Genomic DNA, 123585 nt, shown 5'->3' with positions numbered 1-123585 from the left:
CAGCAGGCGAGAGGCGCTTGGAGGGAGGGGAGGCGCTGATTGGCGGGGACGCCGGTGGGCAGGAGGCCCTGGGGGAGACGGAGGAGCTGATTGGGGGAGGGGCTGCGAGTGGGTGCTCAGCACCCACCCATTTTTTCCGGCGGGTGCTCCAGCCCTGGAGTACCCCCAGAGTTGGCGCCCATGGTTGCGCTAACCCAGAGTCCCAGGACCCTGCAGGGATGGAGGGTCATATCTTGCATTAAGCAGAGGGTCTGAGCCCCGTTGCTTTGCAGTGTAGACGCAGCCCCACTAGAGTTGGGTCCTGGGAGCTAGACTTGGGTCCTGGGAGCCAGCTGGAAGTATCCCACAATTCCATGGCACAACTTCCTTAGTCTTCTCTGTCCCGACAATCTACAATCCACTCTATTGAAAACAGAAGCCACCCTCCCTCTTCATGAATGGCAGCAGCTCAGGTCAGTGTTAACTCATTCTCTTCTGATCACGGATCTGCAAGCACGCTGTCAGAGCGCCTCCTGGGTTTACAGTGGAGAGCGAATGGATCAAATCTTTTGCAAAGCGAGCTGCTTCCAACTTCCTGTAACGTGCAGGGTGAGCAGTAAAGTTTTCCCACAGTGCACTACAGTCCCAGGGATAGAGCAGCCACATTTTTGGGGGGTGGAGGGAGACACTAGGGATTCTGGGATATGGCTACTTTGACTCGGGACTGCACACTGCAGTGTGGACATCAGAGCCCTAATTTCGAGCATGGGTAAAAGAAGGGTTAACACACAATGTAGATGCTCAAGCCCAGGGTTCCCTAACATGGGTCAGTTGACTCGAGTCACACTAACCCTGGGCTTACATTGCAGTGTAGACGTATTCTAACCGTTCAGAGACATTTTATTCCATTGGGAAGAAGGGTCCTATTCTGCATGCTTTATTCAGGCAAAACATCCACTGACCATGAGGGGTTAAAAGGTGAGGCGAACCTTCCAATCTGGGTGCATTTTGTACACTGTATGGACTGTCTATTTGGGCACCTCCGTGCCCCCATGGAAAATGCACCCACCTCTCCATTGTATTGGCTCAGAAGCACCAGCAAAGGGCCTGACCCAGCTCCCGTTCCCTTCAGCAGGAGATTTTCCATCCACCTGAGTGAAGTGTAATCCTGATGCTGAGCCCTTCCAGGCTCGTTTCATCACCATGGGGCTTTACAGATCCTGGGCCAGGCACTCCAGAGGGGCACAGGGTTGCAGTGGCCCATCATGTCTCCCACTGCAGAGGCAACAGAGGGCTGGTTGTGTGCTGCCCATCACCATTCCCAGGGCGACCTTGGCATAAGGAGGTCCCAAGGGCAGACCAGATCACCCCATTGGATTCAATGGGGGTGACCTGGTGGCCGGACCAGTGGTGGGAAGGGGAGTGGCTGAAGCACTCTGTGCTCTGGCAATTGCCAAATCTACTGCAGTCTGTAGGCAGCAGGGGGAAGCTACAGTCTGTTAGAGCAGCCGTTGGGGCTGCTCTAATTTAAGTAGAGGCTAGAGTGAACCCAAATCTAGGAGGGACAAAAGCGATTTCAAGCCGCCTCTTCCCGCCCATCCCCTGGGCTGTGCCTTCAGAGAAGCACAGCATGGAACCTGGTCCCAAACCCAATGTGAGGCAGGTGTACAAGGATTAGTGAACTTGTCCAGAAGGACAAACTGAGCCACAGGGTTAGTCTAAGGTCAGAACAGTGTCAGAGCTGGAATTAACCCCCTGGAGCTGCTGGGGCCCAGTCATGGGCTCTGTCCACTAGGCCATGCTCTTTTTTCCTCTTTGCTTTTTGTTGCTTGGCTGAACTTCATTTAGACAGAGGTTTGATCTTACTGAGAGGCTTCCACAGTGCTATATAATTTATGGCACTGCAGTCATCCTTATGAGGTAGGAATGTTTGAATGACTTTTCTTTAGAGCCCTTTTAAAATCCTATACACATGCTATTCCCCTTCAGCAAATGATGGTTTGACAGGGTTTTGCTGATGCACTAATTGGGAATGTTCACACCGAAATCCTTAGCTGAAATATGTTATAGGATTCAGGCTCAAGAAGTACAGGTCCACCATGGACAATGGATTCTTTAAGAATAATTTTTCACCCCTAAATAATGACGTTTTCCATCATGTTACATCCATTAGCTATAGCTTGGCAGTTGCATCCATCATAATATGCTATTTCAGAGAAATAAATGAGTATATTTTTCTCTCTAAGAACCAAGGCAAAATATCTAGCTAGTGAACTGTTGAGCAGGCTGTATAAAATATTACCCTAATGTTTAGTTAAACTTGGACAATGAACATACAGTACCGATTAGACAGTTTACTTTCTTTAAAATAACCTTGTATTCAAAGACCTAACTGGATTCCAAGTTACTCCACATTAAATTCACTTTTAAAAAATACAGGTAACTTTCAAACAGTGTTAAAGGATTTTGTGGCTCTCCCCAAACCACCCTTGTTCGGTGTACAGCTTCTCTCAGCAGTAAAAGCTCTTCTCAGTGATCTCTGTATGGATGGTGCCTATTTTGCACTTGCAGTTGTTTCTTTAGCTTTTTTACAGCATTTTAGTTAATTATCCTAAATCCTTATTTTTTCATTCTGTTTTAACTGTTTTCACCTTGTAGCTACAGGATTGGGAATCCTGGTACTGTAATTCAGACAGAAAAATGATCAAAATCCACCACCCAATATACATGCACAATTCTTATGGTTTTCAATGGGGGATGGATAGACAGTGCAGCAGTATTCCTCCAGCATCATTTCTGCATTGCATTGGGATGGGACTGTGGTGCTCTGGAGGAATTAGCAAAGGTTGGTTGAGTTGTTGTGATCCCAGCTCTCCGGAGCAAGTCACTTGACACTCCATCTTTCCATCTGTTAAAATGGTGATAATGTAACTTAACCTAGACCTCACAGGATTGTTGTGAAGATTAGCAAGTAGTTTTCACAGCATTTTGAGCATGTAAGGCAATACATAAATACTAAAAGGTTGTCTACACTTAAAATGCTATAGCGGTAACTGTAACACTTCTATGTAGACACTATATATGCCAATGGAAGGGAGTCTCTCAGCGGTGTAAGTAATCCACCTCCCCAAGAGGCAGTAGCTAGGCTGACAGAAGAATTTTTCCATTTTAGCGCTGTCTGCACAGGGATTTAGGGCGTCTTAACTATGCCACTTAGGGGTGTGGATTTTTCACACCCCTGAATTATGTAGTTATGCCAATCTCATCTTCTAGCATAGACGAGACCTACATGGTGTTCTCACGGATCTAGTGCCCACTGAAGTCATTGGGAGTTGGTTTGGCCCTTTACATACCAAGCTGAGCTGTGCCTTAATACTACCTAGACTGAACGGATAGAGGAGAGTCTCGATTTACAGTGTTAAAAGTGAGAGCAGAATCTGACCCAGTCTGTGTTTTAAGAGGCAGGCGTACTCAGATTTGTCTTTAGGCACTCAAGTGTTATGGTGATGAGCACAATATAGGAACTTACATAGATTAGAACCTAGCTATAGCACTTCCTATTTCCCATAAAATGCCTAAACCATCACCATTTTTGTGACATAACTAAACAGTTTGTCTGGTGGTTGTACTAAGTGAACAATGAGGAATGAAGTTTCCTTCACACTTTGTTTGGCAAATGCTGTTGAAAATTATTCTTTTACTCAGATTGTCATTCTCCACCGCTCTGCAAAAAACAAAAACAAAAAAGCCCAAGCCACGACATTTGGAATTCCAGGAGGAACATAATTTTCTATTGCTCAGGGATGGATGTTCATGTGAGGCTGTTGGGAAATGGATGTATTGGAGGGCAAGAAAAATGTGGGTTGATAAACACTTGCAGGCAGCAGAGAATTCTGTGCCAGTTAAAGACTTTCAGTGAACTAATTGCAAGATATTTAAAAAGCCTGATTTTCAACCAGAACAATCAAAGGGAAGATCCAGAACTTCAGCTATGCAGTGAGACCCCATGCTGTAATAATACAAGTGCTAATCTCAGGAGCTTTAAGGAGCACAAGAGGAAACAATGTATATGGACAGAGAGAGAGTAGAAGCTGCTTAAACACTGCAGTGTGTAGCTACATGGCAGTGAAAGGCTTGGACAGGGGGAAGGCAATGCAGTGTGGCCAGAACCTTTCCCCACTGCCTGCCCCTGCCAGAGCCTTTCCCCACTGCTGAAGCCTTTCAATGGGGCAGGGAAAGGTTCCAGCAGTGGAAGACTACACTGCTAAAAACATCTGTGTAGATGGGGGAAGCGCTGCTTGTAGAGAGCCATGCAGGGTACATACCCTAGGGGTTCAGGCAGGTTTTTACTCACCTAAGAGAGAGAAACAAGCACACTCCACAATTAACGTCCATGCAATTTCATGTACATTAACACAGGATCACAGAACTAGGAGATGGAAAAGACCATCGAGGGCCGGATCCTGCCCCCAATGGCAAATTCCCACTGATTTCAATGGCAGCAGAATTGGGGCCTTAGGTTCTATGCATCCTTATGGGGATAGACAGTTTTATGGATTATAGTTACCAAAACTTTTAATGAGGGAAATTTGTACAATGAGCTAATGAACAGATTGAATCTATTCTCTCTCTGCAATCTTTTCCTTGACATCACCAGTGATTATCTGCAATAAACACATTACAGCTCAGCATTCTCAATCAACCAGCAAGTGAAAGCCAGAACATTATAAATTTACCATCATAAACTTTACTGCAAGGTTTAAACTGAAGTATTGTCAGAATAGGTACCTAGCATTTGAACATCTTTATGCATCTCACAGTAACTTCCTGGGTGAGGTTGGGAAAATAAATTAATAAGGATCTATACCATATGCATCAGCAGAAAATGACAGTACATCTAACACTTCTTTTCACCAGAAGAGACATCTTACAATTACCTTATGTGACCCTGTCAGTTTCCTGCACAGAAGAGATACAACGAGGTTATTAAGCAAATATGATTAATGAATAAAAGTACCTCTGGCATGCTGGAAATGAGGTTTGGAGGCCTGCAAGGTGGTGGGAGAATTCTCCAGCCTGCGCTTTGGGAAATGTGTCAGGTTTCTGCAGTAATATGATTTACATGCTGCATAATGGGCCAAATTCATCCCAGGTGCCCCTTCATTTACATCAATGGAAGGACACCTGGGATGAGTTTGGCCCATTGTGGTGTATGTATTTATTCCATAGTCTAGAAAGTGCTTATAATTGCAGTACTGTCCAGCAGCGGGACTGGGAGGGAGGTGGGTATGCCATACCCGCACTCTCACTGGTGCTGTTGGGAAAAGGAGTGCAGGATTGAATAAAGGACTAGAAAGCTGGATGGGATTTCTAGGGTCTTATACTGCACTTATCACTGTAGTATCTGAGCACTGCCACCCGTAGTATCAGAGGAAAGAGGGAGCAAAGAGAGCAGCAAACCATACTCGCTCTATGCTGTTTTACCAACCTCTGGGAACATGAGAAGGGACTGTAGGGTTGGAGAAAATCTGCTGTGAACATACAGTGTTTACATTATCTTGCCATGTGGCTTTTATCTTTATGGAAGCTCTGCAGACCAGTCTCACACAAGGCCGTGGGCCTCATCCCTACCCTTGTCGGCCACACCACTGCTACTGTCCTCTGCTGTGGATAACAAAAAGCTGCCTATTCACTGGACAGGAAGAGTGGGAAGAATTAGAAGCACCTCTTTGTTGTTTTCCTTGATTTAGAGCAGCTGGGGATAGATAAGACAGATGCAGATCTTGTATGGAAGGTGTATATGCCTCATGCTCCGTAAACTCATTGTGCTTCTCTCCCTTCGGTGCTGACAGTCATAGCTACAGGGCACAAAATCTTCTGAATCACAGTGTTAAGAGCGAGAGGGCGAAGGAGGAGGAACAGGGTAAAGGACCGACAACAGGAACTTGAATGGGCTGGTTTCTGTTTCTTTGTGCACTTATTCTATATCTTGACATGGCAACAGCTGCTGTCTCCTCTTACTTCCCCTCCACTAGCCTACAGTTGGTTGGTTGGTACAGAGGGATTTCCTGTGTCTGCTGGAGGATGAATAGGGCATTAAATGAGGGTATCTGTGTGTGTCTGATGGGCACTCCCATATATGCTTGAAAGAAAGAACATTTCAAGAGGCCCACTTTTGTTTAACGCAACCGTTCAGGAGTGCCACATTTCTGTAAAAGAACTTCTGCCTTGGAACGTGAGTTGAAGGACTCTGTGGAACATCAAGAGGCACTGACTGAGTTCTTACACCAAGAAAGGAACCTCTTCCAGCAGAACCTGTACAAAGAAAGCACTAAATTAGACATGTTCTCTTCTGCCAGGTAGACTTGAATGAGATAGATGATGCTAGAATGAGAAATCTGAACATCTCCTCATGAGCCATAAAAAGGACTTTACTGGCATCAGACTCTATCGTGAACTCTCTCTACCTACTATTGATGACTGAGAAAAAGCTATCTTCTTTGAGGATGTTGCACAGGATGGGTTTTGAACAAAGATAGTTGATATTCACCTCTCTTTACACTGGATGGCAGAGATATTCATGGACCTCCTATCAAATGGAGATGTAAATTTGCAAATTTACAAGAGCAACCACTCAGACACTTTATGGACCATCCCAATGAAGTCTCCATGAATTTCTGCAGTTGCCAGTTTGAGACCTTTTCTTATAGACCATCTTTATGTAGGAGATAACAGTACCAAGTAGGATTCAGTAAATATGGGCTCTCCTAGCAAGAAAAGAAAGGTGAAAGTGTTCTTTACATACACTAAAGAAAACACAAGAATTTAATCTTTACTTTAGAAACTTTAGAAACACCTTTCTGCCCCAGTAATATTATATGGTGTGAAAAAGCTATAGCTCTAGACTGGTGGATACAGCTCGATTGCACACTTACTCTTCATTTTAGTCCCGTGCAATGAAGCTGTCTCAGACATATATTCAATCCTGCATTCATGTCTATTATGATATAAGGCCATGTCTACACTAGAGAGCTTATACTGGCACAGCTATACCGATGCAGCTGCACTGCTGTAAGCTCTCTCATGTAGCTGCTCTACGCCGACAGGAGAGAGCTCTCCTCTTGACATCATAAAACCACCTCCACGAGCGGCAGTAGCTATGCCGGTGGGAGAAGCTTGCCTGCCGGCATAGCGCTGTGCATGCTACCACTTACGCTGGCAAAACTTATGTTGCTTTGGGGTGTGGTTTTTCGCACCCCTGAGCCACAGAAGTTTTGCTGAAATAAGTGGTAGTGCAGACATGGCCTTAGTCTATCAATTCTTCTTTGATATCTGGTATATGTCGCTACTCATGTAGCTGCCGTACTTTCTTTGACACATCAGAGATAGGTGGAGCATTCAGATAAGGCCTAAATATTTACGCTGCCCAGAAATGTGGGTTCAGTCTTAGAAGTCAGATAGTCCCTGACATTACTTTCTTTATATGTTGCGAGTTTTTATTTTCTGCTATTGTCCATCACCTTCCTTTGTAGTTTGAATAGTATCTTAATTAACTGCTGATCACTAGGAATCCAGCTATCTAGAGTAACTGGATGGAAAATCATTAATCTCAACCAGGCCTTTATAAAATCATGTCACCACACTAATTCTCTACACTTATCAAACCCCACTATGGTGTGAAAAATTGATATTTCTACTCCGGAGTGTCAACACATGGCCTGTGCTCCATTCTGTGATTTGCCGTCCATGGGGGTTCAAACTGAGATGCTGAGCTAGGAAATACTGCTTGGTTCTGAGTCCTCAAAATGAAATAGCTGCCACCCGGGCCTGGGAGCACCAAGCATCACAGGCAGATTAGCTGCTCTCTATTAGCTGATCAACCTTCAGCAACTTGAAGTAAATGGCCTGAATCCTGAGATTCTTACTCAGCCTTTATTCAGACAAACCCATTGAACCATGTGAAAACAGAATCAGGACCTCTGGTTTCTGCACCAGTGTATAAAATCTTCCTGTTAGCTGTGATCTGTGGCCATCCCACGTCACGCTGTGATCTCATTCTGTCTCACAGATGTAGTTGGTTAGTGCTTACACTGCAGATGTCTAAGGAAAGCAGAGATGCTGCAAGAAATGTTTCCATAGGTGACGTGCTCTCTTCTAATTCACTGATGCCTCAGTATTGGGCTTGTGGGCAACATTTTTCTGGAGAAACTATCTGATGCCTGCATCCCAGGCAAGGGGAAAATATTCACAGGGAAGGGTTGCAGACTAAGCAGAATGAGCAAACATCTCAAAGAGGGGATTAAGAGAAAGCAGAAAGCCTACAAGGAATGGAAGATGAGAGGGATCAGTGAGGAAAGCTACCTCTTGGAGGTCAGAAAGTGTAGGGAGAACAGCTAAAAGCCAAGCAGAGTTGGACCTTGCAAAGGGAATTAAAACCAATAGTAAAAGATTCTATAGCCATATAAATAAGAAGAAAATAAGGAAAGAAGAAGAAGTGGGACCACTAAGCGCTGAGGATGGGGTGGAGATTAAAGATGATCTAGGTACGGCCCAAAACCTAAACAAATTCTTAGCCTCAGTTTTTAATAAGGCTAACAAATTGCTCAGGGTTAGTGGCAGGGTGGCTAATAGGAAGGAAGATATGGAGGTAGAAATTACCACATCCAAAGTGGAAATCAAACACAAACAGCTTAATGGGACTAAATTGGGGGGCCCAGATCATCTCCATCCAAGAATATTAAAGGAACTGGTACATAAAATTGCAAGCCCAGTAGCAAGGATTTTTAATTAATCTGTAAACTTGGGAGTCGTACCCTGTGACTGGAGAAATACTAATATAGTACTGTACCTATATTTAAGAAAGGGGAAAGAATTGATCTGGGAAATTACAGGCCTGTTAGTTTGACCTCAATTTTATGCAAGGTCTTGGAATAAATGTTGAAAGAGAAAGAAGTTAAGGCGATAGAGGTGAATGGTAATTGGGATAAACTACATCATGGTTTACAAAAGGTTGATTGTGCCAGGCCAACCTGATCTCCTCCTTTGAGAAGATCACTGATTTTTCAGACAAAGGAAATGCAGATGTTATCTGCCTGGATTTCAGTAAAGCATTTGATACAGTTCCACATGAGAAATTATCAGTTAAACTGAAGAAGTTGGGGATTAATGTGAGAACTGAAAATGGATAAGGAACTGGCTGAAGGGGAGACGACAAGTGGTCAAACAGAAAGGTGAACTGTCAGGCTGGAGGGAGGTTACTAGTGGACTTCCTGAGGGATCGGTCTTGGGACCAATCTTAGTTAACATTTTGGCACAAAAAGTGGGAGTGTGTGAATAATATATGTGGATAACAAAGTTAGGAGGTATTACCAATATAGAAGAGGGCCAGAATATCATAGAAGAAAATCTGGAAGTCCTTGTAAACTGGAGTAATAAAAATGGGATGAAATTTAATAGTGCAAAGTGCAAGGTCATGTATTTAGGGACTAACAACAAGAATTTTTGCTATAAGCTGGGGACTTATCCGTTGGAAGTGACAGAGGAGGAGAAAGACCTGGGTGTATTGGTTGATCGCAGAATGACTATAAGTTGCTAGATGTGATGTGGCCATGAAAAAGGCAGTCCAAGGATGCATCAGGTGAGGTATTTCCAGTAGAGACAGGGAAGCATTAGTGCCATTATACAAGGCACTGGTGAGACTTCATGTGGAATACCATGTGCAATTCTGGTCTCCCTTGTGTAAGAAAGATGAATTTAAACTGCAACAGATGCAGCAAAGGGCTACTAGGATGATCTGAGGAATAGAAAACCTACCTTAGGAGAGGAGACTCAAAGAGCTTGGCTTGTTTAGCCTAACCAAAAGAAGGCTGAGGGGAGATACGATTGTTTTCTATAAATACATCAGAGGGATAAATACCAGGGAGGGAGAGGAGTTATTTAAGTTAAGTGCCAATGTGGATACAAGAACAAATGGATATAAACTGCCTGTCAACAAATTTAGGCTTGAAAACTAGGCAAAGGTTTCTAACCATCAGCGGAGTGAAGTTCTGGAGCAGCCTTCCAAGGGGAGCAGTGGTTAGGCAACACACCTAACTGCCTTCAAGACTGAGCTTGATAAGTTTATGGAGGGGATGGTATGATGCAACTGCCTACAATGGCATGTAGCTGCTCCGCATCTGCTAGCAGCAAATATCTCCAATGGCCAGTGATGGGACAGTAGATGGGGGAGGGCTGTGTTCTGTCTCTCTCTCTCTCGTATGTCCTGCTCCTTGCACTTCATGTGACTCACACAGAGACAAAAACTGCTCCACCAATCCAAGCCCTAGCCACTGCTTTTCAAACCCCTTGAGCCACATGGTTCAACTTCTACTCAAGCTTTTTCATGTGCTTGTGTTTTGGGTGCTGCTGCTATTGTTTCAGCCACTTCTTTACATTTATCCTGAATGGCTATGCCCATCCCATCACGTGAATAATCGGTACATGCTTGTGCACTCCAGCCTCCCACTGAAGACAAAGGGAGTTGGGGTGGCACAAGGAACTCAGTGTGGGATGCAGGGGAGTGGAATTCTGAATGCCCACAGAAGGCTCAGGGGATGTGCAGTGTTTGTTTGCACGTGTTAGCGCAGGAAATATTGCCATGCAGCCTGTCCAGGCCAACCCTCTGTTGTATTCTTCTTGAGCCTGGATTCTGGATGTTCATTGGCACAAGGTGATTTAATGGAGATAAATTTGAGGTGGGAATTCCTTTTTAATTAAATTTTTAATAATGTAACAAGCATTCTGGAGGACAACGACCAAGGTAAATATATATGGAGACCCGGGGACTTGTTGAACTGTTACAGAAATCAATATAAATCAGGAAGTAACTTGACTGGGTATCTTTCTTATCACCTCTGAGGCTCTACCTGCCTTTGTCTAACAACAATCTCAGTTAATTAGGTAATTAATCTAATTACTAATTAGTGGAATTGCTATTGCTAATTAGGCCAGTTCTCTCTCTTTTGGCTAATCCTCCACCTTATTCCATGATTGAAACCAGACAGTGACAGAATTCATTGCTCTTCGCTGCTTTAACCAAAACCACCTGGAAACACATTTCCACTCAGGCTTTCTTTGAATGAAAGCAAGGCAGCCAGTTGGAAAGTAGAAAGGGAGGCTCTCAGCACCAGATTAATTGTTAGCTCTGAATGTTACAACCTGTTAGTTTTTAATTCATCCTCTTGGCATAAGATTAATTTTAGCTCTGAATGCTGCAATCTGTTATGTTTGAATTGATCCTAAGAAAACATTTTACTCATAGCCTAGAGAAAAAATCCACTAACTTTTTTGTCTGGACAAGTTTAACTAAATCATGGCTTCAGCTCCCAAAGTAGATTCCTCTTCTAAAGAGGAAAGTATTATTGTCTGATTGTGACTATCCAGTCAGCTGTGTGGAAGAGTTGTGTGTAGCTGCACCACCCCAGAAGCGGACCAGAGACGGGATTATGATGCAGAGTCAGACTTCCTCTCCTGCTCCCCCAGCTAGTTCACCCCTTTCTGTGGAGTGTTTTACTTCTTCCTGTGCCCCCAGCCGGGGATTAAGACCTACGGCAGCAGGGCTTTTAGTCCTCCCACTTTCCACCCATCTCTACGCCTGCCATTTCCAATTGCTTGTGGCAGGGAGTACCAAGCCAGGGGCCCCTGCTCTCCCGATCACAGCTGAAGTCATTCCCAGGGTATGTCTACACTATGAAATTAGGTCGATTTTATAAAAGTTGATCTTTAGAAATCGATTTTATACAGATGATTGTGTATGTCCCCACTAAGCCCATTAAGTCAGCGGAGTGCTCCGGAAATGTCATCGCGAGTGCTTTTTTTCCCGTCTTCTAATCTGTGATAACCTTGGGGACGGAGATGATAGGGGGAGCATAGAAACATTTGCACCTGGGGGGGGGGGGTAAAAAGGGAGAGTTAAATTTAAGATGATACATTTCTGAGAACAAAAGGGAGACTCTTCAACAGTGAAACAAGCAATTCACAGCAGACAGCAAATGTACTTTAGGTACAAGGTCGCATTTTGCCTTTTATATTGAGCACCTGTTGGTATGGTGACACATCACACAGAGCTGGGCAACAGAATTTGGTTTCCAGGCAGCCATGGTAAGCCAAAGGGTACATGGGGTTGGCTTCATACGCCTTCATAATATGTGAGAATGGTTTCAAACTGCAGCACCCTCCTTTCCCAGAGCAAGCAATGCCGGTTGGGTTTCACATTTAAAAGGAGGGGCTGCGGTTTTCGGGTGGATGTGCAGCACACACCTCCCCCCACCCCACTGCGTGGCTATTCTCTGGGATGATCCCTTCACCCCTCCCCCTGCCGCGTGGCTATTCTCCGGGATGATCCTTTTTAGCCAAGTGCAAACAGCCCAGCATGAATGGGGTCCTTTTACTGTTCCCTTACAAAAATTCCCCTTTTTCAACCAGGAGACCATGAATGATATCACTCTCCTGAGGATAACGCAGAAAGATATAGACCAAATGTTGCTTGAATGCGACCAAAACCCAGGACCATTCGCTGCCATGCTTTGTACTGCAATGATTCCAGACTACTTGCTACTGGCTTGGCATGGTAAAGTGTCCTACTGTAGAGGACGAAATAAGGCAGCCCTCCCCAGAAGCCTTCTGCAAAGGCTTTCAGGGTACCTCCAGGAGAGCTTCATGGAGATGTCCCTAGAGGACAGGTTAACAGACTTTTCCAGTAGCTGTACTGGCCGCAAATGCATCCCAAGTCTTCAGGGCAAATCAAACATTAAACACTACTGCTTTTAAACCCTGTACTGTAGTTACAAATGTGCACTCACCAGAGCTGCCTTCTCCGGCTTCAGGGTTGGGGATCCCACCTTCGGAGGAAATTGAGTCCAGGGTGATGAAAAGGTCCTGGCTGCCGGGGAGAACGGATTCACCACTCGCCTGCTGTGCATTCTCCTCCTCCTCCACAAATCCTCCTCCCTGTTGCGTGAGACTCCCCCCTTGCAGGTGTCCACGGACAGTGTGGGGTAGTGGTAGGGTCTCCCCCTAGAATGCCATACAGCTGATCATAGAAGCAGCATGTAAGGGGCTCTGACCCGGAATGACCGTTTGCCTCCTTTGTCTTTTGGTAGGCTTGCCTGAGCTCCTTAACTTTCACGCGGCATTGCTGCGTGTCCCTGTTGTAGCCTCTCTCCACCATGTCCTGTGCGATTTTGGCATATATATTAGCATTTCTTCTTTTTGATCGGAGTTTGGCCTGCACAGATTCTTCTCCCCATACAGCAATCAGATCCAGTGTCTCCCTTTCGGTCCATGCTGGAGCTCGTTTGCGATTCTGGGGGGACTGCATGGTCACCTGTGCTGCTGAGCTCGCCACACTGACCAAACAGGAAATGAAATTCAAAATTTCATGGGGCTTTTCCTGTGTACCTGGCTAGTGCATCAGAGTTCAAAGTGCTGTCCAGAGCAGTCACATTGATGCACTCTGGGATAGCTCCCGGAGGCCAATGCAATCAAGTTGCTTCTGTACTACCCCAAATTCAACCCAGCAAGGTCGATTTTAGCACTACTCCCCTCGCCGGGGAGGATCACAGAAGTCAATTTTAAGAGCCCTTTAGGTCGACGCAACGGGGTTGGTTATGTAGATGTATTCATTTTAAAATGGACCTAAAGCGGCTAAATTCGACCTAACCCCATAGTGTACACCTGGGCCCAGTCTGAGCAGGGATGGTGGGGGGCAGTAAGTGCTGTGATGTTCTAGCATTTTCAAAATTATCCTCTCTGTAATTCGTGTTTGAAAATGGGGATGGGATTTGTGAACCCAATGTGCATGTTTAAGGAAAACTTCTATCCACCCAAGAAAATGAATAGAAGTAAAGTCTAAAGTAAAGAATTTTCAGGAACTCTTTCATCTCTCGGGGTTTTGGAAAAGGTACTGCACTCTGTCCATTAATCGTCTTTCTTTTCTGCCTCGTGATTGCTGCCGGACTCCATGACTCTTAGGTTATTCTCAGCCCGTGCATGTTGGCCACCTCTGACTCTGTTGTCATGGTGGTGCTGTGATCCCAGGGCCTGTGGAATCACTGTGAATGGCTCAGCAGAGATAGTTATCCCTTCAGGATATGAGGCAGGCAGTTACCATGCCTTGGATAGACAGATTTTAAAAGGTACCTATTTGGGACTCTACGGTGCCTTTGACATGAGTTTCAAACCCAAACAAACTAGCAGCCGTCCCCCAACAGACAATAAAATTTGACCACCAAGGAATTCCCCACCTCCCACACAAATCTGAGTCCCCATCAAACCCCACCCTCTTCAAAGGCCTGGATAAATAGAGAAGCCCTGCCCCAATATGCCTTGAAGGCCAACAAAGCTGGGCTATTTAGATCAAAGCGGTGAATTGATTCCACAGCTGAGGGCCACTCACGGGGAATGCTTTGCCACCAGCCATCTCTTTGAACTCACAGGCCATCTGGTTCCAGTGCCTCTACTGATCACTGTTGTGGTACACATTAATTGTTATTGTGCTAAAGGAAGTTAGGTATTATACCCCAGAAATAGCATTACCTGCCACAGAATCGATGGAGCTGGCCACAGGAACAGGTTTTAAAACACTGTGGAGCCTGGTTGTAGTTCACAGAAGGCAAAATCCTTGTTCCTACCAGGGTCCACCTGCAGTATCAAGACCACAGTCAACAGGTGAATGTCATGGTTTTTTGTATATTACCTTTTCTCTTCTTTTTTCTTTTTTTTTTTTTAACCAAAGAGTTGCAAAACAACCCCTAGGCTTACTTGATGATTTTCCTCTGTAAAAAATACTTTTGTTTTGTTTTTTGGGGGCTGCTGGGAGGAAAGTTCACCCGGCGTTTCCATTTTAAACCTCTATATTGCGGTGTTTATTACTCCGTCATGAAAATTTACATTGAGCTGAAACTTGGCAAATGTTCTTTGGCTTGGAGCTTTCTTTTTAAAAAGAGTTTACTACTAAAAATGTTTAAGTTAATTTAAAAACACACCCAGCCCCCTTTGGAATGGGACTCAGAAACAGTGGGCCAGAGCCTCAACTAGCATAAATGGCAAATGGTGTAAATCAAACATTATGGAGCTACACCCACTCATACCGGCTGAGGATCCACATGCTAGGGAAAGGGGTCAGAGGGAAAAAATGACTCATTGAAAACATTAAGTCCTGTCCAGCTGCACTCATTTCAAATGCTACTGATATTAATGATGGCAGGTGTACAGAGCCCAGCCAGCTGTCCTTTCCCAAGGCTGCGCTTTTACTATGTCCCAGAGCAAGATGGGTTCACAGCACCTGTAACAAAGATTTGAAATCTCTGCATCATTCTATGCAACAGACAGTGCACCAGCGCTGGTAGCTATTTTAAAGCGGCTTGTGTAGTCACGGCATAGCGCTGGGAGAGAGCTCTCCCAGCGCTATTAAAAAAAACACCTGCAGGAAAAAAATAGCTAAATCAATGTAAGGCTACTTTGGAACTGAAGACCAGGTCTACACTAGGAAATTAGGTCAGTATAACTGCATTGATCAGGGGTGTGAAAAATCCACACCCTTCAGCTACACAGTTAAACCAACTTAACCCCTGGTGTAGACAGTACTGGGTCAATGGGAAAATTCTCCCATTGATCATCAGCGTAGATTGTGTCTTCACTGAAGAGCTACGTTGAATTGAGGCCATTTGATTCTGAATAAGAGCATCCACACAGAGGTTTAATGAATGCACTAAAGTTAATTTGGATTAATTTTCCTGAGTGTCCCCATGTAGACAAGCCCTATTGTTTCTGATGCAGCAGTGAAGTGCTTCCATTCCTCTGGGGCAGCAGAAACCTTATCTGCAAAGATCATGTGCTCAAATTCTAGTGCCAGGAGAAGCTTCACTTTGGATTTTCAGAGCCCTGCCGGGGGCACTCCCATTAAAGTCAATAGGAGTTCCATGCGTGGGGCTCCTGCAGGAACATTCTTCCATTGCTATTGCTTCCAGGCAGCAGGGACTGAATGTACTGCAGGGGACGGGCATTAGACCTGGTCTATGCTTACAGTTCACACTCCTGAGCAGTGTAGTTAAGCCAACCTACCCCCAGTGTAGATGGGGTTAGGTCAATGGAAGAATACTTCCCTCAAACTAGCTACCACCACTCAGGGAGGTGGATGACCTACATTGATGGGAAAACCCCTTCTGAGGATGCAGGACAGATTCATGCTATTGTGCTACATTGGCATAGCTGCAGTAGCACTTGTAGTGTAGACATAGCCTCAGCCTTTGGTTAGAGGGAGATGTCTTATGTTACACAGCAGCAGCTCCTTGGGCCAATTATTAAGGCTCAACTTTCTTCAGCCTGAAAGACTGTGCCATTGAAATGGGACTTAATAGGGTTGCCAACTCTCCAACAGAAATATTAAGGACAGCAGTAGGGCCAGCTCCAAGCATTCAAAAATCGTGAGTTTGGCTTAAATTATTAGATTTTTTTTAAAAAAAGTCTGAGTTCTTTTTATTTGCCCTTTGGTTTTTGAGCTTGGGTTCACGTTTTCAAGCTCTGCAGCCATGATGGCTAGAAACTTTTTTTTTTTTTTTTTAAATTAGGGTTACCAATTTTGGTTGGACATATTCCTGGATGTTTCATCACATGACATAATCATTAATTAAAGATTCATCTTTAATTCCTGGAGACTCCAGGACAATCCCAGACAGTTGGCAACCATAGCTCAGATTCTCACTTAGTAATAAGATTCCAAGAGCTGGGGCGTAAAGAACACCAAATATTGTGAGACTGATGATAAAATCATGAGCGTTGGCAATACCAGGGCAGGTTGTAAGAATTCAAGTGCAAGGTGTTAAATGCAAATGAACAGTGGTAGGATCCAGCCAGTTCCTATTTATCCCCGCCCCTGCTGAATTACACTGCCCTCCCTGCCTTAACTTTAAAATTTAAAGCCCTCTAAAATGTGCAAAAATACATACAAGAGTCAAAACAACTCTTTGCAGTTTGGTTTTATGCTCATGTACAGACATTGCTTTGGCTATGACCTGATACTACTTTTTCAGGGGATTGCTTCATGTGCCTATTAGTCACAAGACGCTAGTGTTGACTGGGTCTGACAATGCGCAAACTGGTTCCAAGAAAGCCAGACCCCTATTTCCACCACAGACCTTTTCTAGAACGGCACACTAATGGAATCTTTTAGTAAGATTCTGAAACTCATGGATAGGGCTTTTTCACTTCCACTCCTGGTCATAGCTAGAAATCTTGTGAGCATATCAGTGCCCACAAGCTCAAGCTTGCACACACAGGAAGTTTTGATAGTTCAAATAAGCATCGTCATTTTGGTTGCTTTTCCAAACTAAATCTGAACCCCAGCGCTCTATGACACAGACCTTTGCAAAGATAGATTCCCCCTTTAGTCTGATCTCCATTTTCAAGGTGGTTTCTGGCTCTCGGTTAGAAAGTTTCAGAGTAGCAGCCGTATTAGTCTGTATTTGCAAAAAGAAAAGGAGTACTTGTGGCACCTTAGAGACTAATAAATTTATTTGAGCATAAGCTTTCGTGAGCTACAGCCCACTTCATCGGATGCATTCAGTGGAAAATACAGTGTGGAGATTTATATACATAGAGAACATGAAACAATGGGTGTTACCATAGACACTGTAACCAGAGTGATCACTTAAGGTGAGCTATTACCAGCAGGAGAGTGGGGAGGCAGTGGGGGAACCTTTTGTAGTGGTAATCAAGGTGGGCCATTTCCAGCAGTTGACAAGAATGTCTGAGGAACAGTGGGGAAAAATGTTTTACTTTGTGTAATGACCCATCCACTCCCAGTCTCTATTCAAGCCTAAGTTAATTGTATCCAGTTTGCAAATTAATTCCAATTCAGCAGTCTCTCCTTGGAGTCTGTTTTTGAAGTTTTTTTGTTGAAGTATTGCCACTTTTAGGTCTGTAATCGAGTGACCAGAGAGATTGAAGCGTTCTCCGACTGGTTTTTGAATGTTATAATTCTTGATGTCTGATTTGTGTCCATTTATTCTTTTACGTAGAGACTGTCCAGTTTGACCAATGTACATGGCAGAGGGGCATTGCTGGCGCATGATGGCATATATCACATTGGTAGATGTGCAAGTGAACGAGCCTCTGATGGTGTGGCTGATGTGATTAGGGTGTAGCTCACGAAAGCTTATGCTCAAATAAATTTGTTAGTCTCTAAGGTGCCACAAGTACTCCTTTTCTTTGGTTAGAAAGTTGAGGCCAAATCCTGCTGGCTTTAGTGCCACGCTGATAAGAATAGAACAAGCAGGATTTGACCTCTGATAAGAAGGCCACATCATTGGTATTGTCTGATTGTGCTATAAAAGGGGATTTGCTGTTCATGCCACCACAAGTCTGTAGCCAAGGCTGTAGATTCTAGATTAGTATTTATTAGCCCAGACAGTCCTGCAAACAATTACTCCATCCTGAAAACATCCTTACTGATCCCATTGAAATCCTGACTACAGGATTGGCTCCGTGTCACTAGCACGCCAAACTGTGAGCAGCATTTTGTACTGTGAGCCTGGAGGTTTCGGTGGAATACTTCAGAACCCTTGCTGAAATACAAGGGACTGAGCTAGTGTGGATTCAGTTCTGTCTGCACTAGTGCTGTCAATTTGTTTCCACCAACCATATTTTGCTCAGTTGGTTGAACTGCAATGTTGGGTCCCCGAGGGCTCCATCATGCTCCCCTGCTTTTCAGTGTTTTCATATGATATTTATTGTTTTCCAGCATTTTGCTGCTAGGTATCATTGTTATGCAGATGTTGCACAGATCTATTTATCATTTTCCACTTATCCTGTTGTGGTAATCTCTTCAGTGCCTTACTGTCTTTCCATATTGCAAGCTTGAATTGTTTAGAGCTGGTAGACGAACGTGCTTTTTTGTGGGTTGCCAGTGTCTGGCAAGAGAGGGAAGATTCTGAGCCGTTGGTTGTTTTAAGGATAATAATCAATAAGACCCATTAGAAAGACAACTACATACATCACTAAACTTTGACCTATGCTCCCCAGAGCGGTCCCAAGATGCCTATTCATACGTTAGTGACATCCAGATTGTACTGTTGCAAAAAACCTCTTTGGTAGGTGTCATAAATATAAAGGGAAGGCTAACCACCTTTAAATCCCTCCTGGCCAGAGGAAAAACCCTTTCACCTGTAAAGGGTTAAGAAACTAAGAGAACCTCGCTGGCACCTGACCAAAATGACCAGTGAGGAGACAAAAAGAAAAGGAGTACCTGTGGCACCTTAGAGACTAACCAATTTATTTGAGCATAAGCTTTCGTGAGCTACACCTCACTTCATCGGATGCATACCGTGGAAACTGCAGCAGACTTTATATATACACAGAGAATATGAAACAATACCTCCTCCCACCCCACTGTCCTGCTGGTAATAGCTTATCTAAAGTGATCATCAGGTGGGCCATTTCCAGCACAAATCCAGGTTTTCTCACCCTCCACCCCCCCCCCCCCCCCCACAAATTCACTCTCCTGCTGGTGATAGCCCATCCAAAGTGACAACTCTTTACACAATGTGCATGACAATCAAGTTGGGCTATTTCCTGCACAAATCCAGGTTTTCTCACATCCCCCCACCCCCATACACACACAAACTCACTCTCCTGCTGGTAATAGCTCATCCAAACTGACCACTCTCCAAGTTTAAATCCAAGTTAAACCAGAACATCGGGGGGGCGGGGTAGGAAAAAACAAGAGGACACAGGCTACCTTGCATAATGACTTAGCCACTCCCAGTCTCTATTTAAGCCTAAATTAATAGTATCCAATTTGCAAATAAATTCCAATTCAGCAGTTTCTCGCTGGAGTCTGGATTTGAAGTTTTTTTGTTTTAAGATAGTGACCTTCATGTCTGTGATTGCGTGACCAGAGAGATTGAAGTGTTCTCCGACTGGTTTATGAATGTTATAATTCTTGACATCTGATTTGTGTCCATTTATTCTTTTACGTAGAGACTGTCCAGTTTGACCAATGTACATGGCAGAGGGGCATTGCTGGCACATGATGGCATATATCACATTGGTGGATGTGCAGGTGAATGAGCCTCTGATAGTGTGGCTGATGTTATTAGGCCCTGTGATGGTGTCCCCTGAATAGATATGTGGACACAGTTGGCAATGGGCTTTGTTGCAAGGATAAGTTCCTGGGTTAGTGGTTCTGTTGTGTGGTATGTGGTTGTTGGTGAGTATTTGCTTCAGGTTGCGGGGCTGTCTGTAGGCAAGGACTGGCCTGTCTCCCAAGATTTGTGAGAGTGCTGGGTCATCCTTTAGGATAGGTTGTAGATCCTTAATAATGCGTTGGAGGGGTTTTAGTTGGGGGCTGAAGGTGACGACTAGTGGCGTTCTGTTATTTTCTTTGTTAGGCCTGTCCTGTGGTAGGTAACTTCTGGGAACTCTTCTGGCTCTATCAATCTGTTTCTTTACTTCTGCAGGTGGGTATTGTAGTTGTAAGAAAGCTTGACAGAGATCTTGTAGGTGTTTGTCTCTGTCTGAGGGGTTGGAGCAAATGCGGTTGTATCGCAGAGCTTGGCTGTAGACGATGGATCGTGTGGTGTGGTCAGGGTGAAAGCTGGAGGAGACAAGATACTTTCAAGTCTGGAGTGGGGCGGGTGGAGGGAGACAAAGGGTCCTGTCTGTCTGTGTGATGCTTTTGCTGGGACCAGAGCAGGCATGCAGGTCAGAACTCCTGTAAAGAGTTAGTAAGCAATCTAGTTAGATATGCGTTAGATTATGTTTTGTTTAAATGGCTGATAAAATAAGTTGTGCTGAATGGGATGTATATTCCTGTTTTTGTGTCTTTTTGTAACTTAAAGTTTTGCCTAGAGGGATTCTCTATGTTTTGAATCTGATTACCTTGTAAGGTATTTACCATCCTGATTTTACAGAGGTGATTCTTTTACTTTTTCTTTAATTAAAATTCTTCTTTTCAGAACCTGATTGCTTTTTCCTTGTTCTTAAGATCCAAGGGTTTGGGTCTGTGTTCACCTATTCAAATTGGTGAGGATTTTTATCAAGCCTTCCCCAGAAAAGGGGGTGTAGTGCTTGGGGGGATATTTTGCGGGGGGAGATGTTTCCAAGTGGGCACTTCCCCTGTTATTTTTGTTAGACGCTTCGGTGGTGGCAGCATAAAGGTTCAAGGACAAAGGTAAAAGTTTTTACTTTGGGGAAGTTTTAACCTAAGCTGGTAAGAATAAGCTTAGGGGGTCTTTCATGCAGGTCCCCATATCTGTACCCTAGAGTTCAGAGTGGGGAAGGAACCTTGACAGTAGGCAAGGGATTAGAGATTTAAATTGCACGGACATCAGCCGCTGCAGAATACAGCAAGCAGGATGCTTTACCAGTGTCTCTGCTTTCAGCTGGTTTTCTCTTCAGTTCTACTCAGGTGAGATTTATATTTGACTCTGCCACACAACGCATTTCATGCATCTTTTTACCTATCCAGATTTTTTTTTCCACTCCATTCTCTGTCAGTGGTTGGCAGTTTAAGGGCACGTAGACACTGTTTGTAGACTCATGGCACTGACGGGCTTGCATGTTACACCTCCTCTTTCAGATTCCTTTTACACTGTGTTGTGCTTGCTGTAGGATGTTTCTGACAGAAATTTTTTGGCTCATTAATTTAAGTTATTGATGGCAGAGATTTGATCATTTGCTAGTTTGGTGCTAATTAGCTATTTTATTTATTGTTCCTAAAGAATCATGAAAGATAATCTAGAAATAGATTATTAAAAACTATTTTAACAACAAGGAGTCCGGTGGCACCTTAAAGACTAACAGATTTATTTGGGCATAAGCTTTTGTGGGTAAAAAAGCACTTCTTCAGATTTATACCGCAAAAACTATTTTGTTTTCCTGGAAGACAACAAATTAAGAAACGGAATTTAAAAACAAGCCAAAACCTGCTGGGCATTTCAATCTGCCAACTGCATTTGTAACTAGACACATAGCATCATGAGGTCCCTCTCTCTCCCCTGCCCTCTAAATCCCTGTGCCTTGACACATAATTTGCAAATACCTATCAGTAGTAGCATCCCCTGAATCCCATTCACTAGGACTAAGTCAGAGAAATGTATTCAGTGAGGGAAAAGAAGGCTAGGGTTATAAAATAACATATATTGTTGCCCCCTTTCTGATTTGAGTGGCTAGTCAAAGTTCAGGGCCCAGGTGATGTTCCATTTGAGAGCAGAAATTGATGGAATCTGGTATTTTGTTTGATGCAATCTTGTTTATTTACAAGGAAGTACAAAGTCCTGCTTTGTAGGCGGAACCAAGAACAAAAGGTTGAGTTTCTTAACTTATAGCCCCAAGTCTCTTTAGCCAACAGACCCAAGTTCTGTCTAGCTTTTCAGTATCAGGGGGTAGCCTTGTTAGTCTCTATCCACAAAAACAACAAAGAGTCCGGTGGCACCTTAAAGACTAACAGATTTATTTGAGCATAAGCTTTCATGGGTAAAATCCTCACTTCTTCAGATGCATGGAGTGAAAGTTCCAGATGCATACATAAATATACTGGCACATGAAGAGAAGGGAGTTACCTCACAAGTGGAGAAACAGTGTTGACAGGGCCAATTCAATCAAGATGGATGTAGTCCACCCCCAACAATAGATGAGGAGGTGTCAATTCCAGGAGAGGCAAAGCTGCTTCTGTAATGAGCCAGCCACTCCCAGTCCCTATTCAAGCCCAAATTAATGGTGTGGCCTTTTGCCTCTGCCTCCCTCTGTTCTGTCTATTCTCGGTTTCTGTGTGTTCTCCCTACACACACATAGACATGGGAACCTGAGGTGTTGGGGGTGCACCCCCGAGCTCCCTCCTGCTAGCCCTGTGCCCAGGGTCCCGGCTGCCACCCCACATGCCTGGGGCTCTGCTGCCGCCCAGCACCTGGGGCTTTGCTCCCGGCCTCAGCTCTGGAGGGGATGTGTGTGTGGACAGGGGTAAGGGGGCTAGCTTTCAGCACCCCTATTATTAAAATGTTCCAGCTCCACTGTACACAGACAGATAGCTCAGCAACACCCCCCACTCACTCCAGGGTCTGGGCAGGTTCACAACCTGCTTTTGTCTCAGGTGAGGGGCTTCCGATTAACTCATCCTGACAGTTATGTTAACTGAATTATGTGTTCACACCCAATCTCTGTGAGGTTTTTGATCAACGCACTCACCACTACTTCTGAGTATAACAATATTTAGGCCAGGTCTTCTACACTACAAACTTACATCAGTATAACTACATCACTCAGGGGTGTGAAAAATCCATGCTACCACCTATCCTGGAGGTGGATTAACTACGCGGATGGGAGAAGCTCTCTCATTAGTGTAGTAACGTTAAAGCGCTACGGTGATGCGGGGCTGCTGAAGCACTGTACATGTGGAAAAGGCCTTGGACAAAAGAGGGGCCAGAGAGAGCAATTCAAAACTACAGCCCTTCCTACTAGTTAGAGAGACTCAGGAGCACTTTTGTCATTCATGGTGAATTTCTCAGTCTGGTCTTCTTTCTTTGCCACTTACTCCCCGGTTTTATATTATAACTGTCTCTGTTTTTAATTTCTTTAACTCCACTTCCCTCCTCTGACAACACCCTCCTCACAAACTGTCATGGTTTCTGTTAATGCTTCCTCAATTATTTCCTGCTTCTCTCCTCAAGGGTTCTTTGTGATTGTCACTACAGTTTCTTCAGGCCCCCTACCCCAGCCCTGAGCCCCGTCCCGCATCTCAAGCCCCTCATCCCCGACCCCACCCCAGAGCCCACCCCGCCAGCTGGATCCCTCACCCCGCACCCCAACCCCCAGCCCAGAGCCCACTCCTGCAACCCAAACTCCTCATCCTCAGACCCACCCCAGAGCCTGCACCCCCAGCGGGAGCCCTCACCCTCCCGCATTCCAATCCCCAGCCCCTGACTCCAGCCCTGAGCCTCTTCCCGCATCTCAAATCCCTCATCCCTGGCCCCATCCCAGAGCACATACCCCATCCCGCACCTCAAACCCCTGCCTAGGGTGACCAGATGCCCAAAATTTATAGGGACAGTCCAGAGTTTTGGGTCTTTTTCTTATATAGGCTCCTATTACCCTCCTACCTCCGTCCCGATTTTTCACACTTGCTGTCTGGTCACCCTGCCCCTGCCCCAGTCCAGTGAAAATGAGCGAGTGAGTGAGGGTGGGGGAGAGTGAGTGATGGAGGGAGGGGGGGATGGAGTGAGTGGGGGTGGGGCTGCGGGGCAAGGGTGTTTGGTTTTCTGGAATCAGAAAGTTGGCAACCCTGCCAGATCCTCCAAAGGTATTTAGGCATTTATCTCAATGGGAGTTAGGCTTTGTCTACACTACACAGCTTTTAGCGACACGCCTGTGTTGCCACAGCTGTGCCGCTAAAAGTCATGCAGTGTAGCTGCTGTACGTTGGCTCTCCTGCTGACAAAAAACTTCCACCCGCAACGAGTGGCATTTCGGTTGTTGGCAGGAGAGCGCTCCTTCTGACAATGTGCTGTTCACACTGGCACTTGTCAGGGCAAAACTTTTGTCTTTTGTGGGAGGGGGTTCAATTGTCTGTGTAGACACAGCCTTAGACTCATGAATATCTTTGAGGATTTGGGCTCGTGTGTCTAGCTCCCATTGAAATCAACCCCTGACAGCCAGTGTGCTGTAGGGCTATTTTTTTAAGAGTATGTGACCATAAAAGATGGTGAGGTCAGTTGGACAAATTTAACACATACTTTCTGTTCTGGTATTTTCTCTTGAAGTGGAGACTTTCAGGCTTCTGAGCATGTCTTCCTCACGGTCCCAGCCAAGGGAGTGATCACAGACTACAGCATATGATGTTGGTCTGTGTGAGGTCCACAGGCTGTTACCAGACCATCCCCTTTTTTTCTAGAGGCGTGGCTGGGGTTATTTAGTGCACTGGATGAGGTACTCCATATGTTGTGATAGACATGTGTAGGACCCAGCGATCTTGAAAGTAACCCCCAAAACTCACCAAGAAGTCTGTTATGTAAAGCCAGGCACTCAGACACCATAGGATATGCTCCAAAAGAGGAAATCCAGAGTATGCACCTTAACACACTCAAAACTGCCTTCCCCTGAGAAGGAGATCTCATTATGTAACGGGCCACCCAAATACCCCGAGAGAACCTGCTCATCATCCTGAAAGAAATCTTCTGGCCTTCAAACAGCCCCCAATCTCTCCAAGCTCATCATCAGAAGCAGGCTTCGCACAGACAAGGACACAGCAACTCAAAGTGGCACCAGACTGACAGATGCAAAACCTGCAGATATATCTTCACTACTACAATGATCAACACCCTCCACAACACAACTTTGAAGATCCATGGGTCCTACACATGCCTATCACAACATATGGTGTACCTTATCGAATGCAATAAATGTCCCAATAACAACTAAATGGATTAAACCAGACAATCACTACAATCTCAAATGAACTCTCACAGGAAAATGATAAAAGACAAAAACACTGTATCACCTGTGAGTGAACACTTTTCACAAAGCAATCACTCCATATCTGACCTATCAGTCCTCATCCTCAATAGAAACCTGCACAGCACTTTCAAAAGACAAGCCTGGGAGCTTAAATTCATAACTTTGCTAGACACTAAAAATCCTATTCTTAATAAAGACACTGGATTTATGGCTTATTACAACAGTCTATAACCCACTGACCCCTGTCCCCCTTTTTTTGTCCTATGACTACACGGATGCTAACGGGCCACTTCACTTTGAATGGTCTCTTAGTTTAGCATAAGTAGTTAGCCCATATTCTATCTATTCAACCTTGTATTTAGCTGTGACACTCTGAGTACCTTTTCCAGATGTGAGAAAGAGCTCTGGGTAGCTCAAAAGCTTGTCTTTCTCACCAATAGAAGCTGGTTCAAAAAAAAAAAAGATTACCTCACCCACCTTGTCTCTGCTGTAGTATAGACATACCTTAATACAGAGCCCCAAGTCCTGAGTTTGTTCCCAAATCCCAAATTCTTTACTAAAATAAACCCACCACCAATAAACACACAAATAAAAACAGCCATATACAAGTGGTTAGGAATCAGGCTGCTGTGCACAACAAATCTCTTCTCACAAGTTACACATATTTGACATAAAATTTTAAAAATGCATATTTATCACATTGGTGGCTATTAAGCTCGAGTTAATATTTACATTTGGCATCAACCCCTATACACAAATACTGACTTTGGCTCCTTGTGTTTCACACCAGTTTATTATTAAAACAGTTTATACTGACAGACTAGGTGCAGGAAAATAATCTCAGGATCTCTGCTCCCTGGGTTGGAGAAATCCACCCACATTGCAGAAGCAATTAACTGGGTGCTGAGTTGGAGGATGCAAGTTGTTGGTACACTCACAGAGCATCCCTTGCCAGCTGCTCCATGGAGAGGCCTGGACAGTAGACTTGGACTGTATCCCACTTTCTCAGCTGAAGCAAAGAAGCCAGAGCAGCTGCATGCTAGTGGGGATGAGAGATCATTCAATCAGGAGTTAAGTGGCTGCAGGGAGAGGGATTGGGAAGACAGAGTTAGGTGCGTTGCTTAGATTTCTCTAGGGGGGATTCTTATATATAAGGGGTTGGGAGGAGATGCCCTTGCTAGCATTCCTCTCTCACATGGTCAACATGACCTTTGTGAACAAAAGTGCAGAGAAAGTGGTTATCATTTGTTAAAGCTATCTGCCCATTTGGCATTTCTAATCACCTGGGTTTCTAGGTTCTTCATCCAGTGATTACCACAGAAAAAAGATGGATCAGTACTAACGGCAAACTGTTGGATCTGCCCAGATTAAGATGGTAATTTATGATTTGCATGTATTTATCTATATTTAGTAGCACTTTCTCCCCCCTACACCCCAAGAAATGACCAAATCAGTGCTTTATTAACTACCAGGAATACAAAGATCTGGCATAGTGTACAACTATTTAGTGGACACTGATTTGGACATGCAGCCAGGCACGGGGGTGGACCAGAAAATCAAAAAGAGTTAGGGTCACTAGGAAGGGAGCAGCCAATGGAGTGGCTAGCTTAATTTGAATGGCACAAGTTTAACAATAACAACTGCAGTTGTGCCCAGAGAGGCCCTGGATGTGTGCAATAGGGAAGTGGCAACCTGGCTAGTGGGGGGAAGAGGGCTAAAAAGACATATCCAGGGGGGGAGGGAGAACAAGCTACTGAGGAGTCTTTCAAAGAAATGATAGTAAGACGGTGGAGTGCTGCAACTGTTTGAGCTCAGAGCTGTTCCTAATGTGCCACTTTAATTACACAACAGAACTACAGGTTAGAAATTCAGAGTGGGTGTGTCCCAAATTTTAGGGTTTGTGGGTGACTGCTGGCAAAGCCACCCTAGATGTAACTGGGATTGTTTAGTTTTGAAATGGGTGCCATAGATTTCACATATGAGCTAAGCAATCTACCACTTCAGCTCTTGACATCAGTAGTGCTGAATAAACAGATGCTAAGTGACTTGTCCAAGGGCCCATAGTGAGTTAATAACAGAACCTGGACGACAATACAGGTCTCCTCATGTTCAGTCTTCTGCTCTAGCCCTGCTGCATTTCAGTGAACGCGGAGGCAGGCTTTAGGACAGCTTTTTATTAAACTAATTTAAACAATTTATGAAGTAAATACTGCACTAATGCTGACTATAGTTACAGACTTACTCTCTGCAACTGGTTCCTGTCTCTATGTTAGAGGGTCTGTGTGGGTCAGCAGGAAATAGTGTCCTGTAAGATGTGGCAACATCAGGCTTCCTGCTGAAGAGTAACTCCCCACTGTATTTTCCACTGAATGCATCCGATGAAGTGAGCTGTAGCTCATGAAAGCTTATGCTCCAATAAATTGGTTAGTCTCTAAGGCACCACAAGTACTCCTTTTCTTATAGCACAACCACTAGACTATGCTGCTTCTCAGTGAACCATTGCAGCCTTTCCATCCAGTCTAGGAAGCTAGAATCTACTAATTGCCACTTGAAGAGCATTTAATAAACTGGGAATAATTACCTCCTGTTGTATATACATGATTAAATGAAGTCACACTATGGTTAGGTTGCCAAGCTTTCAACATGTGACTATGAAAACATTATTTGCTAAGAAGGAAGGTTTCCAGGGCAATTTACATAACGGATGTTGTAGGTTTTAGAAAGAAAACAATTTTCGCTAAGAAAAAAATTAACTTTTAGAGAAGATAAATTGCTTCCTATGATGTGTCATGGCTCCTTAGTACCTCTCAACAATAACTTATTCTTTGTTTATAGAGACTGTCCTTTAGTACAGTACAGGCACTCTGAGTTAAATCTTTAGCAAAAACCTCAAGCAAACATGAGATTTTTCTGGTATTTCAGAATGTGAGAGTCAAATTCTGCTCCGATCAACTATTAAATCAAAGTTCTGAAGCTTTTCAATTCCGTGTATTCCTTTCTGATTATCCATTGATGTTCCTCAAAGTACTCAATCACACACACAAAATCTTTGGTATGATAGTGTTCTCGTTGCAGTCACCCTTGGCCCAGATCCACTGAAATCAATGGAAGATAGGTGTCTAAGGGTTTGTCTACACTTGAGATGCTACAGCAGCACAGAGGCAGAGCCTCAGCTGTGCTGCATAGTACTCTAGTGTAGACAGTACAGAACCCTTCCCATCAGTGTTGGTAATCCACCTCCCTGAAAGGTGGTAGCTAGGTTGACAGAATTCTTCCATCGACCTAGTGCTGACCACACCGAGGGTTAGGTTGCCTTACTACGTCATTCAGTGTGGATTTTGCAGAGCTCTGAATGACATAGCTGGGTCGACCTAACTTTTTAGTGTAGATCAGGCCTCTATATCTTTGAGGATCTGGGCCATTGCGGTTACTGGCCAGGTCTACACTACAGACCTATACCGGTATAACTCTGGTGCTCAAGGGTGTGAAAAATCCACACCCCTGAGCGACATAGTTCTATTGGTCTAACCCCGCCATGTAGAGAGCGCTATGTTGACAGGAGAGCTTCTCCTACCAACATAGCTACCGCCTCTGGGGGAGGTGGATTAACTATGCCAATGGGAGAAGCTCTCCTGTTGGAATAGTAGTGTCTTCACTAAGGTGCTACAGTGGCACAGTTGCACTGGTGCAATTGCACTGCTGTAGTACTGTATGTAAAGACAACCTCATCATGTCCTTACTGAATGTTACAGTTACTGTTCTAACATAAATCCCTCACAAGAACATTACAGCTATGATAGAGAGCAAACAGCAAATATTAGGAAAACAGGAAATAAGGTGACATTTCTCACATATATCCACATAACCTTAACTTTGTTCTGGTAGGGATGTGAGCATCCTGTTGTCTCAGTCCTTGGGGCTGGATGAAGAGGGAATTGGTGATCTGTATAAAGTACAAGAAAGCAATTTTTGGAAATTCCCTAGTGTATTGTTAGCCTCTTTAACTGTAATTGTGCAGCTGGAAACAAGGAGGAGTGGTAGCAGTCTGTCAATCAGTTGCAATTACTGTGCAGATCACTGCTACTACACAGGCTGGACGAACAGGAATCTTAATTTGAAGTTATGGTGGGTCCAGATAACATGGAACTTTTCAGAGTTGCTAACTCCACTGATTTTATCACAAATCTCATATCTGGTGTTTTTCTTTAAAGCCACAGCTCCTGGAATCATGTGGATACCTGAGAATCCTACCTTTCATTCTTTTTATAAAGTAATTTTCTATCCCTAAGGGTTGTGGAAAAAACTTGAAAACATAATGCCTAAAGTCTCAAAAGCCAAATAAAAAGAACCCAACATTTATTATTTTTTAAAATTATCATGATTTTTAGGCGCCTGACTCATGGTTTTTAAATCCCTTGGATTGGTAATTCTGCTTTGTGTTAAAGGTAGGTAGGATATTGTGGTGTTCTGAGCTTCTCTTGCCATCTCTGTGGGCAAAGGATTTAGGTTGTGAAGTTTTCATGTATGGGAAGGTCTAGGCGTGGAACCGGGCTGCAACCTTTGACTACTGAGAGGCCTGCTGCTCCATAAAAATACAATCTGAATCTGTTAAATTATACCCAGGGCTTGACTTTGAATGGGCACGTGGGCAGGACTTTCACCACCTATGGATAAGCCTATGTCACTGAGGCTTTAAAGTACAAAGCACAGCCACACTCTCGCCTTTTCCCGATACAAGCATATGCTACCTTAAGTCATTATTTACAAGGGTTTTTCTAAATCATGAAACAACTCCCTTTTTTGGGGTGCACTGTCACCAGCTAACTTCTCCAGCCCTGCTTTCCTTTGCCACCCCCAAGCCCTACCTTCTTGCTGACTGATCTTTTTCCCTTTGGATTGCTGGGTATGGCTAAGTGCGTGCCACTTAAACTCTCCTAGGCTAATACTACAGGCCGTATAGTGGCACAGGCATGGCACTGCCATTGTGTCGCTGTAGCGTTATAGTGTAGCTGTGTCCTACATCAACAGAAGGGGATTTTCCATTGCTATAATCTACTTCTCTGAGCGGCGATAGCTAGGGTGATGGAATAATTCTTCTGTCAATCTACCTGGTTAGGTCAGCTTAACTAAGTTGCTCAGGGATGTGAATTTTTCACACCCCTGAATGATGTGGCTAGGTCATTCTAAATTTTAAGAGTAGACCTGGCCCTCTAGATTATGTTGCATCCTGCAGTCTTGTCTGCACTAGCAAATTTGGCAGCTGTAATCTTCCAGCAGTGGAGGCTGTTAATGTAGACACACATTTTTGCCAGTGCATCATCTAACCCTGGTAATGTGATAAAAATGCCTGTGTACACTACACAGCTTCCACTATGTAGCTACATTGGTGCAGAAATATGGTTGTGGCTAATACCACTATAGATGCACCCCTTTGCACTGCCCTTTGCTTGTGCGTTAGGGGAAGGGGAGAGGATGCACAGCGTGTGCTGAATATGCTATTCCCTATTCCCTTTTTATTTTTAACGAATGTCAAATGGTTCATGAGTCAATCATGAACAAATGTGAATGTCACTTTTGAAAAGCTAAGAAATTACAAATATGCCATAAAGGCAATAGTCAAGTATCTGTGTGGGTCTATGATTCACCACAAAGAGCAATAGAGAGAAGGAAGAGGGGGAAGTGGAGATTTGGGGCTCAAGTATGGATGTCTCTCTGAAGGCACTCCCTACACTCTTTGCTTCTCTTTCCAGGCTAAATTCTACACTCCATTACATCAGGGCAAATTCCATTGAAGTCTATGAGGTTGCATACGTGTGTGAGGACAGAGAATGGCTCTGTCTTTCCCCCGAGCTGGCTATGCTGCCCTTTGCAGGGTCTAAGCGAATGTGCGGCAGGGGAATGGGGATATACCTGCTTGGCTTTCCTCTTAATGTCCCTTGACTCTGAGATACTCAACTTTGCTCCCATGGGAGTAGACTCTCCTTCTCTTGCCCTGAGGCTTATTGCATCGTCCTTTGGGTGGGTACCTCCCCTCTCTCCCCCGGTCTCACTGAGCCCTCCTTTTGGTGGATGGGAGGGTGAGCACATCTCCCACTGCCGTGGTGCACAAGTCCCCTTTTCACTGGGCTGACTGGGGGTGATGCTGGTCTTTTCTCAATGCCCTCTCCCAAGATCTCCCATCACTGGTCCCTATAGGGAAGGAATGGGAGTAGATATCCTCTGTTCCTTGATCAGGACTCCCATTTGCCTTTTCCCAGGGCTAGCTCTTGGTTTTCTGCATGGGCTGGATATGGACACAGTGCCCCTTGCCTTCTCCCCATACTCTCTGTCCACTTGGCTGGACTCCTAGTTGGGTGGGGAGGAGGGCTGTTAGGGGAAACAGTGCTTCACTCTCCCCTGGGCTCACTGGGGTCCCTTCTGGTTGCATTGGATGAAGAGGGGTTTGTGACCTTACTCTCTCTCAGGAAGCCTCTATCCTCCCGGCCCTGGGCGGTAAAATCTCTATGGGTTCAGTGGGGGAGGCCATCCCCTGGGGCTGTTTTGTGCCCCTGGTAGCAGAACTGGATGGGGCACATTCACAGGTCTCTTCTCCTAGGGCTGTTGGATGGCATAGGCTGCTGGCCTGTCTCCCAGCCTAGGAAGGACTCACAGCAGCACCTGAGACTTTCAGGGCCCTGCCCCAGGGCTTAGTTTTCAACATAAAACTTAGGCAAAACCATTACAACACAGCAGTTGCAAAAACGAAAACACACCCTTCCTGTCAACCCCCTTGCTTCAGGGCCTACTGCAGAGACCCTCACCTTCTGGAGCGGCTGCCAACTAACCTCTCTGTCCTTTATAGAGAACAGGCCTGGCTGGTCCCAGGCATCCTGGCTCCTTAAAGGGGCAGGCCACTGTGTTACAGCTAGAAACAAGCCGCCTTGCTGTCCCCCACCCCACCATTCCCATGAGGTGGCTCTACCCTGCTTTGGGTGGGTACAGACCCCACTGTGCTGTCTTTCAAGAGCACCCTCTTCCCCGGGCTCAGGCTGTGCCTTCCTCGTTGGTTGGTTTAGCTTATTGTTCTGTACTTGGTCTCAGGAGCTCCCTTTCTCTCTCCTGGGTTACCTGGGCCCACCTTTGGGGAGGTCACGGCTGGCTGTGGGGAACATTCCCCTCTCTCCTATGCGTGGCAGCTGGCTGGGTCGGGGGGGGGGCACATTCCCCTCTCCCCTCATTGGAGCGGGTGGGTGGGTTGTTGGCTGCCTACATTCCCCATTCCCCTTCGGGTGGGGGGCTGGTTGTGGGGGGCACATTCCCCTCTCCCCTGTGGGTGACTGGCTGGTTGTGGCTTGGGGGACACGTTCCTCTCTCCCCTGTGGGTGGGGAGGGACATTCCTCCATCTCCTGTGGGTGGGTGGCTGGGGGGGGGGCACATTCCCTTGCAGGGTTGCTGGGGGGCAGGTTTCTCTCTTCCCAGTGGGTGGCTGGTTTTGGGGGCATGTTCCCTTGGGGGCAGGTTCCCCTCTCCCCTGCGGGTGGCTGAGGGGAGGCAGGTTCCCTTCTCCCCTGCGGGTGGCTGGTTGTGGGGGGAGGCAGGTTCCTCTCTCCCCTGCGGCTGGCTGGTTGGGGGGGGACGTTTCCGGGGGGTGGAGGTAGGTTCCTCTCTCCCCAGTGGGTGGCTGGCTATGCAGGGGGAGGCAGGTTCCTCTCTCCCCAGTGGGTGGCTGGTTGTGGGGAGGGGAGGCAGGTTCCTCTCTCCCCAGTGGGTGGCTGGTTGTGGGGGGGGGGAGGCAGGTTCCTCTCTCCCCAGTGGGTGGCTGGTTATGTGTGTGTGTGTGTGTGTGGGAGACACGTTCCCCGGGGGGGGGCAGGTTCCTCTCTCCCCAGTGGGTGGCTGGTTGTGGGGGGGGGGGAGGCAGGTTCCTCTCTCCCCAGTGGGTGGCTGGTTATGTGTGTGGGAGACACGTTCCCCGGGGGGGGGGCAGGTTCCTCTCTCCCCAGTGGGTGGCTGGTTGTGTGGGGGGGGAGGCAGGTTCCTCTCTCCCCAGTGGGTGGCTGGTTGTGGGGGGGGGGAGACACGTTCCCCGGGGGGGGCAGGTTCCTCTCTCCCCAGTGGGTGGCTGGTTGTGTGGGGGGGGAGGCAGGTTCCTCTCTCCCCAGTGGGTGGCTGGTTGTGGGGGGGGGGAGACACGTTCCCCGGGGGGGGCAGGTTCCTCTCTCCCCAGTGGGTGGCTGGTTGTAGGGTGTGGGGGGGAAGCAGGTTCCTCTCTCCCCAGTGGGTGGCTGGTTGGGGGGGGGACACGTTCCTCGGGGGGGCTACATTCCTCTCCGGGGGCACGTTGCCCTGTGGCTGGGGAGCACGTTCCTCTCTCCCCCGCCGGGGGGTGGTTCGGGGGGGGTGGGTGGCACATCCCCCCCCCCGCGGGCTGCCGGCTGGGGGCCCGCCGCCCTGCGGGTGGGGAGTGGGGGGGGGGCGCATTCCCGTCCCTTCTCCCCTCCCCGGCGGAGCCCAGGGCCGGGCGGCCCGGATTGGCCGGGCCGGGCGGCGAGCTCCGCCCGCTGTCGCCGTGCGGTCGGTGGGAGGGAGGGAGCCGGGCTGCGCTGCTAGTCTGGAGCGGAGCCTGGCAGCGGCTGGAGCGTCGGCGGCGGCTGAGGAGCAGCCGGAGCCCGCTGGACCGAGTCCGCCCCGACCCGTCTCCTCTCCCTTCGCGCGCAGGGCAGGGGGGCCCCGATCCATGACCATGGGCGACAAGAAGAGCCCGACCAGGTACGGAACGAGCGGGCTCCCGGGGGGTCCAGCAGGGGAAGCCCAGGGGGCGGAGAAGAGGCTCCTAAGATGGAGGGAGGGTGGCCGGCCGGCCGGCCGGGGTAGGGGAGGACTGTGGGGCCTCCCTCAGCGGGCAGCTCCCCTCTTGTCTGGGTGTTGGGGGCGCCTAGGCCCTTGTGTGGCTGGGGCGGAGGGGGGAAGAGTGGGGGGGGGCTCCTAAGATGGAGGCGGCGGGGGGGGGGCTGTTTGCGTCCCTCCAGCCAGGTACAGCAACTCCAGCTTCTCCGCGGTGCGCGAGGGGGCTGCTCGCCAGCCGCGAGGCTCCTAAGATGGAGGGAGCGTGTGAGGGCAAGAGGAGGAGGGAGACGGGCTTGTGTCTCCTTGCTGCTGGTGCCAGGGCTAAGCTGGTGTGAGAGCAGCTATGGCGGCTCCTCTCCCTCGCACAAACACACTCTCCTCCGCTCCTCACTTCTCCCAGACAAAGGGAGATTTAACAAGGTGGAGGAGACAGACAGACATGGGGATGGGTGGCTGGGGGGGAACACGCCTCCCAGCTTTTCAAGTCTTCACCACCCACCCGTCTCCAAAAAAGGAGGGTGAGGGGGGAGACGGGCTCCTCTTGTCTCTCCCCTCCCTGCCCAAGTCTCGCCCTCCCAGGTTCACTGGGTAACCGTTGTTGTTTGTGTGAAAATCGATTGTCTGGGTTTAAAGATTTGAGGGGAAACGCCCCCCACCCCCCCAGTTTCTTTCCTTCCAGGGTGTGTGTGGGGTGGTGGTTAGTAAATGCAGGGTGTGTAGTGTGTGTGGGGGGGGGGATGGGGGGGCGAAGGCTAGGATAAAGCAAAGTGTGGGGTGTGGGATTACTGCTTTATAATAGTGCCCCCCCTCGCCCCCAATAGCAGATATTTGATGACTCTTTAGGCAAGGAAGAGAAACGGAGTCTGGCGATGCAAGTTGAGAATTACAGAATGCACTGGATTTCACTGCTTGATAATATGGTTTCTAATGTGTGTGTTTTTCTTTTTCTCCTCCTCTGTTCCTCCTCCTCCTTTTTTCCTCCTCCCCATACACACATACGCACACGCACACTCTCTCTTCAAGGCCAAAAAGGCAAGCAAAACCTGCAGCAGACGAAGGCTTTTGGGATTGTAGTGTCTGCACCTTTAGGAACAGTGCTGAAGCCTTCAAATGCAGCATCTGTGATGTCAGGAAAGGCACCTCCACAAGGTATACATATACGTTAAAATATTTCTTTAATCCATAATTATTCTGTCTTGTTGATTTTACCTGCTACCTTGAAGTGGGTTCAGTATTTTATTTCCTTTAGAGTAAATAATCTCCCCTGTTCTCCTCTTAATACTGTATGTTGTTTTAAATTCTGTTTCAACGCTTAAGTATACCTTGGACACAACTGTTTTATAGGCTTGGTAGTGACCTGATGTTTTTTTCTGTATGTTCCATTTGATGATGATAAAAAGACTCTCTTTTTTTTAAAACCCTTTCAATTCTGATTTGGGTGGACATTTCTCTCTGTCATTTGGGGAAACAATTTTTGTTCTGTTGGAAATATTTGTTATGCCTTTTGGGGGATAAGGGAAGTGAAGAGAAATAGCTGAAACTAAAGATGCCACAGAAACAACTTTTTTTTTATTCCTCTTCTCTTGTTGATCTTTGAATTCTATTGTCATTTGAAATTAGTTGGTTTTCCACAGAAATTTAATGTGGAAGTCATGTGGCTTTCTGAAATCTTTAACTGTTGGTTCTTTCTGCATGATGGAAGTTTTTGCAAGACAGTGAGACTGTCATACTCTAGTTAAATGAGTACACATGATTCTCCCCCCCCCCCACCCCCTTGGGTTTAGAAAGTTACTCTTGACAGTGAGAGTTAGGACTAGGCCAGGGGTAGGCAACCTATGACACGCGTGCCAAAGGCGGCACGCATGCTGATTTTCAGTGGCACTCACACTGCCTGGGTCATGGTCACCGGTCCAGGGGGCTCTGCGTTATAATTTAATTTTAAATGAAGCTTCTTAAACATTTTAAAAACCTTATTTACTTTACATATAACAATAGTTTAGTTATATATTATAGTCTTATAGAAAGAGACCTCCTAAAAACTTTAAAATGTATTACTGGCACATGAAACCTTAAATTAGAGTGAATAAATGAAGACTCGGCGCACCACTTCTGAAAGGTTGCCAACCCCTGGGCTAGGCTATGAACATGGAACTGCTTTTTTGTTTGCAGATCTTTCAAATGCCTTTGACTCATTTTAATGTTTTTATATTTTGTACAAGTACATTCCTAAATTTGAGGAGTTCATATTTTTGTCTCTTTCTATTAAGGAAATATTATATTCTTATTTTTTTCAAAGTTTAAGACAATGTTTTAAGTAAAGCTCTTTGCATACTGAGAGACATTTTCGTGAACAGACTGTTGCTTGAAGACTTCTGGTGTTTTGAGTTGTTTGACAAAGGAGACTAAAAATGTATTCAATTAGTTTGTACAGTGCTTTGAACAAAAAAAAAAAAAGCCTTATAAGTGCTAAGCTTTTCTTTTATAATTTGGACCAAGCTTTTGGGCCATTGAGCCTGTGGGTGACATGACCATGACAACTATGTGTAGTATTGCAGTACTCCACTAGGTAACTAGCATATTTTAATTATAATGCATGTTGATTAAAGTGTGTGTATGCTTTACAGTAGGGTATTCTGAAAAGTGTTGAGATAAATTGTCTGATCATTGGCGTATCATTAATTTAGATATGATAATATGAAGAATATAAAGCCATTTGAATGTAGACCTAAATCTTTAAGTTTTGTTCTATTACTCTCCAGTCCTGCAATTTAACTTCTTCAGGTGGATCTCTGAGTCTGGGCAAAGTGCTGTGGGCTTTTGTGGGATATTTTAATGGATCCATCTGGAGGGTTAAGGCCTGACTTTACTCCTACGGGTAGTCCTATTGAAATCAGTGAGTGTAATCATGGTCATAAAGTTGAGCATGTGTATAAGTACTTGCAGGATGGGAGTCTAAATGAGACTAGGAATCCAAGTGTGGGTGGTGCATGGACTAACTTGGTGTATCTTATGAGATCTTTTCAATTTGACCACAGTACTTTCTGAGAAATGAAAATCCATATAAAACTTTTTTGAAAACGATACATTTGAAAATGTTTGTTCAGCCAGAACAATTACTCTTCCAGTTAAGAATGAAAAATTGTTTTGTAGGAGACAACTTTAGGTTAAGAAATGCTACATAATTTGCAAATGTGATCATTGGGCCTGGAACATCATGAAGCATTTTCCCATTAGCACTTTTTCTGGACAGCTTATTTTAATTTAGAATATATTAAGTTTGTGTGCATTTGAGTGCATTAAGTTTTTGTGTGCCGCTGTTTGAGTTATGTTGTAGAATTTGAAAATATGTATGGTACAGGATACTCCATTAAAAATCATACAGTTTTGCTTTAGTGTCATTTACGAATACTCAACTGAAAGTAGTAGTCACTGTCTATTGTGAGTGCACTTCTGTTTGTGTGCCTATGTAGAAGACCTCAGAGGTCAGAGTTCTTTATTGTGGTTTGGCTTTGAGTGTTACTGTATGTGACGTATAAGTCAATAGCTGGGAAACTCTTCAGAGTTTTTTCATAAGTGACTAAGGAAGTGTAGTGGTTTATGGCTGACGATTTATTACTCAGAATACTTTTGTTTGATGACGAAATCTGTTTGAGTGATTTTATATAAATTTTATTCAGATAAAACTGTGGTTACCTTGAGATATTGGATCAGCAACTTAAGATATAATTTGACAAATTGATGTCATTTAGCCATACTTAAAGCTAGTGAGTTTCACTAAAGTTTGAAGTATTTTGCTTTATATTTAAAAGTAATTTGGACAAATTCATAATATTTTTCAAAGACATGAAGTGAAGCAAATGTCTTTCATCTTTAACTGTGTGCAGTTAAAATGTTCCCAGTTTCAACAGATTTACATGAATCCAAAGTGACTTTTTTTTTTTTTTTTAAAAACCCCACAGTAAAGTCAGTGATTTGCTGTAGAATTTATTTTGGCAGATTAATGTTTTCTGATTTGTGAACTAGTTTAGACTTTAACTAACTTTGATTGTGTACGTTTTTACAGACTTGATATAATCCTTGTCTGCTGTGTGGGAGGGGTGACTGGCTTCAGTGAGACGTTTCACTTATTCTCTGATTTAATGTCCCTTCCCTAGGAGCCTAAAAAGGGAATTTTACGTACAAATACAGTGACTTACGAATTTGCTAATGAACAGGAAGAACCAAGATAGACTATTAATTATTAATCTGTACCGGAACGGTGTTTTTCAGTGGACCCCCTGTAAATATTTAAGTTACAAAATAATATTTTTAAAATGTGTGGGGCCATGTTCAGCCCAGGAGAATTCATAAATGTTATGGTTGGTTTAAACACATAACATTGATGTAAATTCTAGTGTTGTCATAATATGCAACCATTTACTTTCACAAGTTATCTTCTAAATTTTATCTCCCTCTACTTTAATAAATGTATCTAGTATTGAGTGTTCTTGTGTTCTAAGGAATTTTCCGATAAACAGTAAAAGAAACAAAGGTGCAAATTACATACAATCCAACATTCATTTCAGTAAGGTGAAAACTTCAGAGCTGACTTGACTGAACAATAGTAACATCAATCCAAGTAGGCTGAGGCTTTGCCTACACTGGGGTTTTTATACTGGTATAACCACATCAATGTGAACTGCTAGTGTAGATGTGGTGCACATGTGTAAAAAGTGACTTATGGTAGATAACATGGCTTATCTTGGTTTCAAACCAGGGAAAGTTGCATTGGGGCAAGTCTACTTGCATCTACTAAGAGGTTTGTGCTAGTGTAGCTACCTGTTAGCTAAAAAGAGATTAGGGCTTGAATTAAAACTTCTGCTACTGGGGAGATTTGCTCAACACACACTACCCTTCCAGTACCCAATACTACTTCAAAATATAGAAGGAATATTTAATCTGGACATTTTAGGGCCAAATTTTGCCCTTGTTGATATTAATACGATTGTTTATTTGAGGGCAGAGTTTAGTCCATTTTGTTTCCAACTAGTTCTCTTAAAGGTACTGGCAGTCCTCTCCCTTTGTTTCTATTTTGAGGTGTGCACGTGTTGCATTCTCCCCCCCCCCCCCCAATATCTCCTGGGCATTTCCTCTCCCAGCTGAGTGATCATACCTGAGAATCCTGCCCCTGTTCATAGTTCGTTTCACACTGCTCCTGGTACTCCTAGAAAAGTGGTATTTAGCAACTATATTGATCATGCTCAGGTGACTGAGGAAAATGTGGGAGGGTGATAACTTTCCTAGCTTAACCCTTTAGGATAGGCTCCTTCTTTGCCTCTCTGTTCCCAAAGCAGGGCTTTTCCTATCAAGTTGCAGTGATTGGAGTCTTCTCTGTACACTGAAAAATGTGAGAGCGGCAATTTGCCATCTTCTTCTAGAGAGTAAGTGACTTTTGAATAAAAGAGGAACAATTTGCTCCATAAATATCCTGAAGAGGGTATGTGTGTTTATTAATAGGCATTTCTGTGGTTCTTATCACTAGTATTTGTAGACACAAGGTATGCACTTGGAGATCTGATCGGATATCTTTGTTGTACTTAGGGTAATACGTGTCTGGTATTAGAATCTTGATCTTATCTCTCATTTCAGTGTAGTATATTTATGAAACACAGATTTACAATGCTTCCATTACATCCTTATTTGGAAATAACTGGTTATGGATCATACATAAAAGCATTTGATACAAAATTAATAATCTGTAGTTTGGGACAAAAATCTAAATTGCTCTATCCAGTATAAACATGCATCACTGTGTGGCTCTTTTTATTCAGTCTTGAGCTCATCGTAATAGTTGCTAGGTAGCCCAGTTCTGTTCTGGGAATTAGGGGCTGCACTCTAATTGTTCCATTCTTTTGACTTAACTGCTGGGCCACCCTTTCCTGAAGATTTTTGTTTCACTCTGTAGTCATGATGTAGTTAGAAGCAAGCTGCTTTCATTTAGCTCTAAGTTAAATGTCTTTCACATGTATTAAAATTCATTTGATTTTTCAACATAAGTATATTTCTATACTCTTAATATCCTACAGCTGTACCCCTGTAAAAAGATTCTTCCTATTTTTAGCTCCCCAACCACAATGGAGTTGGCAAACCCAGTGTGATTGGGGAGCTAAAAATAGGAAGAACCTTCCACAAATCTGACATTGAGGCAGAAAATGTTGGATGTTCACAAACATGGCCTGAACTGCTCAGGTTTTTTCCCAGAGCTAAAACTCTGAACAGGAAGTATGTCCTGGGTATTGACATTCAAATAAGCATGCCAGGAGACACCCCACACCCCCTCCCTGGATCTTTCTAGCTCCCAGCCTTGGGCATATGAAATGCTACAGGTGATTAATACAGTAGGTGCCATCTGACTGGCAGAGATGTTTGTTTTCTACCTCCATTCTCCACTCCTCTCCTCCCATTTCTGAACACCGTATTCAAACAAAATAAATAGAGCTTTTGGGGTACATTTCCACTGGGAAAATGTTGAGGTTTTTTTTCTATGTTAGCTGACATGGTAAAATTCTATTTTGGACACAGCAGGCTGTTTCATGTGTTAGCAGGATGAGGTAAACGCTAGAGGGAAGCTTAAGGTGTAAAAGACCTAACTTTATTCCTCGTGAAAACAAGACCTTAGAGGCTCCCATGGGTGAGCCCCTGCCCCTGGCATTGAGCCTGCTACTCCAGCGCCAGATATAGCCTGTTACTCCAGCGCCAGATGACCCCCCTTCATCTTCGTTTGTCTCTCAAGCCGAGGTACTGAAACCAAAGCATGCAAAAAAAAAAAAAAAACTTTCCTCTCTTCTTGTAAACAGGCCCTGCATCAGCTGGACGCCAGCTCCCTCTGTGTCTCTATAGAGTCTTGTGCTGGAACTACGTGAAGACAGAGGAAGGCAAAGTCCCTTTCCGTGCATGCTTTCCTTAAACTGACTTGATTGTTTCACTTTCCTATGGGCTGGTCAAAAAAACTGGAAAGCTGAGCAGATATGAGATTGGCTTCTATGCAGTGCACCCTGAAAGATCTCTTATGTGGGCCCTTTAAATTACTGGGACCCAGTCGCACGTGGACCTGAAATAGGCAGCAAGTGTACACTATACCAAGTAGTTAGGAAACTGCCAGATCCTGTCATCTCCTTCGAGCATGTCTTTTCTGCAGAATTAACTTGGGTTCATACTTGCTACTCATGCTGATAGTCCTCCAGTGCCTTCCCACAATTCCACCCTGTGTGTCCAGAAGGACAGAAAAGTTCTTCTACAATTCAGTAGGAAAGCATCATAGAGCGGCTCAACATATTGCAGCACAAAGAATCCTGGGATGTGCCATAGTGACACACACAGCTGAGTACAGCATCAGTGAGGACCTGGTAATGGGTATAGCTTTTCAGTGTGGCTGCTTATACCCAGGTTAGGCTAACCTGGGTGCTTAGACTGTAGTGCCGAACACTTGAGTTAATTTCATAGTGAAAACCTACCCTAACTGTTCTCATTTGGTTATTTGCTCCTCTGCATGAAGCACATAAATTTGTCTCTACATATATGTAGTCAGTCATGTCACTTTCACAATGATTACACACTCCTTTTAAAGAGAGGAACCCCAATGACCTACTTTGTGGGCATTCAGCTAGTTCTGTAGGTCAGTAGGTTTCCATTCCACAATGTAGGTCACTTGGCAGGTGTGCAGTGCTTCTGTAATGAGCAGCTTTTGACCTCGAACAAAGTTTACCCAGGCTATGCATACAACTACTTTTTGTGGCAGTTCGAGGTATAGCATAGTATTTGTCTTTGTCCTGTTGTTCCTCTTCCTAAGGTACAGTAAAGAATTTGGGCTTTCCTGGATGGAAGCACTTTTACAAAAGGACTTGTGTGGATTTTTAAATTTTATTTTAAGTGTGCATATTTTAGACAGACAGATAGGGACAAATTGTACTTATTGCTGCTTGGTTTCTATTGAGCACTCAGCAAAATCACAGAAACATCTATTTACTATTCTTCATATATTATGCTAAGCAAATCTTCAGTATCCCAGAGGAGGGAGAAAATTGTGAAATTTTTGGCTTATCTCATCTACCTAAGTCCACTCTATGGCTGTATGTGCTTACTACATCTGTCAACCTTTTGTGCAAACAAAATATTTCTGTAAACAAACAAATAGTGCTCTACTCACACATCTTTGCTGCATCTATAAGCACAGTCAGTCCTTTCAGTTTATTTCCTAAACTCAGCATAAGCCCTTCCATAAAACAGGTGTAAATTAGAAGCACGTTCTGGATATTGACATACTAATAAGCTTGTCAACCACATCAGTTTGCATTAGAATTCTGATATTCCCAGTGTTCAGTTAAGGACTGAGAAAGTGGGTCTATTTTTCCTTGTTTTCACTTTGGAGTCAGCAATGGTATCTTCAGAAAATTCAGATAAATTTTGCTCCAGCCAGAGAAATCAAAACTGACACAAACATGATAGAACTGGTTAAATACCTGGGTATAACTCCTACTGTATCGTGGGGCATTTCCCTTTTGTCATGGGAGGTTTTGCCTGTGTTTATGAGGCAGTGTACACACTACAATGCTCCTTTTGCCAACAAAACTCTCCTGCTTTGCCGACAAAATAAAACCACTTTGACGAGACATAGAGTTTTTTGCGGCAAAGATATATCCATAAGTGTAAGCGTGGACACCGGGCTTGGTTATGTTGCTGTAAAATGGCTTCCAGGAGGAGTCCAACAGTGCCCATTCTGGCCGCTCTGATCAGCAGTTTGAATTCCCGTGGACTACAGCTAGGTACACAGGCATTTGCCCCTCCCCCTTTAAAGGCCCACAGATTTTTGAAATTTCACTTCCTGTTTGCTCGGCATGGAGAGCTCATATAGCTTCTTCCCAGCTGATCATGGCGGCGCCACGTAGCAAACACTGTTCTGTTTGAAGCACACCTGAGTTATTGGATTTGCTGGCAGTGTGGGGAGAGGAGGCTGTGCAATCCCAGCTTCACTCCAGCCATAGGAACTTTGACATTTATGGGCAGGCTTCTCATGGCTTGTTGGGTACGGGCTATGAACAGGGGACATGCAGCAATGCTGTGAAAAGATAAAGGAGCTGAGGCAGGCATACCGGATGGCAAGGGAGGCCAACGATTGCTCTCGCGCTGCGCCGAAGACCTGCTGCTTTGATAAGGAATTGGATGCCATCCTCTGTGGCAACTCCACTTCCACTGCAAAGAGCCCTGTGGATACTTTGGTGAGGCTGGGGGTAGTGGACCGTGGACCTAACCCCGAGGACAAAGTCATGGATGAAGAGGTCAAGTTAGAGGACGATGTGGAGTACATGGCAGGGTCGTCTGGTGGCACGGTGAATCAGGACCTCTTCTCCACTCTGGAGGGTCTAGCTAGTCCCAGCTGTCTGTCTCTGGCACGCATGATGCAGGAGAGGAAAGCCCTGGTAAGTGATCTTTTTGAGTTGATGCTGCTCAATTATGAGAGATAGAACTGTCCTTTATATTGAAGTGGGTGAAGGGACAGAAATGTACAAGACTAGCTGTGTTTGAGTGTGCTCCGCATTCCTTTGCGCAACTGAGCAGTGTGGCGGAACAGCAGTGTGTTAACGCACACTGAGATTTCATGGGACTCATCCAGAGAGATCTGTAGGAAACTTTCCTGGAGGTACTCGCCAATCTTCTGCCGAAGGTGCCTTGGCAGAGCTGCTTTGTTCCTTCCCCTGTTGTAGGAAACTTTCCTGCGCCACTTGGCAATCACTTGTGTAGAGACCAAAGCAGTACACAGGCAAGCAGCATAGGGTCTGAAGCTGCAAGCGTGCGGGAGATGCACCCTTGCATCCTTGTTTATTCTCAGGAGTGAGATATCGGCTTCAGTGATCCCTGCCTATGGAAAACGGTGGCAGAATCTACAATATTGTCCTGAGTCGCCTGCACTTATGACCTTAAAAAAAACACCTAGACCCTTTGCCCCATCTTAAATGCCAACTTGTACCCGGGCCGAACTCACCATGTTTAGGACATTCTCAGACATGTGTGCTTGCAGAGGGACAGTGAGAAAGTGATTTGTATGTAAAAAGATGTGTATTTTACTATACTAGTTCACGCACAGCATTGAATCAACAACCATGCTTCTGTGTATTGTTTCTTGTGCTTCTGCAGATGTGTAAGGCAGGGGTTCTCAAACTTCATTGCATCGTGACCCCCCTTTTGATAACAAAAATTACTACATGACCTCAGGGTGGGGGATCAAAGCCTGAGCCCACCTGAGCCCCACTGCCCTGGGGCGGGGGAAATCCGAGCCCAGCTGCCTTGGCAGGGAGAGCCAAAGCCTGAGCCCCATCGCCCGGGGTGAGGGGCCCAAAGCCCAAGGAGGGGGGCTTGTAACCTAAGCCCCGCAACCCAGAGCTGAAGCCACTCAGCTGAAGGGCTTTGGCCCCAGGCCCCAGCAAGTCTAACACCAAGCCCTGGTGACCCCATTAAAATGGGGTCCTGACCCACAGTTTGAGAACCCCTGGTGTAGGGGGTTCCTGTGAAGACCACACTGGCAGAATGCTGCTGCGCGATAAGGAAGTGATCAAAGCGGTGCAAGGAGGATGTGTTCCAAGAGGTGTTCAAATCCTCAGAGGCCAAAAAAAGAGTAATGCAGGGAGGAATGGCAGGACAGAAAGGAGAGAGAAGCGTATTGTAAAGGGCTGGGAGTGGATGATAAAAGTGATGGAGGAGCAAACAGAGATGTTGAAGTCGCTAATCATGCTCCAATGATAACACATGCGTGCACCCCCCTTTACCCCCCGGAGCCAATACAGAACTGCTTTCCATGCCCTTCCCAAACTCCTCCTACACATTCCTTGCAACTTCCTGGCCCATCTTAGTACTCCATTCACTTCACCCCTTTGGACAGCTTCCAAAATGATAGCTGGACTTACACACAGCTGTGAGAGCCCACACTGCTCCTCACTGTTATCTTCCTTCCCATCAAACCTTGTGTGTGTGGTGTTAATTGTTATTTAATAAAAACAAGCTCTGAAATATAACCAATTTTTGTCTTCTACACATGGTGATTTCTGTTGGTAGTAATACATAGTATCAGTTTGATCATTTTCTGACTATAAATCCTGGTCAGGAATCCTCACAATTTTCATGCAAGGTGACAAGTTGTTAAAGCATGGCAGAGTACTGTATAGAAAGATACATTACTAGTGGTCATTATAAAAATGTTGCTTCAAAGCCTCCCTGATTCAAATTGTGCCCCCTTAATAGCCCTGGTGTCTGGCTGCTCAAATGCAGCGGTCAGGCAATCAGCCTCCATGGTCCACGCCAGGGGAAACTTTTCACCCTGAGCCTCACAAATATTATGGAGCATGCAGCAGGCTGCTATGACGATGGGAATGTTTTCTTCATTTAGATTTAACCTGCCATAAAGGCAGCACCAGCGTGCTTTTAATCTTCCAAAGGCATGGTCCACTATCATTCTGCAGCTGCTCAGCCTATTGTTGAAGCGCTCCTTGCTGCTGTCCAAGTTTCCCATGTAAAGCTTCATGAGCCATGGGAGTAAGGGGTACTCTGGGTCTCCCAGGATCACTATGGGCATTTCAACATCCTCCACTGGAATCTTCTAGTCTGGGAAGAAAGTCCCTGCTTGGAGCTTTCTGTACAGGTCAGTGTTCCTGAAGATGTGTGCATCATGCATCGTCCTGGACCACCCTGCGTTGATATAGGTGAAATGACCCCGGTGATCCATCAGCACCTGCAGTACCATAGAGAATTAGCCCTTTCTGTTGCCGTACTCCATTGCAAGATGGTCTGGAGCCAAAATTTGGGATATGTGTGCCATCTGTCGCAGCTTTGCAGTGAGGGAATCTTACTGCCGCAAAGCCATCCTCTATTTCACGCACATTGCCCAAAGTCACTGTCCCTCATAGCAGGATGCCCTGCACGCTTGCCTTACCGCAGCCCCAACGCTCGATTTCCAGACTCCAAACTGATTCATGACTGACCGGTTGCAGTCTGGAGTTGCCTGGTTCCACACAGCGATAGCCACACGCTTCTCCACTGCTAGGAGATATCTGATTTTGGTGTCTTGGCACCGCAGTCTTGGGGCTAAATCTGCACAAAGTTCTAGGGAGGTGGCTTTCTGCATCTGAAAGTCCTGCAGCCACTGCTTGTCATTCCAAACCTGCATAACAATGTGATCCCACCGCTCAGTGCTTGTTTCCTGAGCCCAAAAGCAATGGTCCACTGTGTTCAGTTGCTCCGTGAATGCCAAAAGTAATCTGGTGGTGTTTTTTTTCCGTGGCATACAGCAGGTCAGGCAACTCTAATTCCTGTTCAGATTGGGAACTCATGGGAAAGCGTGACCATCTGAGACGTGTTCGTAACTGTGACCACAACAGTAGAGAGCCGTGTGGATCCATCTTTTCAGACAGTGATGGCGAGCGCACAGTAAACAGGGGCCATTAAAAAATACTGTGAAACATAGTTGGAAAACCATAGAATGTTGGGACAGAAAGAACTACATTATGGCATGTTGAGCCTACACCCATGATGCACTGCGATCCACTCTGCCTTCCCACAACTCCTACCTGCAGAAGGTGGCAGGCAACACAGAGGGATAGCTACCCACAGTGCGCTGCTCTCACTGTCAGTGGTAGAGCACCAAGAGTAGACGTGCTCCACCGACAGAAGGAGTGTAGTGTGACCACGTACAAGTGATGTAATTATACTGGTTTTTGATTGTCGGTTTAACTTGCGTCAACAAAACTCTGTAGTGTAGACAAGGCCTGAAAGTAGAAGTGGGCCTGGTGTGTCCCTGGTCAGCATTCTTTTCACAAATGGTTGTTGCTAGGAATGCTTGAGATGAAAGATGTATCTACATTTAAAGCAAGGAACTTGTGGTACTTAGGAGATGACCTGGATTTGAGCCCTGACTCTGCTGGGGCTCGTCTTCACATAAAGCGCTATAGCTCTGCAGCTGCACCGGTGCAGCCATGCTGCTGTAGCACTTCAGTGAAGATGGTCCTACACCAGTGGGATAGCTTCTCCTGTCGGCATAATTAATCCACCTCCCCAAGAAGCTCTCCTCCTGACATAGCACTGATTTAACCACCTGAGTAGATGGTGTAACTGCATCTCTCAGGGTCGTGGATCTTTCGCACCCCCAAGCGACGTAGTTATAATGGATCTGTAATGTAGACCTGGCCCTAGTCTTCCTTCCTACCTTTGCCTCTGTACAATGGTGATAACGCTCTACATTACAAGGGTGTTGAGACTTAATATTTGTAATGCACTTTTGAGATTCCAAGCTTGAAATTGCAATAGAAGCGCAGGATTTTTTTAATTTTTGAGCTGATCACATTTCTGACCGATATGAATATAGATTTTTGTGTATCTGATCAAAGTTTATAATTTATGGTGTTTTGATGGGAAGCCTCCACTTTTAGGTAGATGTAGCAATGTATTTTCTTTATCTCCTTTACTGCCTTTCTTAATTTGAAATTATTGAAATCCCCAAGAATCCTTTTTACAACTTGTGTTCAAATATGTACGCAGGTTTTAGCTGCTTTTAAAGCCCATGGTATCCTTTTAGACTATCTTTTCTTCAAAGCATGCTCCATTTCTTGTTATGAACGTTAGGTAGTTTGCATTCTACCTAAGGACAAACAATGAATAAATCCTTAGACTCGTGCGTCTTTCAACAAGCAGTGCTGTATTCATCAGTATTTAAGAGTTATGATAGATTTCTTTGTAGCACGCAGAAGTGCTGAATGACGTGAATTATCTTGCCTATGATAAAACTGTCGTCTTTTTATAGTGGGTAAACGTGTGACTGAGTGGAATCTGAAATACTGTTTATTTTCTGAACTAAGTTGGTGGCTTCATTTGTCTGGAGTTGACCTATATTGGGAGATGTTACATAAAATATTCAGACATAACAGGCAGAGTAACTTAACCATTATTCATTCTAACAGATTTGGTTAGGAGATGTAGATGGACGAGGATTAATTCGTATGAATTATTTTACAAAAGTTCTGCAGGTTTGGCAATTGAGACCATCAACTGATGTATGTTGAAGACAGACTAGAGGTCTAATTCTGCTCCTGTTTAAACCCATGACAAAATTTGCAATGACTTTAATGAGTGTAGGGTGGAGGCCTACCTGAATATAAAAATGTTCTATATATGGTTAATAGTAAAGTAATATAAATTCTCCTACTTTTATATTTCCCTCTCAGTCCCATCTTTAGTGGCCATCAAGGTAATGTAATATCCAGTGCATTCTGAGCCTATGTGAAAAGAACAGTTTAAAAATGTCAGGCGATCAACTAGTCTTTTCTTAATTATCCCCAATTTACCATTTGCTAATTAGTTGAGATCAGATGTGAAGGCTGAATGTAATTCTATATAGATTAATTTATGTACAAAGGGTTTTACTCCCTGTTTGTAGCTGTGTAAAATCCAGAAGCATGTGAGGGCATATAACTTTATTTATTCTTAGTTGAACAGTGCATTCACGTATGCTCAAGCTCTTGAAGCTGTGTTCTGAGATTCTGTTCAAATATTTGGATCTAATTATTTGAGCTGCTGTATTTGGCATTCTGATTTTGAAAATGCTTGCACTGATTTTTTCTGAAGCAGCACTGAACACTTTCTCTTCCTGAGAGTTCAACAGAAGAGGCAATACATTGATGGACGATTGACTCCATCACAGGGCCATCAGCCAGTGCAGACATTTGTCTCCTCTAGGATGGAGCATGGCATTAGCTGTGGCGGGGAGGACTGCTCCTCTGTGATGTTAATATAGTGTAGAAACTTTGCTATACCTTTGCTTCTATTGTGTTGTTCTAGGTACTTTGGAAAAATGGGTTTTTTTCCTATTTTCATTTTTTAAATATAGTAAGAGTGGGTGTGTTGCTCAGTTTAATAACATATTTAATGAGCCTTATTGAAATGCTCTTTAGTAGAGGCAAGACTATGTCACAAACAAATATTTCTAACACGTGCTTAAGTCCAAAAGTTGCAAACCTTCCTTTGTTTGTGACATGTGATATGTAGTTTTTAAACTGCTTTTATACACTTAATTTAGGAATAAATTTGAGGATTCCAGTCACAGTTTTATATCAGAGGAAGGAAGAAGGCTATTTTTAAAAATACTTTCAAAATTTTATTTCAAGTATTAGCAGTTCTAGAATTTTTGGCCTGGTATTACTATAAACATAAAAAATAAAGCAGGAGTAATTTGTCTCTTTAAAATACGTGACTGTAGCTAACGGCTTGTCAATAAGTTGTATTTAATGTTTCAATGAAACATTATGCATTCTGCTTATATAGTAAAGTTATTATTAAAATTGTAAACACCTGTATCGGGGAACAGCTGAGTCCCCATAAAGCTTTATTGTGTCACTAAGAATTATGGACATGTTACTCTAGTAATCTAGTACAGTAAGGAATTATCTTTAAACTGAGCATACTCAGTTTGGTGGAAACTGAAACAGAGAAAAGAAATGGATTGGGGTTGTTGAATAGGGTCATATTGTTTAAAAACTTCTCTCCATCCCAATCCTCCCCCACCCAAAAACATATAATGTAAATTGCTTATTTAAAGCTTTTGAATATTCAGTTTTTTTCTTTATAAACCCAGAGTTGTTTATAAGCAACGTTTTCCAAAGGGGGAGATTTTTACTGGCAAATTCATTACAAATAGCTTAACGTGGGGTGTTGGATGTAATAAAGGACAGCACAAATTAAGTGTACATTTTTCTGTTGGGACAAATAACCTGTGTCCACCACATTCTTGAAACTGATATTATCTGTTTATTTTTTACGGACAGTTTAAATACTGGAACATCAGAAAAACAACTTAATTAACTTATTTTGGTGCCTTTTCTATAAACGATCAAGATCAGGGCTTGAAAACCAGACTCTTATTAGCTCGAGCTAGGAATCAAAGAAAGGGAGCATCACAGCGAGGTGTGGGGCAACACAGAGGTGAGAGGCCTAGTGCATCCCTTTGGCTGCTTTGAACCCTCTGTGGAGCGGGAGGGGATGGGGATGTTGGTTGGTTGAGATTGGCTGTTCTCCCAAGAGTGCAGTTTCCAAGACACCCCCATCTAGGGCTCATCTTTCATAGTAATTTTGACTTGCAGCTGCCAGATAAATACAAAGAAGGGATATATCTTTTATTTTGAAACTTCCTGTTAACTTTTGAGAGGGAGTCTCTGTCCTGTCAGCCCAACCTTTACAACTTTGACTGGTTGCAAAAAAGTGTTCTTGGGGAAGTTTGCCACTCATTCGCCTTTCTCTTCCTGTCAGCCCCACCTTCTTCCACCCCACCAAAGAAAACCAAATCACCCACACTTTTATTTTGTTCTATGAACAACTTCAAATATCAGAGTGAAATTGACATGTCCTATCCCTTATTTTGAGTAGTTGTGAAACTGATCTGATTCTTGTTAGTTTCACTTCGCTGAGGAAAAGCTTCCTGTTTGCCAATGGCCAGTGCATTTTTCATGGAGTGCCAAAACGTTCTTCAAAGAAAAAATGGGGGCAGACAGCAGATGATTAAATCCAGCCTTCTAGGTCAAAGAACTGCTATTATAATGGAGCCTGACAGAACTCCGTTTCAATCATGGTGGGTTAGAGATGGAGTAGTTTTCTTGGTGGACTCAGCTTATCACCCAAACTATTTACTGTCAGGTTCATCATTTCCTGTAATAAAGCATACTAGAAAGCTTTGTAAGATGTGAGTCTGAGTTATTGACTCATGACACTGCATTTATTTGTTTAAACTTTGTTTTTGTTTTAGTTTTATTTTATTTTCAAATTTTGTTTATCAGAAACCTCTTGCGCCTTTTACCATTACAAGATATCAGAAACTTACTATATATTTTGGGTATATTCTACTGGATATCATTCATTGGGGATTAGTGTAAAGGTAAATCCAGCTGCCTCAATGAGGAGCAGACCAAGGGGAGGAGTTTTGTTTCCAAAGTATCTTGACGTCTTAGGGAGGTCCTGCCTAAAGAGACAAGGGCTGAAAATTTTGCATGTGTGAGAAGGCTAAGTGTTCAAAGATGTCTGATTTTGTGTGTGTGTGCGCGCTTCCCTCCCCCTCTTTCTTCCTCCCCTGTTCTCCCTTTCCTGCAGTATAAACACTGGCAAAAGAAGATAGGGGAGTTTAACAAGAGTATTAGTTGGATTAGTTGCCTGGTCTTAATGTTATGCGCTACAGCTTGGGAGGCTCAAGAGAGGGAATGGTCAGAGCTAAGAGCATGAAAGTAGGAGTCAAGAAAGGACATTTCTGGATGTTCTATTAAATTGCTTTGACATAATCAGTTGCCTAACTTCTTTTGTGCTTCAGTTTATCCATCTGCAAAACAAGCCACAAATGGCTGATGTGTGGTTTGTTTAATGTTTGTAAAGTGCTTTGAGATCCTCAGTCTCCCCCTCTCCTTCCCCCTGCCCCCCATCCGAAATAAATGCAAGTAGGCTTAGACTTAGAAGCAACTTTTGGACCTTCCATTCCCCAACCTATGCAAATACGCCTTTAAAGTGACTGGGATGTCACCTGGGCTGCAAGAGGACTGGGGATGATCACCTACTAAATTATTCTTGGTGTGGCATGGCTAATAGTTTAAAGTGCAAGTTGGATTTATCCACTAGAATTTTGCTGTTGTATGGACTGCAGTGAAATTTCTCCAGCATGTTACAGGAGTTTAAAATTCAGAATCATGTGTATTATATATTATTGTACTGTTTCACACTTACTTTTAAATAGGTATATGATTGGTAGGTGGAGGGTTGTATGTTTTATGTCATGGAAAGTGGAGTGAGTAATACACTTGCTTAAAGATGGTACTACAGTGTGTCATACTGGGAACAGTTAAGGATCATTACTTACGAATACAAATAATAAAATCACATCTGGAAATAGATGGGGGAAGCCACACTTCATTCCTTTTAAATTGCCAAAAAACCTTAGACACATCAGTTTTCTGATTCTGTAAGCTGTTTCATGCAGGCAGACCCCTGTACCTCTAAGGTGCCTTAGCATCAGTGGAGTTTTGAGTGAGTGTAAGAGTACATCCTTATGGTCCAGTTTGCAAGACCAGAGTCTGAAATATGGTCTTAATCCTGAGGTTCTGTTAGATAACTTTCTGCACAATTACTTGACACGCACACTGGTAAGGAACAGTACATTATCCAGACAGAGGCTCAACCAGATTAGCCAAAAGTAAAATTTCAAACAAAGCATGGCACTCTTAATATATTTGAAAGCTTTTTCTACTTGGTTTCTGCAAATTAAAGAACTAGATTACTTAAAAATGCCCCCAAACAGATTTCTTATCGATGTACACTGTGACCAAAATATTTAGGTTTGGGTGTCTTAACTGAAGAACTGATATCCTTATTTAGGCATTCCATTGACTTCAGTTGAAGTTGCAGATTCATGGCATCTCTGAAAATCAGACTAAGTATTTAAGTTCAAGAGTTTTGATCTGAGTCCACAGGAGATTACCAAATGAAAAATATAAAAGAAATAAGTAGTTTTTCTGTATCTGTGAACTGCCTGTCTGACCATTATACTTCAAATACCCTTTGGTCGTAAGTAAGTAAGGCTGTGATTTAGTCACGGAGGTCAGATGTCACAGAATCTATGACTTCCCTCTGCAGCTCCCAGCCACGGTAGGCAGACTCCCTGCCACTGCGCCAGCAGGTGGCACAAGGCACGCCTAGAGTTTCCCGCCACTGCAGGTGGCACAGGGCATCCCCTGAGCTCCCTGCCACTGTGGGCGGCATGGGGGACGCAGTGGGGAACCCCCGCCTGCTCCCCGCCACCATGGTGGCAGGGGGGACCTTGCAGCTGGAAGCCACAGTAGGAGTGGGACCCTGTAGCTCCAAGCCCCCATGGGTAGTGGGGGCCCCTGGAGCTCCCAGCCCACGGCAGATGTCCAGGCTTCCCATTTTGTCATGAATATTTTTAGTAAAAGTCAGGAACAGGTTAGGGGCTTCCATGAATTTTTCATTATTGCCCGTGACTTGTCTGTGACTTTCCCAAAAATATCCATGACAAAATCTTAGCCTTAATTGTAGGCATAGACAGTGGCTCCCAGCTGCAGAGAATCATGCCTGGGCAATCATGAGAGTGGGACAGAATAGAATAGAAGTCTGTGAGTTCCATGCTACTGCCCCTGCCTGGTCAACTGAGAAGCACTGTGTGCAGTAGCAGCAAAGCAATGATGTTCTTGTACAGAAAAATTTCTGGCTTGGGGAAAAGCGGAATATCAGTGTACCCTTACTAAATTTGATCTCCTGGGTTGTGTTTTTGTTTTTAAATTCATGTAGTTTGATCCATAAAACTTCTAATGGAAAACACTAATTTTTTTTGTTGGGTCCACGTCATCTCATCACTATGTAGCAGGAAAGAGTATTCTTGGGGAAAGGAAACATTAATTTTTAAAATTTAATTAAAAAATCCATTTTTAAGTGTCTTATTGAGCTGTTTTAGAATGTAACTTACATCACGTTAAGTTCTTGGATGAGACTGAAAGTACTTGTTGATTAGAAGAGTGCTTATTGTAGTCAGCTGAGTATTTGTCCTAGTAAAATATATATTGTGCTGTTAAAGCAAGGATATATGCTTTGATTTCATTTATTCTTTGCTAATCAATAGAAATTCTGTAGATATCTCACCTTTAACATATTTCAGTGTTATGCTACATGAAGCCCTGTAAATCACAAAGAAGAATTTAATAACTTTCCTAACATTTCATTAGATGTTTTGCAAAACCAGCTCATGTTCAGTGGTTATTGGTAGATGTGAAAATCTAAATAATGCATTAATTCTGGCTTTATTAAAAATACCATCTTTCATATTGGTATCCTCTTTTTAAAATTCACTTCTAACACTCTACTCCTAAACAAAGGTTTTTAAAGTTTACATTTTTTTAATATGATGAGGAAAAAAATACATTTTCTGTGCTCAAACCATGCATCAAAAGCAGTCCCAAGAAAATCGGGGAGAATAATAGAGCACATAACATCTAATACAATCATAGCAAAGTATCACTGCAATTATTTAAATAATTATCCCACTGCATGACTTAGCAGAACCCATAAATAATGCATATAGAATTGTGTTGGCGTTTGCAAGGGAAGAAGCATGCTGGCAGAGTGGATGAAAGAGAAAGGAGGATAGGGAGAAGGTACAACGCGCACAGCCTGACACATCAGATCCTTTTTTTGGAAGCCACTAACTCAATTCAGACTCCTAGTGCTTATGTTAAGTAAGATTCAGAAGGGTCCCAAACATTTTTCCATTACTCTTTTTGGCTGTGAGGTCGCTTTCTGCCTGAAGGTTATCATTGCCATGTTAGCAAACCAATTGTCATTAGTGGCACCACCATACCCTAAAAGTTGGCCTCACTTTGTTTTCACCGATACATTATTAAAACATTAAAAAAAATTAAAACCTAGTCTGATGTTTTGTTTGTAGCTGGCTTGTAGTTTAATTTCAGATTATATTTAGGATTTGTCCAATCCTGCCTCTACTTTATTGTTGGAGAGCTCCTTCTGTCTGGGGCAGGGAGCTGACAAGAGACAGCACATGCTGAACTAGCTACTGTGCTGGGATGTTGGCAAGAGTGCTTCTCCCTAAAGAGCTCAGCTAGTTTTGGGACTGGGTTGTGATGTGAATTATGCAAGAGGGAATGGATTGATGATAGTTTGGGAAGCTGGTGTCCAGGAGTCATTAGGAGGATAGACAACCAAGTGGAGTTATCTGCCTTCTTTTCCTGAGTCATGAGAGATCAGAGAGCTTGAGTAGAATCATAGAATATCAGGGTTGGAAGGGACCTCAGGAGGTCATCTAGTCCAAACCCCTGCTCAAAGCAGGAGTAGGGAGCAACCCTTTCGTCCCCTGCATTGGTTCTGCTCTCAGGAGCAAATTCCTTCCTCTGCCTCTTGCCTCCAGATTGCAGGCTCCCTGTAACCTATAGGACATATGACTGAGGGTGTCTGCTGCTGTGGGACTCTTCAGGCTCTCTGCTTCCCCTTTGGCTCTATATGGCCAGTTGCCTTTTTTTCCACAGCAGCTCCCAATTTCTATACGCTTCATCTGCATTCTTTGTCTGCCGTATAGCTGGATTCATCCTTGTCTGCTGTCACCTGGGCCTTTGAGGACAAAGAGGAGAGTGAAAGTCTCACACAGGCTTTGTCTACACTACACAGGTTTGTTGACCAAAGTCAGATTTTGTTGACAAAAGAGTGGAGGTGTACACACGATGCTCCTCGCGCTGATTTTACTCTTCTGCTACACCGACGTAATAAAACAATCTCGACGAGTGGCATAGAGCTTTTCCCGACAAAGTTAGAGCCATGTAGTGTCAGTGTAGACGCTGTTTGCTTATGTCGCCTAAGTGTCCTCCAGGACATGTTCCACAATGCCCATCATGACTGCTCTGATAAGCAGTTTCTACTCCGCTGCCCTGCAGCCAGGTACAGAGGCATGTGCCCCTCCCCCTTTAAAGCCCTGGGAATTTTTGAAATTCTACTTCTTGTTTGCTCAGTGTGGACAGCTCATATTGCATCTTCCTAGCTGATCATGCCAGCTTTCCTCAGCAAACATCTGTTGATGGAATACACTGGAGTTGCCGTATCTTTTTGGGTCTGTGGGGAGAGGGAGAAGATGGTGATTTGTTTAATGGGATAGCTACCCGCGGTGCACTGCTCTCGGTCAGCACTAGTGCACCAGCTGTGGATGTGCTCTACTGACACAAGGAGCTTTGTGTGAACATGCACAAGCGATGTAATTACAGTGGTTTATGATTGTGGGTGTAACTTAACTCTGTAGTGTAGACATGGCCTCAGTACACTAGCACAGCACTTCGCTCTCATCTTCTGCTCTGAATTCCATCAGCAGAGAATTTTTTCAGGCACATTTGAATGGCAAAATTAGGGCTGCTATTCAATACTTTTAAAGATAGAAAAAAGAAATACCCTTGGTCTGTGTACCTCTGTAAAGAGAAAGAGGGAGCAGCCCATGCATTCTGGATAAATGGAGGACTGGCAACAGTTTATGAATCTGTCACACTGTAAATGACTTTGAAAAATAGTATGAACTAGTTATTAGTATGGGATATACCAAACCTTCAGCATCATGAACAAGCACAGGAAAATAGAATACAGTTTGAAAAGCTGCTCACCTCTTAAAGGAAATTGTCTCAAAGTTGTGTGTAACTCTTATGTGTTAAAACCCATTGTCACAGGGCAAGTACGCCCCGTCCCCCTTTAGGGTGGGGGAAAGGGTGTTATAGTCCCGCAGCTGAGCCCAACTGACCACCCGTAGCTTCATAGCAGTATGGCCTAGTGTCCAGAGTCAGTATGACTGCCCTTTTCAGTGGGGGTGCATGTCCTAATGGCCCGAGTCAATACAGTTGACCTCCTTCACAAGGCTATGTGGCTCAGTGGCCGGAGTCAGTACAGCTGCCCTCTTTAGCAGGGCTGTGTAGCCTGAGGCCAGAGGGGGCTAGTGGCCGGGGCAGGGGGACCTGATCTCTCCATACTCCACCAGGTCCCAGCCCGGGGCCCTATCAGTGACGAGTATATTCACCACTGGGTCAGTGGGGATCCAACTGAAACCTGCCGATTTATTGTTCGGTTCTACAACTGGACCAATGGCTAGTTCCCGTGGGCTGCTTCCTACCCTTTCTTCCAGGGGCATGGTCCACAGGTCTTCGGGGTCTTTGGCCTATGAAGCTCCCGACGGTTCCGACGTCTCTCAGGCACCTGCAGGTAGCTGGGTACCTGCTGGGTCTCGGCATGGCTGGCCTCCACAATCTGGGGCTCTGGCAGATCGCAGGTGGGAGGATGAGCCCTGCAACATGTGTCTTCTGTCCTTGGGGGTCAACCCTGACTGAACTGGGCTGCTCCCTTTTATGCTGCTGCTCCAGATGGAGCATGCCCAGCAAGGGAGAGGGGTGTGTGGCTTCTGCCCAGCGTACGGGATTAACCCTAAGTAAACCCTTCAGTTCCTTACAATATGAGCTACTTTTTCCTGCTGCTACTTGTGTTCAACAATACAGGCAACACCTTTCTTTAATTGAGCATTAATAAAACTTGGTCAACATTTTATCTACCTTATGAACAATCTATTTCCGTCAGAGATGCTGAATTGGTTATCAAAATTAGCAAAGAAATTGCCACCATTTGGCAATCTCTAATATCTGGAAAGACCATAAACTTCATAGAGACACCAAGCTTTTGGTAAGTAGTACTAACCATTCTGTATCGTTCTCAGGTCTGAACTCTTAATAGGCATCAAACCAAGTGGGTGAATGCCATTCATTTGTGTTCTCCAAGATTATTGTTGTATCAATGTTCTAAGCATATAAAGGTGATGGTCAATCAAAATTATCAGATGCTGCTGTAGTTCTGAGGGGAGGGAGGAAAAGTAATTGAATGAGGTTAAACAGCTGCTTGAATGCCTCTGAATATCATCTTCTAAAGAGTTGTCTTCTGTAGTCAACTAAAGAAAGGTTTGTGCTGGCATACAAGCCCAATGTCTCTATTTTAAAGATGGGTATTAATATTGCAGCTGATACTTGGTTTGTTTAGATTTCAAAATTTTCCAAGTGGAGGATCACTAGAAAAGGAATTGCTACTTTTGAAAAGAACTAACTTGAGAAACTTATACAGCTTTTTTCGGTGCTATGGCTTCAGGCAAACTAGTATAATCCACTGTTCAGTGTGTGTTGCATGTCCCCCTGTGCGTCCATAAGTGGAGGCTTGTCTAGGATTCAAACTGCTATGCACCTTGGATGGTAAGGACAAAGTTCTTCTGCTCTAGAGGAAATGTATAACCCTCTGGTAAGTGCACGGAACGTGTCCTCCCCACCTGTGCTTGATGCACAGATGATACGATTATGTAACAGCCCCTGATTGTTTTTAGCTCATGGTTGAGGCTGCGAGTCTGTCACGGAAGTCCGGGATTCTGTGACTTTCTGGGACCTCTGTGACTTCCACAGCCGCACCAGGGAGCTGCTGGCCCTGGAGCTGCCCAAGCAGCAGCAGTCCGGAGGGCGGCCCCGGAGCAGTGGTCCTGAGGGCGGCCCCTCTCCCCCTCTGTCTGAAGCAGCAGCGGGCCTCTCCTCACCCGGGGCAGCAATGGTGCCCTGGGGCCCCAGGAGGAGCTAAGATTTAGTCGGGTTATTTATGGTAGAAGTCATGGACAGGTCACAGGCCATGAATTTTTGTTTATTTCCCATGACCTATCCATGACTTCTACTAAAAATAACCATGGCTAAATCTTAGCCTTACTCAAGGTTTTAGCTCTGTAGTTCCCCAGTGTTGGCTAGGATGTCAGACATCACATCAGCATCCCGCTTCCATTATTTGGTGCTCTATGATCTTGATTGAAGAAATTTTTAAATGTCTTTAATCTATGTGAACTGACTTCACACCTTTATTTGATTCACCTTAACTTTTCTGAATGTCCTGTGTAGACAGTCCTTCAGACTGGAAGCTCTTCTTGGCAAGGACTGTATATTCTATTTGTTGATAAAGCACTTAACACAGCGTAGCACTGATTATGGCTGGCATCTTTGGGTACTGCTATAGTACAAGTAATTAATAGGTATGGGTCTTTATTACTGAACCTGAAGTACAAACCCTAAACACAAAAATATGGGCTGACCTTGGGGTGCCACCCAAGTTTTACAAACTTCTGAAACCACCACTTATTGACTGCAGACTTTGAAAATCTTTGGGGGGAAGGTTGTTTATTTTAGCTTTTTTGATAGGATCTCAGTTATTTGAAATGATGTATAATCTTTGTTATGGAAATTATCACTATCTACTGTAGGATTTACAACTTGTGTAATTGATTTGATATAAAAATGTTAAATAGATTAAAAAAAGTCAGGCAGCGACTGTCACTGACATTAAAGTTAACTTCTGCAGGTGGAAATAGTTGAATGGGGAAGGGCTTTAATGAAGGTAGTTCTTGATTTGCAATAGGAGTGACACAGAACAGTGTGTGGTATCAACTCTTAGATGAGCTTACACCCCTTTTCATGAACAATTCAATTTCCCACTCTGTATCCTGCACTCTGAGAAACAAGTGAGGAGAAAGGTGGTATTTAGAGTGGAAAATTTAACATAATCCTACTAAATGCTCAATATATATTTTCTTATCTTTTTATTAAATCAAAAATGTGTGTATGTGTGTATATATATAAAATTAGTTTTGATTACTTATTTTAGGAATTAAATTATTTTCTTAAACTAGCGTGGATCCCATCTTTATTCTTTTCAAAATGATGCATAATCTCAGTCTTCTGCTTTTTATGAGATTGATGGCAAAAATGGAATACTTATTAAAGACCATTTCAAGCATCAAAAAAGGACTCTCCAAGCCACTTGTCCCCTTCGTGCTTTCCTGCTTGAGTATTTTAGCAAGAACCTGACCATGTCTGTATATTCTCTGGTAAAAGAGAGAGCACTAAAAGTGATCAATAAAATTTGTTCTGGCTGTTGAATTCACAAGTAGCTTGTTGGCTGAACTCAGCAGTTGAGGTGGCAGCTGTTGATCATCAGCTTTGCCCTGCCAGTAGAGTCTGGAGAGCTTTTCAGGAGATGGTGATGGATAATCCACAGCAATACGTGGGGCCACTACTTAGAATAAAATTAAACTGATAATACCTCTATAAAGTTAAACTGAAAATTGGATGCACATCTAAATTCTGGTTGTTAGGAAACAGATGTATTAGGAGGATTTGTTGCATGTTGTGTGGTTAAGAGTAAAAGATTTTTTGTTTCCAGAATAAAAAAGGAGTAAAATGAAGATATTTCTTGTCACAACTAGTACTTCCCAGGGGTGATTTATTTTTCCTCCTACATTTTGCTGCCACTTGAGAGCATTTTATACTTTGCCTCCCACATAGATAAGACACACACCCTAATCTGTGCTTCCCTGAGTAAGGAAAACAATTCTATTACTGTTTTAAATAATTGACTCACTTCATGAAGCAGACAGGCACGCCTGATATTCATGGACTCTTCTGTCCTTTCATTTGTTTTTGGAAGTACTTCACTCAAAATGACATGTACCCAAAGGGCTGTTAGTTTGTGTACAGATTACTTAATATTACCAATATCTATCACAAGCGTTTAGAAAAATCAGGGTTTTCCCCTTTCATTTTCCCATGTAAGGAAATGTATTACTGTCCTTTTATGTGTTCACAACAGAGATTAGAAATGAAATGTGATATAAAACAAGAAATATTAACAAGAACCTAGAATCACTTATCAGTACAAGTACATCCACTCAAAGTGGATCCAGACTTCAGCGGAACTAAAAGATGGAACATTCCTCTGTCAATTTATATTCCATCTTTAAAGCATGTGCTCCAGGGTTTTTGTAACCCAAGTATTTTAATGCCCCCAGCATTGTTTATGTCTGAGCATCAGGTCCTGAGTAACCAAATAAAACATGGGGATACAGGGGTCCATCCAGCTCTCATTAAAGTCAAGGGAAAGACTGAAGTAGGAGTTAAATCAAGCACTTGAAGTCACATGTGACAAACTAACAATATTCTGAATGAACTTTATTGAATTAAGTTAAACCTTTTTAATTAGTTTTAACGTCTTTGGAGTTCATTGTATTAAAATGCACATCTTTATGCACTATTGTGAGATTATATGGAATTTCTTTAAATTTAACAAGAAGCCAGGATTTAATGCAATCTCTGGAAGGGATTGTAAGGATCTTCAAAGGACCTTTTGAAACAATGCAAATTTTTAAGATTAAGGGAGTTTCTCAAAGAGGAGGGGTTATGTGCTAATGTAGTTCTTCCAGTTGTCAACCCTTTGAAGCCCCCTCCCCCACCTATCAATGGGGAGGTTTGCGTATAGTAGTTCAGATGGGATTCTCTAGAGATCAACAAAAGAAAAGACTCAGGGATAAATAGCCTGAGACTCAGGACCTTCTTCCTGAATCCCCATATCCCTCATCCCCACACACACTTCATAGATCCTCCGGTCCACAGAGGACCTCAATCCTTAGGGAAGGATGGGGGAGTTTTGGCCTAATGAGGCCCCATAAGACTGGGTGCCTGTTCTGAGCGGAAGCTGTTGTGAATTTGTAACCACAAGAAAAACCCTAGGGTAGAGTGTTTAAAGACTGCTCTTCTTTTATTGTTTTTAATGTTTTCTCTATAGTACTTTTTATCTTAAGAATAAAATAGGCTTGCTTAGAAAGAACTGTGTGATGATTTATATCTGTAGCAATTACTCCATCAGTCTCTGAAGAGAAAGCAAGTTGGTCTGTTTAGGCAGACTGTCTTTGCTGGGAATAACACAGTGAAGGCAGGGAACTACTCAGCATGGACATATCCTGGTCAGAAGGGAGTGAGATGTGCCTCTACCCAAGACAGGCAACAGCTGAGGAGCTGGAAGCCAGAGACTAGGTGCCCTTGCTGAACCGCTATGGGGAAATACTGGTACAATTGCCCTGAACTTGACACCACATTCTTTGTTCACTTTCTTAAAATCCCCAAATTGGGGCCTGCCTAAGCAGTTGGATTGTGTCATAATTAGGACATAATGAGAGCTAAAAATCAGAGCTCAAAATTTTAGAATGGAGAACATACATAATGGTAAGTGTTTTTTTGGAAAAGATTTGTGTGGAAACCATTTTAATTGACTTAAAAATATCTTCTGAATCTACACATTCTCAAATTTCTGAATGCTGCTTTGATAGCAAAGGTCTCCATCTTCGATAGAAAAATCCCTAGTCTTTATCTAAAACATACTTACAGGTTAACTTCCATATGGTTTGTAAATCATTGCTGAGCAATCACTTCCCAGTGAGCAGAATTGTTTTTGTATCTTTTTAGTCTATTGGAGTGTATAGATACAGGGTTAAAATAGTTTAATCACACTGAGGAATTTGGCACATTGTTCCTTTAAGATCTGAAAGAACCCATCGCCATGGTAATAGGAATAACTCTCTCACTGGAATGAGCTAAAAGAATAAATGATCCAAAGTTTTGAAGTTTGTAGCAAAGTTTTCAACTATCATTAATACATGATAGTAGTAATCAACTAATAGTCCTTTGGGTATGTGTCATTTTGAGTGAAATACTTCTAGGGAATGAATTGGAAGAGTCTATGAATATTAGATGTTCCGGTCTGTCTCGTGAAGTATACCGATTATTTAAAACCTGTTTTCCTTACTCAGGGAGGTATTAATTAGGGTGTATGTCTTCTCATATCTGGGAGGCAAACATAGGATAAACATGAATAAATTCTTAAAACTGGGAACATAGTGTGATGCTTGTTATTTATGAAGTGGTGGATAACAGTGGCTTTGTGAAAGACTTAGGTGCTGATCGTGCAATGAGCTCCATGTGGGCAGACTTCAGTTGCAATGTAGAGTTAATTACAGTATTATTGAGGTGATCTCTAATGTTTGTTCTTGCTATAAGTGTACTATTTTAACTTTCAGATATTTCATGAAAATGCATACCAGTCATTTGAAATTGCCTTTAAATTACACACCTATCTTCCCCTACACACCTAAATTTCCACCCCCCCGCCCCAACCACTTTTTCTGAGTAACACCCAAGATTTAGGCTACTTTATTGTGGATTTTGACAGCATTTGTATATAGTCTGCTGTACTCTGCTGCTGCTGCATGAAAGACTCACAAATTAGGGAGAGAGAAGCATCCAAGAATGCGGAACATGTGATGGTAAAAGCACAAAAATCAGCATGGGGGACTCTGGTAGGTGTAACATGGAAAACTACTTTAACTAATTCTTTTAAAATTGACTAGATTTCAAGTTACCTCTGTCCCTCCGATGCACTGTTACCTCACTGAGGGCTTGTCTACACTGGTAATTAACAGTGCTGCAACTTTCTCACTCAGGGGTGTGAAAAAACACGTCCCTGAGTGCAGCAAGTTGCAGTGCTGTCAAGCGCCAGTGTAAACAGTGCCCAAATGCTGGGAGCCGCGCTGCGCCCCTCGTTGAGGTGGGTTTTTTAGAGCGCTGGGAGAGCGCTTTAGCGTTGCCAGTGTAGACTAGCCCTAATCCTTCTTTTTTTAGAAGCGCCATGTGTTAATTCTGTCTTCGTCCAGAGGAGGACATGAGTTTGAACTGCAACTAATTCAGCTTGTAATGGAATTGAAGCTTCTCTGAAATAATTTGAGCACAGCATGATGACATGGTTATTGTGACATTTACTGTGTGAATGTTAGTTTAGTAATAGGGGGTTGTCAGGAAAAACAAGCAGAAAGGGAAACAATGGTTCAAGATACGCCATCCCTAAGTAAAAACTTACAGGTTATTAAGAGATAATGCCCAAATTGTTATTTCTGAAGATTCTACCACCTAGTTCCAGCCCATTTACAGAACTGGTTTTGACAAGCAGGGTCAACATGAGAGAGCTTGCAAGTTCAAAGGAACTTCTGCTGGGTTAAAAGGAACTCTCTCAAGAGAGTGAAGTTGTTCAGTAGAACCAAACTGACACACAGACACTAGCGGGGAATATCTGAAGAAGATAGGCCTGCCTACATCTTCAACGCAGAATGCTTGGGCTTTAGGTAGGATAGGTGTGGGTTTGTTCCTACTTTTAAAATAAACAATCATTTGGTTTTAAAAGTGGTCTAGTTACTGTATCTATCACTGCTCACAGATTCCCAAATGGAAGAATCGCAGGTGCTGAGCTGAATTGGATCTGCAGGGTAAGCATGGCTGATACACAAGGTACTGTATCTCAGGGCTCAATCTAAAAGAGTGGAAAACTGTGGAATTCTGCCCTAGGATGGGTAAAGCCACAAGGCCTGACACCTGAGGGGATGCACTCAACGCTGTTCTACGATAATGGTCATCTGTGCACGGAAAGGCTACAGCATTAGAACAGCAATGATGTTGCATATTAGGAGCAATGCGCATTAGCCAAACTACATACAGACAAATTTACACTAACTGTTTTGGCTCTGGCTAGCTGGTTTTGACCTTACTCTCAATGTAAGCCCGACCCTGCGAACACACAATTGTTTAAATATGAGTAGCCCATCTGAAGACCTACTCATGAATCAAGTTAAGTATACGGGTAAGTGTGTGCAGGATCAGGGTCTTACTAAGCACACACAACACATCACTGAGGTATACTCTTCAGTATCTGAAGAAATACAATTCATACCCGACATTTAGTTCATATGAGAGTGAATAAAGGATCTCTGGGAAAATGTTTGCCAACGGTGTAAGATTTTGTAATACTTAGAATTCTTTTCCTGCTTTAAGTCTTGAATGCAGATTCAACTTCCTAAGCAGTATTTAAAGTTTAAATTCTATAGGTACAAGACAAAATTCAGACTAAGCGCTGTGTGTGTCAGGGGAACAAAAATATACAGAAGCTGTAAAAAAAATTTTCTTTTTAGTTTGCATAATAGCACATTTTGAATTGAAATAATTTGCCCTCTTCTCCTTAAAAACCATTTGAACCTGTGTACATGGTAAAAAGGGAGTAGCTGCCTGAGTTTTAAAGAGTCTTGTGTGAAGTGAGCCCAATGGTATGGAATTATGAATCCATTGAGAGTACTACTTGTTTTTGGATAAAGCCATCTGCCCTGTGTTTCAGCTAGCAGCATGGCTTACTGCTACAGAGGAGGAAAGAGGCTGAATAAACAGGGAAACTATGGAATAAACAGAAACAAAGTAAAACTTTGCTCCTACATAGAGTGTGTTTAAAACTAAATAGGTAAAGCAGTTGTTTGAAAATGAGGTGTTTTTTTTAATCAGGAATGATGAACAGAAAGAAGCATTTGAACTTTCATTTGTGCCATAATATTGTTCGTTTCCAGGCATTTTGCTTGTGTAGCTGTATCACTTGCAGACTGTTTTTCTCTTGAGGAGACTCATATGGAAAGTAAACTTTCCAATTGTACTTGAAAATTGGGCAATAACTAATTTACTTAAAGGGGTGCCACTAACATGAAAATCACATTTGTCTGACAAGTTTGTACCTGCTATTGTTAAAAAGGGCACCCAGATCATTAAAACCGAGAAGTTAGTGAGAAAATGTTTTTCTTGTCTTTTCAGTGTATTTACTTTATGAATTTGTATGTTTATCCTGAAACTAGGAAGAGACATGTAAATTGCTAATCACTCCCCAATCTACCTGATGTTACTACGAGCTAGGGCATGCAGTACCTCTTGGGAGATGCTCAGTAGGACACTGGATCAGATCCAATGTGATTCATTAATAAATAATACAGCAAGAACTTGTTACTGTTTCTAGACCATCACAAGCCCCAGGAAGTTAGTAAAAAATAAGTGATTGGCTATCCAATCCCAGGAAGCAATTAATATAGGAAGCAACATAAGTAAGTTAGAATCTCTCTCACTCATTTTTGTTAAGCTGCAGACAGCAGTAATTGTCCCAACCTGATGAAGGATGGCCTAGTTGTTAGGGCACTAGCCAGAGACTCAGGAAAACCTGAGTTTAATTCCTTGTTGCACAAAATCTTATGTGAAATTCAGGTAAGTCATTTAGTCTCTTTGTTCCTCAGTTCCCCATCTGTAAAATGAGGATAATAGTATTTTCCTACCTCACAGGGATGTTGAGGATAAATATGCTAATAGGTTGTGAGACACTCTGATACCCTGGCCATGGGGGGTGTGTGTGTGTCATATAAGCACTTAAAATAGCCATAAAAACCCCAGACCAATCCAAGCTGGTGGTCACTCACCACTTCTCAGCAAAGACTTAATATGGCTGTGCTATGATAAGGTATTGTATTACCTTTTTGAAATATATTATAGTACATTTGCTAATAAGAAAAAAAACGAGAACTATACTATGCTTGTCAAAATAAAGTGTATTTTGTGATGGAGTTTCAGATTTTTTTTATTATGTTTCTTTGCTTTTGCGTTAATTCACAAAATTCAGTAATCTGTGATCTGTTTGCCAGTCAGTGCAAACTAAAAAATCCTACTTTATATATCTGCCTATGTCTGAGTTATTTCTGAGGGGACTTTCACGTGCTGTGTTTGGGCTTTTCAGCATATGTTGTTTTATTTCCAAATACAGTATTTCATTTGTTCAGTTGTTTCTGAACTTTCAATATGTCATTCATGTACAAAGCACTCAAATTTAAGCAAGTTTCATTATTTATCCCCTTACTTTGGTAATGCCTGTTTACATCACATCTGTCTACCAGCAGTCCGATCATATTGTCTGTATGATGCATCCCTTTCCTCTGCCCTCCATGTAGGTGTCCTTCATCAGTGTTGATAAATGCAAAGTAATGCACATAGGAAAACTTAATCCCAACTATATGTACAAATTTGTGGTCTCTAAATAAGCTGTTACCACTCAAGAAAAGAGATCTTGGAGTCCTCATGTATAGTTCTCTGAAAATATCTGTTCAATATGCAGTGGCAGTCAAAATAGATAACAGACCATTAGGAATCATTAAGACCAGGACAGATAATAAGACAGAAAATATCATAATGGTACTGTATCGATCCATTGTATGCCCACACATTGAATATTGTGCAGTTCTGGTCATCCCATCTCAAAAAAAAAAAATTATATTGGGATTGGAAAAGGTACAGAGAAGGGCAACAAAAGTGAGTAAGGAGGTATGAAGCAGCTTCCATATGAAGAGAGAGTAAAAAGACGTGGACGGTTCAGTTTAGAAAAGAGATCACAAAGAAGGGGATATGATAGAGGTTCATAAAATCATGAAAGATGTGGAGAAAGTGAATATTCACCCCGTCACATAAAAAAAGAATCAGGGGGTCACCCAATGAAATTAATACGCAGCAGGCTTAAAACAAAAGGATGCACTTCTTCACAAAACACACAGTTAACGTGTGGAACTCATTGTCAGGGGATGTTGTGAAAACCAAAACTATAACTGGGTTAAAAAAAGAATTAGATTAATTCGTGGAGGATAGGTCCACCAATGGGTACTAACCAAGATGGTCAGGGATGTAAACCTGTGCTCTGGGTGTCCCTAAACCTCTGACTGCCGGAACCTGGGACTGGATGGATGGGATGGATCATTCGGAATTGTCCTGTTCTCTTCATTCCTTCTGAAGCGTCTGGCACTGGCCACTGTCAGAAGGCAGGATAATGGGCTAAATGGACCATTGATCTGATCCAGTATGGTTGTTCTTTTCAGTTGTAAACTCTTAATGGCAAGGACCATGTCTATACTCAGAATTTTTGTGTCTGATTTCCATCTCCTCCTTCAGTCCCCAATCAAGAGATGGTATAAGAACTTTTTTAAATAGCTACATGTTAATGCTGTTAGTGATAACCATTTCAGTCAGAATTCACTTTTGAGATCATTCCATTGAACCTTTTCTATAATTATACAATTAAGAAGATGAGTTACATTCAAAGTAATTTCAAAACAGAATTCTTACTTCCAAATTCTGAATGCTTTTTGCTGTTGAAAAGGAAATATACTGCATTCAACTTCCATTTGTTTATTTGTGTTTGCATGCTTTGTTATAGCAATATAAGGCTCAATTTTGTTCTTGTTCTTATCACAATCTATTCATCCACCCCTCACTCCATAAAACTAGGGGGAGAAAAACCCCAAATATTCACGCCCCTATCTTTTTGGACCACGATTTGAAACTTCAATAGTTGGAAGTTTTGGAAGCCTGAGGCTGTTGCTAATCAGGCGTTGTTTAGTTCTACTTCAGTCTGAGACTTTCCAGATGACACATTGTATTGGGCTGACAAGTCCATACGTGTTGTGGGTCAGGCACACTGCCAAGTGTTCAGCATTTAGCCAGCAGGGGAAAAAAGCATTAGGAATCCCAATAATCCACACATCAGTCTCTGTATACTCCTTGGTCAGTGGAGACTGAACAAGTGATCTGTGGAGAGATTGCGGGTATTAAGTGGGATGGGTAATGAAAGGCTATACTGGCATTGATGTGAGACTCTTTAAATGGAAAATGACTTTAAATGATGGTGCCAGGATGGTTGGAGTGATTTACAGCTGGCACAAGTTCATAGTTTAACTGTTAGTTCTCAACAAGACTATCCACTTCAGAATGTTGCACCAGAAATGTGCTTTTAGAATTAAAAAGAAAACAAACCTTCAATCTGAAATTTGCTGGCTTCCACTCTTCTTTAGTGCATGCATCAGAATGAAAGAGATTAAAAGATGTTATACATATGGCACATAAATGTATTTAAAATATTTGGCATGTTATAATAGTGGCAAAGCAATGGTGACAAGTAAAATATGTAAATATTCAGTCTGCTGGACAAATACAATGGAATTAACGTTATACTACTTAGGCTCACTTTAAGCAAGCAGTTTTTCCTAAAAATGATAATTTTGCATTGTGGACAAATACCTTGAATATAGGTCAGGAGGTGACTTCTGAGAGTGCTCAAAAATGCTGCTACTTAAATTAATTATTCCTGGCTTTCTATTGTGTAGGATTGTTCTTTGTGGTGCTAATTTTGTTTATAACTTATAATTATGAAGAAAGTTGTTTTTCCTTATTGGACAGTTTGTTTGGTACATGTGGACAATTAGGATTAGGACTCCGTAAGTGAGGAATTGATTGTTTATGAAGTAAAAGGACAGGAGGAGAGAAAGAGGAAGGTTTTCAACTGAGCATAGCAATGCGTTCTGAAGCTCCCTGTAAACTTTCAGCAAACATTGGGGCCACATCCAGCAAACATTGGGCCACATCCTCAAGCCCATTAAGAATAAAATTAGCAAGCAGGGATACACAGTGTCCTGTATTTTTAATAGCTGTTCTAGCAGCACCTATATTGATAGTACTTAAATGTGTTGGTGCAAATTTGAAAATACAGGATACATACAGGTATGCTATGCATTGTTCTCTGCCAGGGTGGATTTGTTTTAAATCACTAGTTAGGAAGACTCGATTTAATCATAGATTTCTACATAAAAGTGCATTCTTGTTGGTTGTTATAACCTTAATACATATTCTTCACAACTCAGCAATAGATGTAGGTTTCATTTTTAGAAGGTACACACTATACATTTTTTAAGTGATTTATTTTGAAAACTTTTCAGATTAGTTTTACAGCTATATCAGAAAATGAATGATTCTTTGGTTGGTTCATTTACCAAAGGTAATTGAAGCAGATATTTATGAAGTCATTGGGAGGCAAACTATCTCCAATTTAACAGGTTAATCGTTAATATTTGGAGGATTTCTTGCCATACTGTATTAGGAGGAGAACATCACCAGACAGACATTTAAATTGTTTTATTTAACTAAAACAACAACGTTATGTGTTCTGGATTTTTTTCTTCAACAGCAAACACATAATATTTTAACAAAACAATATGAATTTTTGAATTTAGTTAAACATTCAAGTTTTTAAAATTGTTTTAACTAAAATAGTTAAATGAAATATTAAAAGAAAAATTAAATCAACTATGTCAGCCAGGTCAACATGAGAAACTTAAAATATTGGCTTCTGCAGCTAACTCAGTCATCTTCACCTTCATTTTCCTGTTTGTTTATAATCTGGAAAAGAAAAACAAGCTTTCCTGTTTTTTCAGGGCCCAAATGATTTCTCAGTTTGGAATTAATTAGTCAAAAGGAAGAAAATATTCTTTCTACACCAGCAGAAGAAGCTACTGCTGTTTAAAAGTGAGATTATCACTTCAGCAGTCTCTGAATCCAAGTGCTTAAGTGACTTCCACAAGTTCACTGGTGTGACTTTCTTTAAAACATCATCTGCAAACATATATTTCTTGAATGGTTCTTAGTCCCAAATTGGGTGTCTCTTGCAACCTGCTGCCATTATAGGTTTTCCCTTCTAGTGAGAGCATGGTATGGTAGATCGCAAATCAATGAAGGCTACACTCAAAAAGACCTCAAGGCTTCTGGAATATGCTGTTCAGAGTTTCACTTTTGTTTCTACTGCCTGTCCCTCCCTTCTCACATTTATCTCCAGACTTCTTGTCCAGATCAATTCCGCCCCCAACAATCTTCTGTTCATTGAACTTTTTGAACCATTGCACTTTTAGAGAGAGGTAAGGGATTGACTCTGTGTACACAAATTTGCAGAGGACAATAGGGTTGAGGTCTGTTGTTTCTCATCTCTATGTATTATTTAATTAATAAATTAATTAAAAACATTTTTGCTGTTAACAAGCATATCATCTCTGGAGACACAAATCCACAGTTTGAGAACTGCAAAACTGAGCATCTCTGATGGTATCTTCTAGAGTGAGCACTGAATCCCATTGGGTGGATAGAAAGATTAACCTAAGTAATCTATACAGAAGCCCCTGGAACCCCATAAGGTGGGGTCCCTAATCCATGAACTATTGGAACTCATTTACAAAACTTTTCTTAAACATTACATGAATATATTGTCTCATACTATAGAGTTAGAGTTTATAATCCCTATTCCATGATGATATCTTTGAGCTATAATGTATCTTAGTTAGAACTATCTTTAGATAGGTAGATTTTTTCATCAAAAAGCATTTTATCAAAAAAATCAGTTTTTAATAAAAATCTGTTTTAAATTTTTTTTTAAACTATTGACTTTTATTCACCCTGTCTTCTGCTGATAAAGGTATTTACAGGAATTCTTAATCTCATATTTCATTTTTGAAAGAAGCAAACTGACACCTTGAGTGGTAAATTTTCCTCTTAAAATAACATAACCATTGACAAACCAAATTTCCTTACAAATTGTGCCAGAAATATGTGACATAAATTGCCTTTGTCCTATAAACTGGAACTTTGTTTATAAAATTACTGTTACTTGAAGAACTGAAGCTTTGTTTTCATATCAAGTGAAATCTATCGTTGATCCTCTCTTAAAGAGATTTTCACTTGATCTAAAGTCAAAATGCCCTTCATTTGAGTAAAACTTTTAGCATCTGAAGTGCCTGGAGAAAACATGTCTTTTATAACTGGATTCTTACTTGGTTTTCAAATGGAATCCTAAGAAATGTAGGAAGTGTAATAGGAAAACATCGTTTGGTGTATCTGTCTTTGAACAGGTAAACTTTCCAGTTTTACCTGTTTATGATGAATGTAGTGCTTAACAATGAATGATAGGGTGAAGGCAGTGCTCCTTTGCTTGTCTATATGTGTAAGGTGTCCCAATATGTTGTGAGTGTAAAACTTTACTGTGATCTGCCAGTGTATCCCAGCTTGCCATGTAGTATTACAGCAGAAATCAATCTCCATGCTCCTTTCTCAGTCATTTTAAGCAAGACCTACCCATTACTTGAAGCAGGTATATTTGTAGTAACATAATGACATTGGAAGCAGAAATGTAAATATCCATGCTTCTCCAAAGGTATGTTTATAGTAGAACCTCAGAGTTATGAACACCTTGGGACCTGAGGTTGTTTGTAACTCTGAAATGTTCATAACTCTGAACAAAACATTATGATTGTTCTTTCAAAAGTATTTACTATGCAGAAGGAAAATGCTGCTTTTAACCATCTTAACTTAAATAAAACAAGCACAGAAACAGTTTTCTTTCTTTGTCAAACTTTCCCTTTATTTTTTGAGTAGTTCATGTTTAACACAGTACTATACTGTACAGGGTTTGCTTTTTTTGATCTCTGTCTGAGTGCATAATTCCAGTTCCAAATGAGGGGTGTGGTTGACCAGTCAGTTTGTAACTCTGAAGATCTACTGTTATGTGTAACTTTAACCATGGCTCTCCCAAGAGTGACTGGCCTGGATGGAACAGCTAGTTGATTTTCCTGCCAGGGATCACCACTGGCAGATTCAAAAGCTGTTTCAGACCCAACTGACAGCATTGACTTCAGGCCAATATTTAAGAATGTGGGTATGGGGAGAATTTAAAAAGTGGTCCCATGAATCAGGGTTGAGGCGCATGGCTAGGGAAGTATGTGGGGAAGTTTGAGTTAATGCTGTACTTGACTTCGTTGATCAAAAAGATTTCATTCTCTATGGCAATAAATTCACCACATTTCATAATTTGAATCCATCCCTAAATTTAGTAATAAAAGTGGTGCATATCTGGAAAGCATACATGTTATCAAAAATGTCAAATTGTGAACCTAGTAACCTTGATAAAGTAATTTTGAAGGGATCATTGTAACTCCTTTTAGAATCCCATCCAACATTTGTTATATTTATCCGGGCATGGTTGTCATGCCTTATTGCTTATCTGTTGGTTTTATAGATTATATCCTGTTAAATTGTCTTCACGTCTTTTTTAGGGTAGGAGTAGTTCTCAGGGATCACAACAGTACTACTTAATATGTTAGAACACTGAAACTTGTAGGTCATACATATTTTGACATGAGTAACCCAGGACCATACTTCTAAAACTTTTTTAAAAAATACTGATTTTGTTTTGTGACATGATTAATACAGGCTATGGAAATAAGGACTTAAAATTGGAAACATTTATGTTGGGGAGTCTAGGGAAGAACACATTGTTTTGTTATAGCAACTCTTGGGCAAGATGTTTGCCATTCCCAGCGTCCCTTCTCACTGTGCTCTGGCGCAGTTATCAGTGTTTATCCTTTTTCTCTCAGTAGTCTCTCTCTCCCCTGACCTTTTTCTTTTTCCTGTCCTGTTTTTTTCCTTTTTTTCTCTGGAGGATAGTGTTGCCATCTTTCCCCCCTGTTTCTGTTTCTCTTCCTCTTCCTCCTTCCTTTTCCTTCAGCAGACAGCCACATGCTGTTTGTAGTTGAGACTTGGTACCATTCATTCATGGCTGGGCTGCATGTGCTCTAATGACTGAGATGAGCGCTGTGGGAGCAGAGAAAAGTTTGGCAGGCTGCTGCTGTCAGAGCCTGCGGCTTACATGTGAAATTCTTCAGCAACCCACTGTAATAGGGACAGCTGTGGGATCATGGAGGGAAGCCAGGCAGCTTTCAAGCAGCCATCCACCGCTATACCCGAAGCCTGGGGAGCACATTTGCAGTAGGAGATAAACATGAGAACATGCAGCTTTTCCCATCCCTCTCTGGCATATTCTCCTCTCCCTGAACAAGTATGGGGCTCCTCTACCTCCAAAAGGGACACAGTCTGTCCCCTTCCAAGGCTAGGCTGGAGAAACACTGAGTTGAAGCATTTTAAATTAGCTTGAACCTTCTTGTTTGAAGTGGCTGAAATGCTTGCGACAAATGCTTCCAGATGGGAACAACTGTCAAGATAAATTAAGGTGTGATATAACCTTGACAATTTTTAAACTTGAGAAGTCAGTCTGAGACATATTAGAAGTTGTTTTAAAGTATTTGTGTAAATCGTGTTAATTCAAATATTACTCTACTTCAGATATGGTTGATGTTGTAATAGATCCCATCTGTACTTCTCAGTTCTGAGTTTGAGTTAAAACAATGACATATGGTGCTAGCCATTAGCAGTAGTTCTGCAAACTTCTGTGAAACCTGCGTAATAAGTCTAGCTTGGTTTTGGACCCATTTGTACTCCATATTGTGGAATGCTCACTGCTATAATTAGTATGTTCTGATACTTGATTCAGAAGGTTCACTTAGCTTAACAAACGGTCATAAATTTGAGGAAGTATTTAAAATAAATCTATTACCTATTTGTATTGTAAATCTGAACATTTGATTATGATCTTCCCAGTTGCTGGTAGCTCCTCATTCTATCACAGCCTTGCTGAATTCTGCTGACGAGCAACTTTTTTTCTTAAACAGGCAAGTAAAATCTCATGAGTTTTGCATCATTCTGGCAATAGCAGGCAAGTGAAATTTGTGTCCAGGCTAGTACATTTTCATAGTGATTTTTGAAAGGCATCATAAATTTTGAGCCTGCGGTAAATGCTGTGATTGGTGGGGAGGGGGCTTAAATAATTCTCACCATTTACTTAATCGGAAGGCTTAAACAAAAGTGAAAATAACCCAAGAAACCTCATCCTAATGTTTCCCCTGTTCTTGTGCAAAGTACCAATTTGGAGTTTCAGTACTAGATTTATAGTCCAAACAGTAGCTTATTGATTACATTATTGAGTTGAAGACAGTGGCGGAGAGTTTCAGAACCATTTTTGGTGTCTTGTATTCTTGTCTCTTCTCCTCCCTCCTCAGTTTGAATGTCACTCAGAGGGTTAGTTGAACATGATGAGTGTGCAGGTGGCATATCAGTTAGCTCCTGCAGAATGGTAAATGATTCCTGACATATGGCTTAACATTGACAAATCCACTCATGTAAAACATATTCATACAAGAACCAAATAATTCTTTTTTATCCTTAAACGTTTCTGTGGAATGTTCCTGTGCTGCTTCATGAATCTGAGCCTGTGCAAAGATTGCAGTTGTGCAGTTATTTCCTTGCATTATGGGCAAAGTGGAGGCTCTTTTTACATTACTATCTTTACTACAGAGAAATGTAAGTAATGCTGTAGTTGTGACACAAAAGTGTCTTAAAATACCAGTTTTTTCTAAAAGAATGTTGTGTGCTTAATAAAACGATAGTGGTTCAATATTTTAATTCTGGTGATGCTTTACAGGTGGTTTCATTTTCTATCGTGTTTTTCATATGAGAAATCTAAAATAGCCCTTTTATTTATTTATTTGTTTATATATATTTCAGTTCGGGCGTCATTTTTGGGGCTTACATTGGAGCCAGTTGTCTTATTCCTCATCTTTCCCAAAAGTCTTGGGTGTGGAACATGTATGTTTGCACTTGTAAGACTTGTCTCAGTTGTAAGAAAACTTTTCTTCCTTTAGATACAATATAGAAGTTCTAGTCAACAGTATTTTCAATTCCTTTAAATTCTCAAGACTAATGCTTTGACATGGGACTAATCATTGGAATTAATACAGGAACACTTGTTACATGGAAAAAAAAAAAACTCTGTAAAGTTTTTTTTCTTGCTGAAACAGAACTTTCCTTAATTGCATGACCCGTTGGATGTTTGGAGGACATTGCAACAGGGAATTAATACAGTCTGTAAATTACCGTACGTTGCAGATTTGGGAGCCACATAAGGAAGGTGTTTCTTTCCTTGTTACCTATGTAGTTAGTTTCTGAATTCCTGTTTAACTCTGTTCATGTCCTAACCTGGATAGAGCGTTTCTGTTTGCTTAAAACAGCAGGAAAAAAATGTAGGTAACACTTCTGGAAAACGGATATCCTATTTGATTATAAACTACGACGTGTCTTTTCTTTTAGTTTTCATGTAGTGTGTGAACCACAGTAGTTTTGATATGAAGACTGCATTTTTAATGACATGAAGAGTTTTTTATAATGACAACACCAAGGGTTTCAGATCTCTTCTGTATCTTTGGTTTTCTTTTAAGAGGTGAAAGACTTGTGCGTTCAGTCTTTCTTCATTAAGAAGAGGATGGATATATTTGTGCTGTTTTCCGATGCCCTAATTTTAAATTTTTTAAACTAAGCCTCTCTCTCTCCCTCCCCAAGACCTGTGTAATTTTTGTATAGTGTACCAATTTCTTCTTACTGATTTCTTACACTTTATGCTCATCAGTATCCTAGTGGAAATAGAATGTGCTAATTTGTACTATTATTTCTGTCCTGTAGTAGATGTACTTAATTAACTGGAGGAAGTGTAAGTTAACTGTGAAATAATAAGAATAAGACGGGGACTTTTCAGCTTGGAAAAGAGACGACTAAGAGGGGATATGCTAAAGATCTATAAAATCATGACTGGCGTAGAGAAAGTAAATAAGGAAATGTTATTTACTCCTCATAATTCAGGAACTAGGGATCACCAAATGAAATTAATAGGCAGTAGGTTTAAAACAAACAAAAGGAAGTATTTCTTCACAGAATTCACAGTCAACTTATTGAACTCTTTGCCAGAGGATGTTGTGAAAGCCAAGACTATAACGGAGTTCAAAAAAGAACTAGATAAGTTCATGGAAGATAGGTCCATCAATGGCTATTAGCCAGGATGGGCAGAGATGCAAAACCTTGCTCTGAAGTGCCCCTAGTCTCTGTTTGCCAGACACTGGGATTGGTTGATAGGGGATGGATCAGTTGATATATCACCTATTCTGTTCATTCCCTCTGAAGCACCTGGCATTGGCTACTATCAGAAGACTGGGTATTGGGCTAGATGGACCATTGGTCTGACCCAGGATGGCTGTTTTGATGTTCTTATGAAATAATCTTACACTGTATGATAATAGCCTCATTTCGAAAGATTGCCGTACTTTACAAACTTTGTATACAGGAGTTACTGAACTGGTCACAGAGAAGTCTATCTAAGCGCATAAGCAACTCCCTACACAACTGCTTAGGACAGGAAGCGAAGACTGTTGGATAGAATTGCAACTGCAGGGGGAGGATGAGATCTAGATAGGCAGAATATAGTTCAATTGCTCAAACTGGAATTCAGCCAAGACACTGGGCATGGCAAAGAAGGTGGATGCTTCTCCCTGCAGTTATTGAACTGTAACTTCGGCTTCCCCACAGCACTTTTGTTAGCAACTAGAGATTACATTTGGAAGCAGCAGAGCCTCAGAGTTACAAACACCTCGGGAATGGAGGTTGTTCAGAACTCTGAACAAAACATTATGGTTCTTTCAAAAGATCACAACTGAACATTGACTTAATACAGCTTTGAAACTTACTGTGCAGAAGAAAAATGCTAACCCTAACCCACTACCCCACTCTCCTTCTCCCATTTCCACTGTCCCACCCCACCTCCCTTGCCCTGCCCCACCGCTGTCATTCAGCATTGTACAGGAAGTAGGATGGTGACCATGCAAGGCGTCCAGCACACACAGAAGGGGAGGATGAGTGACACTAGGAGGCGGTGTCCAGGTGCACAGGCAGTGAGCTGGAGCAGCCACCCTCCCTCACCCAGCAGAAGAGGCTCCGTCCCACTCCCTGTGCTCCCCACCCGGGTGAGCTGGTAACATGCCAAGGGGTGCAGAAGTGCAGTGTGGGAACAACAGATTCCCCCTTCCCCAGCAGGCCGAGTAGAGCAAACCATGAGCAGCTCAGTGCTCGCAAAAATCGAGGGTGGAGGCAGTGACTCAGCCCTGTGTGCCCCCTCCCCCCCCCCCCCCCGCCTCTGCTTGGTTGGGCAGTGCCCCCTCCCAAATTACACCCATGTCAGTTCATAACTCTGGTGTTCATATCTCTGAGGTTCTTCTGTATTCTCTGTGTGATCTGCAGTGCCCATCTCTCTAATGCTATTGAGTTGTCAGTCCCTCTGAGGGCTTGACCAGGAAAAAGTGCTGGGTGTTGCCTTTTTAAAAACATGATGGCTCCTATTTTAAAATCCTGATGTAGACGTGGGAAGTTGTAATTTCAATGTGTGAGATAGCTGAGGTGATCCTTGGTCTCTTCCCCCCCCCCCCATTTTTTTTAAATCATGGTTTTATTTTTTGAAAAACAGAAACCCCCCCCCCCACACACACACACATTATGTACTGGCATAGAACAGTGATGGAGAATAACTATTCGTTTACTATTGTTTCTAACCACATTGAGCTGCTGTGTGAAATATTTCATGAATGGAAGAAAATTGGCCTGCTCTTAGCCTTAAACCATGCTATTTTGAAAACAGACTTTGCAGTGCCTTTTGCTCTTGCCCTATGAGAATAATTGAAGCTCTCATTCCAATACAGGTAAGGCAGTGTGCAGTATTGTGAATTTTATTCACATTGATGAAAGGACTTCTGAAGAAAATTATGTGTAAGAATGTATAGAAGGTAAGCACAGTGAAAACTCCATATGACTTTCAGTAATGATTTAGGAGGGCAGATTTGTCTTGGAATTCATCAAAATCATGGTCAAGTTAGTAAAAGTCACTGTATAAGGGAAAGTGATGTGTAATGTCCTGGGAATGCCATTTAAAGTGGTGGAGCTATGCGGGGCGGGGAGATGTAAAGTCCTGACCCAGAGGTGGGAGACTCTGGGAGGGGCTGAAAAATGAGCCTGCCCTGCAGCGGCAACTCCTGTCATTATGGAGGAGTGGCAGGGCCAAACCTGAGCAGCGCTGCAGCCCTTGGTTCCAGCTCGTAATACCTGGAACAGGAATCCAGGCCCAGCGCCACAGGCCAGAAGCCAGCACTGCAGAATGAGTTTATTAAAATCACAGACACAAGAAAAAGGCACGGACAAACGGATGGTATTCATGACATTTTTAATGCCCTGACAAACCTGCAGCCTTACTTGTGACTGTTTGGCGGTGGTGGTGGGAAATTAAAAGCACAAACTCATTTTAACTAACAGTTTACAACTTGCCTCATCTGGTTTAACCTTTGTTGGTCTGTTGTCATTTCTTGCTCAAAATGGGAAAACAGACTCCTTTCATTTTGGATATGTACCATAGCAGGTTTGTTCCTTTGAGGATAGAGATTCAGGTTTTTGAAAGTTTTCTTTTGGTTTGCAGACCATCTCAAATGAACAGACTGACTGATTTGGTCGGGAGCAGTCTCTCCAGAGACATGTCTGATATGTCTTGCTTGATTTAATCCTTCTCTTAATGTAGTATTTGCATCTGGAATACACTCCATATAGGAATTGCCTGCTGTTCACCAACATGATTCATAGCCCCTGGATCCTGTTGGGATCCATCACTGCTCGTACATTCTCAGGAAGCAGCGGTGGTGTATAATGCCTTTTTCCATCTGTAACTACCAAGAGGTTATGACCGTACTACTTTAATGCAAGCCTCACAATGGCATCCATGTCTTTGTTACCTCCAGCCAGGATGACTGTAACGTCCTTCTGTTAGGGCTACCCTTAAAGACTCCCTGTTTGCATTTAAAGGTTAGCAGTGAATGCTGTGGGACCCAACTATTTAAGGCCCTGAGGCTGAAAAGATGTATTCATGTGCTTAACTTAGGTGTGTGTAGTTGTATTGAATTTAGTAGATCCTCCTGGTCTATGCTGAAAACCTCTCTCTCTCTCTCTCTCTCTCTCTCTCTCTCTCACACACACACTCACACTCACACTCACACACACGCGCGTGCGCATGATGTAGATAGGTCAATGGAAGGATTCTAGTTACCACATCTCGGTGAAGTGGATTAACCACTGCAGTGCTTCAGCTTTGCTGCTGTAGCATGTTAAGTTAGGCATATACCCTAAGTGAGTGCCTCACATTAGTTATGCCATAAAGATAAAATCAACTGAGATGCTCTCACTATTGGCCCTGGTGTCGAACTTTCCAGGACTGGCACTTTGGCTTTCTCAGTACAGGGCCTGAACTTCGAAACTCATTCTGATTGACAGTCTACCACAGCCTCAGTTTGGCAGCTTACTGAGGACTTTGTAAGATGTTGTTTGTTTGATTTGGCTCTTACTTAATTGTCCTGCTTTGCTTTTATATTTAGACTTGTTAAAGTGCCTGTGCTACCAATTATGGGAAGTTTGTGTACATGGTTTTGATTTGGTATCACAGTTTTAGGCCGGTTGTTTGTCACTGCAAAATATCTGAATCTTCATGGTATTATCTGGTAATAATTTTAGTTTTAAAGAAAAGTCATGTCACAATATTCTAATAAGCTGTTTTGATAGGAATTGTAAGAAGTCAAGTACTCATTCTTTAATATGATAAAAACTACAGTGTTGTATAAGAGAAACAAGGTTGGACAGGTAATATCTTTCTCAGACTTGAAGAACTCTGTATAGCTCAAAAACTTGTGTGTTCTCCCAACAGGAGTTGGTCCAATAAAAGATATTACCTCACCCACCTCCTCTTTCTAATACCCTGAGACCAGCGCGGCTACACGGCAAACAACAATGTTGTGTAACATTTTTAAAAGGTATAAAAACATGAAATTTTACTATACTGGAAGGAGACCACATAGAGACAGATTTGTAAATTAATCATGGAATCTTGCTCAATAGTAAGTTCACTAAGTAGGATGACAAAGACTATGACTTTTAGATTATTTCATAAAATGTGAAAGACCATAAGCATTGGTCATGAAAGCCACACTGTTACAAATATAGAGCCTTAATCCTGATAACTTCGATACTGTGGTTATAAGTAAGGCTGCGTTTTAGTCATGGGTATTTTTAGTAAAAATCATGGACAGCTCACACTGCAGAAGTCACGGAGGTCACGGAAAGTCATGGAATCCATGACCACCATCACAAACTCCCATCCTTAGTTATAAGCCTTAAATAAAACAAATGTGGATCCCTGGTGGCATGATGGTGTCCTGGATTCCTAAGGGCACTCAGATAGTACGCTAATTATAAATAAATAGGCAGAACATGGTTAGCCCATTATCAGCAGACGCTTCCTTCCCTAATATCTATGTTGATTTAAATAGAGAAATGAAACCTTGCCCTTCATAATCGTTCTCCTACAGTCCTCATTTTAAAAATCCTCTTATGAGGAAAAAAGCAGTTTTTTTACCCCTAAAATGGAGGAGAGACAGAGACTCTGTGAAGTCTAGTAGGGACTTCATTATTGATTTTATAAGAAAGATGCTCATACTAGGGTGATGGGCAGCAGCATAAAATTCTTCAATAGGAATGAAGTTCCAAATACCCTCCTCCTTTCTAAATCAACTTTGTCATCCCATCTGGGGATTCCTGTTTGAAAACTGAAGACCCACTCCTGCACGCACTCTTGAAAATGGTCACTCCGTAGCCTGGGAATTAAAAGCTGGTGTATTTTGTAAAAGGGAAGGAAAGGACTGAGAAAGGTGGGTGAACATGGAGAAGGAGGTTGGGTATCCAAGGAGTTTTGGCGGGTAAGGGGGAGACAGATCAGGGAATTAAATATAGAATGCAGAGCTGAGATTTCAAAACTGAATGATTCCTGTGGCACCCAGGGTCTACCAGGCTGTGAAGATGATCATGGGGAGGAGCCTGGGAGACCCTAGTCTTTCTGCCTGGTCTTTTCTGGAGTTGCTGCTGAGAGGAGAGGGAGCACCAGGGAATGTGGGCTTAGATCAGCCTCCTTCCGGCTCTTCCTCACTGTCGTCGGGCCTCCATATGGAAAGGGGGAGGTCAGGTTGTTGGTCTCACTGTCAAAGGCAGCCTGTGCTAGATCTGGGGAAGAGAGGGGGGCCAGGCAGGCCTTAGAATATGCCCCCTTCTGACATTAAGTTCTTGATTTATTGTGCCCACATTTTTTAGAGGCTCTGGATGTATACTGAACCTTTCAATAAATATATAGTACCTCCAAAATGTGCTGTCTGAATATGCAGTATTCATTGTGGATCTCTCCAGTTCGCAGTATAAGGAAAAGAATTTAACGTTTCTTCAGCAGCTTCTTTGTAGGAGAAAGCTACTTCTGAAGAAAAACCTGTAGCTTAAATTTGGATGTTGTAAGACTCAAGGTTTCGATTGTAACCGTTCCAGATCCCAGGCTTGAGATCAATTGAAAATCAGTTTTTTTGGATTTTTTATAGTTTTCTCCTTTAATTACTCTGCAGCCTGTTTGGGATTTAACTCCTATTTTAACATTTTCTGGTACCTAGTATAAATTATTCCTTAACTACTTAGAAACATTGTTAGGTGGCCTCAAACTGTGCAAAGGTTTAAAAATTCTCATGAGCAGATTTCACTCAGTTTCTCAAGAATTCCTCCTGTAGTACAGATTTTCACCCAGTCCTGCAGCATACAGTTTTCAGGAACCAAGCACTTAAGAGATAACCATTACTTCCTTAAAGCTGAAGCTTTGACCTCCATGCAGAAAAATTTCTATGGTCTTTAATTACATCACATGCAGTATCTCTACTGTAGTCTAATGTTCTATGTCAAAATCAGAAGGAACTCTTAGATTTGGAAAGTGACTTATTTTTAGGTAATATTCCTCATGGAGCAGAGTTAGGATTTTTAGTGAGTATATTAATGTAACTTCTTGTATCTCCTTAATGCTGATAGGCTCGCTCTCAAGTTGTTTCCCCCTGTAATGCATATTTTGGTTGTAAACTATTTCTTCTGAATTCTATCAAGTTAAAAGTTTTATTAAATAAGCGCCTCAGTTGATCCATTGATACAGCTTGATATGTACCTGTAACTATGAACATGGTGATTTTATAACTTACTAAAAGGAACGGATGAGACAACATAAAAAAAATTGAGACCAGGGGAGTTGATTTCACAAAATCAGGTGTTCCAACTTAGTTGGCAGCGAAGTGTTAAAAGTTCCAATCATTAAGTGGTATATTGAAACCTTTCAATAGTTTGTGTATGTTTAAATATACTTAAGTTTGTTGGGGGGGGGGTTTGTTTGAGGAGCAAAGTTGCATATCTTAGCTTTTTGTCAAATGGATGATGATTTTCCTCTTTCACATTTTGTTAAATTTAGAAAATGTTATCAGTGATACTTAATCTTATATGATGCTTTCTTGAGATAACTTTCTTGTATTTCCTTATATACTGCATCTTAGATTAATATCAATTCACATTTTTTTCCCACTTAGAAAAGATAATTGCTCCATACTGATAGTATAAAGAACAATTAAAGCCCATTTACACTGTGGTTATAATTTGTCAACTGGCTACAAGAAAGCTGTCCTGTGGTCTTGTTTTGTTCAAAACTGAAGTATGGGTGGGACCACAACTGTTAAGTCCAATTATGGAATATTGTTATGGTTCCCATCTACACTACAAAGCGGAACTGTGCTTCGGGTGATTAGATGTCCTGATTTTATAGGGACAGTCCCAATTTTTGGGGTCTTTTTCTTATATTGGCTCCTATTACCCCCCCATCCCCTGTCCTGATTTTTCACATTGCTGTCTGGTCACCCTAACTGTGCTTGAGCCAGATTCTATGTCTTGGTTATTACTGTAATGTAGACAGGGCCTTGGCGGTGTGTGTGAAAACTGATGCACAATATATTTCTTCACTTGAGAAGTCTATACTGTTTTTGATCATATTTATCAGACTCTTGGGTTACTTAGATTAATTAACTGTTTCTGGTTACTTGTCATCTAAGAGTAAAAGTCATTCATATTAGTTTTTGTTTTACTTTTTGGCTAATCACAATTGAAACAATACTTCAGAAGATTTTGGATTTTCTTGAAGTAATGTTTTGTGTGCTTTTATTTAATCACTCATGCTCTTTCTGTTCCTGTTGGGGTGTGTTCTGTATTATCTTTTAGTGCTCTGTAGTCATCCAGTTGCCTTGTCCTTTTGGTGTATTGCTTAGCCTATACACTTGGGACTAAAATCTCCCCTCAGATACATCCGAGCAACTTCCACTGAAGTCATTAATGTTGTGCAGTTTATACAAGGAGAGTTTGTCGATTAGTCTACACCCTTTCTGATCTCTGAAAATGACAGTGGACTCACAAGTGAATTTTGTAATATGTGTAAAAGCATGAATACTTTGATTCAGCCACCACATACGTGGCTTAACATCTTCTAAAACGTTTCTCTTTTTTTTAGATTTGAAAAAAACAAGGTTTTGAGAAAATAGGACTTGCTATTTGAAGTAATGTTTTGAAGGGTTACTGTCTACTCTCTTCTTGCAGTGCATCTATCTCAGAGTGCTCCTTATTGTATTATGATCTTGGAACAGATTGTTTTATAAACAACTCTCAAAAACTGCTTTGGACTCTTTTTCTTTGTTAAATGTGCAGTTGAACGCTTGAGAATTCTTAAACTATTTGTGTACTTACACTTCATGCTGCATTGCATATGAGACATATTTACTTTCTTCGAAGAAATGGTGAGACCCCACTCAGAGATTGACATATTGCACCACTGTGTGTGAAATTATTCAAATCATCAGTACTTCATGTTGCCATGAGGTTTTTGACTTTGTAAAATACCACTTGATGCTACTTCCACTACTGTGATAACATGGTGCAAAGGTAAAAGCAATTATAATTGGATCCATACTCCTGGGAATTGCATGAGTCCTCTAAGACTTTCTGTGCTTCCATGTGTTAAGCAGGCCATTGATTGACTCCTCCATGGTAGAATCTTCTCTGTCTTCAGGAGGTAGATGGCTTATGCCTTTCAAATCCTAGAGAAAGGGTCAAGGACTCTTGAGCAAGTACAGAATACAGGAGCACACAGAAAATATTCTGTACCATGTGGTGAAAGTGATTTTGCTACATAATTCCACTTTATTTCCCAGTAAATAACTTGCACCAAGAGTATGGCTATTATTTCGATTAATTTGGCTGCTGGCTATTATTCTGATTAATTTCGCATTAACAGTAGTTGTGAATAAAAGGGCAGAACTAATGGATTTTAGTATCCTGGACCTGATTCCAAAGGAGAGATGGTAGTTTGGCAGGGAAACATTTTGTTGGAGAAAAGGAAGGAAATGTGTGTAAGGTATCTACAGAGATTTATCAGAGTCCCAAGAATGTGGATCAGTTACCACTCTTGGAAATTAAAGACATGTGCCATGAGACCCCTGCTGAGGGATCTTGTGCCACTATGTCACTAAAATCAAACCAAACCCAAACTCCTTAACTCTGTATTTGGAGTTGGTGTGACCACTGTTGGAATATTGGGTCCAGTTCCGCTGCCCACGGTTCAAGAAGGATGTTTGTAAATTGGAGAGGGCTCAGGGAAGAGCCATGAGAATGATTAAAGGATTAGAAAACATTCCTTACAGTGATAGATTATTAAAGATGTCAGTGTGTCTAGGTTAACAAGGAAAATATTTAGGGTTGACTTGATTATTCTGTATGTACCTACATGGGGAATAAATACTTAATAATGGGATGTTCACTGTATCAGAGAAAGGTATAAAGGATCCAGTGGCTAGACAAATTCAGACTGGAAGTAAGGGATACATTTTTAACAATGAGAGTCATCAGCAATCCCTCAAGGACGAGGATGATCTCTTTCACAGGTTTTATTTTTCATGGGTCCTTTGGTGACTGAGGAGTCTGATCCTTAAGCCACAGGCTTGTTGACAGAGGTGGTGTTGGAAGACAGGGCTAAGATGCGATTGCTACGTGACAGTTGTCTTTCTTTTCTGGCGTTTTTCTGCGACCAGGGCAAGGCAATTTTCCTCAAAAGTGGACGTTCCCTCTCTGACAAGTCTTTGCCAGTTATACCTATCCTGGGCTGCTGTCTCCCAGTGTGTGGTGTCGATGCCACATCTCTTGATGTATACCTTGAGGGTGTCTTTAAAGCGTTTCTTTTGGCCTCCCTGTTTCCTTTTTCCTTTGGTGAGTTGGGCGTGCAAATATCTGCTTTTGTGACATGAACTACAGCTTCCCAGAGACTGCCAAACTAATTTTAATTGGAATATTTTATTGCTCTCCAGTGATAATTTTCAAAACATAGATTGATTTGGTTTGGTTTTGTGACTTGTCTTAGAGGACAAAGGTAGGTATTATTTCTCTAATTTACTTGCTTCTGAAAGCGGAAGATTATCTTGTATGTTATTAGTCATATCAGGGTCAAATTTGATAGCTAAGTCCTTACCCAGGAAAACTGTCACTTAAATAAGTAGGCCAAGTAAGGAATGACTAAGATCTCAGCATTTGACCTGAAAAAGTTTAAACTCTTTTAGACGCTTGAGTCAGAATTTGGTCTTTCACTACTAATATGTTGGTAATATTAAAGAACTTGAAGGTGTTCTGAAATTTGCTTGTTATTTTAAGGTTTATATTTTTAATGCAGAAATCTGGGGTGTCTGCAATGAGTTCCTAGTTATAAAGCCATGTGCAGGTGCGTTCTCCTATAGAGATGGCAAAAAATCCTGATTGGGAAAGAAGTGTCTGCCTTGCCTAACTGCGCACCTCCTGAATCTCCTCTCAGATCTCAGAAATAATCATGGCATCAAGGCGATGCAAAGGGGAGAGGTGCAGACTGTCAAAACGTAGGAAGGCTTGTACTTGTAGCGTACCTCTTTGTGATCATTCCTAAAGATGAAAGTGAGGCTTCACGACACAAAGTAGCCTCCGCATGCATCAGCCTCTCTGTTTGTACCACTTCGTGCTTTTGCATTGTGTAACCTTCCTGCTTCGGCAGTTTGAACTCTCATTGTTGAGTTACTCTCAGTCTGAAGGGTCTGTCAGCTGAAGGGTGAAAGTGTAACAGCAGCCTCCCTTTTATTCCTGGCAAGAACATATTTCCTGTCCGTCTCTAGATCGGTTTCTTCGCTAGCCTAGCATATTCGTTACCTTCTCGTTCCCATTGGCCTAAATGATCCCAGAAATAAAACCCTCCTCCTTTACTCCTCCTCTTCCTCTGGGCCGGAGTCCGCTCATCATTGTTCCTACCTGAGGAGAAACTTCTTGACTAAGACTTTTGCCTAGCATAAGACTTGGATTTGTGTCTGCTTGCTGCTGCTCTGGGCGTTATATTTGCCTTGCTCCAAGTCCACACGAATTAAGGAACTAAGTGTGGCTGGCTAGGCTGAGGAGAATGTCCCTGACACATTAACTCTCTCCATAGCTGGAAGTATTGTCATATAACTTTGCCTTCATTTCCAATCACTCGTCTCACTAACATCAGACACCTGTAAAACATACTTGACAAGCAAAGCCAGCTGCTGACATGTAGCAAATACCAGTTCACATGTGACCCTGGAATCCAGACTCTGGCCAGATCCATTAGAATGATGATGTGACCCAGGGATCCAGATTCTTTGGAATGATATTGACTGGCAGGCTGTTGTGTGAATATATCCTTTGGATTTTACTCAGTTGTTTTAACATTAGTAAAACTTGGCCCTCACTTTTTTGTTTTTGGTCTGGTCTATGACATCTCGGCGATCCTGGTCTGAAAACCACTAAACGGTGACTACAAATTAGAACCCATATTGGCCAATGATTTCTCACTGCCAGCTACTTGAAATAATATTTTTTGTAAAAAGTCACATCCAGAAAAATTGGGCTAATCTGTTGCTGGTGTCTGTCCCACAGGTAAGCTTTTCAGAATTAAATTTTTATTTTTTTAGTATTTTGATAGATGATGTTTATTTTAAAGCTTTTTTTTAATGTCTATTGATTTAAATTTTCACAGTTGCAGGAAATAATGAGGGGCTAGACAATCATTATTTAATGACAGATGTTGATATGCAAAAAGTTAAGCTTTATAACTGTTAAAACACAAACTGTCAGCATCATATATGTAAAAATATACAAAGTAAATAGCCTTAAATCAAACTCTAAGAAATTCTCAAGCAGCAGCATTGTTCCTACTCTGTAAATTTTGATTATTATCAATGGAAATATTTCTTAATGTTTTGTGTATATGTGTTCAAGTTGATGTTTATCAATATTTACCAATAAAAATCTAATCCTTCCAAGCCTACACATAGGATTCAGAATTCAGTCACGTGACATTTACTGTCAAACCTTCTGTGAGTGACCAAATTGCAGTAGCCCTCAGCACGTATTAAAGTTGAGTGGAAGAGATCCACTTCCTAATTAAACGCCTCTCACTCTCTCAAATGGTCACCCAGTGTTCTCTAAAGAGTATTGTCATCTGCTCCAAATGTGTACCAGCTTTTCTGCAAGAATCATCTTCAACTTGGATCCAGTGAAAGCAGGATGGAAAAGACACCCTTGGAATCCTAAAACAGGATGACTGGATAGTGCCAACAGACAGCTGTTCCTCATAGGCATCCCACCCCATAACACACCAGATTTGGCACAGGACAGAACATCATGGAGGCACATAACATATTTGCTGGCCTCTGTGTTGTCCAAGTGACAACATGAGAACTAACCAAACAACTAAGCTCACCACTGCCGAGGGGGAAAATCCTCTGCAACTCGCTTGGGTACTTTGGGAGGACTCCGATTAGATTGCAGAAACAGGTAGGACATTATAGTTACCACCATATTTAATGACAGGTTTCAGAGTAGCAGCTGTGTTAGTCTGTATTCGCAAAAAGAAAAGGAGTACTTGTGGCACCTTAGAGACAAACAAATTTATTTGAGCATAAGCTTTCGTGAGCTTTCGTGAGCTACAGCTCACTTCATCGGATGCATCCGATGAAGTGAGCTGTAGCTCACAAAGGCTTATGCTCAGATAAATTTGTTAGTCTCTAAGGTGCCACAAGTCCTCCTTTTCTTTTTACCATATTTAATGTGTGGCAGTTTTTTGTGAATGTAGCTTCCTGAATTCCTGAAATGTCACTTCTGTTTTTCAGGGAGATAATTGCAATTCATTAACTAACTCTGGCTCATGTACAGTGCTGGTTAATCTTACATTCTCGCTAGTTCATGCAGTCTTTTCATACATTCATTGATGCAAGTGAGAAGCTTGTCTACACTTGCAACGCTTCAGCGGCACAGCCGCAGTGCTGCAGCTCCCAGCTGCATTTGTAATACATGTCCCCGAGAGGCAGTAGCTAAGTGAATGGAAGAATTCTTTTATCAACCCAACGCTGTCTACCCCAGGGGTTAGGTCGGCTTAACTATGTCCCTCGGGATGTGGATTTTTCACACCTCTGAGCGACCATAGCTGGGTAACTTTTTAGTATAGATCAGGCCTGAGTAAAAGACACTAAAATGCCATACAGTGACAGTTAAGCTGTTTCCTTGAGCACCGCCGTTGGACAGAAGGCTTAGAGTGCAGACTGCCTTGTGTTTTGGTTTTGGCACCCAAACAGGATATTGGTATTTGAAGTGCATTAAAGTTCAATTTCCTTTCTGTCTCAGCAGGATTTGGGCACAAAGCAGTTAATCTTAATTTTCGAGGTAATTTTTTTTTTCTTGCAAAAAGTGTATGTTGCAGGCAAATTTCTTCTCAGGTCACTCTGCTCTCATGCTAAATAGTTTTAAAAATGGGATATTTTTGTTTAAAGCAGTAGTCTGTTTTTTTGCAGATATCCAGTCATAAAATGGCAAATGAGAGCAAAATTGTGGCCAGAAATACTCAAGTTCAGTGTGGTGTGAAACTAGCACAGAGAGATCCTTCTATACTTTAGTGACTCAGAACTCTGGAACAGATGCCTGAGCAGGTTAATTCATTGTATTCCAAGTGGAAACGAGGCTTCAGGTCACCATCATCTCCTTTTCATTTTAAAATATGAACAGGAATTGTATCCCCCTGAATATACTGACTTTGTCTTACTTCTGCCTTTCAGGAAAGCAAAGTAATGCTTTGTAGCCATGGTCGGTGAAGGACTCATGAGATTGTTATAGTGAGGTCTTGTAACAAGTCCTGCTCTACTCTAAAATCAGAAAAACCTAAGCTATAAAATACAGAAATATAGAAAAAAGTTTCCCATATCTCAGGAAAATAATGGGATGTTTTGAAAAATAGTTGAGATGAAGGATGCTGTATGTGGATACGCAACCAAAGGGTACCAAGCATTTTTATGTTGAGAGGCGTTATTAACTCTTAAAAAATTGAGTTCTCTGTGGAAAAGATCTCCTGTTTGAGAGAGAGAGTATGGTCCAGAGGCCAGGCAAGCAACTTACATATCTGGACACAGCAAAAGCATTACTTCTGCATCATGCCCTGTGGTTAAAAATGCATTGTGGTAGGTTTGTGCTTGCTTGCTTGGCTTTTCTCTATCCAAAGTTCTTCTACCCAGTATAGTTTGATTATGACAGTTTTGTAAACTATATCCTAAAATTGTGGGGGGGTTTTTCTTTGATTTTCAGGGACTTGGGGTCCCCATAACTCACCCAGGCATTGTTTACTTTTTTCCCAAGTTAGATAGAAATTTGAAGTAGAAGACTAAATGTTTACTGAGGCCTTGTCTACGTGAACATTTAGTTCAGAGTGAGGTACGAATCTATCCCACACTAGCCTACCAGACACTAACTGTCCATGTGGATCCTGCTGATATGCACTGAAAATTCATTAGTGCACTTTATTCTATGCCACTTTTGAAATGCAAGTAGATTAAAGTTCACTAATGAACTTTTAGTGCACATCAGTAAGGTCTACACAGACTGCGGGTTAGATTCACACTTGAGCTTGCCGTGAACTAAATAAATGTTCATGTAGACAAGCCCCTAGTTTGGTTTAAAGGGACACTATCATTTTGGATTTCTTTTTTAATTATTTAACTAGACTGTTTTTTAACCTAGCGTCTTTTTAAAAATAGCATGCTCTGAATTAAAAACAAAAATATTTGCAAGGGTTTAAAAGGAGCAATGCTATCAAACGTGCTCAGATCCACTCTCCCACTCTCCCAATTCCCCTTTATTTGTGCACTCTCCTGCTTACTACCTCTTCATGGCTGCTGCTACTAACTTTTGCATGGAGTAGGGAAGAGCGTGTACATGAACTTGCTAGAACTATGCATGAGAGTTATGTCACTGACCATCCCTGAGACAATAAAACTGACTATACATACAGTGCTGTCAAGCATCAGAGGGGTAGCCGTGTTAGTCTGGATCTGTAAAAGTGGCAAAGAGTCCTGTGGCACCTTATAGACTAGCGCTGTCAAAGCATGAGAAATTTTGAAAAATCCTCTTTATTTTCTGTGATCTTTCTTCTGGAGGTTACCTTTGACTGTTTCCAGAGGTAGATGTGATTTTCAAGTTTTAGTTTTCAGAGTAGCAGCCGTGTTAGTCTGTATCCACAAAAAGAAAAGGAGGACTTGTAGCACCTTAGAGACTAACAAATTTATTTGAGCATAAGCTTTTGTGAGCTACAGAAAGAAGTTATATTTTTAACTATACAGTGCTGCACTCTTTAACTCCTCAGCAAAGAATGTGGAAGGAGGGTTTATAAACAAAATATACTGATATGCAAGCTCCCCAGTCATTGAAGTTGGAGCAAAGCTCCACACTTGGCTAACATTATGAAGAGCAGATCAAAGTACTACTAAATAGAAAACCTTATATGAGATTCTTAGTGTGAGTTTCCTAATATGATCTTTTGACAAAATGCATAAGCACAAATGATTGCAAGAGTTTCTGATTTAACTAGTTATGTAAGCAGCAAGTAACTAGAACTTCCAGTCACTGCTGGAAAGGTAGCTTCAGCAGTGAGGTCAGTCGTGCAGTGGAACAGCCTGTGCTCTCCAAGGATTTGTTAACTGCTACTTTATTGTGTGATCCATTTTGGAGAACTGATGTGAAGATGAAGCAATGTGTGAACATCCATTTTTTTGGTCCAATAGTACAAGCTGATGACATGAAAAATTGTAAAAGTTGCAAAATTCTTTAAATTATTTAACCTTTAAAAGGTTGCATTTCACAATCTCTGCTATTTAAGCAAGACTTTTGTGAGAATGGATTCATTAATCAGGTAAAATCTTCCTTCTACTGCATAACCCAACTGCTCTGCTCTGTCATGTTTATATCCACTAGTTGTTATGCAGTCACAGCTGTAGAATCCTTATTTAAAATGCAAGAATGCAAAACTGTCCCCAGTATTCCATTAAAAAAATCAGTAGATAGTCTCTTACCCTTAAATCCCCCCCGAGGAATATTCTTGATAAGATAAGTAGGCTGTTGATGTGTAATGGTATTTATAATTGTTCATACCTTGGGCCTTGGCTATACTACAGGCCATATGAGCAATAATTGTACCAAAAAGCTTTCTAGGATACATTTTTCAGTTTGACTGTTTAGTGAGGCCCTCTGTATGCACACACTTGAGAAGTGTAAGCAAACCACATTATAAACAGTATTGGGCTCTAACTGTGTTGAAGAATCTAAATGCAGCATGGGGTGTTTCATAACTTGGTTACAAATATTATTCCAATTTGTTGTGCAGACTGGACCACAATAGTATGTTGTAATAAAGCTAAAGCCTTGTACAAACAGAACCGTGGTTGCAGTACAGATATGGTCTTCCTGGAAGCAGCTTTGGACCCACAAAACAATTGCCAGCAAAATTCCTTCTGTTGATATCAAGAGAAGTTTTTTGTTACATGTGCCTTCACATAGTGGTGGCAGAAACTTTTTGGGACACTTCCATTGTTTTTATGGGGCATCTGTAGATTTAAATGTTACATTTTTATCAACAAATAGTATCGTTCACCTTCATTTAAAAAAACATGAAAGCACTGAGCAGGTTTTAAACAAGCTCTCTCATCTAAATTTTGGTGTTATAAGAACAGAAATGTCACAGGCAGTTCTTAGTGTAGTGCTTCCTTCTGTTAAAATAAGTTTGTACAGCAGACTTCTTAGTCTGGACCAACTACCATCTATTTACAGTAGGTATCTTTAGCTGCCTTGTTTTTACTACTTGGTAAGATCTAACAGGGCCACAGAACGGTCATTCTGAAGAGCTGGCTGGCTAATCAATGGTGCCGAATTTGGTGATCTCCAGTGGTGATTTTACATATTGCTAACTTGCACAGAGAAAGAGGTTAATTTTGATCTTGTCACAGAGCCCTAACTTTTATTGGACTTACAAACTCCATCAATAGTTTTAGAAAGACAAAAATACTGACACATGACCAAAAAAAGTAAAAAATTGCTCCTATATTGCATGTGTGTATAAGAAAGCAGATTCCAAACTAGTGAAGTATAGGAAAGTGCTATGTAGAATTGTTTTCACACTATTTCAGACACACGGCCTCCTAGCAGTGGTCTTATGTGACTACGTGAAACCAGAGACCTTCTGTGCACTAACTAGGCAGATCTGTTTTTCAGCACCAGTTTAGATGCAGGAGTCCTTTTAATGGTGTATTGGGCACAGTTTTAACACTCTGTTATCTAACCATAGCATCATAAGGTATTTTATTTTATTTTATTTTATTTTATTTTTTAAAGCCTGTGATGAGTCTACACTACACAAACTGGTAGCACTGATGCAATTGCATTGCTGCTAAAAAAATGAAAGAATCTTTAAAATGTATCTTTTACCCACTTTTGCTGTTTCATCTCCCTTTCATTCAGCAAAAACAGACTAGTCAATTTCACTTTTAATTTCTAGCAAGTTTCAATATCCAGTTCTGCTCTAGCATAGCACTTGGGAAATGTCTGAATCCCCAAAAGTTGTGTTCAGCAAATATTTTAATTGATTTTTTTCTTGTAAAACTAGGGAATGTTTAGGTTTGTATTCATTTATTTATTTTAACGTTGGGACTAATGTTAACTGACCCTTTCTAAATTTTTCATTTAGTGCTGAGGTGCAGTAATTTATGGAGTCCTTTGTAAAGGCATACAAGAGTGGTGGTTACACAACTGGACTGACCTATGCAAAAATGTGTATGTGTAGCAAAGAATGCATTGATTATGTTTGTCTCTCTGGTTCCTTGCAGAACACTTTGTGCTATCTTTGGATCTTGTATGAAATGGGAACTTTGTGTGCCAAGATAAACTGGCTGATTTAATTCTTGAGAGGAGTTATTTTGTAGTTCGTAGTATTTCTGTTTTTGATTTAATCTGTCAGAACTACAGATCCATGCTGCATGAGTTTACGCTATATTTAAATCTACTTTAAAAAAATTAATTGAAAATGTGTTAATACAATATGTGTGTGTACACTACAACTTTAATTTTATATAGTATTTATAGAAGCATTGTCTCCGTATATCCAGAGTTAAACGTTAGGACCAGGAGAGAGAAAAGAAGAGGTATAAACAAGTTAGCAAACAGCTATTTAAAGAGATGGGCAGTGTGAAGGAGGCTGTTAGGAATGGCTAGAGCTGCAGAGGTGAATGCTCTCTCTACAGTCCAAGGAGTTTGCAGAGAGTGAGCAAAGGGTGGTGGTAGGTAAGGGAAATAGAGAGGCAGCTAAGTTCACAGAGCATATCTGGTAAAATTTTCAAAAGTCCTTGAGTGATTTGGGAGCCTGAGTTCCATTGATTTTTAGTGAGACTGAGGATCCTAATCTGTTTAGACGCTTTTGAAAATTTTTGTCCTAGGAAACATTCATAGAGACGTTTTGTAAACCAGAATAATTTTGAACTTGAACCTGAAATAAAAATAGGGAGCCAATGGGGTTGTTTGACAATAGGGAGGATGTGTTAGTGCTGCTTTGAACACATGAGAAGGAAGTCAGCAGTTTGCACATGCTGGGCTTTGGAGAGGCCAGAGAGAAGGAAAATACACAGTTGTCAAGGTGAGAGGAAATGAAGGCAGGAATGAGGATTATAGAAGGGATGAGTGTATGAATTTCTACTGAGAGCACTCAGCGCAGAATTGTTAACTATCTGGTGGGTTAGATTTCTGCTTGAAACATTTGAAATAAAAATCTGGCTAAAAAGACAGTAATTTGTTTACCTCTTCTCTTCCCATTTCCCCTCTGTAATGTAACCTTTTCTCTTTTTTTTTTTTTTTTTTTGCCTGCACACTGCCTGCCCCCTGAATCACATTATCTCCCTCAAAAACCCAAACCTACTAGCCTTTAGTCACAGCAGAAACCAGCCATTTCACCTCAAGTTGTCTTTTTTGACCCTCACCTGGACAGGAATAGACCATTTTAGACTTCTTGATCTCAGTTACAGCAAGTCAGCTCACTAGGGTCTTTGACTGAGGATATAATATTCCAGAAAGAGCATCCTTCAATTTTTGTTGTCCTTTTTGTCTAAATGAATATACATTGTAAAGATTACTGAATACTATTTGGAGTTTGTAAACAGTTGTGTTGGGAGTGAGTGCTAGTTGGAGATTGGCACAGACAGACGTGACACTTAATGGTACAGTGAATGTCCCATTTGTTTTGTTGTTTGCCATGAATTACAATCTGAGCCTTTGGTGGGACACAGTAAGTCTTAGTTGCTCTTTATCAGTAAACCTTCTGTTGCTCTTTATCTGTTGTCCAGGCCAAGTCCACTGCTTCAGGGAACTAGAACTTATTCTGAAAATCTAAATGTGAATGACACCTTACTAATTTTGTTTTTCTGTATTTAACATATTACCAATGTCTTTTTAATAAAATGAGATCGCACTTTAAGTCTAGATGTTTGAAAGCTGTCAGTCCATGTAATTCTGAAAGATTTAAAAGAGTGTAAATTTGTGAAGCATGTGGAAAAAGAGCATTATATTTGTTAGAAATATTGAGAAGGGTTCCTGGACTGTGGATTAGTACCAATGAAATTCCAGTTTGTAGGGCTATCAAATTTTAGTTGGAAAATTTCATACTTGCTGGTAGCTGGTAATACGTGATACTAAGTAAGGAAATATACTCTGTACCTGAAAGTCAAATATCCTTCCATAAACAATGAAACGGATCTTAATGGTGCTTCTGCTACATTTGAAATGACATGTCCTTTATTAAATCATTGATTGTGGGTCTTATTTTTTTCTCTTTATAGAAAACCTAGAATAAACTCTCAGCTGGTTGCCCAACAAGTTGCCCAGCAATATGCCACACCCCCACCACCTAAAAAGGAGAAGAAAGAGAAAGTGGAAAAACAAGACAAAGAAAAGCCTGACAAAGAAAAAGAAATCAGTCCAAGTGTTACGAAGAAGAACACCAGTAAAAAGACTAAGTAAGTTTCAGGGGGACACTAGTTAGGTGTACAGTTAGTTATTCACTATTTAAGCTTTATCAGTGATTGGTTGTCTTGCCAAGCAGTAGTGCACATTAATCAGCAAGAAAACCTATAATAATAATTTTTTCCTACTTTTACAGACCAAAGTCAGATATTGTAAAAGATCCTCCTAGTGAAGCAAACAGTATACAGTCTGGGAATACTACAACAAAGACCAGCGACTCAAATCACACTTCAAGGTAAGTTTAATATAGAATCAATTGATGTTCATTTAGTTAGATCTTGACATCTGAGAACTGAACTGAAGGGTCCAAACTAGTGGGTTTTTTAATTGGGTTGACAGCCCTAGAGACAGAAGACTCTGATTTATCCACAGAATTGGTAAGGCATGAACATCAGTAGTATAAGCTTCCTCTGTGCCTGTGCATCTGAATGATTACCTGGAAAACAGCAGCTTCAAATAGTGGAAGCAGTTGACTCACTAGACACTCAGTCATTCGCCTTCTGATAAAGCTATCGTGTCAGTTGTGGTGGTTTGTTACTTTTAGGCAGTTAAACTGCTGTGTAGAAAATAGATATTAATCTGGTCAAAAGAGGTCACCTGTCAATTTCTTCTTACCTTCTCTCCATTTAGACCCAATAACAGTGTAAGGAGTGGATATATTATATTTGCCTGTACCCATGCCTCCAATGCTACCACTGCAGTTAGGAGAAAAATTGTCTTTTGATTGTGTTCTTAGGGGACCACATGAAAGGTCTCATTAAACAATTCAGGCATTTACGAACTTTATTTTTGTCCAAGGATAAAACAGTTGATTCAAGCTGATATTTCAAATTGGCTTTTGCCTGTGTGTTAGAGTTAAGTCCTATCCTCAGCTGTGCTGACATTACAGGTTTCTTTTAAAATAAAAGCTATTGCTCCTTATTTCTCCAATGCAACAGGCCCAAATTGTGGTCGTCTTTACGCCTTGAAGTCATGGAGGCAACAAGCAGAATTTGACCCCACAGTTTGACTACCTGTGTGAAAGTGCCACGGGTGTGTGAAAGTGCCACGGGGAGGAGAGTGCCTTTAAACTCCCTTTTGAGCTTCAATCAGATTTGTTAAGTCCTCCCAGACCTTGAAGAATGAGCAGGGGGGTTAGTTTCAAACATCAGGGTGGATGGGAAGCCACGGCTGTTACCGCCTATCAGACTCCCGCAGTTCTCCCTTATTTTCTTGTCAGCATGTTCCAGTGCAGTCATGGTGACAGGGTATCTCCCAGCTGCAGCTGTTCAGGAATCCCCTGAAGTGGTTTGGTAGCATGGAGTTATTCTGGACAGAAGTTAATGTGGCTTGGGGCCATGTTAAGCAGATCATTGAGAGGGAGCAGTCTGCTCAATGCACCTGTCATTGTTCCAGCTCCTGTCAAGTGACAGCAGAGAGGTGTACTCAATAGCAGAGAAGGGCACTGGCAGAGAGATCTGCACCAGCATCCCAGAGACAAAATCCGGGCCAGGATTTTTAGCTGTTTCTGAATACAAGAGAAAACAAATGAGTCTGTAAAGTTACAGGAAGAACTGGGTTTCCTAAAGGAAATGGGGACTTGGGGGAGAAAAATAAACAAACCTACTTCCTGGAATATTTACTGTAGATACAAAGGATCTATCAGTATAGGGTGGCCTTTGCCTGCTAAGTCTGAAAACTGACAAAATTGCCCAGATATGCTGAGCTAGTTGGCCTTTAGCATCACCCACATGCCAGGTGACGTTAATCGTTTCATCTAAGTCTGTGGTTACATGTTCAAATCGCAACCTCTTGGGTGTGTAAATGAGTATATACATACTTACGTGTATGTGTGGCTTCACATTAGAACTTACTGACAGCACCTACGGGTTTGAAAAATCTAGTGACTAAGTGGAGGGGCAGTATTAAAAAGAAAATAAAGTTATTCAGTGTCAGGTTGTTATCCCAACATAGTTTATAATTTAATATTTAAATGTGATTAAAATATTAATGTTTTTCCTGTTAAATTTGATGCAATTTTCTTTCTAGGTTACCTACAAACACAGTTTTTTAGAGTGAGAAATTTACAGCACACTTAATTGAAGGTTTAAATTCACAAGAATATCATTTATTTTTCTTTTGAAACTATTTATCATCACCATTTCCCACCACTTTATATAACTCTAGTTTAGAACCTACATCTATTTCAGTGATTTTATAGGATAATCTTGAACGGGGTAGCCCTGGGATGATCGTCTACCAATTCTCGACACCAGCAGAGAGGCATTGAAAATATAAAATTGGATCCACTTCCTCTTTTCTCACTATTTTGAGTTAGTCCAATATGACCCAAATGTAGAGGAGAGGGTTATTTTCTGCTCAGTTGGGAAACTGGGGCCTGGTCTTGAAGAAAAACCTGTCTGTCTCCTATCTCCATGAAAAACGCAATTTCTAGCGCTAGCGAGCTAGTTCTACCTGATGTCTGGAGAACGCCCCTCTAATTTCCCTAGTGGGGAAAGTTCTGCTGCATCAGTCTGACCCACGGTTGGAAGGGAAAAGAGTTAACTGTAAATCACAGGTAATCACTGAAGCAGACGTGGCATCCGCCAACAGCTAAAGGACTGTCTCACACGGCCAGCAATAGCACACGCCAGCAGAAGTTTGCCCTTAAATAAACTCATTGCATTGTATTTGTATCAGAATTTTGGACCAAATCCTGCAAACACATGGATGTCAGCCTCTGTGCAGAGCACAGTCCTTTATTAGCTGGGTTACTAATTGCATGAAAGCGCAGAAACAAATTACTGATATAATCCTGAGCTATAAAAACCAATGTGTTCGCTTTGTTTTGTCTTGTGACAGAGAAAAGCTAACACTGTGAGAAATGTCCTGGGTTTTACTTACAACAGCCTTCTGGAGGGAGCATTTTGAACAATTTTATACTTGGATTGATTGGGCCTCTGATTTGTATAAACTCAAAGTTGAGAAGGGGAAGCCAAGTTGCCCCAGTGCCTGAGTTATTTGCAGCTACAGTGTTCCCCACATGGGAATGAACGTCCATGTTCAAATGCTTTCATGTGGTTTTGTATTGCAAAGTCACAGCCTTGTCTCAGAACATCAGGGCACGTGATGTGGCAAGATGGAGTATTCAGATAACAGAATTCTTTCATCTTTTGTCCCATAGGGCTGGTACCAGAGCTCACTTCCAAACTAATCTGATCTGTCCAAGAGAGCTCAGAACATATCACTTAGTAGAAAGTTTGTTTCTGAAATATGGTTCCTAATAAACGTTTTCCCTTTTTTTCCTCACCTGTTCTTTAGGCCCAGACTGAAAAATGTGGACCGAAGTACTGCACAGCAGCTGGCAGTCACAGTGGGGAACGTCACAGTAATTATCACAGACTTTAAAGAAAAGACTCGCTCCTCTTCCACATCTTCATCTACAGTGACCTCCAGTGCAGGATCAGAACAGCAGAATCAGAGCAGCTCCGGCTCTGAGAGCACAGACAAAGGCTCGTCCCGTTCCTCCACGCCGAAGGGCGACATGTCAGCAGTTAACGATGAATCTTTCTGAAAATTGCACATGGAGTTGTGGAAAACTATGAATCAGGGTATGAAATTCAAACACTCCACCTGCCCATGGGGCTTCAGTCCTGGAGAGCCTCTTCTGTGCTTGAACACACACTTTCTTGGACATCACTCTCTTACTGATGCAACCAGGATAATTTCTGCTTGTCATGGGCATCTGGCCACCAAGGAATTTCGCACCCTGACAATTACTCTTGACACTTTTATGTATTCCATTGTTTTATATAATTTTCCTAACAATCATTTATAATTGGATGTGCTCCTGAATCTACTTTTTTATAATATCTGCTGTGCACAATTTTCCATGAACATTACAACTTTTTTTGGTTTTTTGGAGTGTGTGGGGGGAGGGGAAGGGGACTTTATTTATTGCATTCACAAACTCCATCCTCCTTCAGCATATCCTTTAAGTTCAGTTCTTTCTTTCTTCCAGTTATACTGTGTACTATCAGTTTTGATATAAATTATATATAAATATATATATAAATAAATATATATAAAGGGTTATTTGAAACCAATACATGGAAACGCTGGTGCTTGAAACACTGTGAAGTGAAACAAAAATATTGAACAGTTAAAGATCTGGGACAGTCCCCTTTTGTGAAAGTGCTGATACTGAAATGGAACCAGGCTTAGATGAAAAGTATATTTCAGAAGGTTTAAAGCCAGATGAGACCTGATTTTTCTCTCTCTTCCCCTCTCCCCCCTACCCCCCCAACTTTTGGCTAAACAGTACTGGGCAAATAGTTTTTATTATACATTGTGATCTATAATGGGAAGACTCCTCCAGATAGCCTGCATTCCCAATAGAATAACTCAGAATGACAAATCACAAGTCCGTGTCCAATTGGAGCGTGCTTATTCAAAAGTAACTAAGCTGGTTTCAGAATGCCATGCATTAATGTATATTTTGTTTACTTGTTGACATGGTTATTTCTTCCATAGCCAATCACACAAAAATGTGGTATTCTGTAATTTTGATTAATTCCATCCATTTTCCAGACCTGCATCAATGACTGAGGTGACATTAAATCTCTGTGGAGTGGCTGTTTGCTTTAGAATTCAAGGCAGAAGAGAACCCTAAGGCTGGAAGCTTTTTAGAGCTGATCAACCAAACCATTACATGTTCACATCTGATGTGGTTTGGTCCTTTCTTGGTCAAACCTTTTCATTTCTGACTCTTTCCATTCTGTTGTGGGGAGTATTTTTGGGTTTAATTGAGTTGGGTTTGTATTCCAAGAGCAATTTCTGAACAGCATATCATCCAATGATGACATATGTAGGCTTGTTAATGTTTGGACACTTCTAGATATTCTGCTGTGGGAGCTACAGTTGAGAAAAAACTTTCATGCTGGCAGGTCAGCAACAAGTGCTGCTCACGTTGATGGTCCGTGTCTCTTTCATTCTTGCTCTGTATCTTTTCAGACTATAAACTTCGTTCCTGGTCTATTAGCATTGCTTTACAGTTTACCTTCTGTGCATTATCCTGCTAAAATAATAATCTGAAGAGGTGAAACAAACCGTTTTTTTAAGATTCAAGTTCTATTTGTCTTTTTATCCTTAATTATGTGGCCCAGAGTGCTTTGCAGTAATTTCAGGCACAGAGTCTGTAACTTTATTCAACATCAACAGGATAGCTTTTGGGTGTTCTACTTGGAAAGAGGGCCACTTCTCGGGAACTTGGTGCCAGCTTCTTACATTGTGAATTAGTTGCTCGGTAAAAATAATTTCTGTCTGTGGAGGCAACTGAATAAAATTCTATTTTGAAATCAGCTTGGTTTTGAGTAGCAGACATGTAGGTTCCTTTCAAAATGATGATAAAATTATTCTGTGCTTAATTAATCCGTTACCAGCTCTGCTTGCATGTGTATGGTACAAAGCAGTGTCTTTACAGCTGCAGTTTTATTCTGAACACGTTAACATGGGCACCCCCTTTTAATTCTGTTTTATATCTGGGATATAAGCTATACTTACCTTTTTAAAACCGCATTTTTAAAGTATTTATTGAAAAACCAAAGGAAATCAGATGCTACCTATGAGCATCAGTATGTTATACATAGTTTTAATACTATGAATTTCTCAATCCACATTTTAACATTAGTGGAACATTGCAAAGACATTCCTTTTCAAGTTTTACTGTTCCTTTAAGGGTCTCAGGGAGGGTAAACTGGTCAGCCATATTTATTTATTTTACTGAGATGTATTGGAATAATTTTTTTAAAGAGAGATTTTCTGAAGATGCCCCTGAACTTGTATATTTTGCACTGCTTTATAAATGAACCATAATCAGTCAGCTTAAATGCATTTGGCCTAAGCCAGCAAAACATGTAAGCAGGAGTCTAGTCCCACTGACTTCAGTGGGGCCACACTGATGCTTAAAGTTATGCACGTGCTTGTGCGCTTTGTTGGCTGTCATACTTTGTGCAAGAAAGCATTGTATGTACCAGAAAATTACTTCATGTTAAATGAATGGACCCATAGATTATTTGAAAAAGCTTTAACACACAGTAACGAGCTACTCAGAGGCTACTGATTAAGTCATTGAAATCATCTTTGGTGGTGGTTTATTTTGGTTGTGCCTCCTTGATAAATTAGCTGCTTGTAAGGATGGAGTGGAAAATTGCTTTGGTACAAGAGAACTGAAACTCTGCATTTAGTAGAAATTGCTAGCTAAGCATTTGAACCTAACCGGGCCACATTTTTAACTGTTGTGTTGTGGATTTGAAGGATAGTGTTTACTTCTACACTTAATTTCTGAAATTGATAACACCCCTAAGGCATGTATCTGGAAATGGAATTCCCTTCACTTTCTTGCATTTTCAGTTTACCCTGCTATCATTAGGGAGCATGTTTAAAAAAAATTAGACACTAGTGTAAAGGAAAGACCAGAAATGCTTGGTATTCAGTGGCACAGAAAGCAGGTAAGAAAAGCACAGTGTTATGTTTGCAAGTTTAAACTTTTACACACAAACACAGCTTGCCTGACTTGCTCAGTTTGACATAGTCATGCAAAAGAAAAAGTAAAATAATTTTAACACAGACTATTTATTTTAATCAAAACACTTTGGTCATTTCAAATTGGACAGATTTAAAATTTGGCAGTAGCTTCTGTGAGTTTATTTCCACTGAGATATTTTCACCTGCCTTATTAAGATCATTCTCAGTCTACTTTTTTAAGCTACAATAAACTTAAATTATTGAAAATTTATTAATTGCTGACTATATAATAACCTTTGCTTGTATGTAACCGAAAAATGGTTTTAAGAGCCAACATTTAGAGTATGACAATGGAGCTGAACAGTTTTTAATGCGCAAGCAGTTCTGTTCTTGTGTATGACTTGTAACCTTAATTTACTGTGTAAAGATGGTTACATTATTTCCTTAGCTTTGTTTGTTGGAGACAAATATAGAATGCTTGTTTAAGTATGTCAAAACATAATCTTATCTTGTGGATTTTTATGTTAATGTATTATACGAGCTATATTTTTCATTTGCCCAGAAAGACAGCTTGTATAACGCTTTTGAAAGTTTCTCCGCTCTGTAAAGTCTTTAGAGCTGACAGTCCTGTTAGGTTTGTTTTGATCTTCATGCTAAAGTGTCAATGGTGGTTTTGTGAACTGGTCAGAAATTCACAGGTCTTAAATGTTTTCGGGAAATTTATATTGGACACTGCTCTTTGTCTAGCAAATAAAAGATGTTAATATATTCCTGTTACTGGCATGTGCACGACTGTTATTAGAAGCCACTTTATCATTTTCCTGCTTTAAATAGAAATGTCTATTTATGAATTCTGCTTGTAGTTTTTTTCACAAATAAAATAGTAAAATTTAATTAAATCTGAAAGCTCTCTTTTTTGGGAGATGCCAGTATTCAGACAAGGTGAAGAGCTTGTATTATTGTAGCTGCTTTTCTGCAGAATGTACAGAATTATATATGGGAAACACAGTTGCTGTACTCCAATCCTGCAAACACTTAATGCGTGTGGTGAACTTCGTGCACGTAAGTGATACCATATTGTTCACTGGGGCTAATTGCATGAGCAAAGTTGCAGATGTGTTTGCAGAATTTGGGTTATATTGCTTTGCAAATAACAGAAATAGACAATTTCCCCTCCCTCCCCCATTTCTGCAGCTATGGTGAAGTTTGGTGCAAAGAATTTTAGTGAGAGCCCCTGGGTTATCTTGAGCTACCAAACTCTTAAGAGTAACATTTTATAAGACTTTAATTGGAAATCTAGATATATTTTTGCATTGTAAAATACTGCTATTTTACAAGTAGTATTTGCTTCCACTGTCTAGGAAACAAGATGGTATGAAATACTGAACTCCTTCCGGTTCTGGGTTTTTTTTTAAGTGATTGAGTAATTCAAAAGAACTGTATAAGTTATCAAATTAAAAGGAGTTGATTCTTCTGTGTCTTATAACTAATGTCACTAGAAGTTGCTTAAAAAAACACCTCACTATAGATGCAAACTGTTTAAGTACTTATCACACTTGGAAATGTTTCAAAAGCATTGGTGCCAAAAATACGTAGCAACAGGGAAGGTAGTTTTAGAGAGCCCAGAAGCATTGCTTGGTGCATCACAGAAAAAAGTAAAGAAACAGGCCTTGCCTCAAAGAACTGAAAGTCTAAGGCCCTGACCCATCAAGCAACTGGGCGGACAGACCTCAGAGTCAGCGTAATCATTTGCAGGATTGGGGCCTCAGGCCAGCTTTGATAAGAGTGATAGAAAGGAGAAAGTGAGGATTGCAGTAATAGAATCACTTTTATTAAGAAATGTACACAGCTTGAAAGATCCATTAAATTAGCATTTTTAACCTGCTACTTGTAGGGAACAAGGCACAAGCCAGATGTACTTGCATGCAGGAATCTAGTTCATAGCAGCTGTTCAACTTCTGTCCTAAAATGTCACTAAGTTTAAAGTGTATATTGGTCATGGTTATAAAATAGTATCCTACTATTTCATTATACAAAATAAAGGTGATAAAACTCATCAGCTTGTATGTCAGCTAATTTTAAAGCTTTTCTTTCCTGACTTTGTAGAGAAGAATAGGGACAGACGCACCAAAAAGGCGCCAGCTGTAATAAGAATTAGTAGAAGTCTCTTAGTTCATGGGGTCACTTTCAACATCCATTGCAGAACCATGAACTCACTAGGTTAGTTTGGGCACACAGGCCGAACAGCCAAGAGCCATGTTTTGAAACTGTTGCCTGTGCCCTAATATTCCATAACTTCACATTAATAAGATACAAGAAAATTTTTGTTACCAAGGGCTAGATTACAATCAGTTTGAAAGATCCATGCAATCAATCCTTTGAAAGACACAAGGCCACGTGAATTTCAGTCCAGGAATATGGAGCCCCATTATCAGCTGCTCCAACTAATAGTCTTTATCTGACACAAAAATGAGTAGGGATCCTGATCTAGCTTTATAATAACACAGTGAATAAGAGTGTGAGGGTGGCATTTGCTGTAAAAGAACTTGCCTTACTAATTAAATATGAACACAAAAGTCATAAAGAAACTAAAAGAATAATTAACACAGAAAGATACCCCTGAAGACTGGGTAAGAGTGTTAGAAACCCACAGCAGGATTATTCTATTTAACTACTAGACGGACACCCTCATAGTGATTAATTACATGTGTCTAGCATCACTTTTATTGCAGTGAATCACAATTGGAGTTTCTAGAGCTCAAGCTGAAAATTGTCTACAAAAGAGATGACAGATGTGACGAATGGCAGTTTCTGCCCCAGCTGTAGCAAGGTGTTGGATTACAGACCACTGAGTACCATGTCAAATCAGAAAAACACCAGAAGACAGGATTTGTGTTAGATCCAGAGTGTAGGCAAACCTTTCAGAATCCCATGGAGACACTGTTACATCAGAGAAGAAATGGCTGCTGCTTTTGTCATTAGGATTGTAGCTGCTTCCCATCCATCCTTGCAAACTCCAGTTTCTTTAATACCCATGTGCAAAGCAAGCAGAGAGAGAGCAGCCTCTTTGGAACCACTGTGGAGATATCTTAGGTTGAGGTATGTGAACTCAAACAGCGCTGTACAGTCTAATTAGAAAATACTTCTGTTCCACTTAATGCAAGAACAGCTTGCAGCAGGATGATGTGCTGCTCTTTTAATTTTGCTTTGAATGTGTAATTTTCTTCTTGGTGGCTTTGGGCTTGTTTCCATGCCAATAAGCTCAGCACTGTCCACTCTCAATCTCTGTACAAACGTGTGTCTGTCACTGATTGGCAGTGCTTGCTATGTGCTAAATGTTGGTCTGGAGTGATCCCTTGGGTAACTCCAATGCTTTAACTCCATCCATTATTCTTAGCCTCCTTCAGTGCAAAGTCAAGGCTTTCAGAAGTGATTAGTGAGGCTGGGTGCCTCTGTTTTTAACATGCCCAATTTTAAAACACCTTGAAGGGGCTTGATCTTTCAGAGGATGGGCTCACACTTAATGGAAAATCAGGCCCATTTCCGGGAGTCCCAACTTGTACACTTTGGAAGGAGTCACTTCTTGGGCAATTTGCTGAAATGCTCATTATATTAATGGTGACCAGCTAAAGTTCTAAATAAGTAGTCTGACATTTGTGTATTTGGTCTCGGAATGAGGTTTTGTGTGGTAGCCATGTGCTCAGGAACCTTATGATGACATTGCTGTTTCACCTAGAGATCTGGCATGCTAGCCTGGAAGAGTGGTCTCTAACTTGGTTATAACTGGTTAGAGTTCTTCTGTGATACGGTATTGAGCCCAGCAGGAGTTATCCAACTCTTGAGGCTGGTGGCAGGATTGTGTGGAAAGAGCCTGGGTTTCCATTTAAGCAGCAAGGAAAGGGGGATTTGCAGCTCAGGTTGCACAAATAACTCCTGGCAACTACTTGTGGAAAAGAAAGATGATCAGAAGGACACACCTGAGGAAAGATACTGTGATCTCTGAGACTTCAAGTCTGTTCGTGTTGCTGTGCATAATTGTTATAAGGCCTAGGAAATATTTATTTACAATGTTTTCCTTGTGTTTCTTGTGTATTGGTGATTTCCTTCTATAATAGTTATATAATTGCTAATCCTATTTTTACTTCTATAATTGTTAAGCCAAATAATACAGATCTATTACTCTCCCTAACCTTGTGATGTTTGCTTTGTATTTATAAGAAATCACTCTCCAGGGATGGATTGAATCTAACATCGATGCATCCTTTGAAACCTGCTATCCTGTTACCATTACATCTAATACAGAGAGATAAGCGAGACAGTTTGCCCTAAGTAGTACACTCACAAAAGGAAAGGGGTGTGTGTGTGCAAACCAGCAACAACACGTAAGAAATTCCAAAATGATTGTTTTTTTAAATAAGCACTTAGGTTCTCAGTCCCAACAATGCAGTCACAGCCAAGCAAGAAAATGAAGAGCAGTAAAGAGCAACATCGATGAAGTTTTATTTCTTTGCTTTGCTCTTTGGCTTCAACTGGAAAATATGGTAGCTTCAGTCTTTCCAACTCATGATGTTATCACAAGTCTCATAATATCTGCTCCTTTGTTTAAGGTCCCAGCTCCTCCTGGTGCTGAGACTCTCAAGTTTCCTTTAAAAAAAAAAAAAAAAGTTTCTAGCCCTCTTGCAGAGGGTAGCCTTTAAATGTAACCGAAGTACCCCCAAAAGGAAAAGGAGGACTTGTGGCACTTTAGAGACTAACAACTTTATTTGAGCATAAACTTTTGTGAGCTACAGCCCACTTCATTGGATGCATAAGTACCCCCCTAAAGGATAAGAAACCAAGAAGTCAAAATCCCCGAATTTTATATTTTAGAAAATCTCTTTTTGGGGCCTGATTTATGATTTTTTTAAAAACCATTTGGTATTGGCAATGCTGCACCTGATGTGTCTGAAATGGTGTTCCAGCATGCTTGTTTCCTGTTTGCTCACAAGTGTTTTCATTTTCAAAATCAAATATTATACCTGAAGTGCTTGAAAGTGTCATGCTGTGAAACTCCATGTCCTGGATTCCTTGGAGCTGCTGCTCTCCATTTCCTCTTGCCAGCAGGTGAGTCAGAAATGTTTCAAGCGTGTAACCTGACAGTTCACTTAAATGCTTTGAAATATCCGGTGTAATACACATTTGAAAATTGTACATCAAAAGCTTTTAGGATGTATTCATTGGTTAGAGCTACTAGAGCTGACCAGAAATCTAAAGGGCCTGAAAGGCTGTTGGAGAGCGCTGGAGAAAGCTAGCAGGGAAACAAAGAGTGAATTTTAGAATGGCCCAGGGGGGTGGAGCATGTATGCAATCAAACAGAGCTCCAGCACGCTGCAGAGGGACAGCATGTTGCACACAGCAGAAGAGGAGGGACCGATAATGCATCAAAACAGTTGTTTGCCTGGTGCCACACTGTGCCTTTCATCTGCTGTTTATGGGGCTTTCTGCTGTACGGCTTGCTTCAGATTGTCTGCCTGAAGAATGCGGCATTCAGACATGTGGTTTGTATTACCCTGCACGTTGTGTGCAACTCACTGTTTTTAAATGTAAAGCCCAGAGCAGTGCAGAATCGGTAGAGCCATTGTACTATTTTAATTACACCTTTCCCCTGCAAGTTAAAAATCTAGGATTTAAAATGGAAACAGGCTCAGGGCTGCAGAGACATCCTCAGCAACAGGGTAAATACAGAAAGATGAGATTTCCAAATTTCTCTGTCTAATATCTGCTCACCCACCTCTGCTGGCTCATCTTCGCTCTAGTAAGAATTGGCAACGTATCACTATGGATAAGAATCCCAACTGTTCTGCATAAAGCTTAGCCTGTTATCACTGAATTGGAGCCGAAAGATTCAGCCCACTTGCTCCTTAAGTTAGTTCAGAGAGGCTCCCAATAGTTTATATAAAATAATAAAACAACTTTAGCAACCCATTACATTAAACTGATTTCTCTAGCATAGGGGTATCTTGAAACATAAACAGAGTAGACTTTTCTAGCAGGAGAGATCTTGACTTTCTGTAAGTGCCGGTAGATATGGACTCTGATAGCTAAATGTAACCTTTCCAGGTTCAGGAAGGCCAAAGATCTGCCCTCATATCTGCAATAGTTAAAATTCATGGCTGCTGACTGATCTTCTCTGGGAAGTTCAATGTAGAGATCACTGGACAAAGTTTCCAGTTTTGAAGAAATGGTATTTTTCCATTGACCACATCCAGGGCTAATTCACAGCCACACCAAGTATAAATCCTACCATCCGCCACCAGTTTTTTAGCGGGTGAAATGTGTAGCCCAGCAGTTCAAAAGAACAAGCTTCCCCCCCACCCCCCATTTGTCGTTTTACTCTGCTGTATTCGAGATGAGTTGAATAATGCAACATGAATGGAGTTACGCTGCTTTTCTGTACACCTTCGCTGCTCAGCTGCCATCGTAACACTCCACCGCCACCTCATTGCCTGTAAATAAATGGGGCTGCTGCTGTTTCATTCCTCAAAACACACAGCTTTATATAACCTAGCACACCAGCCTTGCCCTGCAGCTGTAAGCCGGAGTGTGAGGATACCGACAGCCCCTATGCTCATGTGCGCTGCTGGGGCCCTGCTCCACTACGATCAGAAGCTAGGAGGCAAATCAGCATATGCTCGGACAACCACACCAAAAATGGCCCCCAGCCTGGCTCTGAGTGCTTTAGCTGTGCTGGCTATCAACCCCCAGATCTCCTTCTCATTGCTTGCTAGATCACTTTGTCCTTCAGCCGCTCTTCCTTTTTGGCATTGCATTGGAGGCAGATTGTATGTGCTGATTTCCAGGGCTGCTTTAGTGTCTGCTAAGCCAGTTACATGGGTGGGATTTTCAAGTGTTTGACAGAGTTGGCGTGTCCATCTCCCTTAGGCATTTTTGAAAATCCCACCCATTATTTGCTAAGCAACAACTATGTGCTTCTGGGCTAAGCGCCAGCTGGAGGAGGATCAGAGACCGTCTGGGGAAAGATGCCCTACAGCCAGAGGGATGTAGATCAGATGTAGATGCCATCTTCCTGGGAGCCATGTTGAGCCATGCCAATGTCCCTGACTGCAGATCCTTGTGGGACACCCAGCACTGTGTCAGGAAGCTGGGAGCGGTTGTGTGTACGCACAGCTGGGGGTTGGGGGGAATGTCTAAAGCTGATGAATGTTTGTTAACAAAGCCCGAAGCTGTTTGTTGCAATCTTCTTGCATCAAACTGGCGTCAGGGGAGGCGGTGGTGGCCACCACAGTGCGTCTAATCTCTGAAGAACTCTGAGTAGCTTGAAAGCTTGATCCGTCCACCAACAGCAGTTGGTCCAATAAAATATTCTCACCCATCCAGTGTTTCTCATATCCTGGGACCATCACAGTTTCTACAACACTGCAAAAAGGCAGTTTGTATCCTTAATCCAGACGCTCCTGCCCTTGATTTCCACCAAGGAGAATGTGCAAGGCCTTTGAAATCTTCCTGTTGTGAGTCTGGACTTTGCCGCATAGGGTTTGGGGGGATTGTATGTGCTTGGGCGCTGATGGGCAGAATATAGCAGATGGGGAAAAAACCCTCAGTGAGCCAAACAATATCCTCATAGGTTTCAGAGTAACAGCCGTGTTAGTCTGTATTCGCAAAAAGAAAAGGAGGACTTGCGGCACCTTAGAGACTAACCAATTTATTTGAGCATGAGCTTTCGTGAGCTACAGCTCACTTCATCGGATGCATTCAGTGGATGAAGTGGGCTGTAGCTCAGGAAAGCTTATGCTCAAATAAATCAGTTAGTCTCTAAGGTGCCTCAAGTCCTCCTTTTCTTTTTGCGAATATCCTCATAGCAACGTGCACTGATGTGTTTGCTGCAGGGTATGTTCTCCCTATCAGGAGACAGTCGGGCTGGTTGTGTAATTAGCTGTTCCAGTTGCTTCCCAGCTATTCAATAGAAATGTTGCTGGTGTGAACTTAGTGATGTAAAACCGGGGCTGGAGTTAAAACCATGGTCTGGATGTAGGAATAAGTGCTGCGCTGTGCTGGCAATCCCAGAGGGGTTTAATTGTTACTGCAGTGTTAAGCTTGATGGGTGTGTGACAGTCTGTGACAAGGAGCTAATTGGGAGTCACTGTAATACAATAGGAAGGAGAAAAATGACTGATGGGAAACCTGCATGACTGCAAATGATCATGAAATGTGATGACATGGGGGCGGGGGGGGCTAAGACAAATCAGAGGCAGTGAGCGGGAGGGGAGGCTGCTCTGGGAAGGTGCTAAGTTTGGGTGTTGTGTGATGACTGGCAGCTCTGACTCAGAACTGAGGAGTCTGTTGCCTGCAGCCACCTTCGCTCAGCTTCCCAGGGACGCATTATAGCTTCTCGCTTGGAGGCTGCAGTGTGAAAGCAGCCAGAGTTCCATGAATCCACAGGGCAATCCTGACCGTCACTTGCAGGGGCAACACAGGCAGGCAATTCAGCCATAGCCCTATAGCCCACAATTGGGGTTTGCTTTAGAGCCCTGTGCAGGACTCCTCTTTAATTCTGCTCCCACTATTATGGCAGCGGGTCCTCTGGGACCTGTGGGATCCCAGTCCCGCTGCAGGGCTCTGGTTTGCTTCCAGCTTGCCTGGGGGAAGCACGTGGGACTCTGTGTGTGGGGGGCGGGTTGGCTAATGAGAACAACTTGAGCAGACCTGTCCCTGTGCTGTATTTACCCTGCCAAGGAAAATCAGAGAACAGCAACATGAAAACAATCTGAACAGGAGAGAACTGAGAAGGGAGCATGTCCTCCAATGTTCCCCTCCTTTATGCCAGCCCCTGGGCCTACCAAACAAAAATGGAAGTGCTGCATTTTTTTTAGACCTTCCAACTGGCAAGTGTTCTCTTTAGCAGGGCGTGTGCACACATGCTCTCCTTGTGATCAGCCACTCTGCAGAGGAGGAATACGTTCCCAGCCAGAGAAAATAGGCCATTCTTTTAATAAGATTTTGTGTCTAGCCCTCAGTTGCCATAATCACCTGGAAAATGAACAGCATTCTGTGGGGTAGTGAAGTAGTATTTACTCATCCCATTTTACAGATGGGGAACTGAGGCACCGAGGACTTGTCTTCGCTGCAAAAGTTAACTAAAGCAATGTTCCAGCTGCACAGAGTGATTGGGTTTGCAGCTGATGGGCGGTGCTAGCTGGAGCTGCATCACTACTGCTCAAGCGTCAACACCTCCTCTCCCGCAAGGGGGCAAGTAGCTGGAGTTTAAAGCCTCCCGCACTAAAATCCCAGCTCTCCAGAATTTATAAATCTAAAATAGAGATTTTTGTGTGTGGATGGGAGTCAGGTTAGGGACAACTAAGGATCCACAGGGCTAGAACCTGCAGTTGTGGGGTTGTGGATGATCAATGCCTCCACATTGCCACTGGGGAGCTAGGCAAAGGAGCATCAAGAATTAGTGGTGGGTTAGGCACTGCAGGAAGTACCGCCTGGAGAGGCCAGAGTGACAGAACCCTGCGGCCACCTGATCGGTCCACATCAACTATTCAAACCAAGAAATTGTCTGAGCAACACCGCAGAACAGCTGGCTGCTGTTACAGATCTCGTCTTTCGCCCCATCTTGCTCCTGAGTCCTGCCCTCAAACCTGGCCCAGCTTGGTGCTTGTCTGCTGATATGGCTTGGTAACAAAGGGAGGAGTTGAGACTAGACTCCTGGTCCGGCTGCCGGCACCTCGACCATTATAGCAACACTCTAGTTCCAGCTCATGCTACAGTGAAGACAAGACCTTAGCTGAATGCCCAGGGTCTCACAGGGAAGTGAGCGCAGCTCTCTCAAGTCCTAGGCTAGTGCCCCAACCACTGAGCCAGCCTGTCTCTTTACAACTATGAAACCTAAAATGATAAGGTAAATGTCACCATTGTTAATGATTCACAGCTGACTGCTTTAGCAGAGACATTCAGCTGCTGTACTTTTGCCCCTTTGGGCCCGAGTTGTTAGCCAGTGTGCAGGGCCTTGATTGGTTGGTTGTTAGGAGGAGGAACTGATGATCCAAGCAAGGTATTTCTATTTATTTACAAAGCATGTACACAATGTCCTGTGTTCCCTGGACACAAAAGGAACAAACAGTACCAGGCAGTTTCCTTGCTCACAATTTCCAAGCCTGCCTTTTTTGCCAGTCCCGTGCCCAACAAGCATCATCCCCCTGCTTCCTCCCAGGGCCATGCTCATGACTGCTTCTCTTGCTGTCTACTAGATAGTGCTGGCTTTCTACCTCTTGCACACACACAGGTTGCAAAACTATCCCTTAGCCCCTTTGATTTCAATCAGTCCCAGAGAAACCCCTCTATCTTTACCAGAGTTAGATCTTCCTCTCGGGTTGCCATACTCCCACTGCCTCGGGTGGTGGCTTCTATGGTTTTCAGTTATCACTATGTAAAGGGGGCCTAATTGCGCCTTCCATTTAGCCTGAATGAAAGGTGATTAGCACACCCATTAGCTTTAAGCAGGTCTGTGATTGATGGCAGACATCAACACCTTCCAGCATAACGGTGCTTACTCTACAACTGCAGATTGCCTCCCACACTAAAATCCCAGCTGTCCAGAATTTACAAACCCAGCTCCCAAAACTTCCAGCTTCTGTCCCAACAACAGCTACCCTGTAGTTTTGTGTTGTCAGTACAGAGATCTGTGGCACATTGAAAACGCTGGAGGAGGGCACAAGAAACTGAATTTAATCTCACTGCATTGCTGTCTGTCGCAAGCAAACGAAGCAAATACCATACATTCTATTGAAACTACGGGATGACATGGGGTTTAACAACACTTTGTCTCACAAGTGCTGTGGTCTTTAATGACCACAACTTGAGAGAGGTGGAGCCTGGAGGGAAGTGTCCTCTGGCCAGAATCTCCCTAGCCCTGACATTGACTAAGGGAGATTCTGTCGAGCCACTCAATGCTCTGGCTCTCTATTACTGTCCAATCTATTGTAATGGTCTGTCTTGCCTATGCCAATGTAAAATGCAGCTCTCCAGCAGTACCAGGTCTGACAAACCCAGCTCAAGTACGGCTATGAAATCCTTTAAAACCAGCATATGCTGCCTGGGGTGTTTCACCATCTCCAGCAGCCAATGACGTTCTGTAGAATAAAAGGACATTCATAAAAGGACAGTCCTAACTCCCCACCTCTTTCCAGCTCACTCTCAGAAATTCAAAATGCTCCCAGCTGGGCAACAATTAATTGATCTCGGCTGCCAGTGGCACATTGCCCTCTCATGCGGACTCTGAAACAGAAGCTAAGCAGGCATCAATCAGGGGCTTTTCCGCCTGCTAGTAAGAGTCCTAAGAGAGAAACAGCACCTTTAATACCCACTGATGTCATCAAGAATAGCAGCACCGTGAGCAGGTAGACATAGGTCACCAGGAGGATTCCCGCAGCAGCTCTCACAGGGCTTTGGCACAACCTGCTTTTAATGAGCAAGGGCAAGTTAGCTAGGATCACTGTGTCTATATCATATTATTCCACCAATTTTTTTGGCTTCCAGCTTGTTCAGTAGCCCCCAAACTGTGAGGCACCCCCCGTTCAGGGGGGCGTGGAGGAATGTCCGGGGAGAGGTGGTTGGACCCAGGCCAGCCCCCACAGTAGGCAGGGAGGGAGCACTATCCAACCCCACCCTGCCCCCCCAGCTCTGCTCCGGTCCCAGCCACAGCTGCAGCTCCACTCCTGGCCTGTGGGAGCGTGGACACGTTCCATTACTGGTAAGGGGGTGCGAGAGGAAAAGTTTGGGCACCCACTGAGCTAGAGAGCTGGAAGAAGTGGGGAGATGTGACCCCCGTCTTTAGTTTCTGAGCTGAAGAAGACACGGTTAAAGCGAGAAAGGGCGCATGCGTGTGTGTGTGTACACGATCCAGAGATTTTGGCTGTGGGCTTGTAGACTGAGGAGCGGGATCCTGGAGGGGGCAGAAGAGCTTGTCTGGCCAAATGGATCTTGGCCAGTCTCAGGCACTTTCTCCCCTGGTATTTGTGAATCAGTGGGAATGATTTGTATCTTGTGGGTCACTTAGAATGGTATCCCTTTGACACCACTTCCAGTGTATTTATGCCCAGTAAAGCTAGTAGATGAAAGCTGCTGCAAATAATTGTGCTCATGGTATTACTGCTCCCATGGCAAGGCTTCAGGGAAACCCACGCTATTGTGCAGTCACAGCATGCACACGTGCCCTGGTGCTACCCACACAAGAGCAGCAAGAGCCAATGTACGACACTAGTGCACTGATCAGAGGAGCAAAATGCTTTCAAACCAGGGACGCATGAGTGTCCAATTGCCGCATTCAACAGAAGCCATCGCCACACTCCCCAAACCCTTTCTTATGCACAAACTCGCTGTGAGTGACTCAGATCAGTGCAATTCAGTATTTTCAAACACCTCCTAACAGACTGCGTGAACCGAGCTTGGCAGCTACATGTTCATGGAACAAGGGATACTGGGCTATTAACGAAAAAAAAATTTTTTTTAAATCACCAGTGTTCCTTTAGCTTCAGGCCTTCTCATTAGCAATGGGGTTTAATCCAGCAAAAGCTGTAAAGTCTCTTTATTAACCTCTTGTTCAAATCCAAATAAGAGTCCATATGGCAAAAGTCCTCTAGAATTGAATGGAACATAACCATTCTACTGCACCGTCCTCTACAATTTAGACTAAGAATATGAATTAGAAATCAAATTATATATGATGGCTAAATCCCTCCCCCCAACCAAGAGGAAGGACTTAATCCTCTGAAGTTCTATAAGGACCATATTCTGCTTTCTTTGTTATTATTAAATCGTACTTTTTTCCACAAGCAAGTCCACTGAAATCAATGGGGCTCCTCAGAGAACTCAGTGAGAGTAAAGATCTCAGCCTCTGGCCCAACGTGATTAGGGTAACTTTAGAAGAACCCTCTTACATTTCCAAAGAAGGCTACTGTTTTTTTTCCTATTAACCTTGCTACGATATTTCCATGCAGGAAGCAGCATTCAGCAGAAAGCTATTGTTTTTATCCCTCTTAAACTCTATAGGCTATTTCCATGTGGGAAGCAGCCCAGTGAATAGCAGAGCTTAACGTTGTTCGATACAATTAGTAGTATAAAGATGAAAGGGAAAGAAATGTATGAAACTCAAGCTCTAGCAAATAGCCCCATGCTCTATCTACTTTTAGATACTTACGTGGCACCTGGTAGGATAGCATCCAAGCACCTCACAATCTTTAATGTATTTCTCCTCACAACACTCCCACAAGGCCAGGAAGTACTTTCATCCCCATTTTACAAATGGGGAACTGAGGCACAGAGAGGGGAATTGGGTAAAATCCTGGCTTGTCCATGCGGCCAGGATTTCACTCTATTATTTACCAGAGGTCCTATAGCCAGTCTCTGGGCATGGCATGCAATTGAATCCAGGTCGGCCGAGTCCCTGGTTAGCCCCTGACCACTGGGCCATCCTCTTTCTCCTTCCTAGTAGTGTTGCTAACAAAGAATTGCCTAAAAACCAAGGTCTCTGAACAAAACAAACGTTCTAAAATGCTGGAGAAAGGAGCTAGCCAAGTATGATTTCCCTACAAATTTCCTTCTTGCACCCTAATAATTGTGCTTCTTGGGAGCCTATAAAAAAGCTCCAACATCCCTGTATCCTTTTTACATTGCTCTCATTTAAAAAGCCCCTAAAAATAATACAATGATTAAGGCACATTAATAGTCTGTCTTAAACCCACAAGCATGGAAGCAAACAGCAGGGGATAGTCTAATTACTGCTATGTTGACCCTGGCTCCCTGCTGCAGCTTGTTCTAATGTCATACTGATGGATGCTGCTGATCCTCAAGCCAGCTAGTAATGAGCCAACATCTCCGGGCTTTTTCATCCATAGCGAAACAGCCAAGCCCAGGTGTTAAGGTCTGGTGTCGTCGTGAAACTGACAGCAAGGATTGATCTTAGGGCTGCTCCACCAGGTACCATCAGGGCAATCGCACATTTTACACCATCAGGGCCTAATGCCTGTAAGCCCCTGGGATTCTGTGCACTGAATAAGTAAAACAATGTTGCTGGTGTTATAAATGGGGTTATAGCCCCAATATTATTTGACCTGTGGCAGAGACTAGAGGCCTGACTAAAGCAGGGAGGTAGGCCCCATTGTGCTAGGTGGGGTACACTGCCCTGCCCCCGCCAAAGAGCAACAGTTGAAGTACTGGACTGCAGGTGGGTGCAACAGCCAGAGGTGGGCACACAAGGTAACAGCATGAGTGTCCTAAACAGCGGCCTGGCCATTGGCGAGCACTGGGTAAGCATCAGAGCAGAGAAACCTCCAAGGGGGCAGAGACATTCACCTTCCTCCGGCACATACAGGAAATACACACACAGGCCCCCAGTGCAAACGTAACAAGGAAACCAAACCAAGCTGGGCCTTGAAACAAACTGGGATGTATTCCGGGGGCGGGGCAGGGGCAATTTTTGACTTGTGCCTCCGGCTCACTCCCGGAGCTGGCCAGGGGTATTGCGTGCCCAGAGGTGTCTCATTCAGGCAGGCGCCTCGCAGGGCTCGATCCCTTCCATTTAGCAGGCACCAGGTATCCCTGAGTCCCGTGTTTCCCCTTCCTGCCTCCTCTGCCACTGAGGAAAACTCACCAAGCCCTGAGCAGCCCTTCCACTCCCACGGGAGAGCCCACCTGAGGGGAGGCCCGGGCCCGACTGGCGTGAGAGTGAGAGTAGCTGAGGCAGCAGTAGGAGTGGGTGCTCCAGTCACCACCTGCCTGAAGAGTCAGAGGGCATGGGGCAGAGGCAGTAACATACAACACACGTTGTATGGGGGTGTGGGGGGCGGGGGGGGGCTGGTGCGTCTCTTCTCTGGCGTCATTTGAGCTATTAAGTTGCAGGGGACAGAAGGAAACTAAGGCCCTTAACCTATGATTGGATCCGCACAGGAAACCCTGCTGCCCAAGGGCCCTCAGCACAGGCACAGGGCTCCGTGCACACGGATTAGACTGCAGGATCAGGGCCCTAATGCTTGCCCTAGGGTGCACTACATCGCTACTGACTCCTCCAGCCTAGCGCTGAGCAGGGCAAAAGCACCCTGCTTTGTTACAGCATGAGAGTGAGTGAATTATTGTGCCAGGCTGCTGCCTGGGCGACAGGGACTCCATCAATCAATCAGATGCCAAACAAATGAATAAATATGCAGCAGGCAGGCTGGAGTGTGTGGCTGATTCCTATCAGCGGCCGTAATGTAAACCAGATGCTTACAGTTTCTTTGCTTCCACAGTCCCCATTACCTGGGCAGCTAAAGTCATGTGAGTGAGAGCAAGAAAATTGCAGCGAGCTTTTACTATCGTTGCCAAAGAAACCATTCCACGTGTTCAGCAGCCCCTATTCAGTTTGTGGCTGCATCCCCAGGGGCAAAGCATGGGGCTAATGCTGGGGAAGAAGGCAGGCAAAGGAAACCAGCGTCATGAAATAATACTGTGCGGATGGATCTATTAAAGTGGGGCAGTGCTCTGGAGGATCTCTGTTAGGCGGGGTTGAGTGCACACACGGAGAGGAGTCTGGGGGCGTCTCTAGCCAGCAGCTTCACCAAAGGGACGGGACCTTTCTAAGAATGTAAAAACCAGAGGGGGAACTTGTGGCACGCTCCTAGAGCCTCACGGCCTACACAGGGCTGCTCCTCGGCTGGGAAACATTTCAGAAGGTTTATCCAGATGGAAAGAGATGGCAGTGAGCTTGGGGCAGGGCGACCGTGGGCAGAGGGGGGTCCTCAACTGCAGGGCAACTGGACTGTGGGGCCATGCCCCAAACTAAAAAGACTTGTAGGAAGTAGCCCAGAGAAACCGCTGTTGACCCCGCCCCCCAGCTCCCTGTTCCCTGTCCATCCACTGCTTGGAGGGAGACCCAACCCTCTGCTTAGAGGTTGAACTACACATGGCCCTGGGACCTGGTGGAGAGGGAGGACTCAAGTTCCCCTACCACTCCCTTTGGTGACTAACCAACAACCTAGCCACTAGGCCATCTAGCCATGAAGGCTGCGTCACATGCATTATAAAGGTGGGTGAGCAGCGTTGCCATTTTTCCTAGGTACTGATGGAAAACTAAGATTGCACTTTAGTGCTCAGTTCCACCACTGTAAATCTCAAGTAACTCCATGACTTCACTGAAGTCATTCCAAACTAACACTGGTGTAAATGAGAGCAGAATCTGATTTTGCAGAGTTACTCCAGATTTATGCTGATGTAAATGAGATCAAAACCTGGCCTACAGAAGTTAAGTGACTTTCCTGAGATCACACACATCAGTAGCAGAGCTGGGACTGGAACTTAGATTTCCTGACTCCTATCCCTGTGTGAGAATTGACATGATGGACTATAATGGGCTTTCTTCTGTGAGCTTTTCAGGATCTTTTATAAAGCCATATTTGTGACTCAAAAGATCATAAAAGACAACCAGCTAAATACACCCAGTTATGTGTACTAATGTTAATATACCATCCTGGGTACTTCTGAATAAATACAATCTACAGAGCAATTAAGCAGGTTGGTTGATCCAAATTTTTATGTTGAATATACGCATTATTTACACATCAGAGTCTAGCAGCTCCATGTGTCAGGTTGAAGCATTATTTTGGTACAAAACATCTAACACTGATAATACATCCCAGCTATAGACTATGGTGTAAACACTTCCTCACACATCATTGGCCCAATAGGTCACAAAAGTTCCTTTGTGGTCTGTCAAGGCAAGTTAGATGCTTAACATACTCCCTAAGTCAGCATAGTAAAAATCTTTATGATCTTTTTAATGAGAAGAGCTACTGCACATGGACAGCAACTCCTGTTTAAAGCCTCAGTATTTCAGCTACATTTCTTTTTTCCTAACTTGGAAAAACATTTAGACTAAGAAGTAGATGTCTAAAGCATGGCTCCGTGGTCTATGTTCAAAACTACTGAGCTCCCAGTCGCTTCCACTGAAATTTACTTTTGAAAATCAGGACACTTATTTAGGAATCTAATTGCTGTGGATGTAGAATTAGGCTCCTGTTTTTGAAAATTTTGGCCTCAATTTTATCATATTATCAATTTACCTGTAACACAAATTCTTGCCATTTTAAGTTATAAAAATGGTCTCAAACTCTTGAATTTCTATTCTCTTCAATGACAAAGCAGCATGAGTTTGGGAATAGACAAGGTAGGAAATGGCTTGCCTAGCTAAGTCTTTATATACCAAGTTCTAGCCAAGTAGCAGTTTTGACCTAGCAGCCCACCCTGTTGTAGCATGCTATTATTCATAACAGATATTACCTCTTTGGTGTAGCAGACTCCGATTAACTATTTATTGTTTTGGAACAATATTGAAACTAGAGCAAAGCACTGTAAAGCAATGAGACCAGCTAGAGTGAAATGTGTTGGACTCTTCCAAGATTCTTTTGTCTCCTAGTAGCTCAGCCCTGCATTCTGCTGCCAAAGGGAAAGGCTGTAATAACAGGGAGTTGAAAGCAGTGGGCAGGGGACAGAGCATCACGTTTGGGGCTGCTGTTGGCTGGTATATTGTGAATTCTCCCAACTGTTCTTGGAAGCGTTGGGAGAATTCACAATCTACCAACCAAGCCCAAAGTGCTTGCAAAGGAAGGGGTGCTAAGACAGAGTTCGGCAATATAAATCCGGCCATCAGTGTTTGTCTGAATCAGGGACCATTAGTAAGGATACGATTCTGTCACAGAAGTCACGGATTCTGTGATTTTTTTTTTAAATTCCTTCCCCCCCCACCCCTGCCAGGACCTCTGTGATTTCTTCTGGGGCAGCTCTCAGCAGCTGCCGGAGCAGCTGACCGGCAGCCAGCCCTGGGGCCACCAGAGCAGTGGTCAGGAGGGGGTGTTGACCGAACAGCTGACCAATGGCCAGCCCTGGTCCGCCAGGTTGGGTGAGCCCCCTGGGGCTGATGCAGCAGCAGTCAGCCCGGCCACAGGAGCAGCACCAGGGCTGGAGCAGCTGCAAGCCCCAGCAGAGCTCTGTTTGTCACCTCACCCCAGGGTATTTTTAGTAGAAGTCAGGGACGGGTCGTGGGCTTCTGTGAATTTTTGTTTATTGCCCGCGACCCGTCCCTGACTTTTAATAAAAATACCCGTGACAGACTCTTAACCTGAACCATGAGTAATGTGAGGAGAAGGGGAAATGGACAGTTACTTAAAATACCCAACAGGTAACCACCTTGATCACAAGAGCAACTGACCAATCAGGTGTAAGCCTCTACTGAGCTACCATTGTATAGAATGCAGGGAAGGGGAATTGTTTCGCTGAGAACTTCATTGTTCTTCTGACAACAAAAATTACAACCCAGGAGGGGGGACCGAAGCCTGAGCCCACCCAAATCCCGCTGTCCAAGGCGAGGGGGCCAAAGCCCAAAGGCTCCATCCCCTGGCAGGGGGCCTGTAACCTGAGCCATTCTGCCCAGGGCTAAAGCTCTCAGGCTTCTGCTTCAGCCTGGCACTTTGGGGTCCTGACCCACAGTTTGAGAATCTCTGGCTTAGAGGGTCCCCCCGACATGCGGATCTCACCCCTCCCTCATGGAGCAGGGGAGGAGGGTCAGCAGCCTCTGTGGCATGGACCCTCCATCTTCCCCTGACCTTGTGGAGCTCCCTGTCTGGAACCAGCACCCTGTGCGTGAGGAGTACACTGTAAGTAGGTCCAGGTGCATGAATCCCCTCAGCAACCAATGATACTAGGTAGTAGAGCTCCAGGCTGTATTGCCCATTCTACATCTCTGGGCCATCCAGGGACCTCCCCCACTTTTCTTGGGGGCGGAAACGGGCCAAGGAAGCCTGGGCTTGAAGCCATGATTCGCAGGGAGGCCGGGAGAGGGGTGAAGAACTTTGCAGCCAAAGCAAAGGGCTGAGGGCTATATGCAGGAGACACGGGCTGCTGGCAGACCTTGGGTGATCCATGAAGTATGGGGCCCAGATCTACTGCATCTTGCAGGGGTGGGAGAATGGGTCAAACCCACCTCCTGAACAGGAGAATTTTGTGGAAACTTCACTGCAGGCACCTCACAGAATGTTCTTGCCGCTGGGCCCACTCCCCTGGGCTTTACCATGAGGGGACATGAGCTGGGGCCTGGATTCTGCGCGCAGTCCCCCTGGTGCCAGTCAGGTATTTACTGACCTGTCTTGGGATAGCATCGAAGTGCTGAAGTCAGTGAAGTGACTCCACATTTGCGCCAAGAGCAGAATTTGGCCCTCCCTGTAGTGGAAACAATGGTGATGTCTGAGCCGCCGTACAGCACTGTGCACAGGCCGAGCTTGTGAATGCTCTGGGGAGCTGGAGGGAGGCACTGCAGCTGTTGATCTGTTAATTAAGATTAATGTGCTAGCTGATAAGGCGCTGACTGCTGTTATGAGCCAAGAGGCTGCTCGGCAGCAAACAATACAGCCTTAGTCAGAGGCTGTGGCCCCCGGGCCGTTCAGGGGCTGTGGTTTGCAGTGAAAAGCAATGTACTGCAGAGCACCAAAATATTATCCGCGCTGAATGAGCTTGTGCCCCTGCTTTGCTTGCGTAGTGCGTGCCAGCTAGCGGGGGCACTAGCTTGTCAAAGGGAGGAGTTTTCGATTCTTAGAGAGGAAATTAAAGCAGCTAAAAAAATCTCAGGCGATGTAGCTTACGTTTGCAAAGCCAGGAAAATCCCCCCCGCCCCCCGATACACCTTTGGTGGGGGGTACTCACACCGCTATAATGTGCACACACAAAAACGAGGCGTACTTGTGGCACCTTAGAGGCTAACAAATGTATTGTAATGAAGTGACTTGAGACTTGCAGTTGATGTCACTGTAACCAGCACAGTCTCAATTGATCTAAAGGGCACTCCTACTTCACATGCCCCTGGCTAGAGGGCATGCATTGCCCTGGTGTGTATGTAAATCAGGAGCATGACAAAGTGACTTCCTGGCATGGCTCTCCTGCACAAAGTTAGGCAAGTGCTTAAGTAACTTGCTGAATCATTCAGGGCCTTAGTGAACCCTGCATCTTTTCCACAGAACAACTAGAAAGTCACTCAAATAACAGCTGTAATTTGCACAGTGCCATGAAATGATCCAGGATTTTCATTGAAACCAGTGGAACCATTGCACACTTTGAAGTTAGTCACATGCTTAGGACCGTGTTGAATCTGGTCCTAAAGGAGGGTTTTACTGCACTGTGTCCCTATCACCAGCCTTCAGAGTTGTTCATTCTAGTCAGTGTCTTCCTTTCAGCTCACTGGCTCCTTGGAGAGGAACTTAACAGGTTTCAGATTCCTTTGGACATTGCTGATTACAAACTCGCTGACACTATTGGAAGAGCTCTCTTCTTTTCCTTCTTTTTTGTACCCCCTAGCAGAGGGAATCAGGAGTGGACGCTGGTGTAGTCCCTGCCAGCTCCAAATAAAAGCTGCAAATGAGAGCCTCTGAATAAGGACAAAAAGTAAAAATTTTGAAAACTTTCATGAACTGATCATTTAAAAAAAATTGAATTGGGGCAAGTAAAATATTTCATGTAGGCAATTTTGCAATATTTTGTTTTCATCGTGGTGTTTTTATTTTTAAAATATTTTTAGTGTAAATAAACTACCATTTTGAAATGAAGGAGCGTTTCAGACTGGAAAGCACAATGTTTCACTTCAAAACATATGCAAATGGGATTTTTTTGATAAGTTTGAAACTGTTCTCCCCCCCAAAATTTTCAAATTGGGAGATCAACTGAAACCGACCCATTCAGGCAAACCGTTTCAGTTTTGATGAATCAGCATTTTCAGACAATAAAAAGGTTGTGTTGGAAAATTCCTGATGAGCTCTATTACACAGAGTCCAAAAGTCCCTCTTCTTGGGGGTCTAGTTTTTATTAACAAACTAATAGGTAATTCCACAAAGGTAATTCCAAAATAACACGCCATGAACGAGTGTAACTCTTCTTAGCTTTGGCTGATTGAGCTCCCTCCCCCGTAACTCACTGCCCCAGCAGCAAACCTTGCATTCAGGGTGGAGTTTAACGAGCCGCTCCTGTCCCAGTGCATCAGCAGGAATTAACCTGCAGCAGCAGCCAACAGGATGCCACCAGCAGCTAACGGCGCAGCCTGGAAAAAATCCTGCTCCCTGGTTGCTGAACGGATGTTCCAACATTGAGACTATCCTGCCATTTTGAAGACAGGTATGTCAGAAATTCATACCAGCTCACAGCCTGTATTAGATAGAAACAACGATTCTGTTCAATAAGAACACCTTGATGGGGAAAAGGGGGGGGCACTTTCTCTGGGGGAAAAGCAGTTCATGTCATACTGAAGATGGAAATGTGCTTTTTAACATTGGAGTAAGATTGGATTCAGAAGCTTGCTGAACTCACAACCCACTCTGTTTTGCTTCATAACTTATTTCTCCATACATCCCGACTGCAGTTTTGCTATGGAGGAATCTGCTCTATGCCCCAGAGAGTGACCCAAACACACTGAAAAGGACCCAGGGATTACAGTGGACGAGAAGCTGGATATGAGTCAGTAGTGCACCCTTGTTGCCAAGAAGGC

At 42.6% G+C, this 123585-nt stretch overlaps 1 protein-coding gene across 1 annotated transcript; it reads left to right on the top strand.

The window, feature by feature from the left end:
* Window positions 1-34033: 34033 nt before the first annotated feature.
* Window positions 34034-105186, top strand: RYBP (RING1 and YY1 binding protein). Its single transcript, XM_073351119.2, has 5 exons — window positions 34034-34212; window positions 35314-35439; window positions 95345-95521; window positions 95665-95763; window positions 98829-105186. The coding sequence occupies exons 1-5, from the start codon at window positions 34181-34183 to the stop codon at window positions 99079-99081; spliced, it is 687 nt and encodes a 228-aa protein (XP_073207220.1). The 5' UTR covers window positions 34034-34180; the 3' UTR covers window positions 99082-105186.
* Window positions 105187-123585: the final 18399 nt, after the last annotated feature.

This window comes from Lepidochelys kempii, chromosome 7, assembly GCF_965140285.1.
Source record: "Lepidochelys kempii isolate rLepKem1 chromosome 7, rLepKem1.hap1, whole genome shotgun sequence".
Taxonomy (NCBI): domain Eukaryota; kingdom Metazoa; phylum Chordata; order Testudines; family Cheloniidae; genus Lepidochelys; species Lepidochelys kempii.
Note: the sequence above shows the minus strand (reverse complement) of the source record. Positions and strands in the feature narration are given on the sequence as shown.

Coding starts and splice junctions, on each gene's coding strand:
- RYBP (XM_073351119.2), top strand. CDS start 34,181: ATGACCATGGGCGACAAGAAGAGCCCGACCAG. Junction 35,440..95,344: donor AGGAAAGGCACCTCCACAAG/GTATACATATAC, acceptor TTCTCTTTATAG/AAAACCTAGAATAAACTCTC. Junction 95,522..95,664: donor AACACCAGTAAAAAGACTAA/GTAAGTTTCAGG, acceptor CTACTTTTACAG/ACCAAAGTCAGATATTGTAA.